Source organism: Sus scrofa, chromosome 6 (genome assembly GCF_054392235.1).
Source record: "Sus scrofa isolate SSC_HxYL_T2T_F1_AM1 chromosome 6, Sscrofa_HxYL_maternal_Yorkshire_Landrace_v2.0, whole genome shotgun sequence".
Taxonomy (NCBI): Eukaryota; Metazoa; Chordata; class Mammalia; order Artiodactyla; family Suidae; genus Sus; species Sus scrofa.
The window spans coordinates 74,364,967-74,486,862 of NC_139388.1; the positions used below are offsets into that span (position 1 = coordinate 74,364,967).

Below are 121,896 nucleotides of genomic sequence, written 5' to 3' on the forward strand. Positions count from 1 at the left end.
ATTTTCTGAGCCTTGGCTCTGCTCCCTGCTCGGCTGCTAACATTTCCCTGGAGAAGCAGACGGAGCCCGGGCTGCAGCCTGGGCGTGTGGAGATCACATCCAAATTTCCCACAGCCCGGCAGTTCCCTCTCCAACCTGCCCCCCTTGGTATTGCAACATCTCGCCCCTTCCGAGCTTCAGACCTGCCAGGAAACAGGGGAGGCTTTCTGGGTTTTGTTTTTTTAATTATTTATTCCAGGATCGCTCCCCTGGTGTGGTGTGACAGTGACTCAGAACGGCTTGGAAACCACCTCAGAAGGTAACTAACTATGTCCTCTGGGCCAACTCCCCACATGAGTGAAAACAAAAACCAAAGCTCACCAGGGCTCAAAATACTCATTTATGGAGTGACATCCCCGCTGTTCACAGAAGTGATGGGAAAACGGCTGAGGGCAGCGAAGAAGGATGATGCTTCACAGCCTGGCCAGGGCTCGGCTCCAAACGACTTCAGAAGCAGCACTCGTCTTCGGTGTCATCAGCCTGTCCCCCTGAGTCCTGAGCTGTAGCAGTGGGACCTCAGCCGCGATATCGCACATGGTCCAAGTCTGAAGCAGCTCCCTTTCTCAGCTCTGGCAGCAATTTCTTTATCTCAGCGAGATAAGGGCGTAGGAAGCTTAGAGATAGCGATTCGGTTTGGCTCTCGCAATGATCCTGGGCATCCTTTGCTGGAACAGTTTCACTTAACAGAATCGGGGCGGGGAGGGGGCGCAGTAGGATCCTGACTAGGAGATGGTTTAGGAGCTGGAGGCAAAGGCAGCTTTGAATGAGAACGAGAATGCACGCTCCTAACAGTCGCAAGGCAGATGATGTGCCATGACCCACGTTCTCATCTCCTAACAGAACAGTGAGCCCAGTGGCTGCTAATGGAGACACAGCAGAACAGCCTGGAGGAGACCCAACCCCTGATGTAAAGAGGTGAGCTCTGTCTTCCTCTAACCTCAACGGAACTCTTCTGAGGATAAAGACTTCGCTCTCTCTTATCCAAAGGGTTGATCCAGCAGCCACAAGAGATTTCAGAATATCTCTCCCCTCCTGAGGGCCTAAAGAGCCTGCTCAAGAAGTTCCCACTGTGGTGCAGTGGACTAAGAATCCAACGACAGTGGCTCAGGTTGCTGCAGAGGCACAGGTTCGATCCCCGGCCCCATCAACTTCCATATGCCTTGGGTGCGGCCATAAAAATGTATAAATAAATAAAAATAAAGAGCCCGTTCAAGTCAGATTCAGATCACTTCCCTTACGTGATGCTTCAAGAGCACAGCCTGTCTCTGACCCAAGATGCTCCGTCCACCTGTTCCTGTGACCCAAACACCTGGTACTCACTGTCAATTCTGTCGCCAGTTTTATTGTCATAGAGTTGTCACCTTCTTCTTTCCCCATGCATGTGCTTCTGGGAGTTTTTGCAGAGGAGACCGTAAACAAAGTTCCATTCCTTTCCTCCTCTCTGGCCTCATCACCTCGGCTCTGCTGATGCTTGTGCACACCGGACACACACCCACCTGCTTCCTCCACCCGGAACACCCTCTCCGGGGACCCTCCACGTGGCTCCCTCCATCCGTTCCTTTGGGTCTTTATCCATGTGCCTGCTCGCCAGCGAGATGTTCCCAGCCACCCTCCTCCCAGGACCCTCCCAGGCAGGTCCTCTTTCTGCACGTGATTGTCCGCAGAGCTTTCACCCTGTCTAAAACATCACCTGCTCCCTGTCTCTTCTCCACCTGCCTCCCCAACTGGAACACCAGCTCCACGCAGGCAGGGATTTTTGACTCTTTTGTCTACCACTACAGCTCAGTACCTGTAACGGTGCTTGGCGTATCCATCCTGAAATATCTGGAGTGTCCTGAGCATACCAGGCACTAATCTGGGCACCGGATGTTTTTGCAAGAGTTTGTCAAGTGATTGAAGAATTGACCCTACCTTAAAGAGCTAAAGGGGGAGGAGTTCCCATCGTGGCGCAGCGGAAATGAATCTGACTGGGAACCATGAGGTTGCGGGTTCGATCCCTGGCCTTGCTCAGTGGGTTAAAGATCTGGCATTGCCATGAGCTGTGGTGTAGGTTACAGACGAGGCTCGGATCTCGTGTTGCTGTGGTTGTGATGTATGGTTGTGATGTAGGCCGGCAGCTCTAGCTCCAATTGGACCCCTAGCCTGGGAACTACCATGTGCCTCAGATTTGGCCATAAAAAGCAAAAGAGCTAAAGGAATTCCCACTGTGGTACAGTGGGTTAAGGATCCTCCAGCGTTGTCTCTGCAGCAGCTCAGGTCACAGCTGTGGCGCAGGTTCAATCCCTGGCCCGGGGAACTCTATATCCTGAAGATGAGGACAAAATAAATAAATAAATAAACATAAAGATCTAAATAGGGTCTGTAAGCTGAAGGAGACTGTGTGTCTCCTGATTCCTCGCAGAGATTTGAGGAGCTGAACGAATACTCGGCCTCTCTCCCGCTCCCTCACCTCCTCTTCATTCTGTATCTTCTGCTTTCCCAGCCAAGGAAAGGGGATTGATCCGGAGGAAAGGCAGAGGCTTCTGCGATTTAGAAACACAAGTACTGGGGGCCACCAGCGGGTCCTGCTTTGTCAGGATCTCCTGAGGAGGAAATGCGGGGACATGGTGTCACCTTCCCTGGTTGTTGAGCAAGCCGTGGGGCTGGTAGAGCTGCGGGCGGGCCAGGCAGCCACAGGCAGAGGCCATCACACAGGCTTTCCAGGGAAATGAGGAACCGTGGCCTCAGCCACAGGACAGGGATGGAGCCTGCAGCCAGCAGCCTGGCTGGAAAGTCTGCGTAGGGGGCAGCAGGGCCCCTGTAACCCGGTAGTGCTCGCCCACTCCCCACCCCGAGAATTTTGCAGCCCTGGAGGCTTACGGCATCTTTATCTTCCCCCCTCCACCCCGGCACTTTTATCTTTTGAAAGCTCCCTGGTGTCTCCCAACAAATCAGAATTTCTTGGCTTTCATCCCTTTTGAAAAGCCTTTTGTGAGAACTGGGTGTGACCCAAAAGTCACCTCTCTATTCCTGTCTGAAGGGAAGATATTTCCCGATCAGAGAGCCGTGTGCCAATGAATACTCGATTGTACCCGCTACGCCCCGTGCCCGTCACAGTTACAGAAACAAACCAAAAGCTGAGCAGAGACACTGCGAATCAAGAGGCTTATTATTTTCCCCTACTAAGTATTTTGCAACCGAAGTTTCCACATTTTTCAGGGTTTGATGTCATGAAATGCCCACGTATGCCTGCCTCTTAAAAAACGGAGTCATTGTGAGTCTGTTGGAATGTGAGCCGTGCAACGTACAACTCAGAACCTGGAATCTGAGATTCACAGACGGGACAGGCCACTGAGCATGTGCGGTCATGAGTTCGCAGGATGGCAATGCTATCCCAGAACCACCTGGAAGTTAAATGTTAGTCTTCTGAAAAGACCTGGGACTCCAAGTGCCAGCTGCTGTCATAGCAAGTGCAGCATAAGCGGGTTTCTATTTAAAATTTCCACACCTGGGACTTGACTGTTTCTTGGTTTCCAGAGGGGACCCTCCCTCCCCCTGGAATTTTTTTCCACCTTCCCTTTTTCGTGCTGTCTGGTTTAACCCGACCTTCTGGGTTTAACCCAACTCAAAGCAAGGCACGAAGAGAACAGCGTTCATAAAAGGCACTAGGAAGTTGTGGTCTTAGGCTGCTGGAATCAGTCCCAGGAGACAAGACAGCCCTGGAGATGGGGTGGGGGGAAGAAGAGACGGGAGGGCCAGGCCGGAGGTGTGTGTGGGGGTGTACCTGCCCTCCTGCCCTCGGGTGAAAGAGGAGAAAGAGGAGGGCTTGTGTCTTTGCAGCCTGTCAGGGAAGGCCCTTGGGCGTCCCCTGGGTCCCAGCGTGCCTAGACTAAGTGACACCAGATCTGTCAACCTCAGTTGCCAGTCGGGGGCAGGGAATACTCCAGAGAGGAGGGAGGAGGATTGAGAAGGAGGATCCGAGGGCTGGGGAGGGGGACATGGCGGGATCTGCGGCACAAGCAGCCCAAGGCAGGGACCGAGGGTGAACTGGGTGTCTGGACATGAGACCATGTTTTGTCTTTTGTGTGTGTGTATGTGTGTCTTTTTAGAGACACACCTGGGGCATATGGAATTTCCCAGGCTAGGAGTCCAATTGGAGCTACAGCTGCCGGCCTACCCCACAGCCACAGCAACACCAGATCCCAGCTGTGTCTGCGACCTACACCACAGTTCACGACAACGCCAGATCCTTTAACCTACTGAGTAAGGCCAGGGATCGAACCCGCAACCTCATGGTTCCTAGTCGGATTTGTTCCCACTGCGCCACGATGGGAACTCCGAGGCTGTGGGTTTTGCTCCTCTCTATCTCCAGTGGCGTAAGACCTCTTACTTCTGAACTTCAGAGTCCTCCTCCTCTTCCTCCTCCCCTTCCTCCTTCTCTCCCTCCTCCCTTCCCTCCTCCCCTCCCTCTTCCCCCTCCCTCCTCTCTCCCTCCTCCTCCCTCTTCCCTCCTCCTCCTCCTCTTCCCCCTGGGCACAGCCAGTCTCAGAGGGGCAGGAGCAGCTGAGAGGGACACCACCGGTGGGGACCGAAGTGTGCCAGAGCTGGGCCTGCGGGAGTCACCCCTGAACAAGGCAGCACTTGTGTGCGGAAGCTTTTCAAGGCAGTCTCACAGACACAGGGACATGGGATGGAGCGGAACAGAGAAATTCCAGAGATTTTTCACGTGCAAGCGGATATTTCCTCGGAGAGTTCGTAGACTAAATAACACTCCTTGTGACTAAGGGACAGTGTATACGGCTGACCTGGCAACATTCTATGTGCGCAGGGCAGGCACAGGGAGCCCCGGAGCGGCCCAGATGGGGACGGAAGAAGAGCAAGGTGAAGCTGCCTGAATACATGTCTTTATGGAAGAATATTTGGGGGTGTTCTCCCTCCACCAGACCTGACAGCCCTCTCAAATATATAGAAGAACTTGTTGGCAGACTTTGGGAATGAAATGGGCTGGACATCTAAAAACAAATACACCTGGGCCTCTCTATGAACCATTTTCAAATATGCATATATATATATACATATATATATATATACATATATATATATATATATATATATATATATATATATATATAGTCTTTCTGTATTTTTAGGGCCACAACCACGGCATGTGGAGGTTCCTGGGCCAGGGGTCTAATCGGAGCTGTAGTCACCGGCCTACACCACAGCCACAGCCACGCAGGATCCAAGCCATGTCTGCCACCTACACCACAGCTCATAGCAACGCCAGATCCTTAACCCACTGAGCAAGGCCAGGGATCGAACCTGCAACCTCATGGTTCCTAGTCGGATTTGTTTCCATTGAGCCATGACGGGAACTCCCTCAAATACATATATTTTAATAGGCCTTATTTTTGGGAGCAGTTTTAGCGTCATAGCAGAATTGAGTGAAAAGCACAGAGAACTCAAGTGTCCCCCCCCCCATACCCAGCCCCCTCTCTATCACCTCCCCCCCAAGAGCAGTACATTTCTTAACACTCAACGAACCCACAGTGACACATCATTGTCACCCACAGTCCATGCCTCACATTAAAGGTCACCCTGTTTTGCATAGTCTCTAGATTTGGACAAGTACATAATGACAGGTACCCACAATGGTAGCATCATGCAGAGAAGTCTCACAGCCTAAAAATTCTCTGTGCGCCCCTCCCTCCACCTCAGCCCTGGCAACTACTGATCTTTATAATATATGCATTTTCAGATTGACCTCTTTACACTCAGCAAGGCATTTAAATTTCCTCCATGTCTTTGCGTTTTGTTTTTTGTTTTCTTGTTAGGACCCCACCTGCGGGCAAGGGGTCAAATCAGAGCTGCAACTGCCGGCCACAGCCACAGCAACATGGGATCTGAGCCATCTCTGCAACCTACACCACGGCTCACAGCAACGCTGGATCCATAACCCACTGAGTGAGGCCAGGGATTGAACCCGCATCCTGATGGATTCTAGTTGAGTTCTTAACCGGCTGAGCCACAACAGGAACTCCTGTCTCTGCATGTCTTGATAGCTTATTTCTTTTGAGGGCTAAAGAATATGCCATTGTTTGGATCCAGCCATTTCCATGGCACCCACAGCACATGGAAGTTCCCAGGCCAGGAACGGAATTCAAGCCGCAGCTATAGCTGCAATAACGCCAGGTTTTTTAACCCGTTGTGCTGGGCCAGTGATTGAACCAGAGCCTACGCAGTGCCCTGAGCCATTGCAGTCGGATACTTAATCCACTGCACCACAGTGAGAACTCCTATTTTCATATATGTTTAAGCAGCCAGATCTGTAAATGGGGTGATATGTTATTAAAAATTAGTATTAGAATAAAACGTATACGATAAAGGCAATACTTGGCTTAAATAGAACAGCCTCTATCTCAACGCTATTAATATGAGAGCTCTTATTATCCTTCTGGCTATAATAAGTAAACTAGGCACAGAGAGAACCTGGCAGATAAGTCAGTGTGGGGAGACCCATAAAAAAGAACAGAAGAGTCTAGAATCCTAGGTGTTTGCTCTGTCTCAGATCAGGGCATCATGGACGTTTGTGGTGTTTTAAGTTTATAAATGCAGGGGGTTGGCAGGGGGAGAACGGACCCTTACTCCCAGTTCCTTGGTTGCCGGGCAAAGGGGATTCCTTAGAGTAAGACTCCTTGCCTCTCCCCCTCCCCCACATCACTTCCCCTCTCACCCCTTCCTTCCCCAAGGGAGCACCAGCCACTCTCCCAGTTGGGGCGGTGGGGAGGAACTGGGCATGCTCAGAGCATCCCCGGCTGCTCTCGGGACAGCCTGGCGGTAGAGCACACACTGGTCAACTGGTCAGCTCTCCGCTGGCCTGAGTAAATCAGCATGTCCAATGCAGCAAGCCCGCCGGCCCGAAGACCCAAGCTCTGTCCTATGAACAGGCTCACGAAAGCAATGACGCTCATATCCCAATCTCACTCTCTCCGGCTCCTACCTCTGATGAGTTATCCTTTAGGGGAGAGGGGGGCACACCTTTGGCATATGGAAGTTTCCAGGCTAGGGCTTCAAAGTCAAATCGGAGCTGCAGCTGCCGGCCTATGCCACACCAGATCCAAGGTGAATCCTCCACAGCCCACAGCACACAGCAACGCCAGATCCTTAACCCACTGAGCAAGGCCAGGGATGGAACCCGCATCCTCGTAGACACCAGTCAGGCTCTTAACCAGCTGAGCCACAACAGAAATGCCCTGTCCTAACGGTTTGATACACATTTTCATGCCTCGAGTTTATCCTGATACATCCGGGTCACTTGGTGACATCTGAATTTTCTTGAGCCAGGGTAGAAATACCACCATGACTTACTACCATCATCAGCGATGGTAAAAATGTCATGTTCGTGGACCTCCCTGGGTAGGGACCACACAAGAATTAGGATGGGTCCCTTGAGAACAGAATCTAATTTGCCTATAGGTCATATGTCTTATCCACACAGCCTCAATCCATACGAGCCGGTTAATATTTGCTAATTAGGAGGAAGTGGAGGAGGAGGAGGATGGGAAAGGCTTTCCCAAACGCAGTCCCCACCTCGGCTGAGGCGGCTGCTCAACGAGACAGATGCTGACGCTCACCGTGACTTACAAGTTACTGTCCCCAGCCTGCTCCCTCTGTGCCGCCTGCCATTCAGGCCAGAAGAGTCAAACGCACCGGGCCCAGTTCTACCAGAGGACACGTGCACGGAGGGCTTCTGCTGGCTCTCTGGAAAAGGGTTTGCTTTTCTCCTCTGAGATGGATAGAACCGGTGCTCCTCCATCCTCTTCTTCCTGTCTTGACAGCGGGCGTGATTCCTGGAGCTGTGGCAGCCATTTATGACCAGGAGGTGACCCACCAACTCTAAAGTCATAGTGATCCAGTGCACAAAACTTTTCTCTGGTTGCCACCCCCTCTCTGGAGGGTAACTATGCCCATCACAAGACATCAGAAATGCCTGGAGCATTGTTACACAAAAGAAGCCCTTTTTTTTTCTTTTTTCTTTTTTCCTTTTTTTTGCATTTTAGGGCTACTCCCATGGCACATAGAGGTTCCCAGGTTAGGGGTAAAATCGAAGGGACAGCTGCCGGCCACAGCCACAGCCACAACAGCACCAGATCCGAGCCACATTTGTGACCTACACCACAGCTCACAGCAACGCCGGATCCTTAACCCACTGAGCGAGGCCAGGAACCAAACCCGAATCCTCGTCGATACTCGTCGGGTTCTTAACCAGCTGAGCCACGATGGGAACTCCCCAAAGAAGACAACTATTCAAACTAAGTGCTGGCTGACTCCCCTCAGCTAATGCAGGTGGAACAGGATGCTGAGAAATGACTCTGTTTCAAATCTGGCAAAGGTCCTGAGGCAGAGAATGAACCAGTACTCCTGTGTTCCAAGGAGGGGCTAGGCCACCTCTGCCTGGGCTGCAAAGAGCTGTGACCACTCCCAGGGAGCAGGTGGCAAGGCCAGGAGAAAGAGATTGGAAATGAGATGATTTCCTTAAAGAGAGCTGTTGAGCGCTATGGCCCCACCATGGATGAGAGGAAGAGCCTAGAACGGGGGGCTTCGAGGAGCCCTTTCAGAGAGCTTGGGGAGCAGACAACTGGTGTCTGTCATGTACCAAGAAATTTTTTTTGTGGGTTTTTTTTGTTTTTTTTTTGTTTTTTTTTGGCCACCCTATAGCATAGAGCGTTCCCGGGCCAGAGATCAGATCTGAGCCACAGTTGCGACCTACACCGAAACTGCAACAACACCAGATCCTTAACCCACTGCACTGGGCCGGGGATCGAACCTGTGTCCTGGCACTCCAGAGGTGCTGCTGACCCCGTTGCGCTCCAGCAGGAACACGACACACCCGAGCAATCTTAACGGCAAGCACTTGAGTCCATAGCCTGAAGCAGAGGGCCCTGCTCGGGTGAGGGCTTCCCCCACTCCACCGAAGGCCTGAGTAAGAAAGAAACCTCTCAGAGTTCCCTGGCGGCTCAGTGGGTTAGGGATCCAGCATCATCATGGCTGTGGCTCATATTCAATCCCTGGCCTGGGAATTTCCACATGCCTCAGATGGAGCTAAAACAAGAAAGCAAGGAAACTCTCTTTCTGCCCAGTGCACCCATGGCATGGGGAAGTTCCCGGGCCAGGGATGGAACCCATGTCACAGCAGCAACCTGAGCTGCTGCCAGCACCATGCCAGATCCTTAACCCCTTGTGCCCCAAGTGAATTCCTCTGCCTGACTGTCTTTGAACTGGGACATCCATCAATTCGGATACACGCTCAGACTGGAGTTTTGGCCCTCGGCTCTCCCGGTCTCCAGCTTGCCACCTACAGAGCTCAGACTGTTCCCTCTCCACAATCCCCGGAGGCCAGTGCCTTAGAATAAACATATATCTCTACCTTCCATCAGTTCTCTGGAGACCCCGGCCTAAAACACAGAGGTTCCTGCCTCGAGAAGAGCGCCTCTGCCTTTTCCCACGGCAGGCTTCCTTCTGGCTGGGCACAGCCGCAGGTGGGTGGGAAGAAATTTAACTTCTGTGAATCCGTGTTACACAGAAACCCTGTAGACGTGAGTTGGCCGGAGGACTTTCTGCCACTCACCTCTGTGAGAAAGCCACAGGTCCGCCAGAGATCTCATGGGGGACTCGGCTAGAGAGAAACCACCCACCCCCAGGCAGTGTGGGGGCAGACCCTGCAGAGTAAAGAAGAGAGTTTCACTCTGCTTCACCCACAAACCCCATCAGCATCACACCCTGGTTTCACTAACAGGGTGTGCGATGCCTGCAGGTGGTCTGTGTTTTTAGGCGGGACCCAAACATTTCCCAGGTCCCTTCTCCCAAACACTAAGCTCCTTTTTCTCCTCCTTGGCCGTTTTTGCCGCATGGAATTCAGGCCTTGGGTTTTGGGGGACTTTTTCTTTGTTGGTTGGTTTTGTCTTTTTAGGGCTGCACCCCACAGCATATGGAGGTTCCCAGGCTGGAGTGGAATCGGAGCTCTAGCCGCCGGCCTACACCATAGCCACAGCAAGGCCAGATCCGAGCCGGATCTGCGAACTACACCACAGTTCACAGTGACGCCGGCTCCTAAACCCACTGAGCGAGGCCAGGGATGGAACCCACAACCTCATGGTTCCTCGTCGGATTCATTTCCGCTGCACCACGACCGGAACTCCCAGGCCTTGGGTTTATTAAATGTAAAAAGTAGCTTCAAGGAGCATAGAGTTACAGGACTCTGTTTTAAAAATGCTTGAAAAGCAACTCCTTTGAAAGCCATATCTTTTCCCATCCTGCCAGGATCCCGCTGGGATGGGGACAGTGGCCTCAAATTGAGTTCCAAGCTGTGTCTCGGCCAGGGGGGTGACCCGGCAGACAGTGTGCTGCAAACCACCAGACCAGGAGTCTCTGATGTTTATCTGCATCTGCCCAAATTCCCAGGACTATTCTGGGGGTTTCCAGGCCCACATGGGAAGCGTCAGCCTGTGCCTGGAGGTGCAAAAAGCGCGAGATCGAGTGGCTCCTGTGTCTTCACTCCCACGGCCCTCACCTCACGTGGCGTTCCCTCTCTCCTGGTCCCCTTGGCCCCTGTGCCAAGGCAGGCTAGATCCAGCCGGGCTATTTATAGTGCTGCTACAGGACTGGGCAGCTGGTAGGAGCAGATGTTTTCTGATACAGAGAAAGAGAGCTATTTATACCAGGCGTTGGATGAAAATGAGTCAGAGGGCAGGCTGCAGCCATAGTTGGTGTTCTTTGCCCTCTCGTCGCTGGGGAAAGTTCTCCAGCCCCTCAGGTGAAAGTGTATTTCACCCCCACTGCCTAGACAGTGCAGTTCAGCAGACGCTGCCCGAGAGCCGGCTGCCAGGTGGGCCCTGAGATAAGACAGGCCCCTCTCCTTGTTGCAGTCCCGGAAGGGAAACCTCAGGAAAGCAAACAGTGGCGAGCGGGCGCATCTCTGTGCCTGAGAAACACAGACGCCAGTGATGGAGGCTGCTGGGCCTTGGGAAATGGCGATGGGGCGGGGAGAGGGGAGGGAGGGGTCGGGGAGGACCACAAGGTCATGACTGCTAACCCGGCTGGGAGGAATGGACAGGAACGGTCCAGGCGAGCAGCTGTCACCAGGGCAGCAGGAATAGAATTGGGGTGTGGAGGTTTTGCCGCCTGACCCGGTGCATTCTGGGAATATCCTGGAATCAGACAATCTGAGGGCATGGGGCTTCCTGAGGGATTTCGGAGGAGGAGGCTTGACAGGTGAGCTGGGGCTGGACTGAAAAGGGTCATGGCCCACACTCAGGAATGTGCACTAATGCAACTTCACCTTTGGGCAGGAGGAGACGGCAAAGTTTGCAAGCAAGAAAGCAATCTGTTGTTCCAGGGAGCGATGGAAAGTGTGGGTCAGTGAGCAAGCTCCTCCTGTGTCTCCTGTGGCACTATGCCTGGCACACAGTCGGTGCAGTATAAGTGCTTCTTAAAAGAGCAGGCACACCGAGCTTCCCCCTGTCTGGAGGCAGCGGGCAGACCATCCGTGAAATGAGTCTCGGCTTCTCGCTGAGAGCCAGATGGGGCTGCGGGCACTGTTCCCCTTCAGCCCCTTAAGCCAAGCCCCCCCCAAGATTTCCCACCATGCTTTTCCTGGCCACTGCTTGCCCTGCTCCCTGCCCCACCCCCCTCTGATTCAGCCCGTTGCTTTATCTGCACCTCCTGCAGCATCAGCCCTGGCGTGGGCCTGGCTCATGCCCATGGCGCCAAAACCAAGTAATAATAATTATAACAACCAAACACATTTCGCTGAATATTTGGGGAAGTAAAGCAAGTTTACAAACACTAACAAAAGGAAATATTAAGAAGTTCCCATTGTGGCTCAGCAGAAACGAGCCCAACTAACATCCATGACAACGTGGGTTCGATCCCTGGCCTCGCTCAGTGGGTTAAGGATCTGGTGTTGCCCTGAGCTGTGGTGTAGGTTGCAGACATGGCTACATTGCTGTGGCTGTGGTGTAGGCTGGCAGCTGTAGCTCCAATTGGACCCCCAGCCTGGGAACTTCCATATGCCGCAGGTGCAGCCCAAAAAAGCCAAAAAAAAAGACAAAACAAAGCCCCAAACAGAATATTAGCCTTCTCCTTGTTCTTAAACAGCCACAAGCCATTTCTGCCTGCCCGCTTCTTGAAGGGTTCTGCGAACTCTGAGGGTTTGTTTCACCTTCCGCTCCTTAACTAAACAAAGACTCTTTGTTCCCTAAGAAGAATATTGGTTCCATAAGGTAAGAAAGTCATTTTTCCCACATCACAGCATGATATAGCAGCTTTGATACACTTTAGACCTGACACTAGAGGGGACAAAAAAAAATAAGTCTGTCCCTAGGACAGATGTTGGAAAAGGACAAAGATTCTTTTCTTGGCCAAATTTTTCAGACTCCTAAAACTTCTAGATCTATCTGTGCCCTTCCTTGTAAAATTCAGTTTTTCTTTCTTTTCTTTTTTTCTTTTCTTTCTTTTCTCTTCTTTCTTTCTTTCTTTCTTTCTTTCTTTCTTTCTTCTTCTTCATATTATTATTATTGTTTTTTTAGGGCTGTACCTGCAGCATATGGAGGTTCCCAGGCTAGGGGTTGAATTGGAGCTGCAGCTGCCAGCCTACACCACAGCCACAGCAATGCGGGATCTGAGCCACATCTGTGACTACACTACAGCTCACAACACTGGATCCTTTACCCACTGAGCAGGGCCAGGAGTCAAACCTCATGGATACTAGTCAGATTCACTTCTGCTGTACTGCAACGGAAACTCCATAAAATCCAATTTTAGCAAGAATCCTGCTAAGTTGGCTCAGAAGAACCCAGCACCCTTGATATCTGATCAATTTATCACCCCCCCCATCAGCCCTCAGGGAATATCTGCCCACCTGGCTTGCCTTTAGCAAGAATCCCACCAGGTCCGTTTAGCCAGAATCCCCCTCCCCACGATGTTTCAGAGTAGAAAATAGGAATTTTCTATCCACAAATCCCTCCCCTGTCCTTGGCTAGAAAACCCCACCACCCACGCCATGTTTGGAATTGAGACCAATCTCTCTTACCCACCGCAAGACCCCACTGCAGGGGTACCAGCATCTGTCTCTATGGCCCCCCTGGGAATAAAGCCTGCTTTCCTGTCTTCAACAAGGTCACTGGATAATTCTGCCTTTAGCAGCAGGAAAGGCTTAAGCTAGAGCCCTTGACTTGGTATTTAACCAGGAGCTCCACGGGTGGCCACACGATGTATGGTGTAGCATACACCCTCTGGAAGTGAGCAGGACGGGAGACACGCTCTTCCCCTTGACCTTGTAAGGGAAGAAGGAACACTCCAGAGCAACTATTTGGGTTCCAGAGATGGAGCTGATGGAGGGCGGAGGAGAGGCTCGCTCAGAGATGAGGGAGAGTGGGAAGGGCAAGGACGAAACGGGAGAGGGGGAGAGACAAGCCTTTCGGGGGAAGGAGATAATACAAGTTTGACATGTATGAGGTAGGAGGAGACAGAATCCACGAGGCACCCACCTGGGCTGAGATGGTTTTCTGAGCTGTGAACAAAAGCCTGGCAGTGCCAAGGCCACGGCTGGAGAACACCCTGGACCAGCAGGTGTGGGCTCCGCAGAGAGCGTTTCCAGGGGCAGCACCTGGTCCTCAGCCCCCAGTGGGTGTCGAATTCTCGGTGCATCTTTCTAGAGGGATTAGGAACCTGCTGAAACTTCTGGTGTGTTCCCAATCCTTCGGTGTTTGTCTCAAACTCTTGGTTTCTTCCTGGAAAGCTTCAAAAGCTTCCAATGCAAATCCAGACTTTCCCCCTCTTGTGTATTTTTTTTTTTTTTTTTAAAGCTGCACCTGCGGCACATGGAGGTTCCCAGGCTAGGGGTCAAATCAGAGATGCAGCTGCCAGCCTACACCACAGCCACAGCAACTCGGGATCCGAGCCATATCTGCAATCTATGCCACAGCTCACAGCAATGCTGGATCCTTAATCCACTGAGCAAGGCCAGGGATTGAACCTGCATCCTCATGGGTACTAGTTGGATTCTTAACCCGCTGAGCCATGATGGGAACACACTCACTTGTACTTTTCTGACCCATATCCATTTGTCTTGGTCAGGGGGTAGAAAAAAGATGCCAGAAAACATGCCAGCTGGCTACCACTGGCTCAACCACGCTGAGCAGGCCCTCCCCCCACGATTCAAGGCAATGAGGCTAGTTTGGTGGCGCCAAGAGACGCACTAGGACCAGCACGCAGAGACAAGCAAAAGGCTTCAGTGCAAGACTTTGTGGAAAAGCACTGTCAGTCCCATCACAGGGAGATGTGGGGCACAAGATAGAGGAGGCAAGGTGAGAGAGACCTCAGGTTGGCCGGGCACACAGGGGCCTAAGGACAGAGTCACAGACAAGCATTGAAAGGCAAATTATAGAGTTCCCATCGTGGCTCAGTGGTAACAAACCCTACTAGCATTCATGAGGATGCGGGTTCGATCCCTGGACTCGCTCAGAGGGTGAAGGATCCCGCGTTGCTCTGGCTGTGGTGTAAGCCGGCAGCTACAGCTCCGATTCGACCCCTAGCCTGGGAACCTCTATGTGCCGCCAATGCAGCCCTAAAAAGCAAAAAAAAAAAAAAGAAAAAAAGAAAAGAAAAGAAAAGAAAAAGAAAAGAAAAGAAAAATTACGCAAGGGCAGAGGTGGCAAGTGTTTATAAAGTGAACAATATTTCATTGAAAGGCCATCCGTTGGTCATTTATTCTGAGATTAAGCAATTCCATGGGAAGAACTTTCTTTTTTAAAAAATGTTCAGAATAGCACGGAGCTGTCACCCTGGAAGTTCTTATTTGGCAAAATGAGAAGTGGGAAACGTTAGGTCCTTCCAATTAAAAAGCAAAACAATGGCTCTAGGAAGCCATGAATTTGAGAGCCGTCCAAAGTTTAAGTCTACACGTCTCCACTGCCCTCGCTCTCAGGGACGTCTCCAGAAAGAAGGCCTGCAGGAGGAACCAGGACTTTTTCTGACTTCTTTCTGAGAACATGTCTCAGCATCCTTTTCTCCCCACCCACCCCCTCAACAGCCCCAGTGTGAAATCTTTGCTAGGAAAATGTCCCAGGGCAAAAACTTGCTCAGTCTAGGCTGAGGGTCATGGCAAGCCAGAGGCCAGTCCCAGATCCCAGGGGACCCCCAGCCAACCTGACCTGTGGAGGCCCCTGATGAAACAGCATAAGGAAGTTCCCAGGCTAGGGATCAAGCCCAAGCTGTTGTAGATCCTTAACCCGCTGTGCCAAAGTGGGAATTCCCAGAGCTGCTTTTTGAGGCCCGGGGCCCCCAGCCCTGGGAGTGATCTGGGGGCTCTGCCATAAAAGTATTTAGACTGTGGGGTCTCCTGAGCTGCCCTCCCCAACATTCCAGGCGCCCTGGGGCATGTGGGTGGGGGGCCAGATGGGAAGGCCACCTACACCGCTATCAACACGGAGCCCCGTGAGGCCAGGAGCCTGTCACTAGTGGGAGCATCCGTGAACTGCCCTGGGGCCTGGCTTTTGTGCCTGAGAGCAAAGCGCACCGGCAGGCAGAATGGAGAGGGGAGGGACCACACCGCATTGCATCCTTGTGACTTGTGGAGGGGGGGAACCACGCCAGTGTCATGCAGAAGTTCCCAGGCCAGGGATCAAACCCAAGCCACAGCAGTGACAACCCCAGACCCTGAACCTGCTAAGCCATCACAGAACTCCATCCTTGTAACTTTTACACACTTGCAGTCACACAGGTATAAACACACACTTCTTAGTGGCATGACCCCCTCCTCTCGCTCACCTGCTGGGAACATCGAGGTTCCTCTCACTACTCTGGGACTGGCCTTTCCTACATAGGATTCCGAGCAGCTTTCACTCATGGGGCCCACGGACTGTGAGCCCTGCAACGATGCAGTCTGTCCTGAGATACCCTCCCAGGTACATGTGGCAGAGGGTGGCCCAATCCCTGTGTGGCCAAGGACTTTGGTCATGGCCATCTTAGAACAACCAACAGCACCAAGAAAGAAAAACGTCTTGGTACAGTTTCTTGGCATAGCAGCTGCACCTGAGATTAATAGGTCTGGGAGTTCCTGTGGTGGTACAGTGGAAACAAATCCGACTAGGAACCATGAGGTTGCAGGTTGGATCCCTGGCCTTGCTCAGTGGGTTAAGGATCCGGCGTTGCTGTGAGCTGTGATGTAGGTCACAGACGAGGCTCGGATCTGGTGTTGCTGTGGCTCTGGTGTAGGCCGATAGCAACAGCTCCGATTAGACCCCTAGCCTGGGAACCTCCACATGCTGCGGGTGTGGCTCTTTAAAAAAAAAAAAAAAAAAAAAAAAAAGCGGAAAAAAAAAATTCATGAACTAGATTAACAGGTCTGTAAACAGGCCCTTTTTATTTTTTAATTTTTTAATTTTTTTTTGTCTTTTGTCCTTTTCTTAGGGCCCCTCTCAAGGGCATATGGAGATTCCCAGGCTAGGGGTCTAATCAGAGCTATAGCTGCCGGCCTACGCCAGAGCCACAGCAACCTGGGACCCGAGCTGCGTCTGTGACCTACACCACAGCTCATGGCAATGCCGGATCCTTAACCCACTGAGCGAGGCCAGGGATCGAACCCTCAACCTCTTGGTTCCTCGTCAGATTCTTTTCCGCTGCACCATGAAGGGAACTCTGGTTGAGACCCCGCCTCCTTTTCTTTTTTCTTTCTGCTTCTTTTTTTTTTTTTTTGTCTTTTTAGGGCCACACCCGCAGTTTATGGAGGTTCCCAGGCTAGGGGTCCAATCAGAGCTACAGCTGCTGGCCTACACCACAGCCACAGCAACACCAGATTGGAGCCTCATCCGTGACCTACAGCACAGCTCATGGCAACACGAGGTCCTTAACCCATTGAGTGAGGTCAGGGATTGAACCTGCATCCTCATGGATGCTCGTCACATTTGTTAACCGCTGAGCCACGACGGAAACTCCTAAACAGGCTCTTTTTAGAGAAAGGCTCCCTTTTGTCAGATCCTTCTTTTTTTCTTTTCTTTTTTTTTTTTTTTTTTTTTTTTTTTTTTTTTTTTTTTTTTTGCCACCCCCGAGGCATGTGGAAGTTCCCAGGTCCAGGAACTGAATCCGAGCCACAGCAGTGAAACACTGATCCTTTAGCCTGCTGCGCCACAAGGGAACTCCCCATCAGATCTACTTCTTTCGGGTTGTTTTACCACTAAAGATCCCAAATGGGGTTGATGCTGTACTTGGAAAAGAGGGAAAATTATTTCTGAGTCATAAAACAGAATGGAAACGAAGAAGGGAACGCCATTTGTTGTCGGTTGCTCAATACAAAAGCTGGTTATTTGATCAAAGATCTCGTCAGGTGAGCCGAGTTTTCTCCCATAAAACCACTGGGCTCCCCCGTGGGCAAGTGTGATGCCTGTGAGTAGCTGGCAAAGTGGTGGCTTTGAGAATCTGGAAGGCACCCCGACCCTGTTTCCTGAGCCTCTGAAACCTGGAAGCAAGACCAGGGAGCAGTAAAGGAGTGTGGCGCCCTCTGGCGAGGGCAGATCCCCACGTCCCTCCCAAGCGCCCAGCTTCGACGCCTCCACCTTCAGTCGCCCAGCGTCTTCCCACCTTTGTGCAGATCCCAAGAGGAGCAGCTTTGCTCGTGTCCCTTCGAGGGCTGCATCCTTGATCGGGCAAGGGGAGGTTGATGCAGTTCAGTCTTGGAGGTCCTAATTGAGATTTTGGCCAAGTGCGGGGCGAGGGGGTGTTTATCCCAGGGAAGATGCATAGGGCATTGAAGGGCTGAGATCAGGGAGAGGCAGACGGCCAGGGGGTCCCTTGGGGTCCCAGATGCTGCCCACCGGTCCTAGGGAAGGAAGCCATAACCAGCCAGCATCACTGCTGTGGCCCCAGATATGATGACAGAAATTCCCAGGGAAGATTAAAAATACATGCCACGTGCTTGTAAAAAGTTCTGGTCTCAGAACAATCCAACATCAGTGCCCATCTTCTGGGTCAAGTGGAAACGGCCGTGAAAGGCCAAAGATGGATCCCGGGCTTTCCAGGCCCCAGCTTGAAGCGGAGAGGAAGTTATGGGGAGGGAGCTCTGGATGCAGCCCCAGTGCTGCCACAATCTCTCCAGGCTTCAATTTTCACGCCCGATGTTTCCAGTCCTGGACCCAGATTCCATCCAGGGGCGGATGCTTTGATTCCCATAAAAGAACACATGTGGCTGTGCACGCAGCGTCAATAAGGGGCTCTGGGCTTGAACCCCAGTCACCGGGGATCCAACAGGAATTTCTCTCTCCGCCATATGTGTTATTCAGGAGCTGGGATCCTTCCAAGCATTCTGTTATTCCTCTCAGGGATCTGCCACCGACGGTTTTGGAATCAGGCGAGAGGGACTTCCGTGCACAGACACCTGGAGGAGGCTGGCGCCCATCTCCTGCGAGGGCCGGGAGGTCCCTGAGGCCAGGCTCTCGAAGGCCCAGCAGGGACCCTGAGATAGAAATGTAGACGATTCCTTCCCGGCATCATCAACCCCACTGGAGAAGACCTGCAGGTTGCAGGTACTCTCTGACCTTAAATGCTATTTTTTTAATGGCTGCACCCATGGCGTATGGAAGTTCTTCAGCCAGGGATTGAATCCCAGCCGAAGCTGCAGCAATGCCGGATCCTTTAACCACTGTGCCAGGGCCAGGAATCAAACTCACGCCTCCAGCTGCTGCAGTCAGGTTCTTAACCCACTGTGCCACAGCGGCAACTCCAATATGCCAAATTTGGGATAGATTTCTTTTTTTCTGGAAATGCAAGAACATCAATGACCAAACATGAAAACATGCTTAATTTTCACTGAAGCAGGAAAATAAGAGCTTTTTTTTTTTTTTTTTTTTTTTTTGTCTTTTGTCTTTTTAGGGCCTCACCCACGGCATATGGAAGTTCCCAGGCTAGGGGTCCAGTCAGAGCTGTACCTGCCGGCCACAGCCACAGCCACAGCAACGTGGGATCCAAGCCGAATCTGCAGCCTACACCACAGCTCACCACAACACCAGATCCTTAACCTGCTGAGCAAGGCCAGGGATCGAACATGCGTCTTCATGGATACCAATCGCGTTTGTTAACCACTGAGCCACAACAGGAACTCCTCACTTATTTCTTATTCTTGCTTTTGTGGCATATACATTTTTTTCTATTGAGATGTAATTCACACACAGAACAGTTCGCCCTTTGAAAGTTACACCAGGCAGTGGGTTTTCGTATATTTGCTGATTCGTGTAACCAACCCTACAAACCATTTCAAAACATTTTTGTCCCCCCAAAAAGAAAAACCTGCACTCTTTAGCCATCATCTGCTACTCTTTCCACGCCCTGGAGCCCTAGGCAGCCACTAATCTACACTCCGTCTCTAGGAATTTGCTTGTTTTGGATACCTCATGGAAATGGACTCATACAATAGGCTGTATTTTGTAACTTGCTCCTTGATGTTTCAAAATTCATCCCTGCTGTAGCACACATGGTTACTTCATTTCCTTTTAGGCGTAAGTCACTTTTCATTGCGTGGAGATATCGCATTGTGTTTCTCCATTCGCCAGTTGATGGTCATTTGCCTCGTTTCCACGCTTTGGCTATTATGCGTAGCGCGGGAGATGAACATTTGCAAACATGATTACACGAAGGTTTTGATTTCTCTTGGGTAGATACCAAAGAGGGAAAGTGCTGGATTATATGGAAACTCTATGTTTAACCTTTCCAGAAACTGCCAGACTGTTTCCACCCCCGTTCCCTTGTTGTCTAAGTATTGGTCGGTCATGTTTAACAAACTAACAGTATTCCTGGACCTTTCCAGGAAGATTCCAAACAAGTCCTAGGGTGAAATCTTGGTTTTAGCCGAGAAAGCTGGCCAACCGGCTATTTTGGTTAGATGAAATTAAGAATGATAATGCTTTTTCAAAATCCTGGTTTGTTTAAATTTTTGTTATGAGGTCTTCTAATACAACTTCACACATTATAACTGCATGCCTTTGAAAGAAGGGAACAGCTCCCACTGGCGCAGTGGGTTAGGAATCTGACTGCAGCAGCTTGGATCTCTGCAGAGGTGCATGTGCAATCCCTGCAGCTCAGATCCAATCCCTGGCCCAGGAACTTCCATATGCTGTGGGTTCAGACATTTTATTTTTTTTTTTATTTATTTTTTTATTTTTTTGTCTTTTGTTGTTGTTGTTGTTGTTGCTATTTCTTGGGCCGCTCCCGCGGCATATGGAGGTTCCCAGGCTAGGGGTTGAATCGGAGCTGTAGCCACCGGCCTACGCCAGAGCCACAGCAACGCGGGATCCGAGCCGCGTCTGCAACCTACACCACAGCTCACGGCAACGCCAGATCATTAACCCACTGAGCAAGGGCAGGGACCGAACCCGCAACCTCATGGTTCCTAGTCGGATTCGTTAACCACTGCGCCACGACGGGAACTCCGGTTCAGACATTTTAAAAAAAAGAAAGAAAGAAGGGAGCAGGGAAGATGATGTGACTTTCTTTGGAGGACAGGCTGCGCCCTCTTCGAGGATGGCACGTTTTTTAAATTGAAATATAGTAGATTTCGATTAGCAATGAGCTCCTGCTATGTAGCCCTGGGAACTATGTCTAGTCACTTATGATGGAGCATGAGAGTGTGAGAAAGAAGAGTGTGTGCATGTATGTGTGACCGGGTCACCATGCTGCACAGTAGAAAATTGACACAACACTGCAAACCAGCTATAATGGAAAGAAATAAAAATCACTATATAATTTTTTTTTAAAAAAAAGCTATTTTTCTTAAGTGGTTCAGAAAATAAAGGACCTTGGGCTGGGTTTGTGCAAAAAAAAAAGAAAGAAAAAAGAAATATAGTTGATTTCTGATGTTGTGTTAATTTCAACGTACAGCAAATTGATTCAGCTATATATGTGTGTGTGTGTGCAAAGTGATTCAGCTCTATATGTGTGTGTGTATATATATGTGTGTGTGTGTGTGTATGTATACACACACACACACACACACATATTCTTTTTCAGATTATTTTCCCTTACAGGTTATTGCAAAATATTGACGATAGTTCCCGGTAGTTCCCGGCATTGGGCAGTAGGTCCTTGTGGTTTATTTTATACATAGTAGCATCTGTCTGTGAACTCCAATCTCCTCATTTATCCCTCCCTCCCCCCAGCTCACTTATTAAGGGCCTGGGGGCTGGGCACTCAAGATCCGTAAGCGAACACAATAGACACTCTCTTTCCTTTCCTGGGTGAGCTCTCCTATGGGAGCGAGTCAGACAATACGGACAAAATGATTGCTTTGCAGGGAAGGAAGGGGCTGAGAGAAAATCGCAAAGGTGTGAGCTGCCGAGGGAGGGGGGCTGCTTCGGATGGGCGCTCAGAGACTTCTTCCGAGGAATATTAGTTTTGTTGCCATAACAAGGTACCACAAATTCAATAGCTTAAAACAACACACACTCTTTTTTTTAAAGTACAGTTGATTTACAATGTTCCTTCAATTTCTGTTGTATAGCAACATGACCCATTCATACATATGTGTCCTTTCTTTTTTTTTTTCACGCTATCTTCCATCATGTTCCAACCCAAGAGATTGGATAGAGTTCCCTATGCTGTACAGTCGGACCCTGTTGCTTCTCCATTCTAATAGTCATGGTTTGCACCTACTAACCCCAAACTCCCTGTCCATCCCGCTCCTTCCCCCTCCTCCCACACTTAATTTTTAAGGGGTTTTTTTTTTTCTTTTTTTAAGCTCGATTAAAGTATAGTTGATTTGCAAGGCTGTGGTAATTTCTGCTGTTACAACACAGTGATTCAGTTCTGTATACACACATATCCATGGCCCCGCTTTTTAGCGCTCAGGTCTGTAGGTCAGAAGTCTGGGTGGGCTCCCCGGGGTTCTATGCTCAGGGTCTCCTAGGGCCAAAATCTATGCGTTGCCTGGCCTGGGTCTTCCCTAGAAGCTCTCAGAGAGAATCCACTTCCAAGCTCATTCCCATTGTTCACAGAATCCAATTTCTTGCAGCCATAGGAACGTCTCAGTCTGTTCCAGCTGCCCTAATAGACTAGCAGAGTGAATCAGCAGCATCTAGTCCCCACAGTTCTGGAAGCTGGGAAGTCCAAGATCAAGGCGCCAGCAGATTGACTGTCCGGTGAGAGGTCACTTTCTGGTTCATTAGACGGTGGTCTTCTGGCTGTGTCCTCCAAGGACTCAGGGCACAAAGGGGGCTCTTTTATAAGGGCGCTAATCCCACCCATGAAGGCCCCACCCTCCCAAGCTGATCACCTCCCCAAGGCCCCAGCCCCAAGCACCACCATACTGGGGACTAGATTTCAGTGCCTGAATTTGGGGGGATGCAAACATTTAGTCTACAGCAAGGGCTAAGGACTATTGTCTGGTTGGTGTCAGGGAGAGGTTACTCTCAGCAACTCGGGGGGTACCCACATTCCTTCTCCCCTGGCACCCCACCCTACCCCCATCTTCAAAACAGTGGTGTCCAGTCTTTCTGCCACCAGCCAGAGAAATCCCTCTGCTTTTTTCCTTTTTTGGCCATGCCCACAGTACATGGATCTTCTGGGGCCAGGGATCAAACCCGAGCCACCACAGTGACCTGAGCCACAGCTGTGACACCAGAAGATCCTAAGCCAGCTGAGCCACCAGGGAACTCCAAAAGCACTCTGCCTTTAAGAGCTCCCGTCTTCCCATCTTAAGATCACCTGTGACATCGCACAGCATGGCACAAACTGCAAGAGTGATGGGGTGTCTCCTCACAGCCACAGGTTCCAGGGAGGAGGACATAGAACAGGGAAGGGCATTTTTATTTTAGGTATTTATTTATTTTTGCTTTTTAGGCCCGCACCCGGGACATATGGAGGTCCCCAGGCTAGGGGTCGAATCGGAGTTGCAGCTGCTGGCCTACACCACAGCCACAGCAACATAGGATCTGAGCCATGTCTGTGACCTACCCCGCAGCTCACGGCCATGCCAGATCCTTAACCTATTGAGCGAGGCCAGGGGTTGAACCTTCGACCTCATGGATCCTCTGTTGACACGGAGACCTGGGGCGGGAAAGGAGATAAAGATGTGGCCAGTGAAGGATGGGATCCTCCAGGGGCAGGGGAGGGGAGACCATGAAAGCAGCTTAATCTGCGCGAGGGACGGAAAGGCCAGCATGGGCAGCTGGGAAGCAGGTGAAGTGGCGTGTGGCCTGAGAGGAGGAACACATAGGGGAGACCCTCTCAACGACCAGGGTCCTGGGAGACAGCCCTGGACGGGATGGAGCTGGAAGTATACCAAGCCCAGGACACTGCCTTTTTGAATTAAACCCTTGAAGCTGCTTTTTAAAAATTAGCCTGATGGCAGCTCTGGTCCTGGCTCGGCGGCTAACAAACCCAACTAGTATTCATAAGGACAAGGGTTTGATCCCTGGCCTCGCACAGTGGGTTGAGGATCTGGCATTGCTGTGAGTTGTGGTGTAGGTCACAGACGCAGCTCAGAACCAATGTCTGTAGGTCACAGACACAGCTCCGATTCGACCCCTAGCCTGGGAACCTCCATGTGCCTCAGGTGCGGCTCTAAAAAAAAAAAAAAAAAAAAAAAGACAAAAAAAAAAAACTTGATGGGAGTTCCCTTGTGACTCAACGGGTTAAAGATCTGACATTGCCACTGCTGTGGCATGGGCTCAATCCCTGGCCCCCGGAACTTCCATATGCTGTGGGTGTGGTCAAAAAAATTAAAATAGCTTGATTAAGATATAAGGTATAATTGACATGCAATAAACAACGCTTTTGTTTTGGCCTAACCCACAGCATGCGGAAATTCCCAGGCCAGGGAACGAACCCACACCACAGCAGTGACAGTGCCAGATCCTTAACCCTCCCAGCCACCAGAGAACTGCAAAAGGCACATATTTAAATTTGTATACAAAGTATATACTTTGATAGCATTTGACGTATTTATACATCCATGAAAACATCTCCACAATCAAGCTAATGAATGCATACACCACTCACTGAAAGTTTTCTCACCCTAAAAACTTTCCTCAGGCCCCTAATGATTTCCCCTCCCCTCCCCTCTGCTCCCCCATCCTTAGGCAGCTGCTGATCTGTTGCAATAGATTGGCTTGCATTTTCTAGAGTTTTGCGTAAATGCAATCATACAGTATCATTATGGCATGAATTGTGCATACGCCCGCTCCCCTGGCAAATTCTCATGTTGAAATCCCAATCCCCAGGACCTCAGAATGGGGCTGTAGTTGGAGATAAATTCTTTAAGCGGTACTTAAGTTAAAATGAGGTCCTTAAGGGGCCCTGATTCCATATGACTGGTGTGTCCTCATAAGAAGAGGAGATTAGGACACAAACACACAGAGAGATGACCGTGTGAAGACACCAGAAGCAGATCCATCTAGAAGCCAAGGAGAGAACCCTGGGGAGAAACCAGACCTGCCAATGCTGCCATCTCAGGCTTCTCGCCTCTAGAAATGTGAGGCATTTCTATTGTTTAAACCATATAGTCGTGGTACTTTGTTATTGCAACCCTAGCAAACTAATACAAGTACATGGAGTTGTTTTTTTTTTTTTTTTCTTCTTTCACTCAGCATAAGTGTTGTGAAATTCATCTATGTTTTTGTATATACCATTAGCTCATTTCTTTTTATTGTTGAGCAATATTTCACTGAACGTGTATCAGAGTTCCATCATGACTCAGCATTAACAAACCCCACTAGTATCCTAGAGGATGTGGCTTCAATCCCTAGCCTTGCTCTGTCGGTCAGGGATCTGGTGTGGTTGTGAACTGTGATGCAGATCACAGATGAGGCTCACATCCTGCGTTGCTGTGGCTGTGGTATAGGCCAGGGAGCTTCCATATGCAGCAGGTGCAGCCCTAAAAAGACAAAAAAAAAAATAATAATAATGCATCGTGTGGGGATAGCGTGGTTTATTTATCTGCTCAACTGTTGATGGACCTTCATGTTGTTTCCAGTTTTTACTTATTATAAGTAATGCTGCAGTGGACATTAGTCTCTGTGTGAATATATACTTTCCTTTCTTTGATATAAATTCTTAGTAGTAGAATGGCTGGGTCCTGTAGCAGGTGTATGTTTAGCTTTTTAAAAAACTGCTAAACCATCTTCCAAAGTAGTTGCGCAATTTTCCATTCTCACCAGAAATATATGAGCGTTCCAGAGGCTGCTCATTTTCGCCATCACTTAAAGACATGTTCAGTCTTTTTTTTTTTTTTTTTAAGCCATGCCTATGGCATGTGGAAGTTTCAGGGCCAGAGATCAAACTCATGCCACAGTAGTGACAACACTGGATCCTTAAACCTCTAAGCCACCAGGGAACTCCTGGTCTTTGTCATTAGCCATTCTCATAGGCATGTAGCAGTATCTCATTGTGGTTTTCATTTGCATTTCCCTAATGAGTAATGATGTGAGCATTTTCTCATAGGCTTGTTGGCCATCCAATATAAATAACACAAGCTTATTATATAAAATAAACATGATTTGTTTGTTTGAATATTTCGCCCATTTTTTGGCCATGCCCAAGGCATGCAGAAGTTCCTAGGCCAGGGATTGAACCCATGCCACAGCAATGACAACACCAAATCCTTAACCACTAGGTCACTAGGGAAATCCTCAACCATTTTTTATTTTTTATTTTATATTATTTTATTTTATTTTTGGTCTTTTGTCCTTTTAGGGCCACACCCGTGGCATATGGAGGTTCCCAGGCTAGGGGTCTAATCGGAGCTGTTGCTGCCAGCCTACGCCACAGCCACAGCAATGTCAGATCCAAGCTGCGTCTGCGACCTACACCGTAGCTCACAGCAGCATGGGATCCTTAACCCACTGAGCGAGGCCAGGGATCGAACCCACAACCTCATGGTTCCTAGTCGGATTTGTTTCCACTGCACCACTATGGGAACTCCCCTCAACCATTTTTGAAATAGGTCGTTTTCTTATTAACTTTTGAAAGGTCTTTATATATTTGTAATACAAGTCCTTTATCAGACATATGATTTGTAAATATTTTCTAACCAGTCTGTGGCTTGCCTTCAGTCCCTTAGCATCTTTCAAAAAAATAGAACTTTTAAATTTGGATAAGTTCAATTTTTGATTTGGTCTTTATGGATTATGCTTTTGGTTTCACATCTAAGAAATCTTGGCTGAGTTTCCGCTGTGGCACAGTGGCTTAAGGATCCAAGGTTGTATCTGCCCCAGCTCTGGTCGCTACTGAGGCATGTGTTCAGTCCTCAGCCCTGTGCAGTGAATTAATGATCCAATGTTGCGACAGCTGTGGCTTAGGTCACAGCTGTGGCTCAGATTCAGTCAGTGGCTCAGGAACTTCTATATGCCGTGGGTGTGGTCAAAAACAGAAAAGAAAGCAATCTTGGCCTAACTCAAGGTTCTACTGTGTTTTCTCTAGAAGTTTTATAGGTTTTTTTACATTTAAGTCTTTTTTGGGTTAATAATTTTATACGATGCAGGTTATGGATCTATGTTCTTTTTTTGCAGATGGATATTCAGTAGTTCTAGAACATTCGTTGAAACGACTCTCCTTTTTCCACTGCATTGCCTTTGAATCTGTTGAAAATCTGTTGTCCGTGATTGTGTCGGTCTATTTCTGAGCTCTCTATATTATTTCGCAGACCTATTTGTCATTATGCCAATAGCACCCTGCCTTGGCTTCTGTGGTTTTACAACTCTTAAAATCAGGTGCTTTTAAGACCACATTTGCCTTTCATTTTCAAAGATGTTTTGACTATTCTTTGTTATAAGTATTATTAGGGCCACACCCACAGCATGTGGTGGTTCCCAGGCTAGAGGTCGAATTGGAGCTGCCGCTGCCGGCCAACGCCTCAGCCACAGCAACACTAACACCAGTTCTGAGCCACATCTGTGACCTACGCTGCAGTTTGTGGCAATGCCAGTTTCCTTAACCCACCGAGCAAAGCCAGGGATTGAACCCACACCCTCACAGACACTGTGTTGGGTTCTTAAAGCACTGAGCAACAGCAGGAACGCTGCAGATGTTTTAACAATTCTATGTCCATTGCATCTGCATTTGAATTCTAAAATCATTTTGTCCATATCTACCACCAAAAGCCTGCTGGAATTTTGACTGAGATCGCATAAAATCTATAGGTCAGGAGGTCCCGTCGTGGCCCAGTCGTTAACGAATCCAACTAGGAACCATGAGGTTGCAGGTTCGATCCCTGGCCTTGCTCACCGGGTTAAGGATCCAGTGTTGCCGTGAACTGTGGCGTAAGCCGGTGGCTACAGCTCTGATTAGACCCCTATCCTGGGAACCTCCATATGCCGAGGGTGCAGCCCTAGAAAAGACAAAAAATAAATAAATAAATAAATAAATAAATAAATAAATAAATAATAAAAAATAAATTTTAAAAAATCTATAGATCAATCTGAGGAGAGTTGACCCCTTGACAGTGTATTTTTTAATTGAGATATAATTCACATACCATAACATTCACCATTTAAAAGTATGCTCTTCAGTGGCTTCTCGTATACTCACGCCATTGTATAACCATCACCACCATCGAATTCCAGAACAGTTTCGTCACCCCAAAAAGAAACCCTGTAGCTATTAGCTGTTACTTCTCATTGCACCTTCCCCCAGCCCCTGGCAGCCACTAATCATCTTTCTGTCGCTACGAAGTTGCTTATTCTGGATATTCCATATCAGTGGAATCCTACAACATTTGACCTTTTGTGTCTGGCTTCTTTCACGAAGCATGTTGTTTTCAAGTTTCATCCAGGTTAGAGCAGGCATCTCAGCAATTTTGAGTCTACAGCACCAAAATAAACCTAGAGAGAGAGCATCCTACAGCAGTGTCCCGAAACCATTCTTTACTTCTTTCTTTTTTTTTTTTTCAGTTGCACCCGCAGCACATGGAAGTTCTAGGGCCAGGCATCAACCCCACACCACAGCTGCCACCTGAGCCACTGCAGTGACAACATCTGATCCCTAACCCCCTGTACCACAAGAGAACCCCAGAAACTGCTTTTTTTTTTTTTTTTGTCTTTTGTCTTTTGTCTTTTTTAGGGCCACACCCGCGGCATATGGAGGTTCCCAGGCTAGAGGTCTAATCCGAGCTACAGCTGCCGGCCTACACCACAGCTCACGGCAACACTGGATCCTTAACCCACTGAGCGAGGCCAGGGATCGAATCCTCAACCTCATGGTTCCTAGTCGGATTTGTTTCCGCTGCGCCACAATGGGAACTCCAGAGACTGCTTTTTAGAATGAACCCCCTGGAGTCAGCTGTGGTCACATGTATATCTGCGTATTCTTATTGTAAACTGGGTGATTAATTTCCGGTTAACTGAGAGGACGGATGGGTTTATAAAATTGTTGAGCTTCAGAACTGACCCGGAACTTAGACACTGTGTGGTGAAGAGGTCGCAACCCATTGCCCAGAGGCCAATGTGGCGATCAGATGTGTTTTTGTGGTCTATACAGGAAGCATTTAATATAGGAGCCAAGATTTCAGAATTTGGGAATTTTCACCAAAAATCCTCTTTAAAAAAATCAGATGTCCAGCAGCCCAGGGCCCACATTGTGCCTGGAGGTGGGGGACAGGGTGAGAGGAGAAGCCTCTTTGCAGGTTCCCTTGGTCACCCCTGCCCCACCTGTGTCCCCACATCTGCCCCCTTCACTGTCAGGTTACCTGTCTGCTCTGTCCACAGTTGAACTTGACCCTGTTCCTCCCCTAACAATCAAATCTATTCCTTTTACAAATAAACCCTGGAGAGGTTACCGATTTTGCTGAGGGCAAATGGTGAGTTGGGGACAAACCATGAATGCTGACATTGAATCCTGCACTTTTTTTTTTTTGGCCTTTTGTCGTTTCAGGGCTGCACCTGCGGCATATGGAGGTTCCCAGGCTAGGGGTCTAATCAAAGCTGTAGCCACCAGCCTACACCACAGCCACAGCAACGCAGATCTGAGCCAAGCCTGTGACCTACACCACAGCTCACAGCAATGCCAGATCCTTAACCCACTGAGCGAGGCTAGGCATTGAACCCGTGACCTCATGGATCCTAGTCGGGTTCATTAACCACTGAGCCACGAAGGGAGGCTCCCTCCTTTTTTTTTTTTTCCTAATGGCTGTACCCATGGCATATGGAAGTTCCCCGGCTAGGGGTCAAATCATGCCAGCCTACACCACAGCTACAGCAACGCCAGATCCGAGCCAAGCCTTCGACCTATAGCTCACGGCGACCTATAGCTCACGGCAACACCAGATCCTTAACCCACTGAGCGAGGTCAGGGATCAAACCCGCAACCTCATGGTTCCTAGTCGGATTCGTTTCCGCTGAGCCATGATGGGAACTCCATGAATCCAGTGCTTTTTCCTGCGCTGTGACCCTCCCTCCACTAGGGTGAGCAACCCCTCCTGGTTTTAGAACCTAAAGCCTGGAGCCCACAGCCCTCTCTCTGACCCAGATAAACTGGGGTGGTTGGTCACTCTACCTCTCAGTTCTCACCCTTTTCTCCCACCAAAAAATAGAACACAACGTAACATAATAAAGCAGAGGTATATTTAAAAAAATAAAAATAAAACAAGGGTTCCCTGGTGACTCCTCTGGCATTGCCAGTGCTGTGGCTCAGGTCACTGCTGTGGAGCAGCTTCAATCCCTGGCCCAGGAACTTCCCCATGTCTCGGGCTCAGCCAAAACATAAAATAAAATAAAGTGGAGGCAGGAGTTCCCATCGTGGCTCAGCAGGTTAAGAACCTCACTAATATCCATGACGATGCAGCTTCCATCCCTGGCCTTACTCAGTGCGATAAGGATCTGGCATTGCTGTGGCATGGGTCCCATTTACAGCTCAGTTCTGGCATGGTTCCAATTCCACTCCTAGCCCAGGAAGGAACTTCCATATGCCACAGGGGTGGCCCTAAAAAAGACTAAAAAAAAAAAAAAAGTGGGAGTTCCCATCATGGCGCAGCAGAAATGAATCCAACTAGGAACCAAGAGGTTGTGGGTTCGATCCCTGGCCTCACTCAGTGGGTTAAGGATCCGGCGTTGCCGTGAGCTGTGGTGTAGGTTGCAGACATGGCTCAGATTTGATGTGGCTGTGGCTGTGGCATAGGCTGGTGGCCACAGCTCCGAGGGGACCCCTAGCCTGGGAACCTCCATATGCCGCGGGTGCGGCCCTAAAAAGCAAAAATAAAATAAAATAAAATAAAATAAATAAAATAAAAATGGAGGCACGATGACCTAAGATTTCATCTTTCCTTGGGCCTGGCTTCCTGGACCAGACGTGTGATTATTCGCCCCGCCACCCCGGCCTCCTCCAGATCCAAGCGGTGTGCAGTGTCCTCCTTAAGGCTCTGATTGGGTGAGGCGTTCTGGGCTTCCTGGGGCCCGCAGGCCCTTCAGGCCGGATGGTGGTGGATGCCTGGCACCAAAGGGGCCTGGGTCCCAGCTGCCCGCAGTGTGCGAAGCCTTGCTGCCAGCTGGCAGAGTACACCCCTGTTTATGAGTAGGTAGCTGACTGCACTCGGAGCGCAGCGAGCCGATGATGAAAGCTGCGAAGAGAACATTGTTATATGACTTTTCATAGTTTCCCAAGTAAATATCACACTCACTGCTGCTTGGATTACTAATGCCTTGGACGTGGAGGCCGAAATCTGTTCCCAAACAGACGCCTCTTTTTTTTTTTTTTTTTTTTTTTCTCAGTCACCTAGGCGCTCAGTATTGTTGTCGAAATGTTTTCCTGGGCTCACCCATCCGCATAGCTCAGTACATTCCCTCGGAGAGAACTTGGCACCCGCGAAGCTCGGATGGCCCAGCAGCCTCGGTTCCCAGCTCCGCTGCTCCAGCTCGGCATCCAGCGGGAAGCTTGCCGTAGGCAGGTGACCCCAGAGTCCTGGGACATAGCTGCAAAAGGGCACGGAGAGGCGGTCGCGGGAGACACCGCTTTGAACAGGCAACGTCGGGCAGCAGGAAAGGGCCCTGCTGGACCTGCGACCTCCAGGCCCCCCTCTGGGGCACTTAACTCTTTTCCTCCGGCCTCCTGGGGACAGCAGGAGAGGGAGCCTGGACCCAAAGAGCTCTCGGGGCTCTGCTGTCTTTATTACTGCTTATAAAAGCTAGTCCACAGATGGTTTGGCTTAGAGAAACTATGCAGCCAGGGTTATTAAAAAGAAAAAAAAAAAAAAAAAAGGCAGAAGAATGAGGAGAGGAAAAGGGAAAAGCAGGAAGGCTTGTCCACAGCAGGACCGGTGACAGCTTGTAAATCCCAGCGCAGCTGCTTTTGCCTGTATCTGGCTGGGGTTCCTCGGTCCTCACTGAGCCCGTCTGTCCCCAGAGAAGCCCCGATAAAACCAGTCTCGCAGCTCCTCTGTGGCTCAGCGGGTTAAGGTTCTGGCATGTTCACTGCAGCATCTGGGGTCGCTGCTGTGGCACAGGTTCGATCCCCTGGCCCGGGGAACTTCCACAGGCCACGGGCACAGCCAAGAAAAAAGCCTCATCTAGAAAACACACTCCACCCTCCTCCTAGTTCTCTCTCCTGTGCGTCGTTCCCACACACACACACCCACGACGCTCTGGTCACATGGGTCTGGGGGTGCGTAGGGCCACCAGCGGCATACGTGGGCTGTCCTCTGGAGAGGCTGGTCCCACAGGAGACCACGGAGGAGCTGCCCCTCCTGCAAGGGGTCGGGGGATGAACAAACTCAGAGATCTCCCGGAGCGGGAGCCAAGAGCACGGATTTCCTGCAGGACAGGAGAGGATGACGAGGGCGGGAGGCTTGGCTACATAGCTAGCGGCGACCTCAGCTGGGACAAAGCCGCCACCTCGCTTGATCCTAACAGCCTTCCCCAGAGGAGAAGCCCAGGATGTGGGCTTAGGGTTGAACCACAGGCCAGAGACATTTTTTTTTAATTTAAATTGAATATTGTTGATTTTCTTTTTTGGCCACCCCAAAGCATAAGGACAGAGTTCCTGGGTCCAGGGATCAGATTCAAGCTGCAGTTCCCAATTGTGCCCTAAGTCACAGCTGCGGCAAGGCTGGATCCTTAACCCTCTGTGCAGAGCCGGGGATTGAACCTGCATCTCAGCGCTCCCAAGAGGCTGCTGATCCCATTATGCCACAGTGGGAACTCCAGGATGGAGACTCTCAGGCAGAGAGAGGGCAGAGATGCCTCGTACCCACACTAGGAGTCCCCTTCCCATGCCCTCAGTGTCTCCCAGAGGGTGGCACCTGGCTGGCAGGATTCAGTGGGAGGGGGCAGAGGGAGGAAGGGCGTGGGGTGGGGAGGCATCCTCTTGTCAGCTGTGTAAAATTCCAGCCCAGCTCCAGAGGGCACTTGTCCCACATCTAAGAGAAAGAAGCCACAAGAAGCCAAAAAAAAAAAAAAATGGAGGTTTAATTTCTAAAGATCTAGTGGAAACGGAAAAGGCAAGGCTTCTGTGTGTTCGGTCTCACATGAGGCTCCTACAGTGGGTGGGCCAAGCCTTCTGGTTCTTTTGCTTCCACTAAAGCAACATGTACAGAAATAGGAAGAGGACGGGGCCTGCAAGGAGCTGGGAAGGGAACCCCAGGCAAACCCAGGAGACCAGTCCAGGTCAGCCCAGGGTAGGGCAGAGGGTTCTCGAAGGCCTGGCTGCTCCACGTGTGGCCCATAGGCCTCTGCTGGTCACAGCTAACAGCTTGTCTCAACCCCACGGAGTAAGTACAGAAATCAAGAGTGAGCACCGAGGAATTCCCGTCATGGCTCAGTGGTTAATGAATCCAACGAGGAACCATGGGGTTGCAGGTTCGATCCCTGGCCTCGCTCAGCAGGTTAAGGATCCGGCGTTGCCATGAGCTGTGGTGTAGGTCACAGACTCGGCTTGGATCCTGCGTTGCTGTGGCTGTGGCATAGGCCGGTGGCTACAGCTTTGATTAGACCCCTAGCCTGGGAACCTCCTTATGCTGCAGGAGTGGCCCTAAAAAGATGAAAAAAAAAAAAAAAAAAAAACAGTGAGCCCTGAGAAACCTATAGGCCTCCCCCCTCGTCAGCTGTCTCTTATTATACTTTGTGAAACGCAATTTTGTGACCATTGCATCTAACAATAAGAAAAGAAATCGGGGCTTGTATCTTGTGTGGCTTTTATTTCTTCCATTTCATTTTTCTCCCCTATGTCACGGTTATTTTATTTCACCAAGGTGGCCATGGGCGATGGACTGGAAATTGGAAATGGGTCCTTCTCTGCAGATACTCATTGGCCCAAGGAATTTGAAGCACCCAGAAAAGAAGCCTCTCCTCTATCCTGGGACAAAGAGTGGAATCCGCGAGGCAGCAGCTCTCAGCGAGGGGAGGGGGCAGACCAGGCAGTCAGGAGCTGGGGGCTCCAGGACACACAAAGACCACAGCCCCTGGATCCCCTGCCCTGCCCCACTGGGCATAAAAGCAGGGGTGACAGGAGCCAGCCCTGCAGGGCAGAGGTTCACTGGCCAGGAAAGAGGATGTGGGTGCCCCAGCATCCTGCCTGGAGAAGTAAGGACTTCTGGGGGTGGGAGGTCTGGTGACCCCCCTGGGCAGGCTTTGCTATGGCTCTGCAGCTCCCCTTCTCTCCCCATCTGTGCACACCAGGTGGAAGCCCCAGATATGCAGCACAAGGGAAAAGATGCTGTGGCTTTTTTCTAAAAATCACAACTACCTCCCCCCACCCCCTTCGCTCTGTGCTCTCCAGTCCCTGTCCTGACACCCACGTGGCCTGTGGGACAGGGAAGGCACCATTCTACCCCTCTGGGCTCTCTGGCGGTGAGAAGGGGCCACTGGAACATCCCAAAACTTAAACCATGCTGTGGGCTTCAACCCACGGTGGAACCCAGCCTCATGCTTCCATTCGTGTGAAGTGTAAAAACAGGCAAAACTCTGAGCAGCTGGAATAATGGTCACCCTGGGGATGTAGTGACGAGGACGGGGGACCGGAGCCCTTTGGGGCACTGCTCTTAATCAGGGGAGGGGTGGAAGGGAGCGTTCGGTTGGCCAAAAAAAACCTGTACCCTTATAACTTGTCCACGTTCCTCATGTATATTAAATGTCAATAAAATGTTTGAAAAGCCTATCACCTCCAACCACTGGGGCAAAAACCAAATACAGTATGGGGGCAGGGGTCCTGCTGCATTCTGTTTGCTCTGTATGCAAAGCACTGTGCCATAGGCCCACCAAAAAAAAAAAAGCACAATTACCCTGTAAGAGAAGCTGGGATCTGTTTTTTGGGTCACTGTTTTCCCAGGTGGTTGGGGGGTGGGGGGACGGTTGACTCACTTTTCCTTGGTCCCCTCCTCCCCTTGTCCCCGTGGGGCTGGCTGGGGGCCAAGGGCTGGGAGATTTGGGCTGTTGCCTTGGTGATGCTTAAATATTGGCTTCAAGTTATGACGGTTAAATAAACACACGGGAGCCTTGGGGAGCTCAAAGTGGCCCTGCCAGTTGTTCCAGATGCCCAGGCAAAGCCCAGGCAAGGACTTGGCTCAGCTGCCAGGAAGCCTGTTGGTCCCTCCTGTGGGGACTCCGAGGACAGGTTAGGGGCTGCGTGTACCCAGGGCACTCAGGGACCCACTCTCCTAAAATTCTTGCTGACAGCCGTCTGGCTGAAAGAATGGTGGCCAGGAACCCAGATCCAGAACCTGGGGAAAATTTTCTGAAGGTGGGGTGGGCACGGAGGGAGTTCTAGGAGCTCCAATCACTGCAGAAGATAGACAACCCTCATTTTCAGAACTTCGGTGTTGTTTCTAGGAGTTCCCGCTGTGGCTCATTGGGTTAAGAATCCGATACTGCCTGTGAGGATCTGGGTTCCATCCTGGCCTCGCTCAGGGGGTTAAGGATCCGGTGTTGCTGTGAGCTGTGGTGTAGGCAGGCAGCTGCAGCTCCGATTCAACCCCTAGCCTGGGAACCTCCATATGCCACAGGTGCAGTCATAAAAAGAAAAAAAAATTGTTGTTTCTAGAGCCCAGGACCCCACGGCTCTGACACCACAGGGCACACCCCGGACCCAGGAGCAGAGGAACTGAGATTCGCAGCAGTGGCTGAGAAAAGGAGGACCAGGTCTGGGAAGTGAACTGAAGTTCACCCGAGATAAATTCTCGGTTCCATGCCGGGCTCTGCTGCAGGACTGCTCTTGGACTTGGAGGTGCACAGCAGGTCCTTGGCCACGCAGAGCCTCAGTTTCCCCATCTGGGAGAGAAGGGGACGCCAGCCCTGGCAACGAGTCCCCGTGAAGCCCATCCTGTCACCCTCTCCCCACGCAGCTGTGGCAGATGCACGATGCCTCTTCCAGCATTTACGATGCTGCTGCCCGCAGGGCAGTGGAAACTGTTTGCCTCGCCCATTCCAAAACATCCACATAATAAACCTCCACTCCCGGCTTGGCTCGGCCCATCGGCTTGTCCTGCTGCGTGCGCAGGGGTGGGAAAAGCACACACATTTGGGCAAGGGTGGGGTGCAGACTGCTCCCTCTGGACAACGTTGGAGCATCGGGCGGTGCCGGGAGGGGCCCTGCGTGTTGGACACCAGGATGAGGTCACCGCTGTCCTGGCCTGGGGTGTGATGTGTCAGCAGGCAGCCACTGGCCCACGTGCCATGATTCATAGTGGTTCACATTCTTGACCCTTGGCCTGCCCTTCTGGCCCCCTCCTTGTTCCCGTTCCAGCCCCCACCCCCGGAGCCAGGGGAGGGGGCGGGCACCAGCCCCAGGAAGCCAGGAGGCTGAGCAGTGAGGCAGGGCACCTGCGGGGCCAGGTGCACCCTGGACCCACTGCTGAGGCTCCTCCGGGGGAAGGAGGCACAGGGATAACGGTGAATGTTTATCAAGGCCTTACCATATATTAACTGTATGTCCTTTTTTTTTTTTGCTTTTTAGGGCTACAGCCGTGGCATAAGAAAGTTCCCAGGCTAGGAGTTCACATCGTGGCTCCGTGGTTAACAAATCTGACTAGGAACCATGAGGTTGCAGGTTTGATCCCTGGCCTTGCTCAGTGGGTTAACGATCCGGCGTTACCATGAGCTGTGGTGTAGGTCGCAAACATGGCTCGAATCCCGTGTTGCTGTGGCTGTGGCGTAGGCCGGCGGCTACAGCTCTGATTGGACCCCTAGCCTGGGAACCTCCACATGCCGCGGGAGCGGCCCTAGAAAAGACAAAAAGACAAAAAGACAAAAAAAAAAGTTCCCAGGCTAGGAGTCAAACTGGAGCTGGAGCTGCTGGCCACAGCACCTCGGGATCTGAGTCCATGCCACATCTTTAACTCACCGCATCACAAAGGAACTCCACCCCCTGCAACATTTTTGCCGAAGCCCCAGCACCTGCGGGAATTCCTCCTCTGCACGTCCTGGCAGGAGGGAAATGCTCACCTCTCAAGAGCAAAACATGGTCCCATCCTCCAGTCGCTCTGTAACTTCAGTTTATGAGCGAATCCCAAAAAGGACTTTGTAAAATCCCTCTCAGAGGGTCTGACCCAGTCGGCTGTCGGAGAGGTGGAGCCAGGGTCTGCATCAGACACAGGATGCTGAACCTCAGGTGACTGGATGCAGGCAGGTCCAGAAGCATGTCCTGAGAATCCCTGAAACATCGTTCAGATCAGACCTGCGGGTGGAGCTCGTCCCCGGCTCGAGCAGGAGCCCAGAGCTCCGCTCAGCCAGAGAGAGCACTCCCTGTACCCTGTCCAGGGACCAGAGGCCCTGGTCCCACCGTAGCCAGCTGATGCCAGGCAACCGGAGGAGGAGAGATTGGATTCAAACTCCCATTGACTCCGAAGCTCATGCATGCGCATTCTGGGAGAGCCCCAAGGCAGCTCTGGGCTCTGCCCAGACCCCAGCATGAAGGGTTTGTAAGGCCCAGAGTATGAGCCAAAACCCCCTTTCCCCTTCACAATTCCAGCACCAACAGCTCTTCCCCGAGACCAGCCCTTTCACAGCGGCGGCCTCTGCGCATCTTTGGTGCCAAGTGATGATGGAAATCCAGCTTCCGAGCCTTTGGGGACAGTCGACTTCAGCCTCACACCCCACGCAGCACAGCCCCCTTCCACCACCCAAAGCCGGGAGGAAAACAGGTACAGCTGGTGAACAAGACGTCCTTGGCACCTCACTGGAGCCCGCTCCAGCAGGTCTCATGAAAACACATGAGCTCAGCTTCTGGACCAACCACCCAGGTCTCCAGGGCTGCTGCGGTGGGCAGTGGCTTGGGCAGTGGCCACGCCCAGAATTACCTCTGGCTTAAAGTCTACTGCCGGTCCCAAATCCTCAGAGGTTTAAGAAGGGAGAGAGCAGGGGGAAAAGAAAAGAAAAGGGAGTTCCCATTGTGGCTCAGCAGTTAAAAAACCCAACTAGCATCCATGAGGATGCAGGTTTGATCCCTGGCCTCGCTCAGTAGGTTAAGGATCCGGTGTTGCCATGAGGTGTGGTGTAGGTCACAGACTCGGCTCAGATCCCACATTGCTGTGACTGTGGCATAGGCAGGTTTTGACCCCTAGCCTGGGAACCTCCATATGCCACAGGTGCAGCTGGGTGGAATGAGGAAACATCTCAGCAGGCCTGGAAATAGACATCCAATATTTTTCCATTTTTGAGGGTTTTTTTGGTTTGATTTCTTCTGTTTTTTGGGGTTCTTTGCCTTTTTTTTTCAGGGCTGCATGTGTGGCATATAGAAGTTCCCAGACTAGGGGTCGAATCAGAGCTACAGCTGCCAGCTTACAACACAGCCACGGCAACACCAGATCCTGAACCCACTAAGTAAGGCCAGGGATCGAACCTGCATCCTCGTGGATACTAGTCGGGTTTGTCACCGCTGAGCCACAATGGGAACTCTGGTTTTGTGTTTTTTATTTTAACTGAGGTGGGTTTCACATAGCACAATTAACCACTACAAAGTGAACAACTCAGCGGGTTTAGCACATTCGCAGTGCTGTGCAGCCACAAACATGGTTCCAAAACATGGTTATCAGGCCCAAGGGGAACCCCTAGCAACCAAACCATCAATCCCTGTCCCCACCCTCCAGCCCCAGCCCCTGGCTACCACCAATCTGCTTTCCGTCTCTGGTTTTACCTATTCTGGACATTTCAGATACATGGAGTCATTCAGTATGAAACTAGACACCTGCTGCCATATTTAGCTGCCCTTCTGCTGATCATAGCACCCACATCTTACTTTGGGGAAGCGCTTCACCCTCCCTTCAATCCATGAGGTTGGGCAGCCTTCACCCCCCTCCTCACTCCACCCCACCCCTGCCCAGTGTGCAGGGGCAGGCACATGACCCAAGTCCGTCACCGCGATTGGTTCAGAGATGGGCTTGCAACTCAATCCCAGCCAATGAGAGCAGCCACAGGACTTCTGGAGCACGCTCTCTGCTTGGCTCACCCGATCAGCAGAATGGGAGACTGGAACTGCTGGCAGCCGCCTTTGCCACTGTGGAAGGAGTGCCCACCTTGGGAAGAACCCCCCCGGAGGAAAGCAGAGACAGAGCATTGAATCCGAGCAAAGTGCTCATGTGCTGAAGACTCAGAACACCAAACTCTGACAGTGAGAGTTTGCAACAAAGCAAGGATTTCTTGCAGGGCACCAAGCAAGGCAATGGGAGACAAGTCTCAGATCCACTCCGTCTGACCTCTGAAGTAGAGATTTCTAAAGGGGAGGACAAAAGAGCTGGGGCTTTTTGTTTTTGTTTTTGTTTTTCTTCTTAGAGCCACACCTGCAGCACGTGGAAGTTCCCAGGCTAGGGGTCTAATTGGAGCTACAGCTGCCAGCCTATGCCACAGCCACAGCAACACAGGATCCGAGCCACATCTGTGACCTACACCACAGCTCACGGCAACGCCGGATCCTTGACTCACTGAACGAGGCCAGGGATCGAACCTGCAACCTCATGGTTCCTAGTCAGATTCGTTTCATTTCTACTGCGTCATGACAGAAACTCCAGGGCTAATTATCTTAATCTTCTGCTATCTATGCATCTTTGGCCTGGTGGTCTATGAACTGGGATGGGGGTGTCAATGTCACCATAATCTGTACAGGTGATCTTGCTCTGGAAGATAACTCAGAACATCACATAAACAGTGATGCTAATCAGAAGACTATGGCTCAAGGCACCTGATCTTCACTGCTCCTTACTGATTAAGCAAACATGCGGTCCAACAGGTCAGGGCTAGGACAAGAGGAATAAGAAGACCAAGAACAGAAACCCAGGTATGAATTTTAATTATAAACTAATCATAGGACTCAGTTTCGATAGGAGGCTGGTTCTTGTCAACATTACCTGAGCACCTGGATCCAGCTCAGCCTGAAGGTGGGACTGTCCTTAGGCATTTCTTTCTTTCTCTCTCTCTCTCTTTTTTTTTTTTTTTTCAGGGCCACAGCTGCAGCACATGGAAGTCCAAGGCTAGTTGTCGAATCAGAGTTGCAGCTACCAACCTAGCCACAGCCACAGCAACACCAGATCCGAGCAGCATCTGTGACCTACACCACAGCTCACGGCAATGCCGGATCCTTATCCCACTGAGCAGGGCCAGGGATCGAACCTGCATCCTCAAGGATACTAGTCGGGTTCGTTACCCCTGAGCCACCACAGGAACTCCTTAGACATTTCATTTTTGAAAGCCAAGAGCATTCATCCCTTTGTGCTCAAGCTAGTTGGAACTGGGTTTCTATAACATGCAACTGAAAAAGACTGAAACAATACATGTGGCATATTTCCCTCCCCTGCTTTCACATCCTCCCACTGCTTACGGGATAAAATGCAACCCCTTAGCAAGGAACATACGGTCTCCCTGATCCAGCCCTGCCTCCCTCCTCCTGCGTCCCTCGTACCCCCTGCCTCTTGTTTAACATGCTAGCCGCATTACACACACACACACACAAACACACACTTGCAGCTCTTCCCGCCCTTGGGGTCTCTGCTCCTGCTGTCTCCTCGGCCCAGAGTGCTTTCATCGCCCCCACCCAACACTCAAACACCATTCATCTTCACCCCTCCATCCAGACATTACCTCCTCCAAAAACCCTTCCCCGACTCCGTGCCCCGCCTCTCCTCCAACTGAAAACCTCGTCCCTCGGGCTCCCCTCGGCCCTGGGTGTGGTTCAGTCACAGCGCTGGCCTGCACACTGTTGTTCATTATCTGCCCTTGTCTCCTCTCCGCCACCCCACCCCCCGCCACCACCCAAACAGGGATCCTTCGGGGCCAAGTCTGTGCCTGGCTCCCCGCTGACCCGTACAGGGGCCGCAGGGAGGCTTCAGTACCTGTCTGTTAAATGAATGAAAGAACGAAAATCCTGGGAACACTGTTCTAAAGAGCTTATATCCCAACTTTTCCCCAACGATAAAGAGTTTGTTTCTCCTTCTTCTCCTCCTCCTCCCTCTTCTGCGGCCGTGCCCAAGGCATATGGAAGTTCTGGGGCAAAGAATCTAACCCGAGCCACGCCAACAACCCGAGTCACAGCAGACCTTCACCCACTGTGCCGCCGGGAACTCCCAGAGTGGAAATGTATGCAGCAGGCTTCATCCACTCTGTCCGTACTTCAGGATGCAATTTCTAACCTTTCACTGACTGGTCCTTTGGCTGAGATTGGACTCTGGGGCCCTCCCCTCCTCCCAGGGCGGCACCCCACCCTCACCCGTGGTGGGGGGAAGGCGGGATAAGGGAGATGGGACTTGCTCACGGGGAGGCCTTGACACCACTGCTGATGGTGGGGAGCACGTAGGTCTCTCTCCAGCCCGGGGTGACCCCAGTCAGGCCCTTAGACGCCACCCAAGCCTGTCTAAGGCTTCCTATGGTGGCACCTGCCTGTCTTTAGATGCGAGAGCCTGGAGGCTGTCAGAGGGGGTCATCTGTTGTCTCCCCTTCCTCACCCATGGTGCCAATCTGCAGACCAGCCAAGGCAATGACATCAGGCCTCTGTCCGCCTCTCGCCAGCTGGCTCCACGCACTTTGATTCAGTGTCTGGGCCTCCGTGAACAGAGCGGCCGGGGGAGGTGACGTTGGCAGGGTGGGGCAAGGAGCCTCCCAGGCACAATTTCCCTTACTCCTGGATCTCCCAGGAGGGACCACCCCTCTGGATGGTAGTTATGGTGTGAACAGAGGGGGTGCGGCCAGCTGGGTGACTCAGGAATGTTTGAGAACCCGATAGCCTGAGGCTGGGGATGAAGATGCACCATGCCTTTCCCCCAGGGACAGGCAACATTCGTTGGCCCCCAGGGGTCTCCTTCCCCTGCCAGTCCTTCCAGTTGCCTCTCTGGACACTCCGTGCTCCTGGAGCTGCATTTACCTTCCCCAGTGGACCTGGGCCCTAATTCTAGTAACCTGGCCCATCCCAGGACGTAATCAGGAAGGACGGTCCCCATTGTTCCAGGCTGTACTAGGGGGACCCACAGCTGGCCTGTCTCCTTGGGTCAGCACCTCAGGGTCTGGCAGACTGGGAGTCTCCCCCTCTAAGAAGGCAAGCCACTTACCCACCACCTGCCTCTGTTTGAAGCCCCAGCATGTTCCATGTGCTGCCACCAGGGTCATTCAGCAACCCTACACATTCCCAACCAGACCCAGCTGCCCCAGTGGAGAAGCACGGGACCTAGTCTTTGGGGGAATTACCATTAAAATTTGCTTCTCAGAGGACTTCCCTTGTGGCTCAGCAGGCTCTGGTGTTGTCACCACTGCTGTGGCTCTGGTTACAGCAGATTCCATCCCTGGCCCAGGACCTTCCACATGCTGCAAGTGTGGCCAATAAAATTGCTTCTCAGGACTTCCTGCTGTGGCATAGTGCTAACGAACCCGACTAGTATCCATGAGGACGCGGGTTGATCCCTGGCCTGGCTCATCAGGTTAAGAATCTGGCCTTGCTGTGAGCTGTGGTGTAGGTCACAGACGCGGCTTGGATCCTGCATTGCTGTGGCGGTGGTGTAAGCCGGCAACTGCAGCTCCAATTCGACCCCTACCTTGGGAACTTACATAGGCAACATATGTGGCTCTAAAAAAGGCAAAAAGAAAAAAAAAAAAGTTGCTTCTCAGAGATTCTTTTTTTTTTTTTTCCAGGAATGGTCTCTTAATTTGGGAGAAGGGAGTGTTTCATTGCCTTATTCGTTTATCAAACATTCAGAAACCAGGCACTGGGCTAGAGGCGGTGTGGGGGCCAGTGCCCACCCCGGACCCAACAACAGCAATACAAATTAAAAACAACGAAATGCCAGACGGGCACAGTGACAAAGTGCCCTGGCACAGGGCGGAGAACGGGAGAGCCAGGGTCCCTAAACAGCACCTCCCGGATTTAGTTTATGCCACAAGAACTTAGAGAACCTGCTGTGCCAACAAATGCTAAGCCTTTTATTCTTTTAAGAGCTCCACAGGGCTGGTGTTGTTATTATCACATTTCACGGAAGCTGGGGCCACAGGGCACAGAGAGGTTAAGGTGCCCAGTGTCCCATAGCTGCTGAGTGGCAGAGTGCGTTTGTACCCCAGCAGCCTGGCTCAAGTCCTGCTCTTAGCCACTGTCAAGGCTGCGTCTGCTGCAGGCAAGTCTCTGACTAAGCTCACATCGGTACTGGGCCACTGATGGAACAAGTGTCTTTCCTGCTCATTCGCCAGGCAGAGGCTTCGTCTTTGGGCCCAAGAGCACGGGGGCGGGGCGGTGGGGGCCGATCAAGGCTTTACACCTGCCTTTGAATGAACAATCTGTTCCGGAAGGAAAAGTAACACAATGAAACCTGACTCTGGTTGAAGGGCCTCTCGTTCCACCAGGGAGAGGGGACAGGCTCCCAGAGGGGCAGGTCCAGGACCTTCTGCCTGGAGCACTGACCTCATTGTGAGCACCAGCCACAGGGAATGCGCCTGAGGGCCCCAGGGGGTCTTGAGGGAACCTCAGAGGACAGCCCAGCTCAGAGGCTGACCCTTCCCTCATGAGTGCTGACTCGCTCTTCGGAAAAGGAACAGGTGGAATTCTAGAAGCAGGAGCACATCACAGGCCAGTGGGCTCTGCTCTCAGAAAGAGGTCACTTCTGGAACGAGGCAGCCCCCCTCAGTTGGAAACGCCACCAAGGCCAGACTTCTGCCTTGTTCTCCAGAGCGCCTGTCATCCCCAAGCCCCACAGCTGTCCTGTAAGGGACCAGCCAGCCAGCTGTTCGAGTCCACAGGCCCCACTGCCCTGCTGAGATGGTTCACTCTGCTCCGGCTGCTCGCCCTTCTTCAGGATGAAGGATGGGCTTGTCTCGTCCCAGGAAAACTTTCTTTATGGATACTGACATTGGAACTTCATTGTATTTTCAGATTCATGAAATCGTATCCTTCTTCTATCCCCCCAACTATTTAGAAAAGTGAAAACCACCCTTAGCTTGTAGGTTGCAGGAAAACAGGTGCTGGCAGGATTTGGCCAATAGGCTGTCACTGGGCGTCGACCGCCCACATGGCGGCCACAACACTCGGGATCAAACCCAAGCACAAAGATCCTCACGACCCACCAATCAGGGCTCCCCAGGCCCCCTAGGAACTCCCTGTGAGGTCTGTAGTTCTCAGTCCACGGCTCTCTTGTGGGTTCTTCTGGAATATTTTTCCTCCCTTTGCAACACTCGATTGTCTTGTTTGTTTGTTTTTTAATGGCCACACCTTCGGCACAAGGAAGTTGCCACATGAGGAATTGAATCTGAGTCACAGCGGTGCCGTAGGTTGCAGCTGCAGCAGTGCTGGATGCTTTAACCTGCTGTGCCAGGGCCAGGGATGGAACCTGCCCCTCTGCGGTGACCTGAGATGCTGCAGTCGGATTGTTAACCCACAGCACCACAGCAGGAACTCCAACACTTGTTTGTTTTGAAGACCCAGTTCCAGCATCCCACGTCTGAGAAGCCTCTCTCAATACACAGTTGCAATTAGATGCTCTTCCCTTTACTGCTTGAGCCCCCAAGCACCAAGTCTAAGGAGAGATTTGCTTCCTGGCCTCAGTTCTCCAACCCCTGCCAGCCCCCAGCCACCCCCATCTCCTTCCAGAAGGAAGCTTCTAGAGTTCAGCAAAGTGCCGAACATGTCATGGGCGTGAGGTCCCGCACCGTGGTGCCTGCATCCTATGTGTGAGGTCTGGGCGCACCCGCTGCCTCTGATCAAGTCACTCGCCCTTTGGGAGCCTCAGTTTCCTCACCAGCGCATCAGGGGACCAGAGATGCGGATGCGAATGCTTCTGCTGCCCTGAAGGCAGCAGTGAGCAGATGAAGGAGACAATAGACATGTCACTGCCTTGTCGGCCAGAAAGATCGAGGCAGCATGATTCAGTGGGCAGAGGAACCAAAGAAGGTGAAGAAACTGGCCCATGGGAGCTCCCGTGGTGGCTCAGCGATAACAGACCCAACTGGTACCCATGAGGATGCGAGTTCCATCCCTGGCCTCGTTCAGCGGGTTAAGGATCTGGTGTTGCTGTGAGCTGTGGTGTAGGTCACAGATGAGGCTTGGATCTGGCATTGCAGTGGCTGTGGTATAGGCCAGCAGCTGCAGCTCCAATTCAACCCTTCATCTGGGAACTTCCATATGCTGCAGGTTGGGCCCTAAAAACAAAACAAAACAAAAAGAAGCTGGCCCAGGAGGAAACCAGGTAAATGTTCGCTCAGCTCAGACCAGAGGCCAGAAGCGTGTCAGCTGTTTGCCCCGTATTCCCAGAACACCCCCTTCGCCTGGTCCCACTCCCATCCCTCGCTCCCTGGGCGGATACGAATGCTCTCCAGCTAGCTCATCCATCTGCTCCTCTTTGCTCAGCTCTCCTGGAGCCTGTGTTCAGGGGCCAGAGTCCCATCCACCACCCTGAAATCCTGGGCCACAAACGCACTCGGAGTTTCCAAACATGTGAAAGAGACAGGAGATAAAACATCTGAGCAGGGGGTGGGAGGCAGCCACTCCCAACAGAGCAGCTTCTAAGACTTTGATCTCCTAAAATGTTCGCTGTATGGAGCCACAGAGCAAGTCCAGGGCGCCTGGAATGCCATCATTCTCCGAAACAGGCTCTCTGCCCAGAAACCGGCCTGATTATCAGCCTATCACTTCCCTTGCGTAACCTCCCATCGTTACTCCTTCTCGGTCCTCCCAGACCCTCCCAGCTTCTCCTTCCATCGGGGACCATCTGCCAGATGGGGGCCGCGTCTCCCCTAAATCTGTGCGACGGCCAAGCTGTCGTTTCGTCTTGGCTCCTGAGCCCTCCAGCCTCTTCATCACTTTTATTGCCTTTTCTCCTCCCAACTCCCCCCGGAGTGGCGGGTGGACTCGAGATGTGAAGACCTCGCAGAAAATTCTCCTGATAAGAAACATCCTCTTATCGGCAAGGGCGCTTCTTTTCGTGCAAGGGCTTCTCATCGCCCTGATTGCAGACATGATTTTGGCCGGATGGAGCATATTTGCAATACTCACAGCATCACATGCTCCACTGTGCACGGGATTTCTCCCCTCCCTGGATCCTCTTTTTCAAGCTGGAAGAGGAAACGGCTTTATGTTAGGATCTGCTTCTGCCTGAAGCATATTCAACCTGAGGAGCAAAGCCTTGGGGCACAGCGGGTAACCCTGGAGCCCCGGGCCCATCCTGACCACCTTTGCGGGTCATGCCCGCACCCAGGGCAAAGGTCTCTGAAGCATCTTCCATGCGGCAGGTGCTGCTGGAGGGCTTGGCCATATTATCTTATTCCCTCAGGAAAAAAAAAAAAAAAAAAAAGCATCCTAGGAGTGGATGTAAGGAGTGGACCCCGGGGTTGGACAGGTTAAGTAGTAACCAAGTTTGTCCATACAATCAAGAAGTAGTGGAATTCCCGTCTTGGTTCAGAGGTAACAAACCCTACTAGTATCCAGCTCAATCCCTGGTCCGGCTCAGTGGGTTCGGGATCCAGCGTTGCCGTGAGCTGTGGTGGAGGTCGCAGATGCAGCATAGGTCGCAGATGCAGCTCAGGTCTGGTGTGGCTGTGGCTGTGGCGTAGGTCAGCAGCTAAAGCTCGGATTGGACCCCTAGCCTGGAAACTTCCATATGCCATGGGGGGGGGGGGCTAAAAAGACAAAAAAAAAAAAAAAAAAGAGGAAGAAGCAACAGGATTAGAGTACCCTAGAGGCTCAGTGGGTTAGGGATCTGGCATTGTCACCACCTCAGGTCACTGCTGTGGTGCCGGTTTGATCCCTGGCCTGGGGACTTCCACATGCCGTGAGTGTAGAAGTAGCAAAAAAAAGTAGCGGCAAGACTGGGCTTTGACCCAAGGTCTTACTTGTCTGTGGAACCTGTAATCCCTTGATGCTCATGACTGATCAGCCCAGGACACAACGAGGCTGGTACTTGTGGGAAAGATGGACTCATGCTCTCAACACTCCCACCTCCGATGGTAAACAGCTGATGTACTCTGGCCTCTGGTCCAAGCTGAGCAAATTATACATCAATGACTGCATTCATTTATCTATTTCCCGAGGACCTGCCTCACACCATTGGTTCTTGAGACGAGAATGAAGGAGAACTCCAGATTCTGGCCACAGAACTTCCCTGTACTTGGCAGCTGATGTCTGGGTCTCCCAGGCAGGATTTTACTTCTACCCCTTCAATAGTAAACCCATCAAACGAAACCCTGTACACAAGTGTTCATAGCAGCACTACTCACATGAGAAGGAAGGAGCCCACCTGTCCGTAGACAAATCACTGGATGAGAGTGTGACACAGCCACACAATGGAATATTACTCAGCCATAAAAAGGAATGGCATTCCGGCTGATGCCACAGCACAGGTGAACCATGAAAACGTTATGCTCAGTGAAAGAAACCAGACACAAAGGGCCACAGATTCTGTGATTCCATTTATGTATAGTGTCCAGAATAGGTAAATCCAGAGAAGCAGAAAGCAGACCAGTGATTTCCAGGGTCTGGAGGGAAGAAGGAACCAGAAGCAGTTGCTTAATGCGTATGGGATTTTGTTTTGGGGTGATGATAAAGTATGGCACTCAACGATGGTTGTGGCTGCACCCCATGGTCAGTGCATATGAGGCCATCGAATTATGCACTTTAAAATGATTAAAATAGGGGAGTTCCCATTGTGACACAGCAGAAACGAATCCAACTAGAATCCCTGAGAACTCGGGTTCGATCCCTGGCCTCCCTCAGTGAGTTAAGGATCCGACGTTGCTGTGAGCTGTGGTGTAAGTTGCAAATGCAGCTCAGATCTGGTGTTGCTGTGGCTGTGGTGTAGGCTGGCAGCTGCAGACCTCTAGCCCGGGAACCTCCATATGTCCAGGGTGTGCGCCCCCCCCAAAAAAACAAAACAGGATAAGGGAGGCGTGAGTGGGGATGACGGCAAAACAAACAAGACTGGCCAGAGCCGACCACGGCAAATGCTGGCTGATAGGGACATGGAGACGTATGATAATATTCTGTCTACTTTTGTATATGCTCAACATTTTCCATAATAAAAAATGAAAATGGGTTGTGTTACGTTTTTGCAGACATTTTTGAAACCAGAGAAGAGCAATCATCCAGAGCATGACCACCTGGAGACCCCCCCGCCGTCCCCCATGGTGTCCCCTCCATCCCCTTCCTCCTCTCTTCCACAGGCCCATGCAAATCGGGCTTTAAATTCGGTGTTGCAGGCATTGCTGGTGGCCCAGCAGTTAAGGTCCAGCCTTGTCGCTGCTGAGGCATGGGTTCAATCCCTGGTCCGGGAACTTTTGCATACCTTGAACGTGCCCCCCCCCCCAAAAAAAAACACCAACAATAACAACAACCACTGCGCTGGCTAACTTTGGAAGCTTAGCTTATCATCAGTGGTACCTGACTTTGGCCGTCAGAACCACTTAGTCTCATCTCCAAGAACAGGGTAACTAAGTAACCAACATGCTGGGTTCAAAGTGATACTCATAAGTGCTCTGGCGGCAGGAAAAACGGAGCAAGCAAAGGATTTAGGAAGTGCTTGGGGTCGGAGGATGGATGGGCTGCCTTTTTAAGTCTCGTGGCCAGAGTGGGCCCCACGGAGAAGGTGGCTTTGGATAGGACTCAAGGCAAAAGTGCAGACCGAGGGTTTATCGGGGGGAGGGTATTCCCAGCAGAGAGGGGGCAGCCTAAGCGAACAGCCCAAGGCCACCACGAAGCACCACGAGAAGGGAGGGCTCAGGGAGCAGGGGCAAGGCCATGAAGCCACAGAGATCGGAGGTCATGCTTGTTTTCTGACGTTGCTCTAGCAGGTCTTCACAAACTTAGTGTCTTAAAAGAGGAGGAATCTATTCTCCTAGCGTGTCCTGGAGGCCAGGAGTTCAAAACAAGTCTTTTGGTGCTAAAATGAAGGTGTTGGGGAGTTCCCATCATGGCTCAGTGGTCATGAAACCGACTAGCATCTGTGAGGACGCAGGTTCGAACCCTGGCCTCACTCAGTGGGTTAAGGATCCAGCATTGCCGTGACCTGTGGTGTAGGTCGCAGGCACGGCTCGGATCCCTCATTGCTGCGGCTGCGGTGTAGGCCGGCAGCTGCAGCTCCAACTCATCCCCTAGCCTGGGAGCATCCATATGCCTTGGGTGTGGTTCTAAAAAGACTAAATTAATTAATTAGTTAATTAAAAGTATAGGGAGGAATGGTTCCCGGTGGAGGCTCCAGAGGCCACTCATCTGCCTCGGTCCGAGGCCCCTCCACTTCTGCCTCTGGGGTCACAGCACCTTCTCCTCTGGGGCCAAACCTCCTTCTGGCTCTCTCCTCTTCTTTTTCTTTTGGGTTAGAAAAATTTTTGACTTTTTGTTTTAATAATTTTTTTTTTTTTTTTTTTTTTTTTTTGGCCACCCCATGGCATGTGGAGTTTCTGGGCCAGGGATCAGAACTGAGCTGCTGCTGCAGCAACACCAGATCCTTTAACCCGCTGCACCGGGCCGGGGATCAAACCTGCATCCAGGTGCTGCAGAGACACCGCTGATCCCATTGTACCACAGCGGGACCTCCTGAAATAAATGTTTATTGGAGTACAGTTGACTTAGAAAATTGTGTTATGGCTCCCTCTTAAAAGGACACTTGAAACTGCATCTAGTTATATCCCAGACAACACAGGATGTCTCCTTGTCCCGAGACCCTTAACTTGATCACATCTGCAAAAGGCCCTTTTACCATGTAAGGTGACATACTTGTCAGTCCCAGGGTTAGAATGTGGCCTTTTTTTTTTTGCTTTTTAGGGCCGCACTCGAGGCATATGGAGGTTCCCAGGCTAGGGGTAAAATTGGAGCTGTAGCTGCTGCCCTACACCACAGCCACAGCAACGCGGGATCCGAGCCGTATCTGCGATGACCTACACCACAGCCACGGCAACACCGGATCCTTAACCCACTGAGCAAGGCCAGGGTTCGAACCTGCATCCTCATGGATCCTAGTTGGGTTCGTTAACCACTGAGCCATAATGGGAACTCCTAGACGAATGGTTTCAATTCTCTTGGCTAGAAACCTAGTCGTGGAACGGCCAGATCACGTGGTGACTCCACGTTTAACGTTTTGAGGAACTGCCAGCTCATTTTCCAAAGGGGCTGCACCACTGTCTAATCTAATTAATCCCCCGACCTTGGGTGAGGGTGGATGGGGCCTTTTTGAACTGTTACTGCTCATCACCCACCCTGCTCTAATTCCTTGTGTGTGTCCTGGTGGGTAGGAACAAGAGAATCCCAATTTCTTTAGACGCTAACTTTGGAGCAGTCAGTTTCATCGCACAGTCTAGAGAAGACCACGGCGACATCCAGCTTCCATGTTCTGAATCAAGCTCACGGAGGGGAAGGCAGGAGGCCCCGGGGCTCCTCTAAATGCTGCTCTCTCTTCCAGAGGTCGAGAGAAAGAAGCCGCCTCACTCACTGAAACCACAGGAAATGTCCAGCACAGAGAAATCTACAGACAGAAAGGACATAGGTGGTGACTTAGGGCTGGGGACAGGGGAACAGAAGAGAGTTGGGGGTAGCTAAGTGGTACACAGTTTCCTTTTGAGTTGATTAAAAAAAAAAACTAGGAGTTCCCTTTTGACATAGCAGGTTAAGGATCTGACGTTCTCACTGTTGTGGCGCAGGTTCAATCCCTGGCCCGGGAACATCTACATGCCCCTCCCCCCCCCAAAAAAAATTCTCAAGTAAGGAACATTGAGGGCAGTGACAGTGGGGACACAGTTTTGAGGGCACTAGACTGCTGTGTCCCCCTTTGCCTGGCAGGGCAATAAAGCTACTCTTTCCTACTTCACCCCCTAAAAAAGGAGGTGACAGTTTCATACATCTGTAAATATACTAAAAAGGATAGCCTGGGTGAACTGCATGCTAGGTAAATTTTATCCCCCCCCAAAAAAAATGTTTAAAAAAAAAAAAACCAACAAGGGAGACCAGAGAAACTCTGGGACAGAAGTCAGGGAAATAAAATTCTCGGAAGAAAACAACAGGAAAGCCCAAGTTTCATCGACAAGTTTTCAGCGACATTTCTGCCGTCTCGGCCCTCACTTGCCTGGACCTCAGGCACATCTCTTAGGTTTGTACCCAATCTCTCCCCCACAGAGGAATCTGAAATCTCAGCAAGTCTAGGATGCAGTGGGAAAAAGCTGGAGGACCAGGCAGAGCCCCATCCAGCGGGCGGCTCTGGGTCCATTAATGTGGTCTCGGCTGCCCCCTGGTGGACACGGGGGACTGAGCCTCAGAAAGGGGCAACCAGAGGGAGCTGGGGGCTGGACCAGTCTCAACAGCCGGGCACACACTTCCCAGCCCACAGGGGTGCCTCTCAGTGACCGACCCAAAGAAAGTCAACCCTAGCCCCCGGGTGATCCTTTTTTTGAAAAAAAACGAAAAAGAAAAAAAGAAAAAAACCACAGTTCCCATTGTGACTCATCAGGTTAAGAATCAGACTCATATCCATGAGGATGAGGGTTCAATCCCTGGCCTTGCTCAGGGTCTAAAAAGAAAAAAAAGAATTTTTTTTCTTCATCATAATTATTGTGTCCTATTATCAACAGCCTCCTCAAAGCATTGCTTTCTTTTTCTAACAGATTGCATGAACCGGATCCACTGAGACTAGTTGTGCTGACATTTAAATTTCTCTTTATCTATAGGTTCTCCGTTCTCTTGCAACTTATTTGTTGAAGAAACCCCAAACATAGACACACAGGGGTCGCCACGGTTTCCACTCTGCTCTCCCCACTGGTGGGGGGTCTGCATCCATTCAGCTTCCAGTCAGCAGTTTCCTCCAGAACCCACTCACGCTCAGGATGGCCTTGGATGGCCTTGGATGGCCTTGGATGGCCACCTGTACTGAGATACTGATGGCCAGGTGGATGGAGGCTCCAGAGCTCCCTCCACAGAGGGCTCAGGGGTGGCGCTGTAGCTGGACTGGGGCTGAGGGCATATGGACATAAAAGATGCCACCAGCTATTTGAGCACAGTACCAGAAAAATCATTCAGAAAGATGTGATTAATAAAAATACTTCATCCTTACAAACAGCTCACCTCATAGGGTTTTTTAAATGGAATCTAGAATTTCCCCCTAATGACCAATCAATTACTTCACCGGGACAGTATCACTTTCTCTTAATTTCTTCCTTCCATGAATTAAACAGAAGTCCCATCAACTTGGGAATTTAAAACCCATACTTTGGTGTTCCCGTCATGGCGCAGTGGTTAACGAATCCAACTAGGAACCATGAGGTTGCGGGTTCGATCCCCACCCTTGCTCAGTGGGTTAACGATCTGGCGTTGCCGTGAGCTGTGGTGTAGGTTGCAGACACGGCTCGGATCCCACGTTGCTGTGGCTCTGGCGTAGGCTGGCAGCTACAGCTCCGATTTGACCTCTAGCCTGAGAACCTCCATATGCCGTGGGAGCGGCCCAAGAAATGGCAAAAAGACCAAAAAAATAAAAAATAAAACCCATACTTTGCCAATTTTTTTATCCTTATTTGTCATTGCTGGAAGAGATGGGAGGGAATAGATCCCCTCCAAGTGCTGGCCCTCAGCCTCCCTCAAGAACCAGGTGAGGGAGTGCCCACTGTTGCACAGTGGGTTAAGGATCCAGAGGTGCTGTAGGTCACAGCTGTGGCTTGGAATTCAGTCCCTGTCCTGGGAACTTCCATATGCCATGAGTATGGCCATTAACAAATAAATTAATTTCTAAAACTTTTTTTTTAATTAGGAGTTCCCATCGTGCTCAGTGGTTAACAAATCTGACTAGGAACCATGAGGTTGCGGGTTCGATCCCTGGCCTTGCTCAGTGGGTTAACGATCCGGCATTGCGGTGAACTGTGGTGTAGGTCGCAGATGTGACTCGGATCCCACATTGCTATGGCTGTGGCATAGGCCAGTGGCTACAGCTCCGATTAGACCCCTAGCCTGGGAACCTCCATATGCCACAGGGGTAGCCCTAGAAAAAGACAACAAACAAACAAACATCTTTTTAAATTAAAAGCGAGGTGGCAGAGCCCTTTGCATGGACTTCCTGCCCCTGGATGGAAGGCGCCAAGAGAGGACCTCGCAGTTTGGCTTAGTGGGCTGGGCTTTGGGGTAGGGGGGCTTCCACCTCTGGGGATGTGCACTGAGAGAGACTGGACGCAGGTGGATGGATGGACGCAGATAGGGGAGAAGGGCTAGGGGTATCCATCCCGGATGCGGGTGTTGTACGTGAGACGAAGATTCCTGCCACCGCCCCCACCCCAACCCCACCAATCGTATCCTGGGGCTGGCGAGCCCAGGACCCAGGAGAGAGGAAGCTGGGAGAAAACTCAGCACGGCCACTTTTGGGGACACTTGATCAGTAAATTGAAGCGCCCACTGCAGCAGGGGCCAGAGCGGCCCTACCCCAGGAACCCGGCCAGAGCGGCCGCTCCCCATGAGTCCACCAGGGGGCGCAGAGGTCCCACCAGGACCTCGGGGAACTGACACATGTTTTTGGTGAGTGAATAATTTGTGAAAATACTATTTTAAACTAGTTTTAGGCTCGGCGGTAACAAACTCACTAGTATCCATGAGGACTAGGGTTTGATCCCTGGTCCCTCTCAGTGGGCTAAGGATCTGGCGTTGCCAAGGGCTGCAGTGTAGCTCACAGATGCACCTCAAATCTGCTGTTGCTGTGGCTGTGGCTTAGGCCAGTAGCTGCAGCCTCCATTTCACCCCTATCCTGGAAACTTCTATATGCCATGGATGCAGCCCTTAAAAATAAATAAAAAAGTGTTTTTATTATTAAAACTTTTTAATTATTATTATTAAAAGACAACTTTTTTTCTTTTTATGGCCACACCTGCAGCATATGGAAATTCCCAGGCGAGGGGCGAATCGGAGCTGCAGGTGCCGGCCTACACCACAGCCACAGCCACACAAAGCCTGGCCACATCTGAAACTGCAGCTTGCAGCAACGCCAGATCCTTAACCCATTGAGAGACGCTGGGGTTCAAACCCACATTCTCATGGATACTAGCTGGATTCTTAACCTGCTGAGCCATAACGGGAACTCCAAGACCATTATTTTTAGAACAGGTTTAGGTTCACAACAAAATTAAGCAGAATGTTCCGCAATTTCTTTCACTCCCTCTCCCTCACACTCTCGGCCTCTCACTATCAGCATCTCCCACCAAAGTGGTACCTTTACTACAATCAGTGACCCTAAGATGAAACATCATCACCCAAAGTTCATACGTCACTTTGGGGTTCATTCTTTTTTTTTTTTTTTTGTCTTTTTGTCTTTTTGCCGTTTCTTGGGCTGCTCCTGCGGCATATGGAGGTTCCCAGGCTAGGGGTCTCATTGGAGCTGCAGCTGCTGGCCTACGCCAGAGACACAGCAACGTGAGATCCAAGCCGCATCTGCGACCTACACCACAGCTCACAGCAATGCTGGATCCTTAATCCACTGAGCAAGGGCAGCGATCGAACCCGCAACCTCATCGTTCCTTGTCGGATTCGTTAACCACTGCGCCACCACGGGAACTCCTGGGGTTCATTCTTGGTGCAGCACATTTGATGGGTTTTGACAAATGTAGAATGATAAACACCATCGTAGTATCACACAGAGCAGTTTCAGTGCCTAAAAGTGCCCGCTCCTCCTAGTAACCCCTCTCCCCTCCCCATCTCCTGGCAACCACTGATCTGTTTACCATCTCCGTGGTTTTACCTTTTCCAGAATGTCATAGATGTATTTGGAGTCATAAAGTATATAGCCTTTCCAGACTGGCTTCTGTACTTAGCAACATTGTTTTACGTTTCCCCTATCTTTTCATGGCTTGATAACTCATTTCTCTCTAACCTTGACTAGCACCCTCCTGTCTGAAGGTTCTCCAGTTCATGTATCCACTCACCTACTGAAGGACATCTTGGTTGCTTTCAAGTTTGGGGCAACTATGAATAAAGCTATTCTAAACATCCGTGTGCAGGGTTTTGTGTGGATGTAAGTTTTCAGTTCATTTGGGGATGTACTAAGGACGGCAATTACTGGATTATGCTGGTAAGAGGATGTTTAGTTTCATAAGACACTGCCAAAGTGGCTCCCAAAGTGGCTGCCCCATTTTGCATCCCCTCCAGCCCTGAATGAGGCTCCCGCTGCTCCGTATCCTCACCAGTATTTGGTGTTCTCAGACATCTGGATTTTAGCTGTTCTGATAGGTGTATGCTGATATCTCATTGTTGTTTTGTTGTTGTTGTTGTTTGGGGTTGTCTTGTTGCTGTTGTTTTGTTTTCTTTTGGTTTTGAACATTCCAGCAGCATGTGGAAGTTTCCGGGGCCAGGGATCAAACCCTTGCCTCCACAGTGATCCAAGCCACTGCAGTCAGATCCTTATACCACTGTGCCACAGCAGGAACGCCTCCACACAAACTTTAGAATCAGCTCACTGACAGCCATAAAATAACACTGGCACTTTAATTGGCATCATGTGGAATCTGTCGATCAACTTAAGAAGAGCTGACATCTTGATAATATTGTCTTCCTGCCATAAACATGGAAATTGCTCCAAGTTGATATCTTTCATCAGGGTCTTGTAGTTTTCCTCATGTAGATCTGGGTTTGATTTACACAGAAGTATTTCCTTGAGGGGGCTGCTAATATAAATATTAATGTATTTTTTTAATTTCCGTTCGAGCTGTTTATTGCTGGTATTCAGGAAAGCAATTGACTTACATATTAACTTTTTATCCTGAAACCATGCTAAAATTGCTTATTAGTTCCAGGATTTTTTTGTTGATCCCTTCAGATTTTCTACATAGACAACCATGTCATCTGTGAGTAAAGACAGTTTCGTTCTTCCTTGCTCCCAACCCATATACATTTTATTTCCTTTTCTTATCTTATTGCATTGGCCAGGATTTCCAGCACCATGTTGAAAAGGCGTGGTGAGCAGGAACATCCTTGCCTTGTTCCTGATCTTAGCAGGAAAGCTTCAAGCTTCTCATTATTAAATATGATGTCAGCTGTAGGTTTTTGCAGATTTTTTTTAACCAAATTGAGTAGGTTCCCCCTTATCCAGTTTGATGAGAGTTTTAATCATGAATGCATGTTGGATTTTATCAAATGCTTTTTCTGCATTTATTGATAGGATCATATCAATGTGATTTCTCTTCTTTGCATTGATGTGATGGATTACATTTGTTGACATTTGAATGTTGAACTAACCTTACCTACCTGGAATAAACCCCACTTAGTCATGGTGATGAGTGAATAATTTTATGCACTAACCTTGTGACAGGTTACAAGTCCCATAGGCTGCCATAGCCCCCCACCCCAACAAAATTGACCAGCAAGTTGTGATGTTCTTCCTGACTCATGCCTCTAATTGGGAGACGCTCAGTGGGACTGCTATCATTTTAAACCAAGTAGACATGGCCAGAAGCCTACAATCCCAACAATTTCCCCAGCTCTTCTCTGCTATTTTGGGGCTCTTCCCATTTGAACTGGAGACCACCCCACCTAGGCAGGTCTGGATCACCCTTCTGTTGACTCTACATCCCTACCTGGTGAAACAGAGATGCCAGGGCAGAGCCCCTAGGCCCACACAATGTCTGCAGCTGATCTTTTCAGACTTGCTTCCTCTTACTTTCCCATTCTAATCCCCAGCCCCTTAAACTCTGCTGCAACAGACAATAAATCTCTAGGTAGTGCATTCATCCTATACATATTTACCAAGATCCCCTATATGCCAGGCTCAAAGCCTGGTTCTGAAATACAAGGCAAACTAGACCCAGGCCCTGCTCTCAGGAGCCTGCAGTGCAGTGGGAAAGAGATGTCAGTAAAAAAAAACCAACACTGTAACATGGGGGGTGGGGTTTCTGTGCCAGAATACGGGTGACACGGGAGTCTTTGGAAGTTCCAGAGTCTTCAGCCTCTCTATTGCTTCTCTTCTACACATCTTTTTAAATGTTCTTCCTGGATTCTTGGCACAGCGAACTCCTATTCATCCTGCAAAATCCAGCTCATATTTTCTCTTTCTCTAAGCCTTTCTTGGTTGTCCTTTATGCCCAGGCAGACTTAACTTTGCCTTCATCTTTCCTTTTGTACCACTTGATGGATGTTCCAAGGCTCACCTTTGGCTCATACTATGTTGGATGTTCCTGACCCCAAGTACCACTCCCTAAAAGAGTGTAGTGCAGGTCCCTATGTGGCCACGATGTCCACCAGGCAGCCTGGGCTTCTTCTTTCAGCTCCAACTGCATCCCCTTAACCCTCTTTCTGGTGCCAGTCTGAAAACTTTCTCCCAGCCCCCTCCTTTCTACTGCAAACTTTTTTTTTTTTTTTTTGGTCTTTTTGCCTTTTCTAGGGCCACTCCCATGCATATGGAGGTTCCCAGGCTAGGGGTCTAATCGGAGCTGTAGCCTCTGGCCTAGACCACAGCCACAGCAATGCAGAATCAGAGCCACATCTTCGACCTGCACCACAGCTCACGGCAATGCCAGATCCTTAACCCACTGAGCAAGGGCAGGGATCAAACCCACAACCTCATGGTTCCTGGTCGGATTCGTTAATCACTGAGCCACGATGGGAAATCCCCTGCAAACACTTTAATCTCTAGCTTTCTACCAGGACTGGCCGATCATCATTTAAAGGATCCTTGAAAGCAGATAGTGGTGCTGGGGCATGAGAGTCCTGGACACGGGGCCACACTGAAAGGTTGGGCAGGATGTGCCCCTGACACATCAGAGGGAGAACCATTCACATCCCGGACATGCCACAAATGGGTATGGTCAGTGCACCAGTTTCCTGACAATCAAGGGTCTTGAGGAAGGGATGCCTTTGACTGATTGTCATGGGACAGTGGCCCTGGGCCTGAGATAGCAGAAGCTGGAGGGTGCCAGCTGCCTTGGGTACTGACTGAGCAACACCGAGGACATTGAGCCCAGCAGTGTCAAGGGAAGGGGTGGGAAAGCAGAGCGGGGCCCCAGATGCGGCTGCAGCCCTATGGTTCCTTCTGTACTGTTCTTTCTATTCCTGCCAGTGACCATGGCACAGGTGCCGTGGCTGTGGGTGTGGCGAGCCCTGGGCTCAGCCCCAGCTGTGCCTGACCTTGGACCAGTCACCTCATTTCTCAGCCTCCACATCTGTGGGTTTAGGGGAGCAAGGCTACCCACCCCAGGGGCCTTTGGCAGAGCAGAAATTCAACTTTGTGGGTAAATCGCTTAGCCCCAAAAAACCTGGATACAAACAATCATCAAAGACTAAAACAGCCATGGGAAGGAGGCCCAGCAGGAGTCCCCGGGCCCTGGGGCTTTCAGGAGCCCACAAAAATGGCTCAATTACTTTACAAAAATCAGAAGAAAATAGAGACTATGTTAATAATAAATATATACCAGCAAATCCAGCCAGAATTATGTTTTTATCTTTATACCAACACGGTTATAAAACACATATTTTACCTTTGCCAGTGGTGACAACCTTCCCATGAGAGCATGCCTCTCTCGGAGTTCCCACTGTGGCACTACGGAATCCTCGGCATCTTAGGAGCACTAGGACGTAGGTTTGATCCCCGGCCCAGCACTGTGGGTTAAGAATCCAGCATTGCCACAGCTGTGGCTTAGGTCCTGACTGCTTGGATCGGATCCCTGGCCCAGGAACTCAGGGCAGCCAAAAAAAAAAAAAAAAAAAAAATAGAGAGATAAAAAAAATCACATGACTCTCACAAAGGATCTCCTTCAACGCTCTCCAGAGAAAAGGAAACACAAAAGCAGCACCCGGTACAGAGCCCCAATTCCTATTTCATGGGTGTGAAATGCCCAGAATGCTATAAAATCAAATGCCGTCTATATACAGCTGCCCCTGCAGCATATGGAGGGTCCCAGGCTAAGCGTCTGATCGGAGCTACAGCTGCCAGCCTACACCACAGTCACAGCAACGCGGGATCCGAGCCGCATCTCTGATCTACACCACAGCTCATGGCAGCACCAGATCCTTAACCCGCTGAGCAAGGCCAGGGATCGAACCCATGTCCTTGTGGAGACTAGCTGGATTCTTTTTTTATTTTATTTTTTTCGTCTATTTGCCATTTCTTGGGCCGCTCCCGTGGCATATGGAGATGGAGATTCCCAGGCTAGGGGTCGAATCAGAGCTGTAGCCACTGGCCTACACCAGAGCCACAGCAACTTGGGATCCGAGCCGCATCTGCAACCTACACCACAGCTCATGGCAACGCCAGATGCTTAACCCACTAAGCAAGGCCAGGGACTGAACCCGCAACCTCATGGTTCCTAGTCGGATTCATTAACCACTGAGCCACGACGGGAACTCCGAGACTAGCTGAATTCTTTAACCGCTGAGCCACGACGGGAACTCCCTCAAGCAGCATCTTAGCCTTGCACCAACAGTTTCGTGTGTTGTGCTCGCCTGTCCTCTGCCAGCACACAGGAGGAAAAGCAAGGTGAACAGAAGGATGGTCCTTCGGGGGAAGCAGCACTGAAATGCCCTGAATCAAGATGAATGGGAAAGGATCCCAATACACACATTTTGGTTACAAAGAATAAATAAACAAACAAATAAATAAATAATTTTGGGGGGCTGCTCCTGCAGCATGCAAACGTTCCCAGACTGAGGAGGGAACTTGTGCCCCAGCAGTGACCTGAGCCACCATAGTGACAATGTCAGATCCTTAACCGGCTCAGCCACGAGGCAACTCTTATAAGATACCATTTTTAGGGAGTTCCCGTCGTGGCACAATGGTTAATGATTCCGACTAGGAACCATGAGGTTGCGGGTTCGGTCCCCGCCCTTGCTCAGTGGGTTAACGATCCGGCGTTGCCGTGAGCTGTGGTGTAGGTCGCAGACGTGGATCAGATCCTGCGTTGCTGTGGCTCTGGCGTAGGCCGGGGGCTATGGCTCCAATTCGACCCCTAGCCTGGGAACGTCCATATGCCGCGGGAGCGGCCCAAGAAAAGGCAAAAAGACAAAAAAAAAAAAAAAAAAGATACCATTTTTAATATTTTTTCTAATGAAGGAAGGGACCCAGGAACGCAGAAGTTCCCAGGGCCCGTGGAAGCCACCATGCAGCCCCGAGCCCGGCAGTGTCTGTGCTGGACGCCCTTTCTCCAGGGACATGGGTCCACTTTTCAAAAAACAACGAAGCTCTGACATATCCGTCTCTGCAAAGGACACAACTGAGGACAAGTTCTAAGCAGACGCCCTTGGAGGGGCCCCCCCACCCCCACAGGCCGACTTTGGTTTCCCCTTCCCGGGGGGGGAGTGGAAGAGGAACCACACCTGCGTACCTTCTTAACCTGGACAGTGGGTGTCGAGCAAGTGTTGACCCGGGGATTTGATTCTGGGCTTCCCAGGCAATGTTCAGATTCAGGTTCTCGCTGGGAAAAGAAAAAAAGAACTTGGCAACCGAGATGCAAACAAATCCGTCTGATTCAGGAGTGCCAGCGACAGCCAGTGCTTATAAATAACGGTGCTGTGCTGGCCCCAGCCCCAGAGGAGCCAGTGCGGACAGCCCGTCCCACCTGGGCCTCTGTTGTCACCCGGCAGAGGAGGAGGGAGCGATGGGAGGTGGCTCGGGGGACTTTCATGGGTGCACGTGCTCTGGCCGGACAGGTGGACAGGCTCCCAGGAGGCCAGCGTGGGAAAGGTCACGGGGTTAATGTTACTCTCCTTGAACATGTGTCCTATGGAGCCCTTGGTCCCAAGCTTGTTTACTTTATTAGGAAATGTTTTTTGGATTTGGGTTTTGGCGGGTTTTTTTCTTTTTTTAAATGAAAGGATCGTTGATATGAAATGTTTTTTAACCACCCATGTGGTGTTCCCATTGGGGCTTGGTAGGTGAAGAATCTGACTAATATCCATGAGGATGTGGGTTCGATCCCTGACCTCGCTCAGTGGGTTAAGGATCCAGGGTTGCTATGGCTATGGTGGAGGCTGGCAGCTGCAGCTCTGATTTGACCCCTACCCTGGGAACCTCCACATGCCACAGGTGCCTACGAAGAAAAAAGTCAATAAATAAAACAAAAAGATCACCAATGCTGTTTTCTTCTGGGCCCAAAGGATGAGAGAGGAGGGGTGCACCTAGGCCACCTCCCAAGCGTCATCAGTCCTTAGAAGCTGTGGCCGTGGCTGTGTGTGGCGACAAGCAGTCCCTACCTTCAGAGGGTCTCAGTGAACCCACTTGCCCCTGTTCACTGTCTCAACCCTGTTCCTTCTCACAGGCCCTACCCGTGCCCTGCCAAGCTGTCCACATCCTGCCATCACTCCTGCTTCCAGGCATCAACATGAAGCCACCGGCCGACCTGCATGTCACCATCCAGGTGAGACTCAGCATCTCCCTGTTCCAGAAGAAGAGGCTCTCAGGGACCCCTGACATCCCGTGCCCAGCCTGCCTAAGCATCCTTCTCCTGACTAGAGTCCTTAGGGATCCTTAGGGATTGGCAAGGGCAGGAAGAGTTGCCAAGAGAGAGAACCTTCTGGGCGGGGCAGTAGGAGACCCCCGGGACCACTTCCAGACCTGGCCACTGAGGTTTGGGTTTAACCCTTTGAGGCCCCCTCCCCCCAACCCCTCCCTCTAGGCCCTCAGGTCCCTGCCATGCTGGCTGGGGCACTGAATGGAAGCTCTCAGGGACAGGCCAGATCAGGCCAGAGGCAATAGGAGTTAGGGCCCCAGTGCTTGAGTATTAGGTGGCCAAGGGCAGGAGCTGGGGGCGCTGACCTCACGCCAGGTCCCTGCTGGCCACGACCGGCATAGCCTCCCACTGCATCTCCCTCCCACGTGGGTGAAATGGGGAAACCATGTCCACTGCGCAGGTTATTCCAAGGATTGGACGGGGTAACTATTAATGCTTAGCTTGCATAGCCTCTGCCACATGGTAAACGCTGCTTTTCTTTGTTTGACCACGCCCATGGCAAGCAGAAGTTCCTGGGCCAGAGATTGAACCCTTATCACAGCAGTGACAATACCAGATCCTTAACCTGCTAGGCCATCAGGGAATTCTGCCCCCCCCCAGCCCCCGCGCCTTTATTGGGCTGCAGCGAGCAACAGCTTGATGTGGAATCTCATTTCTCAGACCCAGGACTGAACTTGGGCCGCAGCGGCAAAAGCACCAAACCTTAACCACTAGACCACCAGGGAACTCCCCATGTTGTTGCTTTATTTATTGATTTATATATTTATTTATTTATTTATTTGCCTTTTTAGGGCCATAGACAAGGCATATGGAGGTTCCCAGGCTAGGGGTTGAATCGGAGCTACAGCTGCTGGCCTACACCACAGCCACGCCAGTTCCCAGCCAACTCTACAACATACACCACTGCTCACAGCAATGCCGGACCCTTAACCCACTGAGCGAGGCCAGGGATTGAACCCATGTCCTCTAGTCAGTTTCATTATTGCCGAGCCATGATGGGAACTCCTGGATTTATTTTAAAATATTTTACAGGAGTTCTCTGGGGGCACAGCAGGTTAAAAGTCCAGCACTGTCACTGAAGCATCTTGGGTTGTTGCTCTGGGGCGGGTTTGATCCTTGGCTTGGGAACTTCCACATGCCGCTGAGCAAAAAAAATAAAATAAAATAAAATATAAAACAACAACAACAAAAAAGGAGTTCCCGTCGTGGCGCAGTGTTTGGCAAATCCGACTAGGAACCATGAGGTTGCGGGTTCGATCCCTGGCCTTGCTCAGTGGGTTAAGGATCCGGCGTTGCCATCGTTGTGGTGTAGGCCGGCAGCTACAGCTCCTATTCAACCCCTAGCCTGGGAACCTCCATGTGCCACAGGAGCGGCCCAAGAAATGGCAAAAAGACAAAAAAATAAAAATAAAAAATAAATATACATATATTTATATAAAACAAAAGAAAATAACATAAAAAGGAAAGAAAAGAAAACCCCTCCTAGCTCTAGAGACCAGAAGCCCGAAGTCAGGGTGTCGGCAGGACCTTGGGGCCTCTAGCAATTTCCGGTGGCTCCAGGCCCTCCTCCGCCTGGGGCAGCCTCTGCCCAGTCTCTGCCTCCGCTTCTCACGCCTTCTCCTCTGTGTATCTTCTCTTCCTCTATCTTTTAGGAGAACACCCATCGGTCATTAGATGTAGGGCCAGCGACAAAAAATCCAAGAGCTCACATAGAGATAGAGCCTCGATTTCATCTGCAAAGACCCCTTTTCCAGATAAGTCACATCCACAGGTTCTGGGCAGACTCTTTTGGGGAAGGGCCACCATTCAAGCCACCAGAGGCCTAAGGGAAGGTAAAGCGGTGGTGGACGGGACAAACTGACCTGTCCAGATATGCCCCATCGCCGGGCGAGAAGTTCCAGGCAAGGCCCAAGGTGTGCAGGCAGAGCTGGAGCTGGAGGGAGAATGCACATTTCGTAATTGCTCTGAAAATCCACCTCCCCCTCCCCGCCCCCCGCCGTGTCCCCTGTGACAGGTCACTCTCATTGAGGAGGGATGCGTATGACTCTGGGTGTGTGACACTCCTGCTCAGATTAGCTTCTGGAACCTACTTCTTTGGCTGCTTTGCTGCTATTTCTAAACTCCGGGGCTGTAATCACATCCACGTTGGATCTGGCATCAGAAAGTGTCCCCTCCGAGGCAGTGTCCTGCCAACGGGGCTAAAGTTCTGTGGCTTGCAAAACTGTCCCAGGTTCCAAGCCCAGGGAGTCTCAGAGTAGAGAGCGGGGAAGGCCCAAAGCTGAAACAATTGTGACTTTTCTTTGTGCGCGACCTGCTCAACCGCTGAGCCCTCACAGGCGAGCGTGGCCAGCCCCTGTGAAAAGTAGCTCTAGGCACCTTTGAATAAGCCTCTTGGCTGGTCCTGAGTCATCCTGAAATCCAGTGTCATCGCTATTAACCCTGTAACTCTGAATCGACCTGAAAGTCACAGTGACTCTTACTCATCTCAATGGTTATTGCCTTATTAACAATCAGTAAGGGTATTCTTTTGTTTTTGTTTTTGTTTTTGTAATAGTGTTATCAAGCTATAATTCACGGAGTTCCCATCGTGGCTCAGTGGTTAACAAATCCGATTAGGAACCATGAGGTTGCGGGTTCGATCCCTGGCCTTGCTCAGTGGGTTAAGGATCCGGCGTTGCCGTTGAGCTGTGGTGTGGGTCGCAGACTCGGCTCGGATCCTGCGTTGCTGTGGCTCTGGCCTAGGCTGGCAGCTACAGCTCTGATTAGACCCCTAGCCTGGGAACCTCCATATGTCTCGGGAGCGGCCCTAGAAAAAGGCAAAAAGACAAAAAAAAGAAAAAGAAAAAGAAATTGGTTGGGATGGAAATCCTGTGAAATCAGATTGTTATGATCATTATACAAATACAGACGTGATAAATTTATTTGAGTAAAAAAATAAATAAATAAACAAAAAAACCAAAAAAAAGCTATAATTCACATACCATACCATTCACCCATCTATTTCTTTTTTTTTTCCTTTTTCTTTTTAGGGCCACACCTGTGGCATATGGACATTCCCAGGCTAGGGGTCAAATTGGAGCTATAGCCACCGGCCTACACCACAGCCACAGCAATGCCGGATCCCTAACCCATTGAGCGAGGCCAGGGATGGAACCCACATCCTCATGGATCCTAGTCGGGTTCATTAACCGCTGAGCCACGAAGGGAGCTCCCACAATTCACCCATCTAAGGTGTACAACCCATGGAGTTCCCCCTCCCATCAGGGGACATTATGATGGCTGCCGGCCATGTTTTAGGATCTGGTCAGGGGAAGGTGAATTGGGTTTGTTGGAGCATATTTACAGGCTTGTAATCAAGTCTGTGACTGTTAAGCTATTGCAGAAAAGGCTCCCAGGAAGTTCCCTGGTGGCTCGGAGGTTTAAGGACCAATGTTGTGACTGCTGTGGCGTGGGTTCCTTCCCTGGCCTGGACACTTCTGCATGCTGTGGGCAGGGCAAAAAAAAAGAAAGAAAGAAAGAAAGAAAGGCTTCCAGAAACATCTCCACCGCTCACTACAGCTCACCTTACATGGTGACAGCGATTCAGAGTCAGAGCGCCTGCAGCCAGAGGTAGAAAAAAGGACCTTAGGAGGCTGCCTGCGGGGCAGCTGATTAATTTTTTAACTTTTTTCTTCTGGATTGATTTTTGTTCCTCTTGTTCCCCACTTTGTGGTGACTCTTTTCCTTTTTTTTTTTTTTTTTTTTTTTTTTTTGCTCTTTTTTTAGGGCCGCACCCTTGGCATATGGAAGTTCCCAGGCTAAGGGTTGAATCAGAGCTGCAGCCACCAGCCTATGCCACAGCCACAGCAACACCAGATTCTTAATCCACTGAGCGAGGCCAGGGATCGAACCCACAACCCCATGGTTCCTAGTCGGATTCGTTTCCACGGCACCACAAAGGGAGCTCCTTGTTCTCCACCTTGGGGTGGTTTCTTCTTGTTTCATGGCAGGCAGCAGAGCGCGAGGTTGGCTCAGGGCCTGCTGTGCCGGAGGCACCTGCCGGAACATCTCAGCGGGAGGACCCCACGTTCCAAACCGGGGCGGGGGGGGAGTGTCCACGTGGACACTTCTTAAGGCCGGGCGGGAATGAGTCACAAGGGAGTGGCACCGCAGAGCGAGAAGGACAGGCTCAGGCTTCCAGCCCCAGGAGGTGGCCACAGAAGGGACGCAGGGTCCTCTGGGTTTGGCACCAAGGAAGCCATTGGAGACCTTGGCAGGAGCGGTGTCAGTGGCGAGGTGAGAAGTCAGGCTGAGGGCAGATAAATGGTTTGGCTGAGAAAGGAAGACGACAGGTGATGCCACAGTGGGAGGCAACCAAGGCAATCGGAGAGAAGGGTTTTCAACGATGCTGGTGGGCAGGCGCCACGGCCAACGTCAAGCTCAGTTAAGACACAGAAGATGGAAAAGGAAGACAGATCCCTGGACACTGAGGGCTGGAAGGAGGGCTGAGTTGGCGAAGCACAGGGGGTTTGGAGGGGAAGTGAAAGTGGGCTGTAATGGTGCTGAGATGGTGGGTGTGTGACACTGTACCTCGTCAGCCTCCTGGGGCTTTAGAGCACAGAGGGAAACTTAGCGGGGACAAATTAAAAAAAAAAAAAAAATTAGGAGGTTAGCGACCCCAGCGTGGAATCCCCACTGTGTTAGAGAAGCAGTTTGAAACCGCCCTGAAGGAGGTGGGCGAGAAAAGGGGCTGAAGTCGGCACAATATTGAAAATCAACTATACTTTAACTTTAAAAAATAAAGCTTTGGGGAGTTCCCGTCGTGGCGCAGTGGTTAACGAATCTTTGGACTGGGAACATGAGGTTGCAGGTTCGATCCCTGGCCTCGCTCAGTGGGTTAAGGGTCCGGCGCTGCCATGAGCGGTGGTGTAGGTCGCAGACGAGGCTCGGATCCCACGTTGCTGTGGCTCTGGTGTAGGCTGGAGGCTACAGCTCTGATTGGACCCCTAGCCTGGGAACCTCCATATACTGCAGGTACGGCCCTAAAAAGACAAAAAAAAATTTTTTTTTTAATTAAAAATAAAGCTTTGGGAATGAATGGTGACCATGACTTTAGACAAAGTCTTTAGACAAAAGGGGCTATGGCGTTCCCACTGTGGCGAAGTGGGTGAATGATCCAGCTTGCCTCTGTGGCTTTGCCGGGTTCGATCCCCACCTGGGGCAGTGGCTTAAGGATCTGATGTTGCCACAGCTGTGACGTAGGTCAGAGGTGAGGCTAGGATCCAATCCCTGGCTGGGGAACTTCCATATACAGCGGATGTAGCCGAAAAAGAAAGAAAAGGCGGTGGGGGGGGGGGTGGCAGGGATTGCGTGCAGCGCTCTGCTCTTGTTGGTAAAGTTGTCTCTCCCCGAGCCCAGGCTAAGAATCCTGAACCACCTGGATAAATAAAAGAGTACAGAGATGATGGGGGGTGAGAGCCAGTTACAGATAAGCCAGGGGCAGTGGGGGAGGAGGCTAGGACAAACCACATGACACTGGGTCAGCGTTGGGAGATGACGCTAGGAACTCGTGTTTAGTTAGCTTACAGAAATGTCAGTGGGTAAATATAGACATCATGGTTATGGGTCTAGCCAGGGGTTATTTATGTTTACACATGCCCTTGGCCCTTGAGAGGCTAGAAGCAACGACACCCAAGTGGCCAGAAACACACACAGCTGGGCTCCTAAGCCCATGCTCCTCTGTAACAGACACCAGGGCTCCTTGGAGAAGGGGCTGAGTCTGGCCTGGGGGAGGAGCCTGGAGCATCTCCTACAGCCGGAAAGTTAAGAAAGTGCTCCCTGACACAAAGTGACAGGACTAAGGCAAAGGGACACAGAGCCAACTGAAGGAGCTCCCCAGGGCAAACGTAGGAACAATTTGAACAAAAACAATCGTATTTCCTAACAACTCAAAGTGGGAAACAAATATCCATGAGTCCATTGTGATACAAATAAATTGAAGACGGCAGTCAAAGGGAAAGAGAAATCTCCCTTATGCGCGACTTCTAAATAATTGATATAGATTTTGTTTTTTTGTTGTTGTTGTTTTTTTTTTTTTTTGTCTTTTTGCCATTTCTTGGGCCACTCCCGCGGCATATGGAGGTTCCCAGGCTAGGGGTCTAATCGGAGCCATAGGAACAGGCCTATGCCAGAGCCACAGCAACGTGGGATCTGAGCCGCATCTGCAACCTACACCACAACTCACGGCCACGCCAGATCCTTAACCCACTGAGCAAGGGCAGGGATCGAACCTGCAACTTCATGGTTCCACTGCGCCACGACGGGAACTCCTTCTGTAGTCGCTGGGTGCAGCCCCTGCTTCCTGGGCGGGAGTCATGCTTCACCTCCTGGAGGGATCAAAATCTATATCAGGAGTTCCCATCATGGCTCTGTGGTAACGACGAACCCAGCTAGTATCCGTGAGGATGCAGATTCGATCCCTGGCCTCGATCAGTGGGTTAAGGATCCGGCATTGCCGTGAGGTGTGGTGTAAGTCACAGAGGTGGCTTGGATCTCGCGTTCCTGTGGCTGTGGTGCAGGCCGGTGGCTATAGTTTTGGTGTGACCCATAGCCTGGGAACCTCCATGTGCCACATGTTTGGCCCTGAAAAAAAAGATAAGAAAAAAAAGTTGAACTGTCTGTGGCTCGGGAGTGGCAGGCAGGGAAGGAGCAGACTGAGGGTCAGCCTATCCTTGTGAGCCCACGTGGAGCAGCCACCTGGAGGATACAGGCGATTGGAGTCAGGCCCAGGTGGGCTCCAGGCTTCCAGCTTCATCTAGAGGAGGGCAGATCAGCAGGGACCAGTGAAGCCAACAGTTCTGAGAGTCCTGCCCCAATGTCTCTTTTCTTTTTCTTTTCTTTTTAGTGCTGCACCTGCCACATATGGAAGTCCTCAGACTAGGAGTTGAATCAGAGCTGTAGCTACTGGCCTATACCACAGCCATAGCAACACAGGATGAGAGCTTCGTCTGCCATCTACACCACAGCTCATGGCAACGCCAGATCCTTAACCCACTGAGCGGGGCCAGGGATCGAACCGGCATCTTCATGGACACTGGTCCAGTTCCTAACCCACTGAGCCACAAGGGGAACTCCTGATTGGTGGTGAGGTAATAGGATGATGTTTCCAGAATCTTAATTATCAGCCTCTGGTTCCCACCAGTCTGGGATCTAGTGTTTGTCAGCCTGTGGTCAGCATCCTCCACTAGGCGGGGTCTTCATTTCTGCAGAATGACTCAAAGATAACGTTAGATTGTCCTCTCTGTCCCTTCAGGAGGAACTAGCAGGCCCGGGACTAATTATTAACAGCAGGAGTCTGTTCTTTGGAACTTGGGGAAGCCTAGGAGACTAAAGCTTTTCTTCTATAAACAAGAAACAGGGGACATAGAGTTCCCTGGGGGTGCAGGGGGTGAAGGATCCAGCATTGTCACTACTGTAGCTCGGGTTGCTGCTGTGGTGCAGATTGGATCCCTGGCTGGGAACTTCCATATGCTGAGGACACAGCCAAAAGAAAGAAGGAAAAGGAGTTCCCACTGCGGCTCAGGGGTTAACAAACCTGACTTGTATCCCTGAGGATGGAGGTTCAGTCCCTGGCATTGCTCAGTGGGTTGAGGATCCGGCATTGCTGTGAACTGTGGTGTAGGTTGCATATGCCACTCAGATCTAGCGTTGCTGTGGCTGTGGTGTTCCCCTAGCCTAGGAAACTCCATATGCCATGGGTGCGGCCCTTGGAAGGAAGGAAGGAAGGAAGGAAGGAAGGAAGGAAGGAAGGAAGGAAGGAAGAAAGAAAGAAAGAAAGAAAGAAAGAAAGAAAGAAAGAAAGAAAGAAAGAAAGAAAGAAAGAAAGAAAGAAAGAAAGAGAAAGAAAGTAACAGGGACATGGAGTGGCTTTGGGACCCAGGAGGACTCTGAAGTGTCCTGCTTAGTTTCAGTCCCCGCTTTCCTTAACCACTCCTCGACTCTGAGGGGAACAGGGGATGGGACAAGAAAGTGCTTAAAGTTTTGGATAGAGAGGTTAACCTTAAACTCAGCAGGAGAACTTGGCTGGAGGTGGGCTCAGATGTCGGATTCATTAACCCAAAGACCTCAGAATGTGGCTGTATTTGCAGTCAGGGCCTTTATAGATGCGGTTCCCAGTGTGTGGGGTCATAGAGGTGGGCTCCCATCCAATAGATGGACTCCCATTCTGGTGTCCTAAGAAGAAGGGGAGACCCCAGGGAGGGACACACATGCAGAGGGACGGCCAGGGGAGGACACAGGGACAGGTGGCCACCTGCAAGCCAAGGAGAGAGGCCACAGGAGAAACCAACCCTCCAGCACCTTGGCCCCGGATGTCCGGCCTCCAGGACGGCGAGAAAATCAGTCTCTGTGGTTTAAGCCACCCAGCCTGGTACTTTGTTCAGGCAGCTCAAGCCCCTCAGGCAGGAGGTAAGCTGATGTTTGAGAATGGGGGTGGGGGGCAGGTCCTCCTACCGAGAGGGCTGTGTTCCTGAGCAGAGCCAGCTGAGTGGCTGTCCAGGGAGCAGCTTCCTGATGCTCCGAGTCTTATCACGCTGGCACAACCCTTGTGGTCCAGAAGCGTATGGTTTCCAGGGGGCCACGACCAGCACATCCTCTTTCGGCCTCGGCCCCCAGGCAGCCTGGATCTGTGAGTGGCAGCCTTTAACCTTCCATGTAAATCTCATCCACTCAACTCCAACCATCCCTTCCTTCCTTAGTTCTTTCTTTCTTCTCTTTTTCCTTTTCTTTTTTTCTTTCTTTTTAAGGGCTGCACCTGCAGCCTATGGAAGTTCCCAGGCTAGGGGTCCCATCGGAGCTATAGCTGCCAGCCGACACCACAGCCACAGCAACTCGGGATCCAAGCCACATCTTTGACCTACACCTCAGCTTGTGGCCACGCCGGATCCTTAACCCACTGATGGAGCCCAGGGATGGAACCCGCATCCTCATGGGTATTAGTTGGGTTCTTAACACCTTAAGCCACAAGAGCTCCCTTCCTTTCTTAACTACACAAGAAACGCTCAGGTTAGCAGGCATTTTACCAAGTGTCGCAGCATCATTAACTGTTTTATCACCTATATCTGAACCCAAGTTTCAGTGAATTGTCTCCAAAAAGTAACTACACTGTTTTGCCTTCATAGGGAAAATAGCCACAGGCGATGTGCCAATGACAGGTGTGGCTGCATCCCAGGAAAACATTAAGAACACAGAATTTTTGGGGGCAAGTGCAGCACCCATGGCACAAAAGAGTTCCAGAACCAGGGATTGGGATGGAACCAGCACCACAGCTTCAACCCAAGCCACAGAAGTGACAACAATGGATCCTTAACCCACTGGGCCACCAAGGGAACTCCAAGGATCCAGAAATTTAAATTTCTACAGTTTTCATTTGTCATGAATTATTCTTCTTCTGGTGTTTCTCTCTCAATCATTTAAAAGTTTAAAAACCATTTTAGCTTCTGGATCCTACAAAAATAGGCCTATGAGCTGTAGTTTTTTTTGTGTGTGTTTGTTTTGGTTTTTTTTTTTTGTCTTTTTGTCTTTTTACGGCCCCACCCATGGCATATGGAGGTCCCCAGGCTAAGGAGTCTAATAGGAGCTGTAGCTGCCAGCCTATGTCACAGCCACAGCAATGCAGGATCCGAGCTGTGTCTGTGACCTACACCACAGCTCATGGCAGTGCCGGATCCTTAACACACTAAGCAAGGCCAGGGATCAAACCCTCATCCTCATGGATGCTAGCTGGGTTCGTTAACTGCTAAGCCATGATGGGAACTCTGAGCTATAGTGATGGGAACTCTGAGCTGTAGTTCGAGGACCCTTATTTTAACTGTTTGCAAAATTCATCAAGCTAGGTGTATTAATAAAATGACTCAGAGTCTAACGGATTCATCAGGTTTTCTCTTTCAATCCTAGTTGATGGATATGAATCCTGATGTCAAATCAGAACTACAAAAACCAAAGTTAAGATGGAACTGTGTCAGAGTTCCTGTCATGGTGCAGTGGTTAACGAATCCGACTAGGAACCATGAGGTTGCGGGTTCGGTCCCTGCCCTTGCTCAGTGGGTTAAGGACCCTGCGTTGCCGTGAGCTGTGGTGTAGCTCGCAGATGTGGCTCAGATCCCGCGTTGCTGCGGCTCTGGCGTAGGCCAGTGACTACAGCTCTGATTAGACCCCTAGACTGGGAACCTCCATATGCCACAGGAGCAGCCCAAGAAATGGCAAATGACAAAAAAATAAATAAATAACTTAAATGTCCATTGACAGAGGAACAGATAGAGAAGACGTGGTGCATGTATACAATGGAATACTACTCAGCCATAAAAAGGAATGCAATAATGCCATTTGCAGCAACATGAAGGGGCCTAGAGATTATCATACTAAGTGAATTAGGTCAGACAGAGAAAGACAAATACAATTCTTTCTTTTTTCTTTTCTGCGACCTACGCCACAGCTCACAGCAATGCTGGATCCTTAACCCACTGAGCAAGCCAGGGATCGAACCCCCAACTTCATGGTTCCTAGTCAGGTTTTTTTCCTGCTGCGCCATGATGGGAACTCCTCAACAGTTTGTAATAATGTATATGAGAAAAAAAGAACGGGTATATTTTTATGTATAACTGATACACTTTGCTGTACACCTGAAACTAACACAACATTGTAAGTCAACTCTACTCCAATAAAATTTTTAAAAAAAGAAAAAGAAAAAAGACTTGTGACTTTGCCCTAATGTGCTTCTAAAGTTCTGGGGATAAAAATGTGATCTGTGACTGGAGTTCCGTGGTGGTGCAGTGGTTAATGAATCCAACTAGGAACCATGAGGTTGCAGGTTTGATTCCTGCCCTTGCTCAGTGGGTTAAGGATCCGGCATTGCCGTGAGCTGTGGTGTAGGTCGCAGAGGCGGCTCGGATCCTGCGCTGCTGTGGCTCTGGGGCTCTGGCATAGGCCAGTGGCCATAGGTGCAATTCGACCCTAGCCTGGGAGCCTCCATATGCCACGGGAGCAGCCTAAGAAATGGCAAAAAGCCAAAAAAAAAAAAGTGTGATCCGTGACTGCTGGGCTGCCCATGAGGGCAGGGATGGGGGCCAAGCCCCTACAAGGTGTCCTTAACCATCAGGGTTGAAGGGCCATCTCTGCTCCTCAGTAGAGAGACTGGCTTGTCCCTGTGGTTGCCTAAGAAGTGCTGGCAGCCGCAGGCTTACCCTAGAGCATCCGCCAAGCCCCCCTGTCCTCCCCTGGGGGAAAACCCTTGCAGGGCTGGAGGAAGGAAACATCTCCAGCCTCACAGTACAGTGTGTTCCCAGGACCACTGCCAGGACGAGCCGGTCTCCCAGGGCTGGGCGAACAGGGGGGAAAGAAAGGAGCACCAAGCCAGCCGGTGCCTGCCCCAAACCAGGAGACGCATTTAAATCCTCCTGCTCCGGAGAAACAAGGTCCCGCTGCATATGGTACCATGAACCATGGTCACTATCCAGAGGTAAGCCAACAGGGAAAAGAGTGTGCATCTGTATAAATGAATCACTTTGCTGTCCAGCTGGAGCTCCCCTGTGGCCTAGCAGGTTAAAGATGAGGTGTCATCACTGCTTTGGCGAGGGTTTGATCCTTGGTCCAGGAACTTGCATACGCCACAGGCGTGCCGCCCCCCCATCCCCAAAGCCACATACAAAGGCAAAACACTGACAACCCCACTTTAAAGGGAGCCATCAAAAATTCACAGACTTCGGAGCTCCCGTCGGGGCGCAGCGGAAACGAATCCAACGAGGAACCATGAGGTTTCGGGTTCGATCCCTGGCCTTGCTCAGTGGGTTCAGGATCTGACGTTGCCATGACCTGTGGTGTAGGTTGCAGATGCAGCTCGGATCCCTCGTTGCTGCGGATGGACAAAAGGACAAAAGATGGAAAAAAAAAATTCACAGACTATTTTATTTTATTGTCTTTTTAGGGCTGCAGTTGTGGCTCATGGACGTTCCCAGGCTTAGGTTCGAATTGGAGCTGCAGCCGCCAACCTATACCACAGTCACAGCAGCACCAGATCTGAGCCACATCTTTAACCTACACAAACAGCTCGTGGCACGCTGGATCCTTAACCCTCTGAGCAAGGCCAGGGATTGAACCCCAATCTTCATGGATACTAATCGGTTCTTAACCCACTGAGCCACAACGGGAACGCCTAAGTGTTGTCACAGACACAGGATTGCTGAAACTCAGTGGACCACCTTCTCCATCAAGGTTCTCCCTTGAAGAGGCCACCAGAGGGAGGAAGGGGCAGGGATAGTACCTTTCACAACTCTCTTATCTACTCGCTTTACTCTCGTACTTCCTGGGCTGGGCATGGGCAGGGCCGTAAAAACTAAGGCAGGAAAGGCAAATGTAAACAAATGCTTCTCCACCGAGAGATAGAGAGACGTCCAGCTGAGGTGCCCTAGGGTGTCCTGGGGGTGCAGAGGGAGGAATGCTTAATTGAGGCGGTGGGGAAGGACAGTGGCAGGGCTTTGCATGGAGGTGACACATCAGCGAAAGGGGAAAGACCCCCAGGCAGAGGGTCCAGCCTACACAAAGAGCATCACTTGGCAGAAGAATCTGGAACATTCCCAGGGTAGACTGTGCTTTGAAATGGTGGATTTCAGGACCTCCCTGGTGGCCTCGCAGGTAAAGGATCCGGCATTGTCACTGCTGTGGTGCGGGTTCCATCCCTGACCCAGAAACTTCTGCATGCAGTGTAGGGAGGCCAAAAAAAAAAAAAAAAAAAAATTAGGTGAAATGGTGGTTTGAGTTCACATTCAGTTGGGTGCCTTAGAGCCATCGTTGAGGGTGGGAGGCTTCAGCTGGACCCCCGGCACTGCTCCCAGGACTACCTGAGTGAATTAAACATGGTCAGTCCACTGGCATCCCCTCAGCCAGCCCCAAAGTCATGGCAGACACTCCCAGCAGGCCCCAGGGGCCTCCGGAATCTTCCATGAGGACATTCCTGGGCTGTGGGAACACACGTGGCTGGAGGCTACTAGAAGCCGGTCCCCAGGAGCAACCCCACGGCCCCCGGGAACTTTTGGAGCTGCATTCCAGTCTCTCCCTGGAATCCTGACTGCACCTGGCCCCACGTCCCCACGGTAGAAACAGCACATCGGCACCACTCAGGCCCCCATCTGCCCTTACCTCCCTGCTCAGCCTGGGACCACCTCCCCAACAAACTGCCCACCTCCTCGCAGGCCCTGCTTTGGGGGAGAGCAAAGGCAAACATGGCCTTCCCTTTTGGTCTTTGCTCGATCACAGCAGGGACATAAACTCAAACACCAAACTTGGAGTTCCCCTCATGGCTCAGTGGTTAATGAATCCGACCGGGAACCATGAGGTTGAGGGTTCGATCCCTGCCCTTGCTCAGTGGGTTAAGGATCCGGCGTTGCTGTGAGCTGTGGTGTAGATTGCAGATGCCGCTCAGATCCCGCTTTGCTGTGGCTCTGGCGAAGGCCGGGGACTGCAGCTCCAATTAGACCCCTAGACTGGGAACTTCCATATGCTGCAGGAGCAGCCCCAGAAAAGGTAAAAAGACAAAAAAAAAAAAAAAAAAAAAAAAAGAAAATCTGATGGCAGCAGCTTAGATCTCTGTGGAGGCACTGATTTGATCTCCAGCCTGGTTCAGTGAGTTAAAGGACCTGGCGCTGCCACAGCCATGGCATAGGTCACAGCTGCAGCTTGGATTCAGTCCCTGGCCCAGAAACTTCTGTGGGTGAGACCATTAAAAGGAAAAAAAAAAAAAAAAAAGATCATATCTAGTCACTTATGATGGAGCAGGATAATGTGAGAAAAAGAATGTCTACATGTATGTGTGACTGGGTCAGCTTGCTTGTACAGTAGACAATTGACAGAACACTGTAAACCAGCTATAATGGAAAAAAATAAAAATCATGTTAAAAAATAAAATAAAGAAATAACAACTTGAAAATTAAAAAAAAAAAAAAAAGAAGAAGAAGAAGAAGAAGGTCAGGCTTTTCATTATTCAGCAACACGGAAGCCCTGAACTGATGCTGGGCCGAGAGAGGAACCCGAGGGTGGCGATGTTCTTTGGAGGGGGGCCCTCCAGCGGGGTAGAGGAGGTGGGCTGGGGGACAGCCCACGTGGGGAGGACGGGGTGAGGAGTCACAGGCTGGGCTTTGTCCGTGTTCTGCCCCGCCTGCCTGTTTCATACCATCTGGAAGTGTCAGGTAGCGGAGGTTCCAGAACAAATCTCAGGGAAAGGTGGAGGTGCCGAACAGTGGGAGCCACGTGAGTGCCACACGAACGCTTTTTTAAGTCTTGGGACTGGAGGAGGTCATCTAGAGAGAGGGTTCGGGCCCCAGTCGCAGCTCCAGGCGGGAGACGTGGCTCTCTTTGAGCCGTAGGGACCACATTTAAATGCTTTGTCCACTTTGTCCACCCCAGCACGTAGCCTTCAGGGACAGGCGTCGGAATATCAGGGTAGAGGAAATGAGACGGTTTGGGCCTCACGGCATCTCCCGCCCCTTGATCTCTATACATCAACAAGATGCAACTTCCCCAAGCCTCAGTGCCCCCATCTATAAAATTCCTGTGGGTCACATGACCTGACCCATGTATCAGTAATCAAACTACACGCCCCCAGGGCCCTCAAGTGCTGGTGTTGGCAGTGACCTGTCCCTGACCTGGACCCCACAGTTTAGTGGGAGAGCTATCAGGAAGGGGTGGGCTGCACCCCAGGGAAGCAGGGGGGCCACTCCTAACTCTGAAAGCAAGTGTGTGTTGGGGAGATTCTCGACATCCTGGTGAAGCATTTTAAGCATCTCTTTTTTTCCCTTTCTTTTTTTTGCTTTTTAGGGCCACACCCATGGCATTTGGAGGTTCCCAGGCGAGGGGTTGAATAGGAGCTACAGCTGCCAGCCTACACCACAGCCACAGCAGCATGGGATTTGAGCCTCGTCTGTGACCCACACCACAGCTCATGGCAACACTGGATCCTCAACTCACTGAGCAGGGCCAGGGATCTAATCCAAGTCCTCATGGATACTAGTCGGATTAGTTAGCAATGAACCACAATGAGAACATCTAAGCATCCTGGGTTTTTTTTTTGTCTTTTTAGGGCCATGGGGGTTTCCAGGCTAGGGATTGAATCAGATCCGTAGGCTCCAGCCTATGACACAGTCACAGTAACACTGGATCCAAGCCACATCTGCAACCTACACCATAGCTCACCACAACGCCATATCCTTAAACCACTGAACGAAGCCAGGAATCAAACCACATCCTCATGGATACTAGTCAGGTTCGTTAACCGCTGATGCATGATGAGAACTCCCCAGCATCTTTTTATAAAGGAGAAAAGTCAGGTTCAGAGACAGAAGGTAATTCACGCAAAGTCACACAGCCTGGGAGTTTCCTAGTGGCTCAACGGGTTAAGGATCTGGGTTGTCATTGCAGTGGCTCTGATTACCGATGTGGCACAGGTTGAATCCCTGGCCCCAGAACTTCTGTATGCCATGGGCACAGCCAAAAAAAAAAAAAAAAAAAAAGTCACATAGCCTGTAAGTGGCAGAGCACAGAGTGACATGCTCAGCTATTATTAGCTTTGATGGCCATGACCAAGGCCGTCAAAGCCCAGATAATAAGAACCCAGCCCATCTTCCTTCCCTACCCCTGCTTTCCTCCTCCTTCACTGGTAACAGATTTACAAATCAGCATAAAGGAGGCTGATCAGGGAGTTCCCGTTTTGGCTCAGCGGAAACAAATCTGACTAGTATCCATGAGGATGCAGGTTCGATCTCTGGCCTTGCGCAGTGGGTTAAGGATCCATTGTTGCTATGAGCTGTGGTGTAGGTCACAGACACAGCTCAGATCTGGAGTGGCTGTGGCTGTTGCGCAGACTGGCAGCTATAGCTGTGATTTGACCCCTAGCCTGGGAACCTCCATGTGCTGCAGGTGCAGCCCTAAAAAGACAAAAGAAGAAGAAGAAGGGTGATTAATGGGAAGATGGCTTACAGATCAGGGAGAGAGAATGGGGGTGTATTCTGCTGAGAGTCTCAATCCAGTCCTGGGGCAGGAGGTTGGATCCCAGACCCTGAGGCCCTACCACCCTGGCTCAAAATCTCTGTGCCTCAGTTTCCTAATCTGTAAAGTGGGGACAAGAATAACAGTCTCCACCTCACAGGGTTGGGGGGACAGCTGACCATTAACCCAGGCAAAGGCGCTCTATAAAGGTCACCTGGGATTCTGGGTCCTTCCCCTTGTCCGGGGCCCAGGGCAGCAGCAGCAGCCCAGCTCTGCCCTACTTAGCTGGCCATCAGAGCCAACTCTCTCTGGAGGACAGTGGACATGGGATAATTTCCAGGAGCTAATGAATTCCTCAAAACGCGGAGGCTGTTGGCACATCACTCCTGCAGCCCTTCGGAGGGTGTGATGTTCCGCCTCCCCGCTCCCAGGCAAGCAGGCCCAGGAAAAAAAGCCCATTGAAAAGTGACCCCTCAGAGCCTGAAGACGGATGGACAGGCACCTGCGCCCTCCTGCACATCTGCTGCAGGGACTCACCGGGACCCCAAGCGCCACTCTCATGTCCCTAGTCTATCAGCTCCTCTGAGGTCCTACAGGAAACCCTGAGAGCTGTGACTGTCCTAAGTGCTCTCAGCCATGATGACAGAGCTGAAGCCACCCCTGGAAGGACTCTTCTCCAGCTTCACCAGGGGCTTTGTTTTCTCTGCAGGCCTCAGGCCCTTTGCCCCTGCTGCTCTCCACACCCCACCCCCACCCCGGGTCATTCTCCCTTCTTCTTTTCTTTTCTTGTCTTTTTAGGGCTGCTCCTGGGGCATATGGAGGTTCCCAGGCTTGGAGTCTAATCAGAGCTGCAGCTGCTGGCCTACAGCACAGCCACAGCAACACCAGATCCTTAACCCACTGAGCAGGACAGAGATCGAACCTGCATCCTCATGGATACTAGTCAGATTCATTTCTGCTGAGCCACAACAGGAAATCCCTCCTTTTATTTTTTATTTTATTTATTTTTGCTTTTTTTGGCTGCACCCATAGCATACGGGGCTAGGGGTCCAATCAGAGCTGCAGCTGCCAGCCTACACCCCAGCTCATGGCAACACCTGATCTTTAACCCACTGAGTAAGGCCAGGGGTTGAGCCCACATCCTCATGGTTGCTAGTCGGGTTCGTTACTGATGAGCCACATTGGGAACTCCTCTCTTCTCTGTTTCGCTTGTTTTATTTCCTGTCAATCTTCCAGTTTCCCCAAGACTGAAGCTCCAGGAGTTCCCACTGTGGTGCAGTGGGTTGAATCCAACTGCGGCAGGCGGGTCACGTGGAAGAGCAAGTTCAATCCCCAAGGACCAGTACAGTGGGTTAAAGGATCCAGCATTGCTGCAGTAGGTCGCAGGAATCTTTCATCCAAACACAATACATGAAAAGAAAATGTTTGAGAGTTCCCACTGTGGTGCAAGGAGATTGGAGGCATCTCTATAGCACCAGGTTCGATCCCCAGCTTGGCCCAGAAACTTCCATATGCCTGGGTACAGCCATTACAAATAAAATAAAATACTCAAAAAAAAAAAAAAAAAAAAAAGGAGTTCCTGTCAAGGCGCAGTGGAAATGAATCCGACTAGGAACCACGAGTTTGCCGGTTCGATCCCTGGCCTCGCTCAGTGGGTTGAGGATCCACCTTTGCTGTGAGCTGTGGTATAGGCTCACATCTGGCGTTGCTGTGGCTCTGGCGTAGGCCGGCAGCAACAGCTCCTAGTAGACCCCTCGCCTGGGAACCTCCAAATGCCTCGAGTGCGGCTCTTAAAAAAAAAAAAAAAAAAAAAAAGACTGACACTCCAGGCATGCAGAATCCTATAAAGTTCACTTTCTATGCAGGTCCTGTGTCACACTCAGGTTTGCAGCAGGGCAAATCAGTATTTGCTCTACGAAGGAATGAAGGAATGACTGACTGAGCAGTGTCTGCCTGCCTCCCTCTCCGCCTCAGCCCCGGCCGCCTCAGTGGCCGGAAGCTGCCACGGGATGGCTGCATGCACACAGATGCTCCTGACCCAGCATCCCTCAGAGTGCAGCACAGTCAGCACTGGGTACCAGGCTGAGGAGAGCAGGGGGCCCCTCCCCAGTTCAGGGCCACACTCCCTGTGGACAAGAACCCAGATCCCACTTCCCAAAGTCTCTCACCCCATAGCTTGTCAGTTGCAGCCCAGCCCCCTCCTTGCAATGTAGCTTAAACCCATACTAAGGGGCTGGGGAGCCAAAAGCATGACAATAATGAGACATATGTTTACTGGCAGTTTCTCTGGCTGGGGTGTAATTGGCTTATGCAATCCTCACCACAACTCTGAGAGGCAAGTTGTATTATTATGCCTCTCTTTTTTTTTTTTTTTTTTTTTTTTTTTTTTTTTTTTTTTTTTTGAGAGGGGGAGGCCTCACCTGCAGCATGTGGAAGGTTCCCAGGCCGGGTATCGAACCCATGCCACAGCCACCCAAGTGACACCAGATCCTTACTCCACTGAGCCACCAGGGAACTCCCATCTCCTCCTTACTGTTGGGGAACAGATGTACAGAGAGGTTAGGTGACTTGCCCAAGGTTCTGGAATTTGAACCCTTGTGGCCTGACTTTAGGGTCGGTGGGATTAACTTTTGCCCCTGCTTGGAAGTGAACTCTCCCATCTTTCTGCAGACAGGGTAGCTTGCTTAACTCTCAAGCTCAGCTGGCTCATGGGAGTTTCTGTTGTGGCGCAGCAGCAACCAACCCGACTAGGATCCATAAGGATGCAGGTTCCATCCCTGGCCTCGTTCAGGGGGTTAAGGATCTGGTGTTGCTGTGAGCTGTGGTGGGTCGCAGATGCGGCTCAGATCCCAAGTTGCTGTGGCTGTGGCATAGGCTGGCAGCTGTGGCTCTGATTCCATCCCTGGCCTGGGAACTTCCATATGCCACGGGTACAGCACCCACCCCCAAAAAATAGCAGAGAAAAAGAGGAGGTGGCTCATTGGGAGGATTAAATAAGACAGCCCAGGACCTGGCTAGAGGGACACTCTTGCCATGGCAGCTCTCAGGGCTCTGCGACCTCAGGCAAAGACCTCAGCCTGGCCCCTGGGGGGTGGGGGGGAGAATGTCCACCTCCCAGGCTTGATGAGATGAGACACTACTTTGCAATCCGTCATCCGCAATCCCCAAATCCAAAAAGCCCTGAAAATTGAAGGTTCCCTCTCTTGGCAGCAGAACCTGACCTGGATCCACCTCGTTTGGTGGTAAACTCTGATCTTGCTGGATCATGAAGCTACTTGCCCAGTGTTTTTTGTTTTCGGCTTCAGCACGCAGCAGCTTGATATGGAATCTCAGTTCACAGACCACCAGGAAACTCCTATACGGTGTTTTGGTTTTTCAGTTTGTTCGTTTGGCTTTTTAGAGCCGTACCCACGGCATATGGAATTTCCCAGGCTAGGGGTCAAATCGGAGCTGTAGCTGCAGGCCTACACCACATCCACAGCAAGTCAGGGTCTGAGCTGTGTCTGCAACCTACACCACAGCTCACAGCAACGACAGATCCCTGACCTACTAAGCTAGACCAGGGACCAAACCTGCGTCCTCATGGATACTAGTCAGATACATTTCCACTGCGCCACAACAGGAACTCCCTCCCGGTGTTTAATCTCACAGAGTGACTATTCAGAACTGTTTCGTGGTTGCAGACAGACCGAGGGCTGCTCTCGGCCTGGGGTGTCACCCAGTACTCAGCACATGTACCAACTGTCCAACTTCTCCAAAATCATCAGAATAGTCTGACTTGTGAAACACACCCAGGGGTTTTACTTTTTTTTTTTTTTTTTTTTTGTCTTTTTGCCATTGCTTGGGCCTCTCCCTTGACATATGGAGGTTCCCGGGCTAGGGGTCGAATCAGAGCTGTAGCCAGAGCCACAGCAACAAGGGATCCGAGCCACGTCTGCAACCTATACCACAACTCACGGCAACGCAGGATCCTTAACCCACTGAGCAAGGCCAGGGATCGAACCCACACCCTCATGGTTCCTAGTCGGATTCGTTAACCACTGAGCCACGAAGGGAACTCCAACAGTGCCAGATTCTTAACCACAAGGCCACCCCCAGGTGTCAGTTAAGGGATTGTGTTTACAGCATCCTCTGCAGCAGGCAGGCACACAGCAGGTGATCAGTACATAACCATTCTCTCTTAGCATTACCCCTGACCTTGACCTCTCTCCCCAGCCCACTCTGCTCTTCTAAGTTGGAAACAAGGGTTCTGGTGCATTTCCATGGATGCAAATAGATACTGGTGCGTGAGAATCCTGGCAATAACTGTTGTGTACTCGGTACTAACCACAGGCAGGGCTCTAAGCCCTTCACGTGTCCTACCCCAGACCATGTAGCTAGGTAGTTAAGTGTACTCCCCTTGTTCAAATTCCAGCTCTGACACTTACCTCCAAGACCTACTGTGGGACCTCTCTATGTCACAGTAAATAGGGCTATATAGGTCCAACGGAAAGAGTCCTAGAAGGACAGAGAACAGTGTCCGCCACATATTAGGTGTTAGCAGCATTATCATGATTAATCACCCTGAACTATGTACCACGACTCGCCTGGTTGGTGGGGTAACTGGCGGAGTGACTGAGGCATGAGGAGACTAAGTCAGCAGTTAGGCAACACAGCCCTGTGTTCTACTCCCTCCCAGGAGCCGTGACAAAGGAAGGAGTGGGAGAGGGGACAAGGGCACTGTCCACCCCCGTAGTGCCTGACCAGCCATCAGACAGTCGGGTCAGGTTCCAAGCTTTTTGCAAAATATATCAGACACACAAGTTGGGGCCTCCTGGAATTGACCTTTTAAGGAAGTTGCTTTCCTTGTCAGGGAAACGTGGAGGTGGGGACAACAGGTTCACAAAGCAGTTGGAAAAACAGGTTCCTGGTGGACCAGGAGAGGGAGGCTCACTGGCCCAGCTTATCCTTGTTGGAGCTGAAACAACACGGCCATTCATGAGCCAGGAGGCTTGGCTCGCAGAGGCTCATTAGAATTGTAACCGGAAACCCCTGCTAAGGCTGCGTCTGGAGATCTAGGGGAAGGAAAGCGGGGGACAGCCTGCTGGGCTTGTGTCCTTTGCTGCCAATCACATCACCTGTTCCCCTCTCCTGTCAGCTTCTCCTGGGGCCTCTCAGAAGAGACACAACCCTGCCCTAGCCTTAGGCTCTGAAAACTGAAATGCTCCTTATCGTTCCCTGCAAAGAAATGAAATCCCAGCCCCTGGGGGTCAGGTGGTGGTGAGAGGTTTTTCCCAGAGCGTCCTTTTGCAGAAAAGCAGCTTTGGCAGCAAAACAAGGATTAAAGAAGCAATGAAAGAACTGTCTGAGGAAGAAAACAAAAAGAAACCATAACAAGACTGCAGAAAGCCTCAGGCCCTTTAAAACCAAAAACCCCAACAAGCCTCTCCTCCAGATCCCACTAAATCTGGGAGCAGTCCTCTCTGGAACTCAGCAACACCCAAATGGATCCCTGGGTGTAGCTGTCTGCGGCTTTCCTCGTTTCTAAACTTGATGTGATGTGCACATATGTATATATGGAGTCTGCTTTACCTTTTTTTTCCTAATTAATATTATTATTATTATTATTTCTTTTGCTTTTCTAGGGCCGCACCCGTGGCATATGGAGGGTCCCAGGCTAGGGGTCTAATTGGAGCTGTAGCCTCCAGCCTACTTCACAGCCATAGCAATGCAGGATCCGAGCCATGTCTGCAACCTACACCACAGCTCGCAGCAATGCCAGATCCTTAACCCACTGAGCAAGGCCAGGGATCAAACCCACAACCTCATTGTTCCTAGTCGGATGTGTTAACCACTGAGCCACGACAGGAACTCCTCTAATTAATATTATTGATATATAATTTATATACATTAAAATGCATCCATTTTAAAGGTAACTTTTAATAGGTTTTGACAAATGCGTACACCTCTACCTTCCAGAACATAGAATATTTTCATCACCGCAGAACATTCCTCTGGCCTCTTTGCAGTCAACACCCTTCCCAGCCCCAGCCCCAGCCCCAGGCACCTACCAATCCGTCCTCTGTCCCTGAAGATAAGTTCTGCCTTTTCCAGAACTTTGCGTGAATGTAGACTCTTGGACTCCTTTACGTCCGGCTTCTTTGTTGTTGTTGGGGTTTTCTGACCTCGTGTAAACAGAATCTTTAAAAACTTCAGGAGTTCCTGTTGTGGCTCAGTGGTAACGAACCCCACTAGCATCTGCAAGGACACGGGTTCAATCCCTGGCCTCGCTCAGTGGGTTAACGATCAGGTGTTGTTGTGGTTGTGGTGTAAGCTAGCAGCTATAGCTCCGATTCGACCCCTAGCCTGGCAACTCCCATAAGCCACAAGTGTGGTCCTATAAAGACCAAAAAAAAAAAAAAAAAAATCATCTTCAGATTGTTTGCAGCCACCAAAAGCAGTATTTCTTTTTTGTATGTTGACTTTGTCTTCTTCAATCTTTGCTAAATTTACTAATTAGTCCTAGCAGTTGTTATGTACATTCCTTAGGATTTCCTAGTAAAGTGTTACATCCATCAGTGACTCAAGACCCTTACACTTCCTTCTTTCCAGTCTTTTAGAAACATTTTTTTTATTAAAGTATAGCTGATTTACAATGTTGTGTCAATTTCTGCTGTACAGCAAAGGGACCCGCTCGTATGTATACACACACTTTCTTCATAGGTTAATTTCCATTATCTTCCATCCCAAGAGACTGGATATAGTTCCCTGTGCTATATAGGAGGATTCCTTCCCAATCTTTATGCTTATTTTTTTTCCAAAATTTTTTCAAATTTTTTCTCAAATTTTTTTTTTTTTTTTTTTTTTTTTTTGCTTTTCAGGGCCAAACCCAGGGCATATGGAAGTTCCCAGGCGAGGGGTCAAATCAGAGCTACCGCTCCTGGTCTACCACAGCCACAGCCACAGCAACACAGGATCCGCGTCACTTCTGTGACCTACACCACAGCTCTCTGCAACACCAGATTCTTAACCCACTGAGCAAGGCCAGGGATCGAACCTGCATCTTCATGGATACTAGTCAGGTTTGTTGCTGCTGAGCCACAGTGGGAACTCCCTCTTTTTCTTTTTCTTGCCTTATTGCACTGACTATGACCTCTAGTACCAAGTTGAATAAATGGTAAGAACAGATGTCTTTTCCTATTGCCAATCTTGGGGGGAGGGCAGGCAAGCGGTCTTACGCCATTAATTATGATGTTAGCTGTAGGCTTATTGCCACACCCTTAATTAGGTAGAGGAGTTCCTTGCTCCAGGCTGCTAAGTCCTTTTCTTCAGTAACGGGTATTCAGTTTTGTCAAATGCTTTTTCTGAACAGTCAATGCTCAATAAACTTGTCTTGGAGTTCCCATTGTGGCGCAGTGGTTAAGAATCTGACTAGGAGCCATGAGGTTGTGGGTTCGGTCCCTGGCCTCGCTCAGTGGATTAAGGATCTGGCATTGCCATGAGCTGTGGTATAGGTCGCAGACACGGCTCAGATCCTGTGTTGCTGTGGCTGTGGTGTAGGCCAGTGGTTATGGCTCTGATTAGACCCTTAGCCTGGGAACCTCCATATGCCTCAGAAGTGGCCCTAGAAAAGGTAAAAAGACAAAAAAAAAAAAAAAAAAAAAAAAAATGAAGCACTCCAATTCCCCAGGCAAACAGGAGGCGGCTTCACAGAGAAGGTGATTTATGAGCTGGTCCCAAAGCAGTCTGGCCAAATGAGGAAGGGGACATCCTAAGCAACAGCATGTTCCAAGCTGGAGGCATGAAAGACTGCTGCATCAGCCACTAACTAGCTGTGTGACCTTGGGCAAATCCGTCCTGCTTACCCATAGAGGGGGAAGAAAAACAACAGGGCTGCCAAACCTTGCAGGTATCCAGTGAAATAGATACACGTAGGACCTTGGAAAAATGACCATGAAGGCAGCATTACTGTTTACAAGAGAATGGGGAAGACTATGTGCCCAGCACAGCCTAGACTGACAGTCCTAGAAGAGGCAAGGTGCTGCTGTGGCATTAGAAACCTGGGTCCTGGAGCTCTCGTTGTGGCTCAGGGGTCACGAACCTGATTAGTATCTATGGCCTCGATCCCTGGCCTCGCTCACTGGGTTAAGGATCCAATACTGCCATGAGGTGCGGTGTAGGTCGCAGACACGGCTCAGATCCCATGTGGCTGTGGCTGTGGCATAGCTGTAGCTCTGATTTGAGCCCTAGCCTGGCAACTTCCATATGCCACGGGTCCAGCCCTAAAAAGACAAAAAAAAAAAAAAAAAAAAAGAAGAAGAAGAAGACCTGGGTCCCAGTCTCAGACACCTCTGTGGGAGGAGAGCAAGATGGGGGGCTGTGCTCCGAGGATGAGGGCTCTTTGGCTTTAGAATCCCACTCAGATAGGAACAGCTCCCTCCTGGTTAGCAGTGTTGCATGACTCTTGCTTTCTACTCCTGCCTCATAAATGTGAAAGATCCAGGAAATATGAAGACACATCTTTCTTTTCTCCTGCCTGCTTACTTTCCTTCCTTCCTTCTTTTTCCCCATATGTGGACCATTAGTGTGGCTTTCCCCCTTCCTAGGGGGAGTAATGGCTTTAACATACAGTATTTGTATCTTGGATGACTGCTCCTAAGAGTTGTTTTTAAAGAGTCCCAGCAATCAAATGCCTGGCTCCTGTGTTTGCACATAATTTCCTTTCTGCTCAAGCTCTCCTTGTGTTTACACACTGGACATCTAGCAGCTTGCTCTGGTCAAGGTGCTGCTTTTAGCAGCTCTGGGAGATTGAAAACAAAGTGTTGATATATTCTGTACCTGGTGCCTCTGGAGGGGGACGAGAACAGAGGACAAGGAACTAAAGGCACGAAGGGGTGGTCTGTGACACCAGGTAGATTTTTGCTGTAAGAGACACAGAGGCTTGAAACCAGTAGCAGCAGTGAAAGAAACACGGAGAGGGAGATGGCTTTGGGGGAATTCAAAGAGACAGAAGTGCCAGGTGGGCTGGGGGTGGGGGGGGGGGAGCGTGAGGGAGAGAGAGAGAGGGAGAGAGAGGGAGGGAGGGAGAGAAGTCCAAAGTAAGGAGAAAGTTTCTGGTATTGGGAGCTATGCAGACGGTTGAGTCACCATTCTCCAGAACAGGAAATGCAAGAAACAGACAGATTTGGGGGAGGGGAAGAATGAAGTGATGAATTCTGTTCAGGAATTAGTTTCTTGATCATTATTAGTGGCAGGTACCTTGTCAGAAAACACCATGAACAAAAAGACACAAGGTCCCTGCACTCCCGAGGCTTACACTCCAGGGGCAGGACAATTTACACAAATAAAACAACAAAGTAACTGCAGAAGCCTAAGTGAGGAATTTTTTTTTTTTCGGGGGACTTTTTAGAGCGGAACCCACAGCATATGGAAATGGAGCCAGGGATGGAACCCGGGTCCTCAAGGGATGCTAGTCCCTTTCGTTACCACTGAGCCACAAGGGGAACATCTCTGTGAGGAAATTAAATAGAATCATGTGTTGCGGGGGAGGGGGAGGGGCGGGCAGGGAAAGCCTGCGTTGGGAGACTTGGAGTTAATGGGTCGCCAGACTGGGTTTGACATTAAAGTAAATAAGCAGCTCTCATATAGAAGCTTGAAGCTCAGAGGTCTGGGCTGGAGATGAACAGAAAAGAGGCCAAAAAGGTATCGCAGCACAGGATGGTATTTCTAGAAAAATCAAAAATACACAAAAACAGAGATCCCATCGTGACTCAGCGGTTAACGAATCTGACTAGCATCCATGACAGAGGTTCAATCCCTTGCCTTGCTCAGTGGGCTAAGGATCTGGTCTTGCGGTGAGCTGTGGTGTAGGTTGCAGACATGGCTCCGATTCCGAGGGGCAGTGGTGTAGGCCGGCAGCTACAGCTCCAATTTGACCTCTCGTCTGGGAACCACTATATGCCCTGGGTGCGGCCCTTAAAAAACAAAAAACAAAAACCTCCAAACATCCAAAGGATACCACCGCTGGTATACTGAGGGTTCAGGCTGTCTGGACCTTGTTTTTCCCCCTAAACTGCGAGATTAGTACACAGATATGAGAGGTCAGACATAATCTATATACGTTTTTACACATCCTATGTATCACAAAGTAAACTTGACTGAAAAAAGGAAAAAAGGCCAGGTGGAGGGTCCCGCTAAACTCGACCCAGTGCAGTTTCTGCGCGTTCCAGATCAGGGACAAGGCAGCTTCGGCCGGTTCTCACTCCACGCGCATTGGTCCAGCCCCGCCCCTTCCCGCTGCCCAGTCACCCCGCCCACTTCCGCCTTCCGGCCAATGGGCGCTCGGGATCGGGGCCCACACCCCCACCGCGCACCGCCCCGGGCTCGCGCCGCCGAGTGACGTCACGACCTGGACTCCGCACACGACGCCCGCGCGCCAGGCTCCCGCTTGCTGCCGGGCTCGCGCCGCAGAGGCCGGTGAGGCGCCTGCGGCCACGCGGTGGAGGGTGCAGGCCGACGGTGCCGGTCGTCGGGGCGCGCGCGCGCACGCATGGAGGCGGCGCGGGCGGCTGCCTAAGGGCAGTGGGGCCAGTGGAGCGGCTACCTTGCGTATCCGTCGAGCGGCCTCGAGCCCACGGCAGCCGGCGGCGGCGGGCCGCGGAGCCGGCGCGGCCATGGCGACGAGCACTCAACAGAAGGAGAACACGTTGCTTCACCTCTTCGCCGGCGGGTGAGTGTCCCGGTCTGACCCCGCGCCCCCGCCTCTCGTCCTCGGCCCCGCCCTCCCGGTGCCCTCTGTGCGCCGGGTAGGGTTACCGGCCCTCCCCCGGCTGAAACGCCGGCTCTCGAGGAGGAAGTGCCGGCGTCGGGGCAGTGGGGAGGCCCGGTTGCGGGGGGCAAGCTCGGGGCCTGTCCCATCTCCCAGCTGCATCTCGGGAGAGTGATTGTACCCTGCGTCCGTTCCCCTCCCGTGCCCATCCTCCAACCCGAGATGTCTCTAGCTTTTTCTCCTTTTAAACAATTAGTGGCTGCTCTTACGAGTGTTACTCGGGATGGTCCTTCCTGGGCACAGTATACTAATTGCCCTCCTGCCTGTATTCTCCTCCAGGGCCTTTCTCCGAAGGCCCTGGGCAACCTTGTGGATGCTCGGTTTGGCCCGGTAGTTCCTCAGGGTAGCACAGCGGCGAGTTCAGACCGTCGGGAGGGCTGCAGGTGTTGGGTATCTGCAGGGGCCTGGAAAGTGCTGGTGAACCGTGATCCTGGGGTCAGCAGTCTGTGGGAGGACTGATGGGGGAATCTACGGGCAAAGTGAGGTCAGGAAGGTATGTTGAAATGCTTCTCAACTGCTGTGAAATGTCCATCGTCAGAAACAGCGTAATTCTAAGATGCACCCTGTTTTTAAAGCGTTCATTAGTTTGATCTTTATGGCACTTGATGTTTTTCAGTGGAGGAAGCATATTTTTAGGGAGGTTGGATGGTAGGGGGTTAGGAAGGGAGCTGGTGTTTTTGTTTTTTTTCGGAAAATAAAAATGAAAATGTTTTGTATTGGTAAATTTTTTTCTTTTAATGGCTTTGGGTTGCTTTGGGTCCTTTTGAAGTCACCTAAATGTTTGGAGTCTTATTTGAGCGCCTCACAGGCCTGGCACAGCCATTTTTAAGTATAGGGCATTTTACATAAAGTAGGATTTATCCTAGATTTTTATCTTTTTTTTTTTTTTTTTTTTTGGTCTTTTTTCTAGGGCCACTCCCGCGGCATACGGAGGTTCCCAGGCTAGGGGTCTAATTGGAGCTGTAGCTGCCAGCCTATACCACAGCCACAGCAACGTGGGATCCGAGCTGCGTCTGCGACCTACACCACAGCTCACGGCAACGTCGGATCATCCGCCCACTAAGCAAGGGCAGGGATCGAACCCGCAACCTCATGGTTCCTAGTCGGATTCGTTAACCACTGCGCCATGACAGGAACTCCAGATTTTTATCTTGATTTGAGTATTTTAGTTGCAGCTTCCTATTTGCGTTGCTACCCAGATAGGTTCCTTATTACAGGCAAGTAGTGGTTGAGAATTTATCTGCAAAAATAACCATGATGAAAGTGTTCCTGAGCTCTTTGTACTTTTTATTGTAGTTGATTACCCAGTTACTTTTTTTCTTTCTTTTTTTTTTGTCTTTTTGCCTTTTCTAGGGCCGCTCCCGAGGCATAAGAAGGTTCCCAGGCTAGGGGTCTAATTGGAGCTGTAGCCTCCAGCCTACACCAGAGCCACAGCAACGCAGGATCCGAGCTGCGTCTGCGACTTACACCACAGCTCACAGCAACGCCGGACCCTTAACCCACTGAGCAAGGCCAGGGATCGAACCCACAACCTCTTGGTTCCTAGTCCAGTTCCACTGAGCCAGAACAGAACTCCTGGTTACTTTGTTTCTTCAAAAAATTTGGTTCTTCTTCATGTCTAGGAAGGATTTCTCCTTCATCTCCACCCTATTGTTCCCTCTCCTTTTGCTTTATCTCTCCGTTGATATTTGCTTTTAGAAGGGGTGAGAGGCATTCCTAAATTCAGACAGCATATTAATTTGTCATTCTGGGGAATTTTAAACAAGTTGGCCATGTTATTAAAGTCATTTACGAAGCTATGAGGGGTAATTGTTTCAAAAATGATTTTGTAATCCATGATTTTGATTTACCGTTTTGAGTAAGGGGGGGCTTTTATTTATTTATTTATTTATTTATTTATTTATTTATTTATGTATTTTCCATTTTTTTATTACTCAAATGAATTGATCACATCTGTAGTTGTATAATGATCATAACAATCTGATTTCACAGGATTTCCATCCCACAGCCCAGGCACATCTCCCCACCCCCCAAACGGTCTCCTCTGGAGAACGTGAGGGGGTCTTTTAAAACAAAAATTCTTTATATTCCAAACTGGGAGAGTTACTTGCTCCGAGGCAGCATCTGTGAGGCTGGCTGCTTTAATGGATTGCCCTGTCTCTCTGAATCTCCCTCCACGCCCTTCACAGTGCCCTCTGGCTGTTGATTCTCCTGGAGCACCAGCCTCTTACCTTATGATGGAGGAAAACCGCAGTAGCCAGTTTCCAGCTCTGGACGGATTCAAATGTGGAGTTCATTAGGGCGGTGCCTGAGGCCACTGTCCTTAACAGGTTGCAGGTCCTTCAATATCAGCAGCTCAGGATTCCTTGCAGAAATGCAAGAAAGAAAATAAATCTTCCAGAAGGACTCTTTCAGAGTAATGAATTGGATTTTGACTCATTCCCACTAACCTAAAATACTTCCGTTTCTTTTAGGGAAGAACATTAAAGGAGCTAAGTATCCAGTGGATTAAGGTCTTGCAGTTGAAGTCAGGCAGTACAGTGTCTCACCCGGGTTGATGGAAGGCTGGCCTGCTTTGCTCCAAGTAACTGGTTTCCACGGTTAAGCTGGCATCTTTCCAAAGCTGAATTTACTTCCTTTGAAAAGAAGTTAGAGCCTCTGCTTTTTAACAGGGGCTCTGTGCTATTTCTCCTGTGAGTTGAATGGCCACTGGACCAGTTGAACAGCAAACACGTTTAATGCCATCACTAATTAATGATCCCAAGTAAATGTTTTTATCAGGTATACCAGGCTTGTGAATAGTTGAAAATTAATTTTAGATCCTGGAAAATAAAAACTGCAGCCCAAACAACTCACAGTCTTTTAAATTTCTTAAATTTTTTTTTAAAGCAGTCTCATGGGTTCTTTGCAAAGACAAAAATGCCCCTAAGTTGACCTGAAATGGTCATCTTTTTAATATAGTGTTGCTCTTAAGAAAGAAAAAAAGAGTGAGTTGCCTTGTGGCACAGCAGGTTAAGGATCTGGTGTTATTACTGCAGTGGCTTGGGTTGCCACTGTGGTGTGGGTTCCATCTCTGGCCCAGCAACTTCCACATGCCATGGGTGCGCTTCCCCACCCTCCCCCACCCCCCCAAAAGAGAAAGAGAAAAACCACACTAACTGACGCCTAGAAACAAGCACTTTAGAATTAGGTCTATGTATGTATATGTGACCAAATGTAATTTCATAGTTAATTTTAAAATAGGGCCACATTGTTTACACTGCTTCCTTCTTAGTAATATGTTGAGTTTTGAAGACAGCATGGTAGCAAATTAAGGTAAGCCCTTAATCAGTCCTTACCTTTAAGTGGTTGCAGTGAAGAAAACAAACCCAGTTTCCAAGCCTAGTGACAGGAATTCAGTGAGGCTGTTCTAGTAGTTTATGACAGAGCTACCTAATTTATTCTGATTATGTAATTTTTTTCTAATCTCTCATTGCTAATTTTTTGTGGATATAAACTGAACATCCTTTGTTGTTTTCAGGGCCCCACCCTGGGCATATGGAGGGTCACAGGCTAGGGATCAAAACACTGAAATCCTCCAAAGTGGCCCTTCTGTGTCTGGGTCTTATGTCTGAAAAATCCCTTCACCTTTCCCAAGCGAGTGACCTGGGGGTTCGGGTCATCTGCGTGGCGTGGGTGGTGCCCTTCACTCACTGAAAGAGCAGCAGCACGGCAGGGGGGCCGTCTAGGAGATAGCTCAGGCTCTGAAACAGCGGGACTAAGCTGTCCTTAGCTTTAGAGGCTGATGGCCTGGATTGTGTGCTTTAGGTCTTATGCTTAGGGCATGGTGTTTTGTCACTAAATATACTCCCTAGCCTTTAAACTGTATGTTAATGGGGAGGAGGTCTGTCTTTAAGATTTTAAAATAACAGGCAGAGCCTCCATGCCTGCCCGCTTGCATCTCTCACAAGCGTTCCATCCTAATAAATCTATTTCTTGCCAAAAAGAAAAAGATTTTAAAATAATAATCTATGTTCATAATTCACCATGTCCCCATTATGGACAGCTATCACCTGGTGTACTTCTGGACCGTGCTTGTCCCTGAGGATTTAATCTGTATCAGCTGGTGATCACTTTTTCTTTTGGGGGTATACCTGCAGCCTATGGAGGTTCCCAGGCCAGGGATTGAATCCCAGCCAGAGCTGCTGCCTATGCCACAGCTGCAGTGATGCTGGATCCCACTGTGCTGGGCCAAGGGTCAAACTGGCAAAATACCACAGAGATGAGCCGATCATTAACTCACTGCACCACAGTAGGAGCACCTACTTTTTTGGGGCCCGGGGAGGGGGGCATGTCCAAGGTATGCAGAAGTTGCAGGGCCAGGGAATGAACCCACGTCACAGCAGTGACAATACTGGATCCTTAACCTGCTGAGCCACTAAGGAACTCCTACAGAGTTATTTGGTTTTTATATTTATTTATTTGGTTTTTTAGGGCCACACCCGCAGCATATGGAGGGTCCCAGGCTGGGGGTCCAGTCGGAGCTATAGCTGCCGCCCTACATACACCACAGCAACGCAGGAACCAAGCTGTGTCTGCGACCTACACCACAGCTCATGGCAACACCAGATCCTTAATTCACTGAAAGGGTCCAGAGATCAAACCTACATCCTCATGGATACCAGTCAGGTTCATTACTGTTGAGCCACAAGAGGAACTCCTGTTTTCTTATTTTACTATAGAGTTTTTTATTCAGGGCGCTAGTTGAATTTTTCTTTTTTCTTTTTCTTTTCTTTTTTTTTTTTTTTTTGTCTTTTTGCTATTTCTTGGGCCACTCCCGCGGCATATGGAAGTTCCCAGGCTAGGGGTAGAATCGGAGCTGTAGCCACTGGCCTACGCCACAGCCACAGCAACGCAGGATCCAAGCTGCGTCTGCGACTTACACCACAGCTCATGGCAACGCCGGATCTTTAACCCACTGAGCAAGGCCAGGGACCGAACCCTCAACCTCATGGTTCCTAGTCGGATTCGTTAACCACTGCGCCACGACAGGAACTCCCAATTTTTTTCTACATGAGGTAGCATATAGAAAATAGCATCTACAGGATAGTTAGCTGCATCAAAAGATATGCATTTTGCTTTTACCGAGTGAATAAAGAATTTGCATAATCAAACCCTTCTAAGCCTTATTCGCTAGGTATTCAAATAAGACATTCCTGAAAATTATGCCTAAAGAGGCACTCGTTTTTTTTTCAAGTAGTGACTGTAGAGCTAGCAGATGAAAAGGGGGAATTACTAAAAGCTCCAAAGATTGAGGTCACAGAGTGTCCTGCAGTATCACTGGTAGAGTCCATGTTGTGGCTGCGTGTAAGCTGTGAGTCTGGAAACCAGTGTGCTGTCAGTTGGATAGCAGATGCAATAAAGAGCTTCTTGATCTCGGCTTTCATGTCCAAAATGAGTGACTATACGTATAGAAAACAGGTCCTTGTTGAAAACATCTAGTTTTGGGAGTTCCCGTTGTGGCTCAGCAGCTTAAGAACCCTGCTAGTGTCCATGAGGATGCCATTTCAATCCCTGGCCTTGCTCAGTGGATTAAGGATCTGGTGTTGCCACAAGCTGCAGTGTAGGTCACAGATGTGGCTCCGTTCTGGTGTTGCTGTGGCTGTGGTGTAGGCTGGAGGCTGTAGCAGTGATTCAACCCCTAGCCTGGAAACTTCCATATGCCACTGGTATGGCCCGTAAAAAAAAGAAAGAAAACATCTCATTTTTAAAATTCTCTGTGTTACTTGAAACTCAGTTGAAATGTAAACATTTGTGTGCATGATTTAAAAGCTTTGTCTCTAATCACATGAAGATTGTAGAAAAAAGTTGAGTATATATATTGTTTGTTTGTTTTGTCTTTTCTAGGGCCACACCCGCAGCATATGGAGGTTCCCAGGCTAAGGGTCTAATTAGAGCTGTAGCCACCGGCCTACGCCAGAGCCACAGCAATGCAGGATCCGAGCCATGTCTGCGACCTACACCACAACTCGGGAAACGCCAGATCCTTAATCCACTGAGCAAGGCCAGGGATCGAACCCGCAACCTCATGGTTCCTAATCGGATTTGTTAACCACTATGCCACGATGGGAACTCCGAGTATATATATTGTAATAGTAATAGTCAGGCTTTGTTCTGATATAAACTGGAGGGGAGGAGCCTAATTCATAGGCAGAAAAAGCAAGCAAGGCCTATGTGGGTGAAGATAAAGTTAAATACTCTTTATGTAATAAACATGAGACTTGAGTTCTGAGCAGGAAGAATGAGAGAAGATAGAGAATGAGGAGAAGGGTCTTCAGAACTCCAGAGAAGGGGCATTTTTATAGAAAAAGGAACAGGTAATAAAAGAAGGAAATGCTGCAGAAAAATACAGGTAATTTTTTTTTTTTTTTTTTTTAAAGAAAATTAGGCAGGAGTTCCCTTTGTGGCTCAGTAGAAACGAATCTGACTGGTATCCATGAGGAGGCAGGTTCAATCCCTGGCTTTGCTCAGTGGGTTAAGGATCCATTGTTGCCGTGAGCTGTGGCATAGGTCACAGAAGCGGCTCAGATCCTGAGTTGCTGTGGCTGTGGTGTAGGCCAGCAGCTGTAGCTCTAATTCGACCCTTGGCCTGGGGATCTCCATATGCTGCGGGTGAGGCCCTAAAAAGACCGAAAAAAAGAAAAAAAAAAAGAAAAGGAAATTAGGCAAATGGATTTCAGAGAGTATCTCCTGTGACTGGCCTGAGATGTGTATAACTTCACCGCCCTTCATGGCCTCTCTGCTGCCCTGTTCAAGCCCTTTGGATGATTTTGCTGAATGGAATATCCCATGAGAATTGTTTGGGGCCTTGGCATCAGTCACTAGAGCAGTATTTGAGGAGTGAAATGAAATTAATATCCGGGGAATTTTCCTCGTAGCTATTAAAAACGTAGGCCACTAGAAACACAAGTCCTAACTACAGTTTGGAAGGCTATTGGCATTGGTGATAATTAAACCCTTTTAAGGACTTTCTTAAAAGGCTTGGGTGTACTCCCCCCCCCCCCCGCCCCCCACTAGGCTCATTTAGGAGGCTTTTGATTGTTGGCACATTGGCTTGAATTCTAGAGAGAACGCAGGCTTCGGGGAGGGCTTGCCTAAACAGCTTAACCGTGTTACCATGGAACCCCGCGATGACTGCTCTGCTTTCCAGAAATATCTGCTTGATTCCAGAGTTGGTCCCCGCATGAACACAGGATGGCTCCCAGCACCTGCCAGTGTTTCTCTGCCGTTGAGCAGGCCTTGAGCTTGACTCTGGTTGGATGATCTTGGACGCACACCCAGCTCCAGAGCAGTATTGCTCCCGGGGGAATTGTGCTGCTTATTTTGGCCAAACCAAGCGCCCGTCTCTGAACAGATGGCATGGTATTAGCTGAGTTCGGGCTAAACTAGAAATGGGCCTAATCCCATCCGAGTTCTACGACGTGAGGAAATCGGGGACAGAAGAAGCAGGGCGCGGACGCTGGGGGGCAACCAGCGGTAGCCGCCACATGGGTTGTACAGCCTTCAAATATATTGTCCATTGTATTGATCTCTAGCAGGGTTTCTCAGCCTCGGTCGGATGATTATTTGTTTATAGAGGTCACGGGTGGCCTGCATATTATAGGATGTTTAGCAGCATCCCTGACCTCTGCCCTCTTAAGTGCTAGTACTCCCCGTCCCCCAGTTTCAGCAACCAGAAATGTCTCCAGACACTGTCAGATGTCACTGGAGTGGGAGCAGGTTGGCCTTGGTTGAGAACCACTGGTCTAGGAAAGTCTTAAAGCTTTGAGCACACAACCCTGTGTTTAAAGTGTTTGTGCATAGCCCCATGTGTGTTTAATTACCCTGTTGATTTTATACATATTATAAATCTTGTACACAAAAGACAAATGAAACAGTGGAACATCTAAATAAGATGAACTTTGCTCTCTAATGTTTTCTTCCTCATGCCCTGGGCTGGCGTGCACACCTGTTAGAATAGCTCTCACTTTGGGGATGAGTGCTCTGAGATACTGGTATCCAGTCAGACTGAGTTAATGTCCCAACCCTGTGTTGCCAACACGGTGTCATCACAGAACTCAGTGTTGAGTGGGACTTTTCCTGTTGTCTGAGCTTTGGCCACCAGGGCCCTCTGCTGAACCCAGAGGAGCCTACTCTGAGGCTTAGGAGGTGGTGGGATGCCCGACTGCCATTGACTGCTGCACGCCAGGCTGTGTATGCAGAGCAGAGAGGTTGTAGTTGCCAGCACTGTGGCAGGTGGAGTGTTGAGAGAGGCTTTTCCTGTCACTGTCACCGTCCCTGTCCCTGTCACCAGCCCCTGCTGGTCTGGGCTGTAGATTGAGGGAGGTTGTGAGGCCTGTAGGTGGGGTCCCTTGCTCTGTGTCCAGAGGCTTTCTGCAGGTGGGAGCCCGGGCCAGCAGGGTGAGAAGGAACCAGGGTGGTGTGCCTGGGGTGACTTCCGACCGAGTGCCAATCTTGGTGCCTTGTGGTGGGCATGGAAGGGTACTGGTGGGCCCCACTGGCTTGATGTTGAGGAGCATGGGGACCAGAGGAGGGAAAGACCCTGGTACTGCCTGCAAGGTCCCCAGGCCAAGTAAGGCTGAAGGGAGATGGGCGATGGACTGATCCGGGGGTGCTTGGTGTTGGTGAGACTGAGAACCACCCCAAGGAGGCCCGCGTACCACTTGCACGACTCATAGCGTGTGCTGAGGATACCAGTGTATGTAACACACAGCAGGTGGACCTGCAACAAGACCATTTGCAGAAAACCCGCTTCTCTCCTAGTCCTCGTGTACAGAGAACCCTAAAGGAAGGGAAGGGAAAAAATGTGGAAATGCAGACCAGGTCCCCTCGAGCCACACATGTAGCTGGCAGTGGTGGAGGCAAGTTTTGAATCAGATTTGAGATTGAAGTTCTGGACTGAATTTGAAAAACGGAAAGTTACCAGGAAGTCATGGAATCCACCTGTAACCTTTCTTTTTTTTTTTTTTTTTTTTGCTTTTTAGGGCCGCACTTGCAGCATATGGAAGTTCCCAGGCTAGGGGTCAAATCAGAGCTATAGTTGCCAGCCTACACCACAGCTCACGGCAACACAGGATCTTTAACCCACTGAGCAAGGCCAGGGATCAAACCCTTGCCCTAATGGATACTTAATCGGGTTCTTAACCCGCTGAGCCATGACAGGGATTCCTAATGAAGAGTATTTTGTATCCAGCACAGCATAATGATTTAAAATATCCTTTGGGGCAGTTCTCTGGTGGTGCGGCAGGTTAAGGATCTTGCGTTGTCACTGCAGTGGCTCAGGTTGCAGCTGTGGCACAGGTTCAGTCCCTGGCCTGGGAACTTCCACGTGCCATCGGTGTGGCCAAAAAAAAAAAATTGTCCTTTGGGTATTTTTCATCTAAGATTTTTTTCCCTGGTAGATGAGGAGGCGCTTAACTACTGAGCAGTTACTTCCTCCTGCCGTTTGCAGTGCTTTCCCAGTATTCAGTTATTTCTCATGATGCTCTGAGATAGCATAATCCTTCGTGTAGAAGATGCACTGGGAGGGCCTTAGTTTGCCCCTGGAGGAGGCCAGGGCCTTTCACACCCTGCCCTGGGCGCAGTATGTAACAGGGGCCTTGGAGTGAGTGTGGCTTGCCGCCCCCAGGAGGTGACCAGTTCACTGTCCGTGGGCGTCCACTGTGTTAGCAGGCCATCTTCTGAGTGGTGGCATTGATTTGGATGACAGTTGGCCACGGTAAGGAGCACTGCTAACCTGGGGACAAAAGCAAAGGTGGTTGACCCATGTCTTATTGGAACTCATTGACTTTCTGATGAAAGAATTTACCCAAAGCTCTTTTTCCAGTGACATTGGGTCATGTTATTGATTTCAGATGTTTCTTTATCTTACTCTGGAGCTTGTAAGTTTTCCAACATTTAAAACTTGGGAGTTCCTGTCGTGGCTCAGTGGAAACAAATCGGACTAGCATCCATGAGGACGCAGGTTTGATCCTTGGCCTTGCTCAGTGGGTCGAGGATCCAGCGTTGCCGTGAGCTGCGGTGTAGGTCACAGATGGCTTGAATCTGGCGTGGCTGTGGCTGTGGTGTAGGCCATTGGCACAGCTCCAATTGGACCCCTAGCCTGGGAACCTCCATGTGCCTTGAGTGTGGCCCTAAAAAGACCCCCCCAAAAGTTACAGTACTTTTTTAAGCACATGGTTCTTATTGGAATAGATAAGAGCAGTTTAATTTGTGTGAATACGGTTCTTTTTTTACCTCTTGTCTTTTTTTTTATGTTTTTGGAGACGGAGGGTCTGGACTTGGCTTTCAGTTTAGACACTTAAGTCACTTGTGACTTTGAGGAAGTGTGTGACCTCATTGAGGCCCAGGTTCCCCATGTGAGGTCGGGCCCATACCAACGCTGCAGAATCTGACAGGGTTAAATGACAGCTGTTGCACAGGTCAAGGCCCCCCTGCCAGGACCTCCCTTCCCATTCTCGTTGCGATCCTCTGCCTTGCTTTGCGGTTGACTTGTGACTCTTGCTTCAGCCAGAGTTTAGAAAACACTGTGTAAACATAGCTTCCTTTAAAGTATATCATCAGGAGCTCCCATTGTGGCACAGCGGAAACAAATCCGACTAGGAGCCATGAGGTTTCGAGTCGATCCCTGGCCTCGCTCAGTGGGTTGAGGATCCTGCGTGGCCGTGAGCTGTGGTGTAGGCTGCAGGCGTGACTCAGTTCCCGAGTTGCTGTGGCTCTGGCGTAGGCCGGTGGCTACAGCTCCAATTCGACCCCTAGCCTGGGAATCTCCATATGCTGCGGGTTCGGCCTTAAAAAGAAAAAAGAAAGAAAGAAAGTAAATTATCATCATGATCTTAAAGCAGGTTTCCAAATCACTATTTCCTTCCCCTCCTCCAGCCAGTCTACACTTCATTCTCTTTTTTCCGACATCCAAGCCCTTCGCGGTAAACTGAAGCTAAATAAGCCACCTTATAGGTTTGTTGGAGGATGGACTGCTTGTCAAAAAATAATCATTCAACCAGTGGCAATAGTGCTGTTATTTAAACTGAGAGTGTCTATCTCACTCTTAGTTATCGGCTCTACAGACGGAGGGGCCTCTGATTTTAAAATTCGGCTGGGGGATTTTACTTCACTCCTTTGCTCAGGGTCGGGGCTAGGGGCTGGGTTCACGTCCAGATTTCCAGCCCCTACATCTGGGGAAGGCGGATACTCACTTGGGTGCTCTGTGTTTGCCAAGGCCTGTCCCTCGCTTCTTGTTACTTCTCCCAGTTATAGATGCTGGTGCCGTATTCTTTTTTTTTTTTTTTCCCCCATTTTAGGGCTGCACTCATGGCATATGGAAGTTCCCGGGCTAGGGGTCAAATTGGAGCTGCAGCTGCTGGCTTATACCACAGCCACAGCAATGCCAGATCCTTAACCCCCTGAGCAAGGCCAGGGATCAAACCTGCCTCGTCATGGATGCTAGGTGGGTTCATAACCCTCTGAGCCACAGCAGGAGCTTCTCTTTAGTCTGTCCCCTTTTTTTGGGTGCTGCATCATTTTTACTGAACCACCTGTTTGCCAGGCACTGTGCTCTAACCAAGTGCAAGAACACACAAATACACAGCTCTTGCCCCATGGAGCTCCCACTATGGTGGGAGAGTCAGCGAGTGATGGGAGGTGGAAGTGCTGTTTTCAAACATTTAGATCCCTTAAACAGTATTTTTCTTGAAATCTCTGTTTAATAATTCCTTTTCTTATTAGCAAGTATTGTTTGTGATCCTATGAGTCTTAATGCCAGAGCTACAAAGATGAATGAGTCACAGGTCATGGTTGTCACTGTTTTCCAAATAGTGTGGCTGGTGGCACAGGGATGGCTACAGATGATACAGGGCATTGTTATCCGTAACCAGTCCGCCAGACATGTGATTTCATGTATGTTCATTGTTTAAAAGATGAAAGTAGGTATTTTATGATAAATAGGGTTGTCTAGAAGAAAAATATTTAAATTTTAAATTCAGGTAATATTTCAATATGAAAAATTATAAAGTGTAGTTAGGGGCCCGCGGACCCACAGAAGCAGTGCAGCCCCTGAAATCCCAGGGGATGGCTCATTCGTTCTGACTGAGGGAGATACAAGGACTTCTCCTTCTCTTCTTCTTCTTCTCTTTCTCCTCCTCCTCCTCCTCCCCCTCCTCCTTCTTTTGCTGTAGAAACTGATTGATTGAGTATAGCCACAGCAACAGTCTATTTCGCAGACTAAGTATCTTACATTCATTTTTCTCATTTTAATCCCCAAGAACGTCATTATTAAAAGTAAGCTTTAGTTTGATTTTTTCAATGGAATACACTTTTTTTGTTTTTGTCTCTTTTCTTTTTGTCTTTTAGGGCTGCACCTGAAGCATATGGATGTTGCCAGGCTCAGGGTCACATTGGAGCCATAGCCACAGGTCTACACCACAGCCACAGCAACTCAGGATCCGAGCCGTGTCTGTGGCCTATACCACAGCTCAGGGCAACACCAGATCCTTAACCCACTGAGCGAGGCCAGGAATCAAACCCAGGTCCTCATGGATGCTAGTTGGGTTTGTTAACCACTGAGCCACACGGGAACTCCCAGTGGAATACAAAGCAGATTCCAGAGTTCCCACTGGCACAATGTTATCAGCAGAGTCTCAGGAGCTCTGGGACACAGGTTTAATCCCTGGTCCAGCACAGTGGGTTAAGTAAGGATCTGGCGTTGCCACTGCTGCAGCATAGGTTGCAGTTGTGTACTGGATCTGATCCCTGGCCTGAGAAATTCATATGCCACTGGGCAGCAAAAAAAAAAAAAAAAAAGAAGAACAAGAAATCCAGATTAATCAGATTTTAATAAAAATCTGGCTTGTAGTAAACACTGATGTTCAAAATGGTAGCGTTATCTGAATAACTATTTTGTTTCACTGTGAAAAGATGCCCTTTCTAGAACACGCACTGCAACATGAGAGTGAAATTGGAAATGACATGAATGTCTGACAAGAAATGGGTGGAAATAGTACACGTTGGTAGAAATAGTATGCAGCCATGACAAATGATGGCATAGGTGTATATATCAACATGGAAAGACATTCATAATATCTAGATAAGAAGAAAAAAGTGTTGTTTTTGTTTTGTTTTTCCCTTCTTTCTGTCTTTTCTAGGGCTGCACCACAGCTTGTGGCAGTTCCCAGGCTAGGGGTCTAATCAGAGCTACGGCTGCCGGCCTACCTACGCCAGAGCCACAGCAACTTGGGATCCGAGCCGCGTCTTCAACCTATACCACAGCTCACAACGCCGGATCCTTAACCCTCTGAGCAAGGCCAGGGATTGAACCCGAAACCTCATGGTTCCTAGTTGGATTCTTTAACCACTGAGCCATGTTGGGAATTCCAAAAAATGTGAGATCGAAAAGCCTAAGGGATGCGCTAACATTTAACAGTGGTTATCTCTTTAGGTATGGAACTTCAAGTTAGGTTTTTTTTTTTGTTTTGTTTTTGTTTTTTTTTTTTTTGTCTTTTTTTTTTTTGTCTTTTTGCTATTTCTTTGGGCCTCTCCTGCGGCATGTGGAGGTTCCCAGGCTAGGGGTTGAATCGGAGCTGTATCCACTGGCCTACACCACAGCCACAGCAACGCAGGATCCGAGCCGCATCTGCAACCTACACCACAGCTCACGGCAACGCCGGATCATTAATCCACTGAGCAAGGGCAGGGACTGAACCCGCAACCTCATGGTTCCTAGTCGGATTCGTTAACCACTGCGCCACGACGGGAACTCCCAAGTTAGTTTTTTTTTTTAACCTCCTGGTGTGTTCTAATTATGAAATGAACATAGGTACCTTTCTTTCTTTTTTTTTTGTTAACTGAAATATAAGTCCACATTTCATTTTTGTACAGAGCAGTCTAGCTTTTCTGATCCTGTTGTGATTTCTTTTCTTACAGGTGCGGGGGCACGGTTGGTGCTATTTTCACTTGTCCGCTGGAAGTCATTAAGACCAGGTTGCAGTCTTCAAGGTTAGCTCTTCGGACAGTCTATTATCCTCAGGTTCATCTGGGGACCATCAGTGGAGCTGGAGTGGTGAGACCAACGTCAGTGACACCTGGACTCTTACAGGTTCTGAAGTAAGTTCTGTTCTGGACTCCTGCCATTAGGACCCCCCCCCCACCCCACCCCCCGACTATCAATGCAGAATGTTTATCAGGCCTATCAGATGGGACATTCTGTCTCTCTAGACTTTGTCCTTTTTTTTTTTTTTTTTGCTTTTTACTGCTGTACTTGCAGCCCCTGGACTAGGGCTGGGGTTGAACCAGAGCTTACAGCACTGCCAGATCCTTAACCCACTGTTTGAGGGCAGGAGTCAAATCCACACCCTCATACTGTTCAGGTCTGTAACCTTCTGAGCTACAGCGGGAACTTCTGTCCGAATTTAAGAATTAGATTTCTGGAGTTCCTGCTGTGGTGCAGCAGGTTAAGCATCCAGGGTTGTGTGCATGAGTTCGATCATGGGTCTGGCACAGTAGCTTAAGGATCCGGCGTTGCCACACCTGTGGCTCGGATTTGATCCCTGGCCCGGGAACTTCCATATGCCACGGGTACTGCCAAAAAAAACAAGAAAAATTAGGTTTCTGTACCAGTACCTTTGAACTCTGACCTTGCTATCTTGGCCTCAGGGCTCATGCTGTGCATGTGATCCAGGGACAGTTAAAGTAAACTGAACAAAGCAAACCAAAAATCCATGTGTTTTTGTTGTTTTGTTTTGTTTTTTTTGGCGATTCCTTAGGCCGCTTCCTGCGGCATATGGAGGTTCCCAGGCTAGGGGTCGAATAGAAGCTGTAGCCACCGGCCTGCACCAGAGTCACAGCAACTCGGGATCCGAGCCAAGTCTGCAGCCTATACCACCGCTCACGGCAACACCAGATCCTTAACCCACTGAGCGAGGCCAGGGATTGAACTCACAACCTCATGGTTCCTAGTCAGATTCATTAACCACTGAGCCACAATGGGAACTCCCATGTTTAAATTTTTGCATCAAAGTATTGCTCTTGCCCAAAATCTTTTGAGGGCTGCCAAAAAGCTCTGGCATGGTAGAATGAAATAAAAAAAATTTTCGTTGAGGAGTTCCCGCTGTGGCCCCACAGAAACGAATCCGACTAGTATCCATGAGGATGCGGGTTCAATCCCTGGCCTTGCTCAGTGGGTTAAGGATCCGGCGTTGCTGTGAGCTGTGGTGTAGGTCATGGATGTGGCTCGGGTCCCATGTGGCTGTGGCAGCTGTAGCTCTGATTTGACCCCTACCCTGGGAATCTCCATATGCCTCAGATGTGGCCCTAAAAAGCAAAAAAAAAAAAAAAAATTTAATTGCATAAGAGAAGTGTTGTGAATATGTTAAGAGGAAGTAATAGGGGACGTTCCCATCATGGCGCAGTGATTAACAATCCAACTAGGAACCATGAGGTTGCAGGTTCAATCCCTGGCCTTGATCAGTGGGTTAAGGATCCAGCGTTGCCATGAGCTGTGGTGTAGATTGCAGACGTGGCTCGGATCCCGCGTTGCTGTGGTTCTGGCGTAGGCCGGTGGTTACAGCTCCTATTCGACCCCTAGCCTGGGAACCTCCATATGCCGAGGGAGCGGCCCAAGAAATGGCAAAAAGACAAAAAAAAAAAAAAAGGAAGTAATAGGGAAACAAAATGTTGTAATTTTTTTCTATTTATTTGGAAATAGTTTTACATTTATAGAAAAGTTGTGATATTTATCAGTAAAATTATTAGTAAAATGGTCTTTTTTTTTTTTTTTTTTTTTTTGATCTTTTTAGGGCCACACCCACAGCATATGGAAGTTCCCAGGCTAGGGGGCGAATCGGAGCTACAGTTTCTGGCCTACACCACAGACCCGGCAACTTGGGATCAAGCCACATCTGTGACCTATGCCACAGCTTGTGGCAGCGCCAGATCCTTCACCCACTGAGCGAGGCCAGGGATGGAATCCACGTCCTCATGGATACCAGTCGGATTCTTAACTTGCTGAGCCACCACGGAAACTCCAGAATCTTTTTTTTTTTTATTTTAATTTTTAACTCAAAACAGGAGAAGAGGAGTAGAGACAAAAAGGGCAGAAGGCAGGTCAGGGCTGGGCCCAGGAAGGCGGAAGCTCCAAGGCGGGTGGCACGCTTGGCTCTCAGGAAGGAGGGAGCTAAGCCCGCTTCCCCCCAAAACATGGCTCTGAAGACCCCCCAGCCTGGCTCGCCTTTTTATAAGTCTAGTCACTACCAGTGTCTCAAATGACACCTTTCTTCTGAGGAACTCAAGTGCTTTGGGCATCCTGAAACACAGAGGTCATTTGCCGACTCTGCTCGCATCCGAGGGGAACTTCCTCTTGCGCACCTGGCACGGTATGTGTGCATCGGCCGGAGCTTCGGGTGTCACCGGGGCCGAGCCCCTGAGGTCAGGGAGGCTTTCTCTAGGTGAGCATTTGCAGGATGCCTGTTCTCCGTCTCGAGGATCTGTCTCTCTGTCTCCAGCAGGTCTCTCTCTCCTGCATTTCCCCCCATTTGGGGTAATTGTTTACTACAAAGGAAACCAGAGAAAAAGGCCTCTCCGTCTTTTACAGCATCAGCAGTGCTCACGCCCCGCAGGGGACAGCCCGCGTGCCTGGCTGGTCTGGCCTGAGACCTCACCCCCGCCACCCCGTACTCAGGCTCTTCTTAGGGGAGCAGCCAGAGAACCTCTGTTCAGGGGCCTCCAAGGCCTGCCCGCTCCCTGCAGGTGAAAAGCCAAAGCTGTCCCTGAGGCCACCGGTCTCCAGGTGGTGGTCACCCCGCGTCACTCCCTGGACTTCAGCTCCTCGGCATGTCCGCTCCTTACTGTCCCTTTAAAAGACGGGAACGTTGGAACATTCCACAGCAGGGCCTCTGTGCTGGACATTGTGTCTGCATGGCTGCCTCTCAGCCTCACCTTTGCAGGGAGGCCTGGCACTGCCCCTGCGTTTAAAACGGAGCCCTGCCTTCACACTCCCTCCCTTCTTCCTGCTGTATTTCTATCCATACGCTCACCTCCATCACCTTCGTCCAGCAGACACTGTAGTTACTTCCTCACATTGTTTGCTCTCCCTGCCCCAGAACCGGAAATTCTTTAGAAGCAGGGACTTTGATTTGTTTTGATCACTGAGGTATCCCCAGGCCCTGAGAATGCCACCTGTCGCACAGCAGGAATTCAGTACACGTAGAACCTGTGGGTGGATTTTGGCACCTCAGTAAGATATTAAACATAAAGGGCTTGACACACATCACCTCCTGCTGTGTAACTAATAAATATGAGCCACTATCACAGTATATACATCCTTTCTCTTCCCTTTTTTTTTTGGTCTTTTTAGGGCCACACCTGTGGCATGTGGAGGTTCCCAGGCTAGGGGTTGAATTGGAGCCACAGATGCCAGCCTATACCACAGCCACAGCAACTTGGGATTCAAGCCACGTCTGCGACCTACACAACAGCTCACAGCAACACTAGATCCTTAACCCACTGAGCAAGGCCAGGGATCGAACCCACAGCCTCACGGTAACTAGTCGGGTTGATTAACCACTGAGCCACAACGGGAACTCCCCTTTCTGTTCTATTTATTTATTTATTTGGTCTTTTTTTGCCTTTTCTAGAGCTGCACCCACGGCATATGGAGATTCCCAGGCTAGGGGTCTAATCGGAGCTGTAGCCGCCAGCCCACGCCAGAGCCACAGCAACTCGGGATCCAAGCTGCATCTGTGACCTACACCACAGCTCACCACAGCTCACGGCAATGCCAGATCCTTAACCCACTGATCAAGGCCCGGGATTGAACCCACAACCTCATGGTTCCTAGTTGGATCCGTTAACCACTGAGCCATGACAGGAACCCCCCCTTTCTGTTCTTTTTAAACAGAGAATTTATAGCTGAGTTTCTTGGTAGCCAAGGCAAAAGGAGACCATGATGCTTCATAAGTCTCATCTGAAGAAAGTGCATTAGCTCTTCGGGGAAGCAGTGTCTTTTCCTGTTAATAAGTTCTGAAAGCAGTCTGTCACCCAGCACTTAGATCAGACAGTGAGCCCAGCTAAGAAGCATTGTCTTTTAGGATGGGTTTGTTTGTGTTGTTTTTTGCTTTTTTAGGGCGCAGCATCTGCATATGGAGGTTCCCAGGCTAGGGGTCAAATTGGAGCTACAGCTGCTGGCCACAGCAATGCAGGATCCAAGCCGCGTCTGCAACCTACACCACAGCTCACAGCAACGCCGGATCCTTAACCACTGAGAGAGGCCAGGGATCAAACCCACAACCTCATGATTCCTAGTCAGATTCGTTTCTGTTGCACCACAATTAGAGCTCCCTAGGATGGTTTAATAGAAACTGGCTTCTTCCACTTTCCCATCAAACTGGTAAAGCTCCCCACCTCGCTCACCTGGATTTGGGGACTGCTCTCTGGTTCTTCCATGAACCACCTCTAGGTTAAGGGCAAAGATGATGGTCTGGAGAGCCAGCACCTTCTCTAGGAAATGGAAGCAGAAGACAAGCATCCAGGCTTTCTCTCTGCCACAGAGCCCGTCAAAGTTGTCTGTCCATAGCTTTAGAAGCTGTTGATTTTATCAAATGGTTATTCATTTAAAACTAAGCTGCTTATAGCAGTTCCCATTGTGGCTTAGCAGGTAAAGAATCCGACTGGTATCCATGAGGATGCGGATTCAATCCCTGGCCTCGCTCCGTGGGTTAAGGATCCAGCGTTGCCACAAGCTGCGATATAGGTCACAGACGTGGCTCGGATCTGCCATGGCTGTGGCTGTGTCTGTGGTGTAGGCTGGCAGCTGCAGCTCCAATTTGACAGCTAGCCTGGGAACGTCCAGATGCTGCAAGAATGGCCCTAAGAAGACAAAAAAAAGTCTAAGGTGCTTATTACTAGTCTTACTCTTTGAGGAAGTACTGCATTTAAAGACTTAACAGAATTCGGGAGTTCCCGTCGTGGCGCAGTGGTTAACGAATCCGACTAGGAACCATGAGGTTGCGGGTTCGGTCCCTGCCCTTGCTCAGTGGGTTGACGATCCGGCGATGCCGTGAGCTGCGGTGTAGGTTGCAGACGTGGCTCGGATCTCGCGTTGCTGTGGCTCTGGCATAGGCTGGTGGCTACAGCTCCGATTCGACCCCTAGCCTGGGAACCTCCGTATGCCGCGGGAGCAGCCCAAGAAATAGCAAAAAGAGACCAAAAAAATAAATAAATAAATAAAAATAAAGACTTAACAGAATTTGTTTATAGGAAGTTTATTTTTTAAAATGCAAATCATTGTTTGCTGGTGACCAATTAGAGAAAAAAAATTCTCCATTGGAGCACTAATTATCTTTATATTTTGAATATACTTAGAAAAAAAGGCAAAATGTTAACATATTTAGGTTCTTAATATTAAATTTGCCAAAGGGTAATCATATGCCCATTTTAGGTGTCTGCTTTAAAAAGTCTCATGACTTAGTCTTTTTTTAAAAATCAGAACTTATTCTTTAAACTACTCAAGTATCTTATTTTTGTCTTTTCAAGTACCTTTAGTTTTTGTCTTTATTTTTTTATTAATGGATTTTATTACATTTGTAGGTGTACAACAATCATCACAACCAAATTTTACCACATTTCCATCCCAAACCCTCTGTTTTTGTCTTATGGCCTCACCTGTAGCATATGGAGGTTCCCAGGCTAGGGGTCTCATCGGAGGCATAGCCACTGGCCTACACCACAGCCACAGCAAGGCCAGATCCAAACTGCGCCTGCGACCTACACCATAGCTCACGGCAACACCAGATCCTTAACCCACTGAGCAAGGCCAGGGATCGAACCTGCAACCTCATGGTTCCTAGTTGGATTCGTTTCCTCTGTGCCAGAACGGAAACTCATTAAGTACCTTTTTAATCTGAACAGTAATATATTAGTGACATAGTACAACTTTTAAAAACTGATGTGTTCAGATGGAGCTTTGTCTGCGATTGGTCTGTGGTGTGCACATTGTCTAAAACTAGCGAAGAGAATGAAACGCTCCAAACAAGACCATAATTTCTTTCTGCACTTCCTTCTTAAATGAAAGTTTCTCTGACTGTGGGAAAATTAGTCTAGGTCCTAACATACTTTCTTTTGAAGCTGAAAAGTACCATTTATAGTAGGAACTTGATTGTCCCAGAAAAGTTTTGTAAACATCCAGCTAGGTTAGAAGTTTGAATTATGTAAGATTTGACTTTTTGCCGACTGTTAATAATGCGTAACTGTGGAGACAGCCTTTTTGCAGCTTTTAAAAGGCTGGAGTCACTTGAGGACAGAGTTCCCCACTGCATTATAGATGAGAGGCCCCGATCTTCCTGGAGCCAGAGGTTCCCTTTGCTTTGTCTCAGTGACTCCAGGGCTGGCTGCACAGTGAACTTTAATGGAACCACAGATGGAGTGGTTGGATGGAATCTCGGCTTTAAAAATTTTTAGCTATATTGACCATTTGAAATCTTCTCACATACTCTTTTATAAGGTAGGTGTCGGTCACTTCAAGGTGTTGAGAAAAGTTTTTGTCCAGAAAGCTTGGCTTTTTAGAAGTACAGTCCTGTTTGGAGAAGGAGTAACGATAAAGTATTTAAAGGTGAAAACACTAAGTTCTCATGTGTCTGTTAAGGACCACATGGCTTGGCTTTGGCCAGTGTGAAAATGCCCTGACACCCCACCAACTTCACGTGGAGCATTACTTTCAGAAACCCACAAATTGTCTTTACCCCAGCCCTTGCTTCGGGGCTCCTTGGGCTATGAGTTGAGTGTTTTTATAAACTGTGACCTATAGCTTTTTTTCTTTCTTTTTTTCTGAGCCATGAAGGGAACTCCCAAGTTCAGCTGTTTCATTGTGTTCACCGTGTTAAGCAGGCGTCAGGACAGTTTGATGTTAGCACATTTTCATCTCCACTGCAAGAATCCCCTCGTAGGTCCCCAGCCCTAGACAACCAACCACTAATCTATTTTCTGTCTCTATAGATTTGTCTCCTGGATATTTATTTTATTTTATTTTATTTATTTATTTATTTTTTGTCTTTTTGCTATTTCTTGGGCCGCTCCCGCGGCATATGGAGGTTCCCAGGCTAGGGGTCGAATCAGAGCTGTAGCCACTGGCCTACCCCAGAGCCACAGCAACTCGGGATCCGAGCCGCATCTGCAACCTACACCACAGCTCACGGCAACGCCGGATCCTTAACCCACTGAGCAAGGGCAGGGACTGAACCCGCAACCTCATGGTTCCTAGTTGGATTCGTTAACCACTGCGCCACGACGGGAACTCCTCTCCTGGATATTTTATATAAATGAAATCATATAACAGGGCTTTTTGTGTCCAGCTGCTTTCATGTAACCTAATGTTTCTTGAAGTTCATCCTTGTAGTGTGTGTCAGTATTTTCTTTTTACTGCCAAATGATATTCCACTGTACGGCTAGGTCTTTGAAACACATTGCTTTGAGTTCCCTGGTGGTCTAGTGGTTAGGATTTAGTGTTTTCACCACTGCAACCTGGGTTCAATCCCTGGTCTGGGACCAGAGATCCCACATCAAGCAACTGCACACCACAGCCATAAACAAAAAACACAGAGCGCCCCCCCCAAACAAACAAACAAATGAAACACATTGCTTTGCCCTTTCCAGATGCTCTAAAGTGGAGTTCCTGTCATGGCTCAGTGATTAACGAATCCGACTAGGAACCATGAGGTTGCGGGTTTTGCTCAGTGGGTTAAGGATCTGGCGTTGCCATGAGCTATGGTGTAGGTTGCAGACGCGGCTTGGATCCTGCTTTGCTATGGCCCTGTTGTAGGCCGATGGCTACAGCTCTGATTCGACCCGTAGCCTGGGAACCTCCATATGCCGAGGGAGCAGCCCTAGAAATGGCAGAGACAAAAAAAAAAAAAAAAAAAAAGCCAACCAGGTGCTCCAAAGAAAAGATAGATTTATATACACATTGTACTTAGTGCAGTGTGTCCCTAGTTGTCTAGTTTGAGCACTTTCATGTGACCCTCAGGATGTCAGGAGAGTTTGGCCTGGGCCATGCAGGCAGGAGTGCATCTTGGGGTCACTTACAAAGGCCTGGGTTGATACCTGCCAGTAAGGGAAACCATCCATGACTACATAATCCGACTTTTTAGGCCCTGAATCAAGACCAGTGGTTTGCTGTAGCTGTTGGTTTCAAACAGCGCCGAAAGCAGTGTTTGGTCTATATTGGCTTCAGCAGCCCAGTGGGAATGGCCAGTTCAGTGGAAAGAAACATAGTCTGTAAAATGTAATGGTTGTTATTTGTGGGGATTTGTTTGTCTGTCTTTGCTTTAGTAGTAGTATTAGCAGTGGTGGTAGTTGCTATTTAGGGCAACACCTGGGACATATGGAAGTTCCTGGGCTGGGGGTCAAATCAAAGCTGCAGCTGCTGGCCACAGCCACAGCAGCTGGGGATCTGAGACGCATTTGCAACCTATGCTGCAGCCTACAGCAACACCCGTCCTTAACCCACTGGTCAAGGCCAGGGATCAAACTCACCTCCTCAGGTTCTTAACCTGCTGAGCCACAAGAGGAACTCCTGTTTCTGTTTTTAAAGACAAATTGGATTATGTTAGGTTTAAGAATCAGGGACTTGGTCGAGTTCCCATTGTGGCTTAGCAGGTTAAGAGCCCGATGTAGTGTCCATACAGATGCGGGTTCAATCCCTGGCCTCACCCAGTGGGTTAAGGATCAGGCGTTGCTCCAAGCTGCAGTGTAGGTCACAGCTCGGATCTGGTGTTGCTGTGACTGTGGCAGATAGGCCAGTGGCTACGGCTCCACTTAGACCCCTAGCCTGGGAACTTCTTCCACATGCCGTGGGTGCGGCCATAAAAACAACAAACAAACAAAAATAATTGGGAACTTTGGGGATAGGAATTAACCACAATACTTTCTGACCATTCAGAGGACTTTGAATGTTTGTCCTTCCTCTTTCCTTCTCCATCCTGTTCCCTCTCTTGCTCACTGGCTTGCTTTGTGGACCATTAATCAAATGGTCCATTTTGTCCAATCTTTTAAGGCAGTATTTCATTTTAATTTGCAATTATACTCATTGTCCGTATTAGATTCATCACTGGTGAACTCAGATGTTGACTAGTTAGTCTTAGAAATAATGTGCTTTTTGTTAATAAATATCTTTTATTGTGGTTAAAAAAAAGAAAAAAAGATTGTTTCCCACTGTTTTGAAGTTTTTGTTTGTTTGTTTGTTTTGTTTTTTATTTTTTTGTCTTTTTAGGGCTGCACCCAGGGCATATGGAGATTCCCAGGCTAGGGTCTAATCAGAGCTGTAGCTGCTGGCCTATGCCAGAGCCACAGCAACGCCATATCTGAGCCATGTCTGCGACCTACACCACAGCTAATGGAAATGCTGGATCCTTAACCCACTGAGGGGAGGCCAGGGATCGATCCCGCAACCTCGTGGTTCATAGTCAGATTCATTTCCACTGCACCGTGACAAGAACTCTGTAAATGGAATTTTGATTTCCATTTTTAGACTGTTTGCTGCTACTATGTAGAAATACGGTTGGTTTTTGTCTGTTGATTTTGTAGCTTGCAATCTTGCTGAGCTAGTTTATTAGTTATAGTGATTTTTTTTAGTGGATTCCTTAGTATTTCCTTCTCCATAAAAGACCATATAGTCTGTGAATAAAGATAGCTTTGCTTTTTCCTTTCCATTCTAGATACCTTTTATTTCTTTTCTCTTGCCTAATTGCTAGCCTACTACTTTTTAGGGCAACTCTTAAAGGTACAAATATTCTTTATATCAAAATACAGGCATTCCTGATGTGACTCGGTGGATTAAGGATCCAGCGTTGCCATAAGCTGCAGCATAGGTCACAGATGCAGCTTGGATCCGGTGTGGCTGTGGCTGTGTCTGTGGCCGCAGCTGCAGCTCCAATTCAACCTCTGGCCCGGGGACGTCCATGTGCCACAGGTGAAGCCATAGAAAGAAAGAAAGAAATATAAAATCCCCAAATTTGTAAAAGAGAAGGCTAAGATTCAAGGTTTTATTTAGTTTGTCCTTTCAGGGACTATAGACTGTGACACAGTACGTTGATCTGAAGAAAAGAGAAAGCCGTGAAACTTCAACATGCTCCAACCTGCCACAGACCCGAACTTAACTTCTTTTGCACCAAAAAATCCAGCTTTGTTTTAGAAACTTTTTCTCTGTGGGAAACATGGAAAGTGGTAGAAATAGAATTGGCAGGATTCACTTTACTATTAGCTTTATAGGAATATCTTTTCCACAGAATGGAAAATATCTTTTTGTCTTACTTTCAGTGTCATAATGAAGGTAAAACAATATATAAACTCTTTCAGTACCTCTAGTTACTTGTGAGCTAGGTCAGCTTGGAGGATGCTGTCAAATTGGAGGTACTGAGTACCAAGTAAAAAAAATCCTCAAAGAAGGAGATTACACTGGAGAGGACCGTACTTTAAATTTCCCTGGATACCATGAACGTCGGCCATTGAAAAGAATAAATTTAACCAATTCGAAGATCACTGAGTTGGAGTGGGAAAAGAATCCTTTCAGAATTATCTTAGTCACTTTTAGTCAGAAGCCATACTTAACTCTTTTTTTTTTTTTTTTTTTTTTTTTTTTTTTGGCTATGCCCATGGCATACAGAAATTCCCGGGCCAGAGAATCAAATCTGTGCCACAGCCGTAACCAGAGCCACAGCAGTTGACAACACTAGATCCTTAATCCATTGAGCCACCAGGGAACTCCTAAGCATTCTGTTCCTTATTCAAGGAGCTAATGAGCTTCATCATTTTGCATAAGCCTTGCCTAAGGATTTTAAAGATACATCTTTTCTTCTTATTCAGGTCAATCTTGGAGAAAGAGGGACCAAAGTCACTTTTTAGAGGCTTGGGTCCAAATTTGGTTGGAGTTGCACCGTCAAGGTAAGCTTTAATCTTTGCACTAGCTCCCGTACAGTGTATGATGTACTAAGTCCTTTCTTACAGGGGACAGTACTGTTAGAGGCTAGGTTTGTTTTTCTCATTTCTTTGTGGGATTTGCCTTGGTACATCTGACATATAGAAATAGTGTTAACTGGTGGCGTGTCTTTCAGTGTGTGTGCCTGTGAAAGAGAGTTTTAGTCCCTTTATTCTTAGGTTGCAGATATTCTGCTCCCACCCTCAGAATCTTATCTCAGGGAGTGTTTTTGCTCCTCTATGTATGACCAGTGGTCAGCGGCATAGGCATCACCTAGGAGCTTGTTAAAACTACAAGATCTCAGACCACACCCCAGGCCCACATCAGGATTTGCCTTCTAACAAGACAGACCCCCAGCCGATTCATGTGCATTTGGAAGCACTGGTCTGAAGGAGTTGGAAAGGCTTCTAGGTTTTACTTTGTATATTAAAATATCTCATTTTTGTTACAAGGCTTTGTTTTCCTTAAAGCTTATTTGAATATATGGAGCTGATATCCTGAGCTGCAGCATCCCAGTGCAATAGCCACTGGTCACATAGGACTCTTTAGATGAATTAAAGTTGAAAATGCAGTTCCTTGGTCTCACTAGCCACATATCAAGTACTTAGTATTCACCTGCAGCCAGTGGCTCCAGCATTGGAGATCATAGACCTCGACCATGTCCATGAGTTGAAAAATACATTTTGTGATTGACCCATGGGCCAGCTGGAAAAAATAAGAAGCCTTTTCCCTGGCATTGCTGATGAAAGAGCAGGGAAAGATCGCAGCAGCCCCTGCTCCCCAGCCCCAACAAGAGGAGGCGATGGGGGCGGTGCATGGCCTGCCGCCACCTCCAGCCGAGTTCCTTTCTGGGCTAGGGAGCTCTTTATGAAAACCTGTATGGTGGTGGGTCCTATGTAGTGCTGAGTCATCAGGGAAAGGGTTCACATTCCATCTGACTTACTCAATTTGGGGAAAAAGGCAAGACAAGTGTGGTATGTTTTAGAAATGCATTGCAGAACTTTAAAGTGAGAGTGTATGTTGATGTTTAAAGGATTGACCTTTGTCCAGAGTGAAGAACATAAATGGACCTTGTTCCTTTCCCAATCCTCATTTTCCCCAGTTATTTCGGACATGGCATCCTCACTGAATACTTTCCAGAGGGACAAGCAGCCGTTCCCTGCAGCAGGTTTTGGTTTTAGCACAGATCAGGTCAAGCTTTTGGTTACGTAGTAACTTCTTTCGCATATCCCTGAATTTTTCCAACTTTGATTCTGCGGAGGGACGTCTGTGTGGTGCAGTGAAATGCTGATGTGCGATGCGCTCTCTGTTCCTGCAGGGCTGTGTACTTTGCATGCTACTCCAAAGCCAAAGAGCAGTTCAATGGCATTTTCGTGCCCAATAGCAACATCGTGCACATTTTCTCCGCTGGCTCTGCAGGTATGTTACCCAAGTCAGTGGAGACAAGGTTCTCGCTTCCCTAAAGCATGTGTTGCGCCAAACAACTTTCCCCAGGGTTTAGAAATTAGCTCTTTGCTTCTTTTGCACCTCAAATGGTTTTTCTAAAGCTTTATGTTAGAACTGATAAAATATGAACGGTTAAGAGTGGTTTGTCACTTGGTTGCATTTTTTTTCTTTTACTTCTGAATCTTTTTATTCTCCCTCAAAATTGACCTGTTCTCGTGCATTCTAGCAGTGCGATTCTCTTGTAAAAGAACAGTAACATCTTTTCATGCCTATTACATTATTTTCTAGAATTTGAGCTGCTTTTCCCTTAACACTCCCCCCGCCGCCCACCGTGTATAGTGGGCACTTCTGTCATTAATGGTTGGATGGCACCATGAGGGCTCAGGGCTTCTAGTGGGGTTCTTTCAGGGGAGTCAGTGATGGATCAGACAGCTTCTGTTCCCATTTGAAGGGAATCATTTCACTTACTCTATAAAATTCATAACAGGATTTTTTTCCCCAGGAAATACTTGGCCAAAACATGAACATATAGATTGCTGAGAGAAGGCTATGTCTGTCTGTCTGTCTGTCTGTCTCTCTTTCTCTCTCTCCATATGTATAGATAAATCTTTTGTCTGTTTAAGTAGAAAGATATTTTGGAGAATTAAATTGGCATTTTATGAAAAATTTTCACGCTCTACCAGCCTGTAAATTGTATGTATCAGTTTTGTTCCTGTTACTCCAGATAAAAGTACTAGTAATTCATCTGAATAATTATAGATAATAATTTCTGGACCCCAGTGGAAAATGACATTAGCAAATCTGCTTCACAGCAAGAAAGTCATTTTACAGACTATGGCGCTCTGAGGGGGTGCCCTGTGGAGTTCAGAAGAAGTTGATTTTTTTTTTTTTTTTTAACTAAACATCTTTAATTTGCTGTTTTAAGGAGCTAATATTTGCTGCAAATTTTTTTTTCCTCCTTTCTGGTAACATTCAGTTTTTAAAATTGATTTACAAAGTTGTGTTAGTTTCACGTGTACAGCAAAGTGATTCCATTTTTATGTACATATGTATGTATGTATGTACATATTTTTCAGATTCTTTTCTGTGGGTTATTATAAGATATTGACTATGATTCGCTATGCAATCTTTGTTGTTTATCTGTGGAGGGAGAATTTTAAACCCCTATGTAGGGTCCTGTTACCTAATCAACCTGCTTAGACCGTGGAGGGGATAAAGTATTTGAGGGGACTGACTGTGTGTCAGGTCAGTACCATGGTACTGCTTTTTTGTTTGGTCGGGAATGATTAGCAATATTAAGATGGGAGAATACTTATTTTAAAATAAGATGGTTCCTATAGGCAGATAGGTCAGTCTTGAAACTTCGATTTCCTCAAATGACTAGTCAGCTACTAAAATGTCTAAGTTTCAGGAAGTTCCCGTCGTGGCACAGTGGTTAACGAATCCAGCTAGGAACCATGAGGTTGCAGGTTCAATCCCTGGCCTCACTCAGCGGGTTAAGGATCTGGCTTTGCCGTGAGCTGTGGTGTAGCTCGCAGATGTGGCTCGGATCCCGCGTTGCTGTGGCTCTGGCGTAGGCTGGCGGCTACAGCTCCGATTAGATCCCTAGCCTGGGAACCTCCATATGCCGCGGGAGCGGCCCTAGAAAAGGCAAAAAGACAATAAAATAAAATGTCTAAGTTTGAATCAGGTAAATGAGATTTAGTTTCTTCTATTTTACCTTGTATATAAGGTAACCCTTTGGATTAGATTAGCAACTCTTTAAAATAAATTTTTTCTGGACCTGAAGCTTTAAATTATGTTTTAGAAGAGTTTCCTGTTTACAGAAGTAGTCGTATTGACAAGAATATCAACAGCACCACCTAAGGGCTAGAAAGACCAGACAGGGCTCTAGAAAATGGAGAGATTTATTTTAGGTCCGACACACCAGTCAATATTACATTTCAGAGAACTGTAGCTTCCAGTTGTAGTGTGGAGATGTAACTGCTTCCGACTCTCCATTTTTAGTACTAAGCCATCGAAAGCCTGGTTTCAAAGTTTATCACATGGGATAGACCGCTTTAATGAGCATTGTTCAGTACTAACAGTTTCTTTTCTTGTTTTCTTCCAGCTTTTGTCACAAATTCCTTAATGAATCCTATATGGATGGTTAAAACCCGGATGCAGCTAGAACGGAAGTAAGTTATTAATTGTTCCTTCCTTGGTGTAGGAACTCTCGGGGGCTTTTTTCTTCCTCGGTTCCAGCTGGGGAGTGAGGCGCAGTGTCCTCAGCCTTGTTTTGTCTGGTAACAAGCATGTGTGAGACAAAAGGCCGATGGAAACAACACACCGGGAGGTGTCGGAAGCTGGCTCTGTTGTGGCACCTGACGTACACTTGTGACATTGTCTCAGGTGGCCGGTGGGCTTGGCTTTTGGAGACCCCACCCCCGGGTGGAGTGCTGTGCTGTCCTCCAGATGGAAGATGCCAGGAAGGGCAGAGCAGGAGTTCGGTCAAGAGCCCGACTAGTATCCATGAGGACTCCTACAGGCATTTCTTAGAACAGTATTTTTTAAAGCAGTGAAAACCAGTTACTGAAATACAACTCTCAGTGTTTTTAAAAATTGCAGTATAGGGAGTTCCCGTCATGGCTCAGTGGTTAATGAACCCGACTAGGAACCATGAGGTTGCAGGCTCAATCCCCGGCCTTGCTCAGGGGGTTAAGGATCTGGCATTGCCATGAGTTGTGGTGTAGGTCGCAGACGTTGCTCAGATCCCAAGTTGCTGTGGCTGTGGTGTAGCTGGCGGCTTCAGCTCCAATTTGGCCCCTAGCCTGGGAACCTCTGTATGCCGCCAGTGTGGCCCTAAAAGTCCAGGGAAAAAAAATCACAATATAGGAATATATTTCTTTGATACATTAATTAAAAAGATCAACAAGTATTCCAGTAAATAACTACCTAATTTCAAGGTAGTGATGATGGTAAATGCTATTTTGTGGTGGGATTCTAAGAACCCTTCTGTTAACTGCGTTGCCTTGAAATGTGGGTGGGGCACTGGAAACTTCCGGCTGGTCTGGTCTAACCTTCAGCGACTTGTAAAGACGGGGCGAGAGCAAGTGGGCAAGAGCGCCCCCTGGAGGCAGAGGTAGGGGTCTGCGTTAGCTTGTTTTCCTCTCCAGTGACCAGGATAGCCTCAGAATTGGCCTGTGATTCCATGTTCCCCCTAACCCATTCTGCCTGAAAGAACCTTCCAGAATGTATTGGGTATTTTGAAGAGATTGCTTGCTCAGAAGCCTTCGAGTGTCAGTCGCTCTCAGGGTCAGATTTAACTCTTGAGCCTACCACCCAGGGTCTTTTTGTAGTTCTCTAAAAATGTCATGTGTCCTGCTTCCATCTCCCTGAGTCTGCCCTCCCTCACCTGGAACCCGTTTTCCCCTTCTTGTCCCTCGAGAGCACCTACTTGTCCTGCAAGCTTCTGACCAGCATCCTCTCCCAGAAACCTTTGGCAGTCAGTCCCAATTCCAGGTGTGCACACACTGTCCTAATGTCACTTCTGGGGTCTTTTGTTTGTTTTTGGTTTTTTTTCCTGCACCCATGGCACATGGAAATTCCCAGGCCAGGGATTGAATCCGAGCCATAGCTATGACAATGCCAGATCCTTTAGCCCACCAGGATGCCAGCATGGGGAATGAACCCGTGCCTCCACAGCACCGCAAGCCACTGCAGTCCGATTCTTAACCCACTGAACCACAGCAGGAACTCCAATGTATGAGTTCTTTTAAATCTACCTGACAATGAAAAAAAATCAAGCAATAAAAATTAAAAATAAAATAAAAATAAATAAATCTACCTGGCAATGACTGACCCATGCCCAGGACCTTTTAAAGCTTTGTGGGTGGGCTCTGCTAACACAGGCTTCAACAGTGAGTATTGTGTGCTTGCTCTGCACTAGCCCCCCAGAAACAGCAGAGGCTAAAATATGGGCCTTGCCTTCCAGAAGCTCACTTCTTCACAGGAAACAAATAAGGAGAATTGTAGGCTGGTGGGATAAGGGGCCTGAGGGGCTCCAGGGCCTAGAGGGTCCCTAGTGCAGTCTGGGCCGGGATGCAGCCCGTGGCAATGAGATGCCCACCTTCCCACCTGCACTGTAGCCTGGTGGGTGGCCCCAGGAAAGGTGCCTCCAGCAGAGAACCCATTGTGCGGAAAATCTGGAGGCAGGGAAAGCATTGTTTATTCTGAGCAGCTGAAAGAGGGGATGTGTCCTGCTTGCAGGGCTGGAGAATGAGGGCGGGGCCAAAAGATGAGCCTGGAGAAGCGAGATGGGGGAGCCACATCCTTAACAGCCCTGGGAAGGCATGGGAGTTTGGACCCAGACTTGACTTTGAATCGGTGGAGAGCCATTAGAGCAGTGGTCTAGTGTGTCCCCCAGGGGATATTTGGTGACGACTGGAGACATTTCCTTCTTTTTTGTCTGCATCCCAGGGGCAGCATGTGGAAGTTCCTGGGCCAGAGATTGACTCTGAGCCACAGCTGTAGCACCACCAGATCTGCAGACATTTTTATTTCTCACAACTCAGGGGGGTGGAGGCCATCCTGCCAACACAGAGGACAGCCCCCAACAGAGTTGTCTAGCCCAAAATATCAGTCGTGCCAAGAACGAGAAACCCTGCCTTAAGGGATTTTAAGCAGGGCAGTGGCGTGCTTGCAGTTGCGTTACAAAGGTCACTCCAGGTAGGGGTCGGGGGAGACCCACTACAAAAGTCTGCAGCCCCACAGGAGGGGTCTCGGACCTGCCCCCAGCCTAAACACCATCTGGTCCTGGGGTTCCATTTGTATCCAGGCAGCTGGTGAATACTTCCTGTCATGGGGTAGGAGCAGCCAAGACTAGTTATCCTGTAGTCTATTCCATCCTTATAATGTTATAAGCATAGAAATAATGAATGTAAATACAGCACTTGGAGACAAGAGCGGTAAGAGAGAGCACGCCTACACTCGCCACCGTGTCAGAACGTTGATGAGTTTTCCTTCGGTATTTTTTTTATTTTTTGGCCACACTAGCACCACGCAGAAGTACCCGGGCCAGGGATCGATCCCGTGCCACAGCAGCGACAATGCCAGATCCCTGACCTGGGCACCACAAGGGAACTCCCTCCTTCAGTGTTTTCTTAAAGCGTGTTGTCCGTATCGTAATTACACTGTGTGTACAGTTCGGTCCTTTTCCCAATTGCAGCTCCTCCCCGTGTGGTCCTACCTCCACTGCCGTTTTAACAGAGCCTTTGTGCCACCATTGATCTGTGCCCGTCTTCCCCATTTGGCTTGTTTGGGTTATGTCGCAGTTCCCTTTCCCTCTGATGAACCTCTTCCTCACAGCTCTTTCCAAGTCAGAGCCCAGCCTGCGAGCACGCGTGCGTGGCTCCGGGTGCAGATGCACGTCCTGTCCTGGGCGCCTGTCGGGTGTCCCAGCGGATCGCCCTGCTCCACAGAGGGGGGCGGACAGGGCAGCACGGGGGGCTTCTGTTGGTCACCCCGGGCTCCTCTGCTATGCCCTGACGGCCTGTGTCGGCCTCCTTCCTGCAGGGTCCGAGGCTCCAAGCAGAGGAACACGCTCCAGTGCGCCCGCTACGTGTACCAGACGGAAGGCATCCGGGGCTTCTACCGGGGGTTAACGGCCTCCTATGCTGGAATTTCAGAAACGATCATCTGTTTCGCTATTTACGAAAGCTTAAAGAAGTATCTGAAGGAAGCGCCATTAGCTGCTTCTACAAATGGGACTGAGAAAAATTCCACCAATTTTTTTGGACTTATGGCAGCTGCGGCTCTTTCTAAGGGATGCGCCTCGTGTGTCGCGTACCCACACGGTAGGTTCTGCTTTGCCCTCCGGCACAGTAAAACCGCCGACACTTTGTGTTGGTGTGTCTAGACCTCTAGCTGGGCGGCCGGTGCAGACACCCGCAGGTATCGCGCAGTAACTGGGGCCCAGCACAGCCGGCTGCGGCCCCTGTGTGCAGGTCATGAGGGCAGGGGAACCCTGCTCTGAGCTCCAGCTGATTGCAGCCAAAACGTGCCTGGGCACAATGTGAGCCCTGTCTTGTGGAACTTCTGATGTTTTCAAAGAAGCCAGAAATCTGGATTTTATTAAAATACCTCAATTTACAAAAGTGATGTGGGAGCCAAGCTTTGGGGGAAAAACTCCCTCTCAGCTTCCACTTTGAATGGAGCGCTGAGGAAGCCTACCTTGGGTAAGTTTATTTTTTAAGGAATTCATAACAGACCTAATGTTCCCCTGAACTGCTTTTGAAAAAGAAGCTTAGTTGATTGTGCCATGGAAAACAGGTTTCGTTAGCAGAAGCCTGCTGCACTCTCAGCTGTTGTGACAAATGCACACGGTCAACTTCTGACAAGTCACTGGGTCCCCAGCACGTGCTGGGGCACCGAGCAGCTCCAAGGGCTCGCGGAGGAGAGGTCGGGGTGGTTCCCAGGTCAGTGGGCCCTGAAGCCTGCTTGATGGCCAGTTGGCAAGTGCTGTGGGTGCCAGGCCGAGCCAGGGCCAGGTGGGCAAGGGTCTGAGAAAGGAGGAGGCAGTTTTTAAGCTGGATGGAGTGGAGCGGAGAAGGCTCCTCGTAGGGAAGCAGGTTGGGGAGTACGTGGATAAGGTCTTGTTGAAGATACCACCATACTTAATGGAAATCACACCGCGAGTGAAATGGGAGACTTGACGTCATTGAGGGCAGAAACCCATAAACCTCCTTAAAAGTCCCATTCAGACAAAGGCTTTTTTTTTAATCCCTTGGGAGTCGTTTTGCTCTTTTGTACATATGCCTACCTCTCCCTGATGGGCCATTTCCCACAGTGAGAAAGTGTTCTGGAAAGAACTTCTCATGGTCTCTGTGTACCGCCCACCCGAGCAGAGCCAGGGCGGCCAAGAGCCCCCGCTGTGCGGTAAGCTCTGTAAAGCTGTGTGCTATGAGCACTGTCCGCGCTTGGCTCGGAAGCGCAGTTCGTCTGTAGCCTGAGATGTGTGTTTCTCTCTGCAGAAGTCATAAGGACACGGCTCCGGGAGGAGGGCACCAAGTACAAGTCCTTCGTCCAGACCGCTCGGCTGGTCTTCCGGGAAGAAGGCTACCTCGCCTTCTACAGAGGACTCTTTGCCCAGCTCATCCGGCAGATCCCAAACACCGCTATTGTGTTGTCTACCTACGAGTTGATTGTGTACCTGTTAGAAGACCACGTTCAGTAGCAGGCCAGAAAATTGTGCTCTAGAAGAATAAAACTGAAAAACTCTTGAGAATTTTTTTTTCCTTTGTTGCTGTTTAGAATGTTTGAGACCGAAGCAGGAAAGGCCGTCGAGTGTCTGGCTCCTTATCACCTGTTGGACATTCCTTTTGGACTCGTGCGTTCTGGAAGGTTTCGATGCGTTAACGTTAACAGTTAATTATAACTCTTGGTTTGTTTCTCTTTTTTTAACTTAAGAGGATTCAGGATTAAGCAGCCAGTAAATTAAATCATGCTATTTAATTTAAGTATACATTTGGTTTGTGTCCTCTTTTATGTCCACCCATACTTGCCCAACAGCTAGGACTTCAGTGAAGCATAAGGCTAGAAATGCAGAGAAAAACCATAAAATTAAAGTACAGCTTGTTGGAAGTTCCCATGTGGTGTGGCGGGTTAAGGATCAGGCGTTGCTGCAGTTGTGGTGCCCGTCACAACTGTGGCGTGGGTTCAATCCCTGGCCCAGGAACTTGTGTGTGCCATGGGTGCAGCCAAAAAAAAATCCTATAAATGAGAAATGACCAGCATTTTAACCCCTCCCCTGTCATTCTTTTTTTCTTTTTCCCTCCCCCGTCATTTTT

At 49.6% G+C, this 121,896-nt stretch overlaps 1 protein-coding gene, 1 long non-coding RNA gene and 1 other non-coding gene across 6 annotated transcripts; 2 read left to right on the plus strand and 1 right to left on the minus strand.

The window, feature by feature from the left end:
* Positions 1-42,579: 42,579 nt before the first annotated feature.
* On the minus strand, positions 42,580-89,997 carry LOC110261093 (uncharacterized). Of its 3 annotated transcripts, XR_014807026.1 has the most exons (5): positions 89,862-89,997; positions 62,675-62,745; positions 59,688-59,777; positions 45,427-45,485; positions 42,580-42,719 (listed from the first exon to the last, which is right to left on the minus strand). It is a non-coding gene; the product is annotated as an uncharacterized LOC110261093 (long non-coding RNA). The 3 variants fall into 3 exon arrangements; XR_002344885.2 differs by lacking the exon at positions 42,580-42,719 and having other exon boundaries at positions 45,362-45,485; XR_014807027.1 differs by lacking the exons at positions 42,580-42,719; positions 45,427-45,485 and adding an exon at positions 49,760-49,882.
* On the plus strand, positions 87,196-121,571 carry SLC25A33 (solute carrier family 25 member 33). 2 transcript variants are annotated; one of them, XM_003127538.7, is made up of 7 exons: positions 87,196-87,531; positions 101,587-101,766; positions 112,513-112,590; positions 113,943-114,043; positions 116,181-116,247; positions 119,624-119,904; positions 121,081-121,571. In XM_003127538.7, exons 1-7 carry the CDS (start codon positions 87,476-87,478, stop codon positions 121,281-121,283), a joined length of 966 nt encoding a protein of 321 aa, XP_003127586.5. In that variant the 5' UTR covers positions 87,196-87,475; the 3' UTR covers positions 121,284-121,571. The 2 variants fall into 2 exon arrangements, with proteins under 2 accessions (XP_003127586.5, XP_084818854.1); XM_084962728.1 differs by lacking the exons at positions 87,196-87,531; positions 101,587-101,766; positions 112,513-112,590 and adding an exon at positions 113,724-113,815.
* On the plus strand, positions 109,797-109,923 carry LOC146402551 (small nucleolar RNA SNORA2/SNORA34 family). The gene has a single exon (XR_014808742.1). It is a non-coding gene; the product is annotated as a small nucleolar RNA SNORA2/SNORA34 family (small nucleolar RNA).
* Positions 121,572-121,896: the final 325 nt, after the last annotated feature.

Bases quoted from the DNA above. Each gene is read 5' to 3' on its own strand.
- SLC25A33 (XM_003127538.7), top strand. From the start codon at position 87,476: ATGGCGACGAGCACTCAACAGAAGGAGAACACGTTGCTTCACCTCTTC. The intron at 112,591-113,942 runs GTAAGCTTTAAT...CTGTTCCTGCAG, and splicing joins GTTGGAGTTGCACCGTCAAG to GGCTGTGTACTTTGCATGCT. The intron at 119,905-121,080 runs GTAGGTTCTGCT...TTCTCTCTGCAG, and splicing joins GTGTGTCGCGTACCCACACG to AAGTCATAAGGACACGGCTC.